Consider the following 144,179-nt stretch of genomic DNA (forward strand, 5'->3'; position numbering starts at 1 on the left):
CTACCTATGCCCCCTCCTGGGTGGACCCTCCCTGTCCATGATGGACATTCGCCCTTGCCCCCTTTTGTAGACCACATGCCTGGATTTTGGCATGTTATTTTTGAGTTGCCCTTTCCGGGTTTCTTTTTTTTTTGGTTTAGATTTTTTACTTGAGTTGTGCAGTTGCCCTCTCAAGGCCATGACGTATGCAGTGGTGGACATGCAGGCATGCAGAGTGAGGTCAACTTGCATGTTTGCATGGTGGTGCTCAGGATGGCATGTGCAGATAATTGTTTTTTTGTTTTGTTTATGGTTTACAAACGAACCTTTACAACGCAAAGCATCAATTAGAACACATACATATAATAGCAGAATCATGTGATAAAAATAGTATAATACATTTCCACACAAAGATTAAAAACCTCAATATCACAGCATCAAATTATTAAACCTAAACAAAAAGAATCTTCCGTCTAAAAGGCCTATAGTCATACTAAAATCATAACAACAATTCATACAGTACATCAAATTTGTTAGAACAGGGTATCTACCAACAAATGAGCATGGTGTATATTAAGAATTCTCAGAGTACAATACTTTCCCCATTACCAACAGAAAACGTACTATTCAATGTCCCCAACCTAAAGGAATACTACATAACTACCAGCAGGCATACATAATCACGCTAAGAAGCAGATCCCTTACAAAAGGTATTTACATTAGATCTAATATCGCCCCAATGGCAGCATGATTTAAAAGCCAGAGTAATGGTTCTCTTTATAAGGTCTTATTAATCTTTTGAACATTGATAAAGGGGCCTGTCTATTGTTCCTGATCCTGGGCGTTAAAACGATTTAAAGATTTAATAAAGGATGCTACCGCCAGACTTCTGAAACATTCTGAATAGTAATACATCTGGACCAAATATAATTGACATCCCCTCTTGTCCCCCACTTTACAAACTTCTCCAGGTAGGTCAGTCTCCTGGTCTGAAGCTCTGGGCAATACAATAACAAATGATCCATTGTTTCTGTATCTCCTGATTTCTCACAGTAACGAGAGGGGTTCACCAAACCTATCACCTTCCTCCTACAGAGGACCTCTCTCGTTGGCAGGATATTCCAGCGTAATTTGAGCAGTAAATTGCAGTAATATCTGTTTGGGAATTGGGTCAGTAAAAACGATGCATGCTTTTTATGGTCCAACTGTAAATGACTTAATGACGGATAGATGTGGAATTTCTCTGTAGTTATGATCCAGTCCCTTTCATATAACAATAGTTTAACTTTATCAGGGTTGGTAATCAGGGTCGCCCTATCCATACCCAGATCCAACAGCAACTTATCACAAGTATCCCGGAGTATGGTCAGATATTTTCAGGGGGGATTCCTCATCATACTGATGGGAATAAGATTACCCAGGTCTAGATAAAGTGTGCTTTTTAGAGGCATAATCATACTTCTAAACAATGTCATAATTTGCCGTTCAACCCGGACCTGCAGCAAGGCCAGACCAAGTTCAAACCTGATTGCCACCATTGGAATATCATAGGGGACGCTTAGGGTCTTCCTCCACTGCATGCTCTCCAGGGTTTCCTCAGAAATGTAATAGTTCCTTATAGTAGAGCTCCATTCCGCAGGTAATATGGGTTCAGTGTGTCCTGACACATGTGTGCTGTGTGAATGGTACTTAACTATGCCTGTTCTAATGTCTTGTCCCATGTTGTTTCAGTAATCCGTAATGAGGCGGTGACTGCTGTCCCGGGGAGACACTCTGCACCCTTTGACATCCATGCTCCCCATGCTCCCCATACCCTCTGCCAGGCACTGGCCCTCCTGTCACTCATGTGGAGGCACAGTTCCCAGTGAAGGTGATGCAGGATTCACATCATGCCCGCTCAGAGAGCAGGTACGTATGAGCACTGTCTTGCATGTTCAGCATGCGTCATAGTTCCCCTTGTTTGCTACATGTGGCAGTTTCCTTATATGTGCTTTGCATGCTACCATGCCAGATTGGTTTTGAAAGAGGTATTCATGTCACTGTCTTCCTCCCTCGGTCAATTCAGCTGTGGCCACACCTACTGTGTTGTAGTGCATGTCTTTGGCCATCTCCAATCCACACAGCGTTTTCCTTGATGTGTTTTTCATTTGGCGTTCCCTCACACTGTCACTCTCTCTCTCTGTTGTGCTACTCTGCGCTCATGGGCAGGTAACAATCTATGTCCTGTCACCCTCTTGCACCCTGTGGTCCTTCTGCAGTGAGTGGTCTCTGGATATTTTCTTCATCCATTCATGTGTTGTTATGGATGTGCAGTTTCTTTCTGTTGTTACTATGCATGTCTTTACATTTAGGGGATGTGTCTCCCAGTGCGTTGCATTGTATGCAAGGCAGGTGGGTAGCCTGTGCAGGTAAGTGAAGGGTATCTGCAGACAATTGTGTGGTGTTTGGCTGGGAGTCTTGCACTGTGTGTGATCACTTTAGATTGACTTGTTTTATGGGGTACCAGTACTACTTCATGGTTGCATGTGTCACATGGTGTGGTTCTGGTCATATGTCTGGGCATAGTGTGGTCTCTATGGATAAATGGGGCCACAGGTTGCAGATTCCAAATTGTGGGAGTTCCAGCTGTATGGGCTTTGATTGGGTGTTTGGGAGTAGGTGGCAGGGGCAGCTGTTTGTGGCATGTGACAGGTGTTGATGGGTTGCTGGTATGTGTTTCATTGTACTTTGCACATGTGAACTGAGTGACAATTTGCATCCCATGCAAGGTTTGTGGGGTAATGGTTCGATGGCACATTTGGCCTCTCTTGGTCATGGTTCCCTATTGATGGTGTGCAGCCCCAGTTATGATCCACAAACATGGAACTACTGATGCACATTTTTGTGATGCTATGTTGTGAACAGGCACATTACGTTGTGCAGTGTTGGTGTTTTCACATGCATGTCCCATGCATGCTGCACCGTGGTGGTTGCAGCTTCAAGTGGACCGCAGCTGGGTGCATGGTGCTGATGCATTCAATTGAATTCTCAATTGAACCAATTGTATGCTGTCACAATGAAGTCTGCATTGACCATGCACTTTGCCCTTGCATCCTACCTTTTAAGTGCATTTATCCTTGTTTGCAGTGTCACATTGCTCTGTCATGTCTGCTTATGTCTTCCATGGCAGTTGCCTCGGTGGCCAGCATTCCAGTCTGACATCAGCCTCTGTGAAATGCTGCCCCCAGAATAGTCCTGCATGGAGTGCAAGAGGTGACTATTTGTGTACTGGCCTTCTTGTGCTTTGCTTCATGGGCTCCCATGACTGTGTTCACTGCACTGTCTCACTACTACACTGGTGGTGGCATGCTTTGTCATGTCATTGCTTGTCTTCCAGGGGGTTCCCTGCCTTTTTGGGTGCTCAATTATCTGCATTTCTGATATCTTCTCATTTTCATGCAGCATGTTGGCTGATGCCTGTGTTATGTATGTGCCATCGGCTTGGAAATGGGGATATATGACATGCACAATTGCTGCATGTCATTCAGGTGGTCAGGCAGTGTGGGGGTTTTGGTTGCATATCAGTGTGTGTGTTTTGTGTGTTTGAATTGCATGCAGTGTGCTGATGTTGCTGCATGTGTGCTGGGACACATGTTGATGGTTGTCTTGTGAGTTATGTGCATGTGTTGCATGTCACTGAGAGGGGCACTTGTGTCTGTACTTTTTAGGTGCATGGATCTGTTGGCTGCACTCAGTTTGATTTTTTTCCACTGTCTGCAGATCCTTCCTTCAGGGAATGATGGCTATTTAATGGGATGTTGTTTGAGTGTTGGCTGCATGCCCAGGGAACAGGTAAGATGTGCACTTATCTTGATCCATATGGAATTGTTACACAAGTTGCTGCATGTCTGGATGTGGCCATTCTGGTGTGTCACCCTCTTTGTCACAATTGTCAATTGCCTCTTGTTCAGTGGTTCTCTTGGGATGGGGTGCATTGTGGTCATGTTGACAGAATCTATGTCACATGTGGATCCTTACAGTACTGCTTTTCCACACACCACAATAGGGACATGTTTGTGCACATTCTCAAACATGTGTGCAACAATATGCCATTGCACTTCTTGTATTTTGGGGACAGGTGAATCTTTGAGGCCATGTATGGCTGGCAGCTCCGATATGATGGTTGGTGAGTTTATGGAATTATCAGTGGTTACACATTTGATGGGTATATTAGTTAGTCAGATGGTATGGTTTTAGTGCCTAGGGGGTGATTTTATTAAATGGTTGCTATGGTGGTAGTGGTGTACTCCCTCTTCAATGTGTTTCTATTAGAAACTCTGAATGCATGTCTTTTTAGTTCTAATGGATACACACAATTTTGCACTTCCAAGGGCACTTTCTCAGGGTGGTTTTGTGGGCACAGTGGATTGGCTCATTGTCAGCATTGAATGGCACCTGGGATTTTACGGGATCGTGTGCAATGCACAGGGGAAAGATTTTAGGTGAAGAAAGATTGCACAATCTGGGTACATGCAGCCTCTCCACGTCCCCTTTGCCCAGTCATACGTAAGCAGTGTGCTTGTGGGTGCGGATGGTGGGCCACCACCATGTCCACCGGGACGCCACAACGTCTTCCGACATTGTGCAGGACACATACTGCCACAATGATCCTGCAGAGTACTGGTGGTGCATATAGCAACACACAACCAGAGTGGTCAAGGGAGCGGAAACGTGACTTGAGCACTCCGAATGTGTGCTCCACTGTGCCCAAGTCGCAATATGGGCAGTGTTGTACCTTACCTCAGCAGGTGTGTTGGTGTTGCATATGGATGTCATCATGTATGTGCTCAGAGGGTAGGCACTGTCCCCTGTAGAGATGGGATTGGTTGTCATTGGCATTTGTTGACAGTGTATATTGGTCTGTGTGCAACATGCATTCATGTGCATGGCCATTCATACCAATGAACCATGTGTTGCCATGCTTCCCAGCTTCCAGGTCCCAGTGTAGTGGGGACATCATGTGTGCTACCAGGATAGTTGGCATATACTTCAGTAATGATGCCCTTGGCATCACACACAACCTGAACATTGATGGAGTGCCAATGTTTCTGGTTGCAGTAGATGTGCTCTGTTGCTCAAGGTGGACATAGAGCAACATGGGTGCAATCAATAGCACCTAGCACGTCTGGAAAGTGCACCATCCCAAAAAGAATCCTGGTCCACTGCCTGGCTTTCTGCCAGTGTTCTGGTCATATAGATATGCCGGCGAGCAAATGGTTGTGCAGTTATGCATGCCAACACCTGGTGTAGGCAGGGAGACTGTGTGGCCTGGGAGATGCCAACTCTTATGGCGGTGGTCTGCTGGAATTACCCTGTGGCCAAAAAAAGCAGAGCAGTGAGCACATTTTGCAAGGGGCTCAGTGCTTGGGAGCACATGGTGGGTGATGTGAGATCATTTTCCCACTCCTGACCAGGTCTAGGATGATATGGGGGGTGAGGGGGCCTATGCCTGCCATAGACCTGATCATGAGGCATCCCAAAAAGGATGGGCCGTGGGTGGATGACGCGGGCCCTGGCCATCCCCTCCTCCTGCGGTGTCCCTGGATAATTACTGCAACAAATGGTGCATTCATCGTGGCTTTATCCATGCGTTTGTTGTGATTGCGTGCTTTATAAGCATTTGTAAGGGTGCACGTTGACGTTTATGTCTGCTATCGTGTGGCGTAGGTGTTCTGGTTTTGTGCCTGGTTTTTCACCACCTGACGTTCCTAGTTCAATTCCATGAATACGTTTATTTTGTGCGCGAATGGGCGGTACGATTGTCAGTGGAGCGTCCCCGTAACGCCCACATTTGTGCTTGTTTTTCCTCTTTCTGCGTTTTCCGCCCCCTTTTTAGGTGGCTGTGCAGGCCCGGCCCACCCTCTTCTTGGAGTCTTGTGCAAGGCATTCCTCGAGTTGCAGTGACATGGCGGACCAGCACGGATTCCTCGCAAGTCCCAGGTAAACCATGCGCATTGATTTCCATGAATCGACAAACAGCGATTTGCGCACAATTTCATGAATCAGGCCCTTAGAATTCCCCCCAATGTCATTATTTGTTGTTCTTTTCTTCTGAAGTTGATCACCGGCCGGACTTGTTCTTCAAGGTTATCTTTGAATTTGGGCCAGGCGAGGTGCAAGCGTTAACATATTCACATTGACAATACAATATCCGATGCGGCTAGCACTTAAGCGGTTAAAGGATTTATACAGATGGGTGCCAGTCTCGTTTTGTGGTGCACATGGGAACAACAACAGAATTCCTAGTTACAAGTTTAAAAACAAGAGATCCTCATTGCAAATTTACCTGGGAACAAAGTGATAAATGGCTTCTTGGCATTTCATCCCGACTTTTAGAAAGATATATTTTTTTAATTTTCTTCAAAGATAATGTAGAGGCTAATTTTCCCGTTCCCCAGATCGCTACAATGGGTGATAAAAATAAGGCATGCAAGTGTTGTGCCTGTTTTAGCAACTATCTTACCACACCCAGGGAGTGTATAGATTTTTGCAGGCCGAGCTCACTCACCTTTCTCTGCCTTTCTCCTACGCTTTGCCTGCAAAAACCAAATGATTTGGTGCCAGCGTGACGCTTTTATGCCTGTGTAAAATCAAACGATCCCTTTGGAATCCGTCTTATAGAATGCTATGCGAGGCATTTACACCTTTTGCTTGGTGCAAAAAGTGTTAAAGTGATTTCGCCTGTTTTAACACTTTTGATTGCACGTTGATGTGCACACAGAGGGGACCATATTGCATGAAAACGAAAACTTACTAGACACTCTCGATGCATTTTATTCTTCTTTTAAAATGCGCCCCCTAGTGTTGTTTCCGCATCTGGGCACCTGGCAAGGCGCCTAAAATATTCAGCCTTAATCTTTCTCCCAGTGTGGTTATTTATTTACATGTGTGACATTTAGAAGCACATGAAATGCATTTCCCTTGGTCCTAGCTATGTCTCTGCTTCCTGTGGCACAGGCTTGATCGAGGTCGCACTGTTTGCCACCTCTTTGGGCTTTCACGGCTATGTGTGAACACCCTGTCCCAGTTCCAGCCTCTCATCACCAATACTAGCCAATACTAGCCTGCTTCTCTTTTTCAATGTTCCTGCACTCTGGGCGGTCCAAGACGCTGCCATGCTTTCTGATCCCTGCATGAGCCGCCTCTCTCACCCAATAACCATTCAGCTTTCCTCATCCTTCGTGCTAATCAAAACACCCTAAGCTACTTCCAGAGTCTCTTAAACGTAGGCATGAGAATCATGATTAACATCCCAACGGAGGAACGTGTTATGCTGGTCCTGTGGCAACATCACTGGCTCCCAGTAAAATATAGCATTTATATCAAATGAAATGACGATGCCCCGGAAGAGACCTGTGGTCCAACAATCAATACCAGGTCAACATCCCCCGCTTCTAATGCACTAAAGCCATGGGATGCTCTTTCCAGGTCCGGGCTGCCAGCCTCTGGAGCTTCCTCCCAGAGGATGTTTATGGCATTGACCAGCCCCAGACATTTCAAGAAAGGCACAAAAATCCAAATTTTCTAGACCACTAGACATTATCTTGGATATTGTTTCCCAGCCCTGGCAGTCTGTCTCCCCATCTCTAATGCGAACAAATATACACTGTATTTTTATGTTTGCATTAGTGTTATAGGATGCTTGATACGACTAATTTGTTTTCATGCACTGTTTTACTGTTTTACCTTATTGTGGATTTTCTATAAGATCAATAAAATGGAGATGATATCTTAATCAAGCGTCTTCTGTCTGCTATGTCTTGTTGACATAAGTGCTTGGCTCAGGAAGAGGGACAGCCTGGTAATACTCTCACTGGTAATATTCTTAGTCATGAACAATACTCTTCCCCCTCGCAGTCCTCTTACCCTGGAGTTTGTGTCTTGCTTATTCAGTGTTACTGAATGTTATCTGGACAGGAGGTCCTTGTGGAGGGTGGCCTTATTTATGCCTGAGAAATATGGCAGCAGAATATGTTAACAATATGTTTATTTTACAGTAGAACATCATGAAGTCTGCCTCTTTGGGTGAGACACCCTCATTATGTAGGGACTGAAATGAGAGGGGACATTACGTCTGTGAAAAAGTTTAATCCAGTGGGGAGCTTCTGCACTTTTGCAGAAAAGGTAGTGGCGCGGTACATTTGCACTGAGCTCCTCTTACTCTCTAATCCAGCAAAGGCCAAGGACATATTCTTTAGACTGGCCCAATACAATAACCGAAATGAGAACATATAGACTGTGCACGAGTCTTAGCAGGGTAGTCAAACCCTTAGAATTGTTGCCAAAATATTTACCAAAATTCCCTATTGGAGGACGCAGTTGCTCCATTTTAGGCTAAATGTTGCATCCACAGGAGAAATCCTTTACGTGAGAGCAGGAAAACTTCTGGAGCTAAAAATGTGCCCCCTGCGTAATGAGGAGGACATTGTACAGACACGAGAGACTCTATTAATTCGATGTGCAGCCCTTGACGAGACCAGACATTTATAGTGAGGTCGTTTTGTTCATAACAAAGCGATGCTGTTTTCTGAAGAATTTTGGGGCAGCGCAGTTAGCGGCTATGAAATCCCTCTGACCTTTGAAGTTTTAACATTTTTAGTTTTGACTATTAGTTGGCGCTGAAAGCGCTACCTTTAAGCCAAAACTATTGTCATTAAAATAAGAGCTTCACATAGAGGCTTTGAATGAAGGTCTGTAATGCTTTTCAATGCAGATGACATATGAGGATGGATTTGTGTTGTTTGGCTATGTGTCTCACCCATTTAACACCCATCTCTAAGTGACATTTATATGATTTCCCTCCCATGGCCACCCATCTCACCCCAAACCACACCTCTTTTTGCACTCTTTGCCTGCATTTGTATTGTGTGCTGAATGTGTCAGCCATTTTTACTTCCAAAATGGTGGCCGCCATATGTTAATGTTATTAAAAATGTATTTGACCTGTTTGATGCTTTAAAAAATATGTATTAGACATTGTAATTTATGTAATATATGTTTATGTATTTTGTATCAGAAACAATTTACTGCTATAAATAAATTGTGTTGCAAAATGGCTCTAAAAATGCCCATGTACTTATTTGCGGGTGTTGGTCTAGTGTGTTGAAATGTAAGCAGTAGCTGATTGGTTGGCAGTATGTTAGAGTGTTGGCAGTATGATGTGATTGGCTCTAGAGTATTTGCTTTTTTCAAAAAGGCAGCCATTTTCTTTCACCTCCTGGTTTGCAGCCGAGTAGGGCTCTATGGGCATTACTGTAAGGTGAAAGTGTTGGTTTTTAGAGAGGGAGAGCAAGGAAGCCGGGCAGGCCGTTCTGGAAGTTTACGTTGCCTTTGATGTGATATCCCTAGCTGCTGGCTCGGCACAGGGCTCGTATGAGAGTGCATGCTCTTAAATGGTGGCCAGAGGGAAGGCTTGGTTGCTGCCCATTACAAGCATTAGACGCATGCATTAGGCGCAGCATCTGGGGTGCATTAGTCAATGTGAAGAGCCGGGGCAGAGGCAGGTTTCGGCCAGGGGTGGACTGGGACCCAAAAGAGGCCCTGGAAATAAAGTTCAAAGTGGCCCCATATGACAGATTTTCAGCAAGCCCAATGCTTTTCCTATAAGAAAATTTGGAAATACCCCACAAAAGAGGCCCAGGGTGCAGAGGCCCACTGGGAAATCTCCAAAGTTCCCTATAGGCCAGTCCACCCCTGGTTTCGGCCCGTGCTGCTGCGTGGCCCTGCTCATGTGCACCACCATCGCCAACTTTTTTCTTATTGATTGAAAGAAGGAGGCCTGTTGTTCTTTTCCCCGGATGTCATTTTCTTTGTGAACGCTTTTCTGTATGTGGTCTACCAATTAAGTGTTCACAGCGAGCCATTTAAGCGCTCAAAATGTCACCTGCTCTTCCGAAGATTAACCTTTTATAAACATGCTACGGAAAACATAAAAACAAACGGGACAGCTCAGAGAACAGGAAAGACATTTGCAGGGAGATTAATACTGAATGGGCCTAAATGATCGGTATTTACTACGAGGTCCAGATATTTTGGCTTCAGTAAAACATAAATAATGGGAATGACACGTTGTTTATTCAAGGTAATGATTTGATCCAAAGTAGGGGCCAAAGACAAGAGATTACAGATTAAATATCCATCTCCTGATAAATACCAGTAGCGAACTTGAACCTTTTGCTCTGAAAAGAACAATTTCTTTAAGCGACCCTGTCCTGTCAGGACAACACTACTGAAAAAAGCCACATACTCCACCTTCAAGATATATCGTACATTTTTGGGAAATTATGGTTTTAGTCGTTGAATTGAGAGCTGTATTTTTCTGTAATGTATCATTCTTATTGTTATGATTATATAATTTCTCATACAGCCAAATGCACTGCAGCGACGAGTTAAAGAATACCCCCCACTTCGTGTGTGTGTGTCAGACCTCATTTTTTTATTTTGGGACTTAAACATGTTGACATTCGGAGGGACGGCTCAGAGATAAAAAGCATTTTCACAACAGCAATAATAAACGGTTGCGAAAAAGTAGGCAGTCTTCCCGTTACTATCTCTAGATGAGGCAGACTGGAATTTTGCAAAGGCTTAGAAAGGCCTTGCACTTGCACTATCTGAAATGTCGTCAGGCTAGTACGGTAGTCGCCTGTCTGTTTCCATTTCCTTCCCACTCTCCCCCTCCCTTCCTTATCTATGTCTTAGCTCTTGCACTATCTGAAATGTCGTCAGGCCGAGTACGATAGTTAATTTCACATCCTTACTGTTCATGGCCTGTAAGAATGTCGCTGTCTTTTCCCTTGTGCCCTCCCTTGCCTTGAAGCACTTTGAAACACATTGTGTATAGATGCTATATAAATAAACATATCATAACTAGCTTGCTTGAAAGGCCAGCTGGCTGCTGCCAGGCTCCTAGGAGGCTGATGCAGCGATGGCCACTTGTCGGTTTATGGTGGCAACTGCACTAGCATATTCTTTGTGCAGCAAGGGCTCATATGCAAGAGGCACTTGGTGGCGATGTGAGGGTGAATTTTGCATCCTTTTTCTGAATAGTTTAGGCAGCCGAAGACCAGAAGTTGTGCTCTGCCATTGAGATGAGAGAGGCAGGAGATGGAGAGCTGTGGTGTCTAGTTTGAAGCAGAGCTGGGTCCGAGTTGCTGGCAAAGTGAAGCTGAGGCAGCCTTGTTGCACATGAATAGAGTATTTTTAGGCCAGGCCGGGCGCGCAATATAAATAAACTAAAGTACGAATAGGGCATTTTCAGTCCCACTTACCTTGTAGTTTATCTGAGTAGGGCTGGCCACCCAGCTGGCAGCTTTCTTTTTATGCACTGTATGGCTGCACACTGTTCCCAAGGTAAACTTGCAGGGTGGAAAAGCCCTGGGTGCCCATGGGTTATGTGCTGGGGTGTTGGGGAACAGCAGAGTTGTTTAAAGTGGTATGATAGCTCAGTGTGTTGAGCGCTTGCTGCAGGGATATATGTTAAAAACACCCTGACCAGCGTTGGTGCATGAAGGTTAAGTGCTGGGGTTTGGAAACAGCAGGGTTTTGTTAAAGAGGTGAGATAGCTCAGTGGGTTGAGCATGTGCTGCTGTAATGTGTGAGAAAGCCCTGACCAGGGTTGCTGCCTGCAGGTTATGTGCTGGGGTTTGGCAACAGCAGGGTTTTGTTACAGAGGTGAGATAGCTCTGTGGTTTGAGTGCTTGCTGTGGCCACCCTACTCCTACCCTCTCTTCCCCTTCCAACCCTTCCAACCCACCCCACACCCACTATATGTGCTGGTTATGTTTTGTTTGGGTTATTTTGGGCTACTTTTCACAAGTCATCCCAAGGCTGCTTTTGTTCATGTTTTTGAACCAACTATCATCATCCACCAACCCCACGTCCATCCTCTCCAACCCCACCCACCCAACCACTCACACACCACCACCCACCCTACCTCCAATCACTGTACCCCCACCCACCCCCACTCTCTCTACCCCCAACCACACTTCCGCCATTCTTTCTACCCCCACCCACCTACTCACCCTTCCGCCATTCTCTCTACCCCACCCACCCACCCTTCTGCCATTCTCTTCACCCCCACCTACCATCCCTCCTGCCGCTCTCTCTACCCCCTACCACCCTTCCGCCATTCTTTCTACCCCCACCCACCCACTCACCCTTCCGCCATTCTCTCTATCCCACCCACCCACCCTTCTGCCATTCTCTTTACCCCCACCCACCGGCCATTCGCTCGACCCCACCAACCCACCCTTCTGCCATTCTCTATAGCCCTGCCCACTCACCCTTACGCCATTCTCTCTACTGCCCGGATTCCACGATGCCCACCCACCTATCCGCGATGCCCACCCACTCTCTACCCCCTCTCATTCTTCCTCTCACATACTTGTTTTATTTCTTACCCTTTCACGCTCAACCTTTCTCACTCATATTTCTTCTTGCTCATCATCGATGGCACCCTCACTTAATCGTTTCCTCCCTTGCTCTATTCTCTTCCCTGCCTGCTCCCCTTATCCCATCCTCCCTTGAAACGTTGCATCCTCCTCCTTGCACCCTGGTACCTATACATGCACTATGCAGATAACCTCAGTAAACGCCCAAACTATTGGCATTGCCAATGCTTGTTATGACTTGCAGGAGTGGTGCAGATAAGAGAAAAACGAATCAGTACATCCAAAAAACATGAAATATGTCATTTTTAACAATTTCTATTTTTTTTCTATATTGAAGAAGCTTTTAAGAAACGATTGCGCATTTTGATGAAATAACTGTTTTGTATTTTATTTAAATTGTGAAGTGTATTTCTACACATTTTGCAAGGTATTATCTCTCTTTTATGTAAGGTTAGCTTGGTCTAGCCATGTAATAAATTAAACAAAAAAACAAAGAAATGGGGTAGAGGAGAGACGAGTGTAGAATACAGGTAATTAGTAATACATGCGCCCAGATGCCCCCAGGCCAGGCGTGCAATATAAATAAACTAAAGTACAAAAAGGCCATTTTCAGTCCCACTTACCTTGTAGTTTATCTGAGTAGGGCTGGCCACCGAGCTGGCAGATTTCTTTTTATGCACTGTATGGCTGCACAATGTTCCCAAGGTAAACTTGCAGGGCTGCATATATTTCTCTTTGCATACCTATGGGTTGTGGTGGTCCTATCCTCAAGCCCATATAACAAAAGGCGGGGAACCCCTACTTCATGGGTATCTGGGGTTGGAGTAAATGTATATTAAACAAGTGTGATGCCCTATGGAATGCAAAAACTCTACTGTGTTTCACAACAGTATGATCTGAAGAGGAGACTCAAGGCCATGGTCTTGCATGCAGGTTGGGGTAGCTGAGAGTCAGCATAAGACACGTCTGAAGAAAAGGGTATGGTTTACAACCCACCGCTATATTTCTCTTTTCTGAGGCAGGTTTTACATGTAAAATTGAGGCAGTGTTATTGCGGAAAATCCCAAATGAAGCAGTTGTTATATGGAAACCCATAGTGGTGGGGGTCAACAGCAGCTTCACAGTGGTGTCAATGGTTACCTCTTGGGACACTGGACCTCCCTGGGCTAAGCTCTGACGCTCGGCCACATTGGTATTCCTGCCTGCAGGCACGGCTAGGCTCATGTGCAGAGCACGAGATGGTCCTGGTGAAATGGTTGCTTAATGCTGAATCCTATGCCGAGGTTTGTGGCAGTGATTTCCAGTTACCGCAAGGTTCTAGGCTGCCACGACCTTGCCGTCTAATTCTTCATAATCTTCACGAGAGTTGCTACCGAGTTAGAAGTTGAGGAAAAGGGGGCATGTTTTCGTTGGAAAGCAACAAAGTGACGTGGTTAGTATTTTGGGATCAGACGTCTTCGCTTTTCAAAGCCAGAACTGCAGGCATCTGAGGATTGCTCCCCAAGGCTGTGGTCCATTAAGCCTCTTCCTGTGGATGCACAGCTCTAGTATCAATGGCATCATATTTATTTATTTATTTATTTATTTATTTATTTATTAACAATGCTTGTACCATTGCGCTGCATGCCTGCAGGCCTCAGGGCGGGCCAACAACAAGTAGAAGACAAACAACCAAACAAAAAGGTTAAAACGGTGCGAAGGAGGAAGCGGAGACAGAACTCAGAGGTCAAGGAGGGAATCCATAATCAGACAGGGTGCTTAATCGGGTGAAAGGTTAAAAAGAAAGGTTTTCAAATCCTTCTTGAACCTTGTAGGCGTTTCCACAGCTCTAATGCTAAAAGGTAGCGCATTCCACACGCTAGGGCCTTGGGCATTGAAACTGCGCCCATATAGGTGTAGGTGTGGTTAGAGCAATGTTGTGGACAGCATGCAAACATTCCCAAGAGTGTGGTTACAACAAAGAATGTTACCAGATGTCAGGAGGCATGTTTGGATTTGCATCTTGAGGCCACTGTCAGCTGCTGGTCATCTTGGTTCTTGACTCCTGTTTCCCAGCAGCACATTTGTCCTGGTTCTGGGCTGCTGAGGCTTGAATGGCATGATGGCTCTCATCCATTCTGATTCCGCCAGACGAAGGGAATCGTGCTGAGATCCTTGGTCTCATTCTTGTAGGAGGAAGTCCAGTTTATTAAGATATTGGCATGGTACTGGACAGAGCTTTTTTGGATCGTTTTTGACTCCTTTGTTTTTTTAGTACACGTAGCTTTTTCCATAAACTACAAGTTGCTGGAGCAGGTATTTATTATTTACTAGTGTACATGCCTGTGTACAAGGGCCAAAGGGCAGGTTTTCGTTGACACAGTAGGACCACTACGTATCCTAAGTGTATAGCGTCTTCTAGAGGTGACAACAGGCAAAGATACGCAAATTGGACCACTGTAAATCCTAAGGCAACAGATCCCTCCAGCAGAGCATTCTGTTCGCTCATGCAGCCTCTACTGCACATGACAGGATCGGACACACATACATCTGGCCTTTTATTATAAAGAGATGGGTAATTAGGATGAGGATAAGGTCCTAAACACCCATCTGCTGGTTGCATCCATTCAAACATTTCACCAGGCACCCAAACAGTGTTGGCTACCACACTCACATTTTGAAAGACACGCTCTGAGGGTAAGGATTCACTCAAGACTCAGCACATCCTGGTCATCGTGGCCACCTCTGTTCTTGATCTATCTGCACTGTCTTTGTGAACTCCAGATCTGCATGCCATGACCATATATGGCCGTATTGATGCTGCACACTCTGTAGCCATACATCAACGTGCAATTGCAGGACCTCAATACTGGATTTTATAATGGACCACGGTCGGCTAATTCCCAGAGCACAATCAGGACATATTCCTTAAAATCTATAAAAGCTTAAATCAACCAAGATGGTCTCCTTAATGATCCAGCCACCAGGGATGTCGTTTGGGGGTTCCCAGGAGTCACAGCCACGACCCCTGAGGTCTCCATTGCTACCCCTGAGGTCTCCCTTGCTACCCCTGTGGTCTCCCTTGCTACCACTAAAACAAAAACAATGAAAAAAACGTTTTTAATGAAAGCTCCTGGGCTGTGACCGGTGCCATGTTGCACTTTGTTTCTGGTGTAACTGGTATTCATGTTCAGGGGGTTCCACAAGTGTAACACGTTGAGCAGTGACCCTAAATAAGAAACAATACTAATGACAAATAATTTGCCTTTCTGGAATCTTATACAATAATTGCTAGACTTATTAAAGGTTTATGTCAGGGACACTACAGGGGGTGAGTCACTGATTTAGCCTGTTCTTAAACACCTCAAATTCACAATGCAGACCAAAAATTTCCAAAAAGCATTTAAAGTAGAATAAGCATCCATTTTGCACAATGTATTTTGGTTTTCGCAAGTTGCATTTATAGCATGTTTTTTCTGCCGTTGTCTCTGTTAAGATCATCACACGACATTCTGTTGGGACAGACTCCCAGGTATGCCAGAGAGATACTGGAAGTCCGCAGACTTTGAGAAGCCAACTCCCTCCCCCAGTAGACACAGAGAACTCAGTCAACAGCAAGTCCAAACTGCGGTTTATTACAAATAAAACCAACAGTGATCAATACAAGAACACAGGCGGATTCCAGTACGTCTCGGCTTCTCCTGGCTCGAAGGCCAGTTTTAGTGCAAAATCTCATCACTAATATATCATTACTTGGACCGCTTGCAAAAAAACCTATCAATGTGTGGGGTTGGCCTTCAGGAGTCAAATAACCTATACGAACACCTATATGTGTTATTCTACTGGCTTTTTCATGTCAGGTGGCTGCCCTGTCCCATCCCCAATGTACTAACTAAAACATTTTTGCAGAGCAGTGGGCTTACCATTGGTTCTGGTCCATTGATACCCAACCCTAGAGTGCTAAACTGTGATTGACTAGAGCTGACATCCCCAGGCCTGGGACCAGAAATGGTTCTCAGCCCACTGTGCACCTTTTCAAGGTGATGTGAACGATTATGTGTCTGTATTGTAACTTGTGTACACCACCTTTGTCTTATGAGAATATTCTCCTAACAGTAGCAACACTTGTAGCAATCTGCCTCTGGCTGCTGGGACCGGCTTCTCTTCGGACCACGGAAGACGGTCCATTGTTCCATTCGGCTGTACCACGTGTTTGGAGACCGCACAATTATGAGGGATTTATTTTCTGTTTTCCTGCAGCTAATCCCTTTGTCGTCTGGTGATTGGAATGTCCCTGTATCTCTTGAACTTGGCTGTGGGTCCTGTCTCACCCATCTTGCTTTTTCCCCAGCCTCAGTCAGCTTTGTTCATCTCCTGCTCAGTGGTTTGAGGAATGTTGTCATTTTCCGAAACCTTATAATGTGGTTTCTACGTTGTCGATATGTGAGCGGAGTAGAAGTGGGCACCACTTGTGTTTTTTAATTCTGCTTTATAATTCGAAGATATCTTCAATTCCAATTGCTTAGTGTTCACTTTAGCCTGGAGGTGTCAAAAATGAATAATCCCATGACACAAGGATTCAAAATCTATGCAACAGTAAATAGCAAGGTGGAGCCACCTCATTAAATTTGACGCTCTCAGTTAGCTTAAAAAAATGAGCATGTTAAAATGATCTCATTAAAGTTTTTTTCTTATAACATTGCTTTTTTCTTCGAGGAGAAATATAGTGCTTTATATAAATAACAAAATCCTCTTGTAAAAATGTGTAGGTTATGTTTAATTCACGTTCCCATAATTTGGTTACAATGTAGTTTAGGCAGAAAATAGAACAGATGGTCAGTAAAGTGCATTTAGCCTATGCATTGCGGTGTACAACACCATCTTCAGGGCTATGCATACTTCAATTAATCATTTGTTTTTAAAGAAAATTCCATACAAAGTTTAAATACATACCATAGCCAGCCAGAGATATTCAGACATGTGCAGGCAAAATTAGGGTGACACGAACACATACGCCAAACTAGATATGGATCCAATGAGTCTGGTAAAAAAGAACCCGGAAGAACTTTGGGAAAAGCAGAAGAGCTAGGATGGATAAATCACAATACTTGTAAATTCTTGATGAACAACCACCCCCAGACACCACACTTCTACACTTTACCTAAAGTCCACAAGGACCCTCTCAAACCACCAGGCAGCCCCATTGTGGCCGGAATCAACAGTCTATTACAGCCACTTTGGAAATATATAGACTATTTCCTCCAACCCTTGATCCAAACGACAAGTATGTACATTAAGGATTCAACACACTTTCTACATCTAAGTGGAGTAAACTTCAACGCTGACTACATACTGTTCACAGTCGATGTGAGGAGTTTGTATACGTCAATTCCTCACGACTTAGGAAGAGAAGCAGTGGAATGGTTATTGCTTAACGAAGGAGAAATACCGGCACAGAAGGAATTTATTCTGTCACTCTTAGAATTCATAAGAGAAAATTCCTATTTTCCGCTTCAAAGATCAGTACCATCTGCAGATGGCAGGCACCTCCATGGGTGCCAACATGGCACCCGCATATGCAAATGCATTCATGCATATATTTTAAATGGCAAAATATAATAGAAGACAGAGCTAGCGATACAGGTACTAGAGTCAAAACATCAAAGAGGAAGGGGGGGACCAGACACATCTAAAAAATTACAACATCATTTTTAATAATAAATCTCAAAGGTTAAAAAACGTGATTAAATTCAAAGGTCCACAATACAAAACTTATCAAAAAAACATAGGATTACGTAATAGGCAGTAAATGCTAAGCTAAAACTAATTCAAGAACAACAGAGTACATCTAGTACAACCTGTTGTGTACCAAACTCCATTTGGATTAGTATGTCATATTCTCATGTCTCTGTTTTCAATCCAGAGAGCTGTCTCGACGTGTTTCTGTTCACAAACACAAATAACAAACATTAATCAGGAGAAAAATAGTTACAACGAAAAACCTAGTTCCTATAGAGTCACAAACTTGATCTGGGTCAGTCTCATAGCACCTGTAGAGTTAAAACATATAAAAACAAAGGATCAGCTGGTGAAGAGCTATATTACTTCGTAGAGTTCTAAATTACTGAACTGGAGGAACACAAAGGAAAAACATTACCTTGTCTGGTGCTCGTGGGGGCTCGCAACTTCAATGGATAAGTTGGAATAGGAGGATGAATTTATCCTACAAAATATATATAATACAAGAAAAGTTTCTAACATGAGCTTTCAACACATAGCAATACCAGTGCTCACAACACAATCACTAAATCAGCAGATAAAACCAGAAAGGCCAACTAACAAGTAGCAAGGTTACTACAAGTAGTGCTGAGGAGTAAAGCTCACCTGCCTATATAGGTAGAGGCCAGGCCACCACAGCGTCTCTAGACAGGTACGGGAAACTCTCCACTACTCGTATCTGCTTTTAGTCTCCACGGGACAGGGAGAACCCCAAGGGGATTCAAAGTAAGATATCCTGCAAACAACGGCCCATCACAAATGCCAAAACAGATTATGAGGAAGTTGGAGTCGAAACAAAGTCAGAGAAGCTACTATAATCCTTCCGGGTAGTTAAAAAATGAAGGGAGACACGATAAGAGGCAGAAAAACCCATGGCCCATTGAGATTTATATCACATTATTATATAGGAGGCCAGCAAGTTATAGAGCCCCACAGAACCACCATGGCAAATACAATTGGGAAGAGAGGATAACCCGTGGTCAGGTGGAGTAGTACGTCAGTGTGGCCATAGGTATGCGAACTGTTGTGGGTAGCAAATAACAAACGTGTGGCGCGGTGAATAATGACAGAAGTGCAACACCCATACAACCAGTAACTATCCGTAACCAAAAAACTCCCCGCTACTAGCAGAGGCGATGTTAAACTACAGGACGCAACGGTTACATATTTGTCGTTATTTTCAAACCAAAGTACAGAGGATAAACATGCAGCCAAGGGAAAGTATCCACCAACCCTTTAGCATAGGCTGTCTCACTCCCGAGTTAACAGGATGCTGGATCAAACACATACGCGACACTGTAGGGAACGGGAAAACAGAGTAAGGCTACCGTGCTGGTGAAAAGATGAGTCAGCGCTCGGGTCACCTAACAAAGGGTGCATACCTGCATGCTGCGGTCCAGCGTAGGAATATGCCTCGTAACGCTGCAAGTAACGCTAAGGAAAGACTGGTCGCGTGAGGTAGCTAGATGTATAGACGTCGTCATGGAGACGGTCTGCGTCCTATTACTATGTCCATGGAATACATAGACAGAGAGAAATAACAGCGAGGTGAGAGGGCGGCTTTCTTAGAGCAGCAGAAAGAGCTAAACTCTAAATGGGGAAGTCATCCCTACCGGCAAAAAAATTATAAATAAATAGTAGAAAGTAGATAGTGCCCTGGGCGTGATACAAGATGTCAAGTAGTAGGAGTATGAGGATCACTTTGAATACACTTGAAAGAACAGACAACGTCAAAAAAGGGGCAATGTGCAGCCAGTGCCGTGGTACGGCTGGAGGCCCACAAGAGTCGCTCTAATGAACATGGATAGGGACCCCCTTCTGAGTAGAAGGCGAACACTATATTTGAAATCGACCACGTTTTGAGACACTCACGATGACAACAACATCTCCTCGAAGAAAAATAGAATGTTATAAGAAAAAGACTTTAATGAGATAATTTTTACACACTCATTTTTTTAAGCTAACTTCGAGCGTCAAATTTAATGAGGTTGCTCCACCTTGTTATCTAATGTTGCTACGTTGTCCATGTCCTCCTAAGTTCCCTATGGGTTAGCTATGCGTGGTTCGATCAGGTTGCACATATATTCCTATATGTCCCTGCAGTTATTGGCTTTAAGCATTAGCAGCAAGCTCGCTAAGGATCTCTTGTGCCTTGCGGTTTCTGCATTACTGCATTTGGCTAATGACAAAATAATAAAAGCAATGACAGTATGTATATGTATCTGTCCTCTAACTATCAAACTGTACATTTGTGGTCTTCATGTATTCGAGTGTGTGTTTGTGAGGTGCAGTGCAGACTGCACGTGTACTTTATGTCTAACGCTGCTGTGTCATGGTGTCTCTAATGACGTCAGCAACATGGCTTCTTGGTGCTAAGTTAAGACTGTCCATATAGGTGGCTCTAGCCACCATCATTGGCTCTTCTCCTACACACAGACTGATTTGTACTGTACTTGGTCGGTATGGTTGGCTGAGAGGGTACCTCTCAGTGTATTTGTCGATCATTGGTGTATTTGGCATTTGTCCGAAATAGAATGAGTGGTTGCAGTTTTATTCTGGCCTTCCAGCTTGTCATGAATTTGGTAGAGGGGGGTTGGTCGCAGAATCCCGACTCTCTCTTCAGTCCCCCCTTTGGTCGACTTGCATCAAATGGGTTGTCCAACTTCATTGCCCCAAGTGGGAACAATTCACATGTACCTATTCTCTCTCTTATCCTGTTTCTTTCTGCCACAATCTTGTCCTTTGCTCCTCCTATGTTCACACCCATCAAGACCTGCATGCTGATGGCTTCCACCTCCATCTTCTTACACTTGGTGAGGCAGATTTTTACTCCGCACATGGACACTGGTGCCAGTAGTAGTGCTCCCATTATCACTTTTAGTCCATCTGAAAGCCATGACGGCATCCACGACCATATGTATGCTATCCAGCTCTGGTCCTTCCCCATCCCCTTTGCTTCTTTTTCCATTTTACCATGCATCTGGGACAGCTGTAATACCGCTTCTTACAGTGTAGCATTGTCTTCATCACTGGCAGGTATGAACGGGCAACATGAACTTCCAATTTTTGCACAAACTCCTCCTTCCATTGCTTTGAGCAGATTCAGGACACGTCTATTCTGGAGAGCGACCAACCTCACTGCTCGTAGCCCTTCTTTTAGGGTGTTGAATCCATGCACTGTGGAGTTGATCGTCACCATCAGCTCCCAGCGGGTAATCTGCAGCCACTACACATTTGTATATGCCTTTACAGATGGTATTATTGCTGCAAAGAACATTTGTGTCCTGCTGAACAGTCTGTGTTCTGCCGGAACTTCATCTAGTGCTGTCTCTGATGCTTCTGAGAAGTAATTGCCTACTCTCTTCACTTGGCTTATTTCAGTGGGCTTCTCTGTCTTGGCTGTTTGTTTCCCTTCCACAGACCTCTTCTTCCTTTTGTTAGTGCCCATCTTCGGAAACTCATTGAGCTTTACATCGTTTCGGGGCACGACCAATGATGGCATATTGATGTGTACCAATGAGCAAACTCCTCCCCTGTTGGGCGGTAGCTTCTTGTATGCTTTCAATCCGCATGCCCAGTAATGGTACATCAGTACTGCTGTGCCTGTCTTCATTGCTGCTTGCGTCTCTATACTGCAGGACACAACATTGTCGCCAACCTCAACTTCACTGTTGTTTTGTTAACACAGTGCTATTGTCTTCTGGGGTATTATCGGCATTGGTCCAGCTTTGTTCGCCACCCATGCCAGTAACTTTGCGCTCACATCCCATTCCTTCAGCATTTGTCATTTTCTTCCTGTACCTTGTTCACTGGTGATTGCGCTAGTGTCAGTGCTTTGCTCGCCACCACTCCATCCTTCCATCCATCTTCTATGTGTACTTGGCCATACACAAGTATCTGTGGCTTTTTCCAGCATCCAGGTTCTCCTCCTGTTTCTTTCACTCTCGTCCAAGGACATGGCAATTCTTTCAGTGCTATAGTCTTAGTTTCTCCCTTCTCAGGCCCATCTGTTAAGCACTATATAGCTTCATGTAACTGCCAGTAATTGTTCATCATGTCTAATGTCTTTATGTAATTATCTTCATACAGGAACGTTGCTCGAAACATCCACCTAAATGTTGCTGTCTTTCCTAGAAATCTTCCTCGAGTTGTTACCAATGACAGGTACATCAGGCATTGGGCTCTTGCCTCTGGAATTTCAGTTGCTATGAACATTCTGGAGGCACTCATGGCATAGGGGATCAGTGAGAAGCATAACAAATCTCCCCGATGGTGTCCTTACCTACTCTGGTCATGTGTTTGTAACACCCTTTCATGTCTGTGTCAAAACTGGGCATACCTCTCCTGTCCACCTGACATGGTTGTTCCACCTTCTGGGTTTGGGGGAATGTTAGTAGCAACGAAAGAGATACTCCAAAATATGAATACAACAAGACCGCTAGGAATAATCATAAACAACAAGATAGCTCCATTCTTTATTATTTCACTCATCGTTACCTGTGCTGCTGATCCTTGTATAGCCTGGAGATATAGTTGCCTGCCTGAAATGCATGAAGAAATGCGTTATTGTTTCAGTATTGTAAGTAACTCTTTAATCCCTGTGAACCAAATAGTAATTTATGGCAAACACTTCTTCTCACGCTGCCCTTACTGATGGGTCTCTCAGTGTGGCGATAATAGGGGGATCGCTATGTCTAAGTTGTGGGCATGTTTGGGCCAAATATTCTATAAAAGCAAGATAACATACTCTGGGACATCGTGCTCGGAACCTACTGGGTCTTCTCAGAGGGTGGACACGCTGATTTAGGAAAGTATCTGGGTGATGGCCAGAGGGCAGCATGAATAATCACCAACAGTTAAATCGGCTTACTGAATAAAATAACAAGCAGACATTGTACCCTCACTCTAAATCGATAAGGAGTCCCGTCCCTAACTCTGCTGCCCGCGAGCGAGTAACCATTCAGTGTCCCCCACTTGGCAGTGTAAGTTCAGGATTGGCTTGTTGCTCCCCTTGCTGCTGCTCATTGGCCCTGTTGAACTCATTGCCATGTGAGGCCGCTGCTTTGTAGGGCTTTATATTCGACAGGTGGTTCCAGACCGTCTTCCCCTCCAGCTTGAAAGCACGGTCTGCCACCTTTTCTACAGTGTGAGGACCAGTGAATCTTGGCACATTCCAGCGCCGGATAAAATTCCTCAGTAGTACTAGGTCCCCCACATTTACTTGTCTCTGAAGTCCTGAGTCTCTTGGTACATTGTTGCAGTTCCTCTCCCCGCCGTCTTCTCGCCCCCCCCTGGTGTCGCTGGATCTGGCAAGAGATACAAGAGGCACCAGCAATCAAGGAAGTAATGTACTCGTACATCTCTTGTCCTAATACATCGGCACTATTCTCACAGTCTTTCAGTGCTCTTGTGGGGGAGCGAGTGGGAGCTGCATGTGCTATCCTGTCACCACCTCATGGGGCGTTAAATGGTGATCGGACCCAGGCTTATTGCTTAGTGAAAACAAAGCAAAAGGTAAGTATTGCAGCCAACCTTTCTTTGTGCTCTGCTGTGTTTTGGCTATGGCTTTCTTCAGGAGGACGTTCAGGTGTTCACACACCCCATTTGCTTGCAGGTGTTACGCACAGGCAAATTTATGTTGAATGCCCAGCAACCTAGAGATGTGCTGGAACATCTCATTGGCGAAGTGAGGGCTATTGTCAGACCGTAGGACCCCACACATGCCCCATCTTGGGAACACTTCCCTGACCAGAATGTGGCTGCTCCAAAGGTGTCAGGGTGTGAACAGGGGCCTGCCTCTATCCACCTGGAAAATGGGCACACAACTACTATCATGTAGTGGTAGCATTGACACACTTGTATCATGTCCCTGTAGTCAACATGTAAATGCTGGAATGGGCCTACTGGTCGAGGTATGACTCCTCTCACAACTCTCAGTGAATGCTCCCCTGTGTACTGTTTACAAGTCGAGCAATTACTCACAAATTCAGCCACGTGTTCCGCTAAATTAGGGCCGAACCATGTTTCCCCAATACGAGAATCAATGACCTCTTTCCCCATGTGTGTTGGGTGGTGCAATTGTGTCAGTGCAGTGTTCAATGATGCTAGTGGCATGACCACTTTCCCTGTGTTATTCTGCCTCCATAGGGCATCTGTTGGAGACATCGTACATCCCCTTTTAATCCACAATTCCTTCTCTTTGCGGGGTGCAGCTCCCTGGAACTCCATAATTTGTGCTTCTGGCAGTGCATTGTATCCTCACTTTAGTACCATGCTCCTGACACACTCTCAAGTGTATGAAGCTGCCTCTAATTCCAATAGCTCCCCAAAATATGCTGCAAATTTTGCTTCAAAGTCTGCTGCTTCATTCCCCCTTCCCTCTAGTATGGGCCTGGCACTTCACTATGGCTACCCGTGCTGGATAATCAATCACTTCGATCAGTTTGCCCAATAAAAGTGCATGCTGTACTGGTGTCCCATCTGCCCTCCTGAATCCCCTCCTGATCCCTTGTGCCAGCTCGGAGTGTACTGTTGATATCACATAAGCTGAGTCAGAGTATACTGTCACTCCCTTGTCTCTGCTGTGTTCCAATGCTAGTATTAGGGTAACTAGTTCTGCTGCTTGTGCTATGTTATGGGATGGTAATCGCGCACTTCCACCACCTCACTCATCCCATCTTCCTTTAACCTCACTACTTCAGTTCTTGTATGCCTGACTCCATCTTTCTGGTCAATTGTTGGTGACCCGTCGATGTACAGCACATCTCCTCCCTCAAGTGCATCCTCATGCACTTCGTGAGTGTCACTGAATGCCTGTATGTTTTCTGCGCAGTCATGTACATAGACTCCGTCTTGTAAAATATGTGCCATAAAAATTGCTAGGTTTACTACTCTGTACCTCACTATCTTCAGTGATAGTTGGATAGTATCACTTCGTACGCTGATGCTCTTTGTGCTGTCAGTGTGCTTTTGGCCTTCTGCAGTATCACAAAGATGGCGCGCTCCATGTAAAGAGTGGTAGGGCACTCTATGGTAATTGCTGCTGATTTCTCCACTGCGAATGCGGCAGCCACCAAAGCTTGTTCGCACTGATAATGTCCTCTCATCACTGAGTGAAACATCCCACTGTAGTACGCTATGGGTTTGAGTGCTAAGCTTGTCTATTGCATCAGTGCTGCTTTCATCACCATAGCATCAGTGTGCGAGAACAGGAAAAAATCCTTTTTGTAGTCTGGGATCCCTAAAACTGCGGCTGCGCATATTTCCACCTTCAGCATGTTAAATGCATTAATCATCTCTGTGGTTCATGTCAGTGTCTTGTGTCCCTTCTGTGCTTCCTTTAGAGCTCCTAATAGGGGCCTCGTGTATGTACTGTAGTCAACAACCCTGCTGTCCAGTAGTTGCACAACCCTAAGAACTGTTGCATTTCTCTCACTGTTGTCAGCTTCGCTGTCTTGCATATGGCCCCCACCCTTTCTGGGGTAATCTGTTAGCTGTTTTGGGAGATTGTCTGTCCAATGTATAGCACCTCCTTCTGACAGTACTGTAACTTGGCCTTGTCCACCCTGTGTACCTTGTCAGCTAACACTATTAACATGTGCACTGAGTCCTGTCTGCAATGATATTCTGTCTTGCTGCAAATCAAAATGTCATCTACGTACTGTAACATTGTGCTCTCCATTTGTATCACTCGGTTAACTATAGATGGGGACTCGCAGTACCCTTGAGGAAGTCTTGTATGTTTCCACTTTTCTATACATAAAGAAAGTCAAGTCGTGTGAGTCTGGGTGTTGTGGTATGGAGAAGAATGCATTCTTTAAGTCGATGACCGTGAATCAGGCAGCTTCCGCCTGAATGCCGCATAGAATTGTTGCTGGATTCACGACCAGGGATATTATGCTTCTACAATGTGATTAAGAGGCCTTAAATCCTGTATAAAATGTTACATGGGGACTCTGATGGTACAAGAATACCTCTCTCTATTAGTGCTGCAATTATCTCATAAATGCCTCCATCTGCCTCTTTTGTGAGTGGGTACTGTTTTATCTTCACTCCCCCTGTGCTCTTTAAGAGCCCCACATCATAGGGAATTGTTGTCCATAGGGTGCTGGGCACCTCGGCCAGATCCTGCTCACAGAATTGGCGTGGCACTTCCAGCACCATTGCAATTCTCTTTGGTACCTCCCTATAGCATATCCTTAACCAGTAAGTCACACTCATCTCGAACACCATATTTGTCTCTAACCTCTCTTCCCTGAATAGCTGTCATGGTCATCGGGCCAAGGGCGCTGACCTTACAAGGTCACACACACAGGGGGCCCGGATGGACACAGTCCTGGCACCTTTGGCGCCAAGGCTCATAAAGAACAATAAAGAAAACAACCCATTTGGGTCAAAAACACGTTTATTGTGGACATAGCACCTCATTTCTGGTGCACCGTGTGTTTTACATTGGAACTTTCATCTTCACAGCAGCCCCATGTGCATTCTTGGTTGGGGATGCTGGTATTGGTTTGCTTGGCACATGCTGACTAACTAGGAGTGGCAGGGTGTGGCAGGCAAGCCAAGCCTAGTGGGCGTGCCCACGATCATAGCTATATAAGCTGATCCAATCCCTGAGGCAGATGCTTCGCGTTATTCTGCACTTCCATGTAGCGTAACGCTCACCGCCGCCTGGGATTCTACTTGCCTTGGGAAGTCCTGTCATCTGCCTCCATACTTACCACCTGGAGGATCCTGCTCTCACCTGTATGCTTCTTCCTGGCACCGCGGCTCACCTGCAAACATCTCGGAGTGCGGACATCTTCATCTTGGCACCGCGGCTCACCTTCAAACATCTCGGGGTGCAGACATCATCATCTTGGCACCGCGGCACGACACGCTCTACCCGCAACTGCAGCACCTGCAAATAAAAGCGAAAGGCAAGGTTAGACACTTAACAGACATTGGGCCTCATTAGGACCCAGGTGGTAAGGGGTTTACGGCGGCGTAAACAGCGCCGACCCTTACCGCCTGATTCCGAGGTCCCTTAGCGCCATGGAGGTTTTAACACCTGCTTTTAGCAGGTGTTAAAATCCATGGCGCTAAGGGACCTTGTTGTTAATTACGCCACCGTAATTTACGGTGGCGTAATTAATGCCTTCCCCACTCCCATTATGCCCTATGGGGCAAAAATGGGAATGGGGAAGGGTAAATGGGTTAATGGGGACTTACCGCCCCACTCACCTCGGAATGGGGCAGTAAGTCCGCCAACCACCATGGCGTAAATGTAGTTTACGCCATGGTGGTAAAGGTACGACCCAGGCGGTAACTTACCGCCTGGGTCGTAATGAGGCCCATTAAGTTTAAGGTTGCGCTACCATCAAACCTCATGCTTTCCCTTAAACCATCACTCACCTGGTGTCGGACATTGCGGTTCCATCCATCTTCCGCTCGGCCGCGTTCCATCTATTTGAAAGAGAACGGAGAGGAACGTTATTCAGGAAATACAACATTGAGAGCAATAACATCAAGGCAGAAACTAGAAAGGGGAAAAGACAAGAGACATTGAGAGAAAGCAGAATGGGGGAAAAGGCAAGAGACATTGAGAGACACTTACCACCAAACCAGAGGAGCATAGTCGCAGCTGGACTGGACTACTACTCATCAGGGATCAGTGGAGGAACTAGATCCCATCAACAAGCGCCCCTGCCAGAAGTAGCAGGACAGAGAGCTCACCATTCATACTTACCAGGTGAGCCTTATGGGCTGGTACGTGCCCACAGAAATCGCACCTTGGGTTGAAGGATTTGGGAGGTACAACAGTCACCAATCAGCGCACTCACATTTTCTCATATCCACGCAGGAGCAGTGCCAATAATTGTCACCGCCAGCAGCTTGTCCACAGGGGGACAAACCTGAAGGGGGTGATCTAACTCCTGGGAGGGCTGCAACTATGCCCCAACGCCGCCGCAGAGACCAGGTGAGCGTAACAATAGCTTGTTGTCTGTCACTGTGGTCAACCTGTATCCTTCTGCCACTTGTACTGTGTCATCCATCCCATGCACCACTATCCAGTCCTCTCTCACTAACACTGCTTCCATTTCTATGGGCACTATGGTTCTCTCTTCCTCGTCCAATGCTATCTCGGGCCTGAATAGGTACTCATTTGGAACCTGCCACATTTTCCCTGCAACGCCTGTGAGCCAGGCAATAGCAATGTGAGTACCGTAGTGGAACATCTCCTCGTCCACTGGCACCCATCTCTGTACCCAGCGTCCACAATAAGCTTGAACGATCTCTCTGACATTGAGCATGTGTATTCCTGGTGTGGAGCACAGTATCCCTTTGTCTGTAAATGAAATGATCATGTTCAGTCTGCTCATAATGTCTCATCCCAGTATGTTTACAGGTGTCTGGAGAGTAAAGTCCAGACAGGGATAGATCGTGGTGTTTTATAGAAAGTGAGATATCGTTTGTGAAAGGAACCACTTCCCAAGCCCCAGAGAATCCTTGAGTGTTCATGGCATTGCCTGACAATTGAAATGCTCTTTCCCTATTGCAGGACCTAGTTGCCCCTGTGCCAACAAGAAAAGAAAAAGTGTTGTTACCTATTGCCACCCCTATGCGACGTTCCTCCACAGGGTTGAGTGTGATCAACAGGATGAGCCAATTCAAGTTTGTCTGTGGGCTGTCCTATTGAGGGTATAAGGACATCCCATTTCCTATAAAAGAGTTGTTCCACACCATGTTAACTCTTCCCAGTTGTCTAACAGGAACCGTTGCCATGGTGTCCATGTGTGCTGATGCATCATTGCTCTGTATCTGTGCCAATTGCTGTGTGTTCCCGCGGCCCTGTGGTGCTTACAAATACTGTGGTACTGGGGCTTGCATCTGTGGTATCTGCTGCTGTATCTGTGGTGCTTGTACTTGTGCTTGTGGCATCTGCTGGTGTGTGCCCTGTATCTATCCTTCCTGTTGTTGGTAGTGTGGTAGTGTGTATAGTAGTTGTCCTGGCCCCTTGATATGGCTGCTGGCCCCGTGTTCCCTCTCTGCTGCATCCCCCTGCTCCTACACACTCTTGAAATGTGTCATAATTGCCCACATGTCCAACACTGTGGTGGCTCCTTCCTGTGTCCTTGGAAACCCCCTGAAGAATCCCCTGGGCCCTGCTGCACCTTGTGCCCGTATCCTGAAACTCTCCTGGAAAGCCCCCTAGGTTATGATGCATCTGTGGTCCAAACCTGTGTCCTCTCGGTTGCCCCCCTCTTCCTCGAAACCCTTGTGGTGTCTTCCCCTCCCCCCATGAACCCTCCCCCCACGGGCAGTGCAAACTGCTGTGGTTGTTGTTGTTACTACTACTGTACCGGTGGGGTGGGGCTGGTTAGTACCGTCCCTTCCTTTGCATATTTTGTAAATTTGTTCTGCACCAGCTTTGCTTCGTCTATCTTCCTGTCCTCTGCCTTTTCCTTGAGCTTCTATTGCCATAGCCTGCAATGGTGAACTATCGTGAGCTGTATTTCTGGCCATCCTTTTGCTTCCTTTCTCAACAACTTCCTTAATTGTTTCTGAACGCGCTCTGGCAGCCCCTGGCATAGTAGCTGATAGAATATTGCTACTGTTTTGTCCCACTGTTCTTCAGTTACAAGGCGCCAAAGCTCTTGAATCTCCTAAATATACTGCACGGGATCTTCATCTCCTCTCATTTTCCGGGACGTAATCACCCCAATAATCTGAATTGTGTGGGTATTGTGTCCTTAATGCCCGCCATATGGCAGTTCTGCAATTTGCAAATGGAATACCATTGGGTGCCGTGCTTTGCAATGTCACCCCAGGGAACCCCGCCCTCTTCCATACATCATCAGCAGTGTCCCAGAGGATCGCCACTAGTAGACCCTTTACATCTCCCACTGCTAACCTGTTTCCCGCTGTCATCTTCTCCATTTCATAAATTCACTTCTCAGTACCCACACTCAATGATGCCAGCATACACCTTACGTTACCTTTGTCAACATGTTTCCATGGTATAAACTTAGGTCGCACCCCTTCCCTCTCCAATAAGGACATCTGTGTAAACCCCTCCTCCCCATGCGTACTTCCAATCAGTCTGACCTGTCTGCTCTCCCTCTCGATGCCAGCGTATACATCTATCAGTTCTAGAATGGGTACCTGCACATTGTCGTCATATCTCCTCAATAACTTTCCCCTTGAGCAAGCTATGGCTGTTTCCCCCTTCCTTCATCCTGGGAGATCTCTAAGCCTGTCCACATATGTAGTGGCGTCATTTATGGTGTGCACGTCTGTCGCCAGTCATGCCTGCTCATCTGAGCTGCCCCCTCCTGCTCCTTCTGTGTTCTTCCTCTACTCCCATGTCACCCGCATGTCTGTCCCTGTCCCAGTTGGCTGCAATCGATATTGCTCCCTCCTCTCGCCCTCACTGTTCCTGTCTTCGTTGTCGGAACCTGAGCCCATGTTACTGCAGAAATCGACAGCAAAACTCAGTCTCCTAAATGTCAAGTCCGTGTTAGGTTTCATGCTGAGGTCAATGTCCCTCAAGTCATAACTGCTTCCTCCCCCATGTCCTTAGACTTGGTCCATCTCCTTCTGTTGTGCTCCTGCCCCGTGAACTTGTGCTATCTAGTTCCATTTGTCTGTCCTCCTCAAGTCTGTCATCTCCCCTATCTCTTGCCCTTGTGTCTTTACCGCCTTATTGCTCGCTTGTCCTCCTTGCGCGCGCGTTCCCTTGCCAGTCTGACCACCTGTAACGTCCTATGCTCCCTCTCAAGGAGATCACCTTGTGCTGGGCTGGTGCAGCCAACCATCAACTCTGCTACTAACTTGTTGGGACAGACTCCCAGGTATGCCAGAGCGATGCTGGAAGTCTGTGGACTTGGAGAGCCCAACTCCCTCCCCCAGTATACACGGAGGACTCAGTCAACAGCAAGTTCAAACTGCAGTTTATTACAAATAAAACCAACAGGCATCAGTACAAGAACACGGGTGGATTCCAGTACGTCTCGGCTTCTCCTGGCTCGCAGGCCAGTTTTAATGCAAAATCACCTCATTACTCTGTCATTACTTGGGCCGTTCTCCAAAAACGTATTGATGTGTGAGGTTGGCCGTCAGGAGTCTAATAACCTATACGATCACCTATTTGTGTTATTCTACTGGCGCTTTCATGTCAGGTGGCTGGCCTGTCCCATCCCCAATTTACTAATACATTCTTGCAGAGCAGTGGGTTTACCATTGGTTTTTGTCCATTGCTACCCACCCCTAGAGTGCTAGACTGTGATTGACTAGAGATGACGTCCCCATGCCTAGGACCAGAAATGGTTCTCAGCCCACTGTGCACCTTTTCAAGGTGATGTGAACGATTATGTGTCTGTATTGTAACTTGTGTACACCACCATTGCCTTCTAAGGATATTCTCCTAACGGTAGCAACACTTGTAGTGATCTGCGTCTGGATGCTGGGACCGGCTTCCTTCTCACAATGGAAAACTGTCCATTGTTCCATTCGGTTGTACCATGTGGTTAGAGACCACAAAATCGGGCTGCAGCTCCTAATTATGAGGATGTATTCAGTTTTCCTGCAGCTTGTCCCTTTATCATCTGGGGATTGGAATGCCTCCGTATCTCTTGACCTTGGCTGTGGGTCCTGTCCCATGCATCTTCCTTTCTCCCCAGGCTGAGTCAGCTTCATTCATCTCCTGCTCAGTGGTTTGAGGCCTGATGTAATTTTCCTAAACCTTATAATGTGGTTGGTACGTTATCCATGTCCTACTAGATTCCCTATGGGTTAGCTATACATGGTTCGATCAGGTTCCATATATATTCCTGTATGTCCCCACGGTTATTGGCTTTAAGCATCAGCAAGCTCACTCAGGATCTCTTGTGCCTTGCGGTTTCCACTTTACTGCATTTGGCTAATGACAACATAATAAAAGCAATGACAGTGTGTCATTTTGTTCGCTAACTGCAGAATTGTACATTCGGGTTCTTCATGTATTCGAGTGTGTGTTTGTGTGGCGCAGTGCGGACTGCGTGTGTATTTCACATCTAACGCTGCTGTGTAGTGGTGTCTCTAATGACGTCAGCAGCATGCCTTCTTGGTGCTCAGTTGAGACTGTCGAGGCGGTCCATATAGGTGTTTCTATCCACAATCACTGGCTCTTCTCCTACACATGGATAGATTTTTACTGTACTTGGTCTGTATGGCTGGCTGAGAGGGTACTTCTCAGTGTATTTGTCGATCATTGGTGCATTTGGGATTCATCTGAAATAGAATGGGTGGATGTGGCGATTTCTGGCCTTCCGTCTTGTTGTGAATTTGGTGGGAGGGGATCTCTGGTCCCAGAATCCCGACTCCCTCTTCAATTCCATCTCGGTGTCATCGGTCACTTGACAAAATCCTTGTACCTAAAAGCTTGTGTACTGTGTAGAAATGTTTGACATAGCACATCAAGCAGGGTCGGATTGGCCCATCGGCTGTTTAGCCCGTGGCCAGGCCAAAATCATTTGGAGCCGGGAAAGGGGCCTGTTTGAAGCCCACACCTGGGCCGGTCTTGCACCGGCTCAGGGCTGCATGCAGGCCATGCCTTCTCTAATCTGCTCTGCATGATCAGGGCCTGCAGGCAGCCAGTCAGCGCAAGACTCTGTGGCGCCAGCTGCCATTTTGCCAGTGAAGGAAGTGTTACTTTTTTACAAAACACTGGGAGCGGGCCGGGCTGGTGTTTTCTAAAAAAAACTCGCTCGCCCGCCCTTGAATGGACCTGGGGCAGCAGCAGGGCAGGCTGCTGGAGGAGCCTAGCCTTTTAGCTCCATCCCTTGCTCCCGTCTCCCGTTCCGGTGAGAGGGCACCATTTCCTCCAATCCTCTGAAAGGCAGCAACAGCCCCCAAACCGCGGGGAGGCAGCAGGCCCCCGCCAACCCCTGATCTCATCGGGATATGGGGGGTGCCAGTGCAGGCTCTGCTCAGAGGTGCACAGTCTGCCTGCCTTCACATAAGCCGCATCTCGTGGAGATCGCATTTGTATCCAATTTTCTACATATCCCTTTGCGCGTCTCTCCAGCACCCCAGGCTGGAGTGCATGCCGTGCATTTGGGGAGACAACGTGGGGCTCTGTCCTCAAGAATTGTCCTTTCATGCTGCACTGAATGTGTTTCGCGCATCTTCATCCTCCAGCCAGAAATTGCTATTTTTCCCGAAAAGGATTGGCAGCATCTGTTCTGCCTTCTCGCATGGAATAACCAACCACTTGCTGGAGGATCTGTAATGGTAAACTTGGACCATGGAGGGAGCTGAGCCGGCATGAGGAGGGGACAGGTAAGACTATGAGCATGGGGGTTGGGCGGTCTCTGGTCTGCTATGTGTAGCCCCTCAAACAGACTGTTGTTGCACCCTTGCTGTGGTTCTAAGGTTGTGGTTTTTGCACCATGCACTGCACAGTCATGTTTGCTCTGATTTTTGGGTGTGGACCATTGTGTCTGGCTTTTAGCAATGCCCGTGTGGGGCAACTGCATCCCAAGAGTGGGGTGAAATCCTGCCTTGTGTCTAGGAAGGCTCTGCTGTTTGCATGCTCGGCTCTCTCTGGTTTCCCGTCTGATTGTTTTGGGAAGGGGGTGCGTCATTTAGACTCCCAGGGTGCCTGCAGGGCTGGGCCAGCGGCGCACACATTAAAGTTGCTTTCAACTTTGCAGGAAGCAAGCAACACATTTTTTGCATGCCACTTTGCAAAGTTGAAAGCAACTAATATCTGACAGGTCGTGGAGAGGACTGTGCTGCATCTTGCTTCCTGCAGAGAGCCACGCACAGACAGACAGAAATTGCCAAGGGTCTAGGATGTTAGAAATGTAAATAGCGTTGATACAGCGGAGCGGTGCCCAGACCAGGACTCATGAGAAACATGAAAACCCACACATGAAAACCACAACATAACTGAGCAATTCTTCATTGGGAATGGTAGGCCCAAGATTAGTCATATTTTTTTTTAAAGTAAAACGACATTGGGCCTCATTAGGACCCAGGCGGTAAGGGGTTTACGGCGGCGTAAACTGCGCCGACCCTTACCGCCTGATTCCGAGGTCCCTTAGCGCCATGGAGGTTTTAACACCTGCTTTTAGCAGGTGTTAAAATCCATGGCGCTAAGGGACCTTGTTGTTAATTACGCCACCGTAATTTACGGTGGCGTAATTAAGCCTTCCCCACTCCCATTATGCCCTATGGGGCAAAAATGGGAATGGGGAAGGGTAAATGGGGATTGGGGACTTACCGCCCCGCCAACCTCGGAATGGGGTGGTAAATCCGCCAACCACCATGGCGTAAACGTAGTTTACGCCATGGTGGTAAAGGTACGACCCAGGCGGTAACTTACCACCTGGGTCGTAATGAGGCCCATTGTCGTGTTCACATGCCGATTTTGAAGCCTGAAAAGTAGATGCAGGCAAGATTGACATGCAGCCAAATTTGCACCAGTCCTGCAGATTAATTTAGCTGGTCTGCTGTTAAATCTCAGTTACCAGTTAAACCACTACAGGATAATTGCTTATTTTACTATAGCTGATATGATAGCTCAGTGGGTTGAGCGCTTGCTGCTGTGATGTGTGTGTGATTTGCAGGTTTGAATCCCAGCAAGGCCATCTCAGCCTTTCATCCAGGTCAATAAATGAGTATCAACACAGGTTGGGTGATAGTGTATGCATATTTGTTCTATAAAAAAGAGCTTAAGCGTAAGTGCTATACAATAACATATCATTTGGCCTTGGACGTCGGCTTGCATTCACAGTAATTTGACAATATGGGTCAATACACACAGATATTAATGACACATGTGGTGATCCATTCTTGTATGAAATGTATATCACATTAGTGAAATCATAACCATATTTTTCGTAGTGTACTTAGGAACAATGCTATTTGATGCCCACTTCCTGTTTTGTCAAGGGGTGAAAGGTAGTGTTTCATTAATGGCACTGATTCTGTAGAAACATCTGTGTTTATGCAGTGAGAAGCGTGGTAGGCACTGCATTCCTTTCTATAGCGTTGCACTTTGCTGGGCACAGATTCCTCAGTCAGTGTTCACTCTGTATCAAGTCTCACTCACACACACACACATTGTTTTTTTACAAGCCCTTGCAGTTGTTGTCTATTTGAAAGCTTGTATTCAAATGACCTTTACATGTTTACTGCAATCCCAGTTCCCTGCACTAGCACTTTACTATCTTGAAATTCTTTAGCAATTTACATCCTCCAAACGAAACAAGGAATACATAAACACATCACAAATCATTTTCTTTTGTTAAGCATCGACTTGCAGGAGGTCCCAAAACCACCGTGGGGGTGGTTGGTTCATGCTACTCCTGCGCCTCAGAGCTGTGGACCCTGTCACAGAACTGGATGCAAAGTTATGTTACTTTATGAGTTGTGTTGTAAATGTAACAGACACATGAACCCTCCATAAATTGCATCATTTTCTGTAAAGTCCTGAATTAACCCGATTCACAGATGATGGTTTGAGGGCCACTTTTTTTGAGGCGCGGGGTGGGTCCCCTTTTTTTGGGGTGTCCGGGCCTATTTCTTGTCCCAGTCCAACCCTGACATCAAGTTGCCCTTAATTTCATTGTGCCCCAATTAATGCTTTGTTGTAATGTATCTATCTTTCCCATCTCCCTGGCATGCTGTTCAGTATGTTTGTTTGCATCTATGAGGTAACGAGTGCCCAGAGTACGGGATATCGTGTGAGTGCGCAGCTTTCCCTATTTTGCCAACCTCTGAAACCTGAAAAGTTGATCCAGGCTGGCTAGACATGTGGGCAACTTTGCACCAGACCTGTAGATGAACTGGCCTGCTGTTAAATCTCAGTTACCAGTTTAATTGTATCCATTACAGAGTGTAATTTGCTTTCCGACTTTGAGAACATTCAGACATTGCCCATTTTACTATAGCCGGTAAAATAGCTATAGACGGTAAGATAGCTCAGTGGGTTGAGCACTTGCTGCTGCAATGTGTATGTGATCTGCAGGTTGTAGGTTCAAATACCGGCAAGGCCAACTCAGCCTTTCATCTTCTGAGGTCAATAAATGAGTACCAGCACAGGTAGAGTGATATTGTATGTATAGTTGTTCTATATAAAGCGTTTAAGCGTAAGTGCTATATGATAACACATCATTATCATTTGGCCTTGGCCATCTGCTTGCATTCATAGTAATTTGGTAATATGGCCCTACACAAACTGATATTAACGATACATATGGTGATCTATTCTTGTATGAAATGTATATCACATTAGTGATATCGTAACCATATTTTCGTAGTGTACTTATGAACAATGCCATGTGATGCCACTTCCTGTTTTGTCAAGGGCTAAAAGGATGCCTGTCATCGCTTCCCGTGATGTCACTTCGGGGTGGGGTTAAATTACATCACTTTGTGTGATGTCATCAGAGGTCAAGGGTCGTGTGATGTCACTTTCGCTACCCCTTACATTTTGGTGAAATGACTCCCTGCCGACCAGACTGAAAAAGTACAATAAAGAAATACAAGAAAATCAGGAACTAAAAACAAGGGAAAGTCTAGTGGTTGGGTAACAACCAGTTTCAGTTCAGGCAAAGGTGCTAGAAAGGCCGCGCTGCTGGGAATAGTGCAAACTATGCACAGTTGCTCAACACTTGCGACAGTTTTGCTCATTCATAAACAGCTAGAAAATAAAAGCACATATAGGGCCTCATTACACGGACGGCGGTAACCATGGCGCTATTAGCTATTAGCGCCATGGTTACCGCCGGTATTTTACTGAGTCTGCCATGGTGAATGGCGGAATTACCACCCTATTCCAAGGTGTGGGGGTGGTAATTCCCCATTCACCATGGCCCTTCCCCATTCCCATTTTTGCCCCCATAGGGCTCAATGGGAATGGGGAAGGCGGTAATTACGGTACCGCAAATTGCGGTACCGTAATTACCTCCTAGGTCCCTTTGCGGGTCCCGTCCTTAATGTAGGGTCCCACAAAGGGACCTCGTAGTAAGGCGGTAAGGGTTTACCGGCACTGGTACCGTTACTGGTACCGGTAAACCCTTACTGCCATCTGTGTTAAGGGGACCATAGACTAAAGTAAGCCCAGATCTTCCATCTCATTACGTCAAGCCAGGGGTCACCCAATCCACAAGGCTGGGCCCATTTTTAGCAATTAAGATCAAAGACACTTTGGGTTGATCTAATCTGAAGGCCATTGCAACACACGTGCACGTGGACCAAGGGTCCAAGGGACTAAAAACCAAAAGAGGCCCTGGAAATAATTTTCAAAGTGGCCCCATATTACACTTTTTCAACAAACAAAACCCTGTTCCTATGAGAAAATGTTGAAATAAAGAGGCCCGGGGTGCAGAGTCCTACAGGGAAATCTCCCGAGGTCACTATAGGTCAGTCCACCGCTGACGTGGACTCCGCTTGGGCAACACAGGGTGCATGGTATAAACACAGGCTTCAGAACCTGTGGCCGTCGGGGCACAGATCAGGAATGGCATCTTGGATTGGCTTTTGGGATTAGTGCACACACTGGTGAAATATGCATGAACTATACATGCGCGGTGACCTGCACAGACACGAAGCTTTGGACACTTAAGGTTTTTCCATGGGACTTTCCCATTCAAAAATGCTTTTGTAAATCAGCCCCTTAGTTCACGTAGACATTCGAAGCATTCCGTTCCCGTGTCGTGTGTTTATGGTACATTACTCTGTTATCCCAGGACAGCCAGCCCGGGTGCAATGCTTCATGTCTTTTAGAACGTGCTTTTATTTTCAGTTAGTGAAGAGAAATCAGGTCAAGGAAAACGCGTTTTCTGTATCCTCATCTTTCTGCACAGAGAAATCCTTTTGTACAGTCACTATATAAATTGTTACCAATACCGACCAAACTAATTGAGTAATGATAAAGAATTGTTGATGTACACAGAGTATCTTTGTCAACGTTAAGCTGTCAAGTCCATTGTGCGTTAAACAATTTAAATAATACAGGCAAAACAAGTAAAGCGGGAACTGAAAACAGGAAAACAAAACTCTGGTGGTCGAGTATAACGCGTGTCTGTTGATAGAGAGGCGCGAGCAAGATGGTACTGCCAAGGAACAGCAAAGCACAGACACAGTCCCTCAAAACCTGGGACAGAGCAGGTCATGCCCGCACGAGAACCTAAAGGTCAGGGAGTTTTTTCTTTTTTTCTTTTTGTTACACAGTGTTAATGATTTTTTCAATTCATAGGTCATTTTGAAATAGAATCGTCCATAGGCATCTGCTCTATGACACGAAAGTGAATTGGTGTCCATAACGAGGCAGTGCAACAATGTAACAATTACAATTCCACCATAAGAATGAAATGTATTTACTGCTCTCAATCATTATGATTATTATTTATTTTTTTATAACGTGCCACATGCCCATAGGCCTCAGTGCGCACAGTAACTATTAAAGACAGAAAGCCAGGCAAGGACAAGACAGGGGCGGCGGGGCAGTCGGAACAGGGGGTCAGAAGACAGTGGATTACATTCTCTTTAACCTGGTTTTGGGTAAAACAAGTGGGTTTTGATGGATCTCTTGAATTCCGTCAGGGGCAGGCATGTTCTCAGGGAGAGGGGAAGGGCCTTCCACTCCCTGGGTTCTTGCACGTTAAAGCTGGTGGCCCCAAATTTGGTCATCTTAAAAAACGGTTGCACCGGCTCGTGATTGCTATTCAAGTGCAAATTGCGCCTGAGCTGGCAGGCGGTCAAACGATCCATCAGGCATTGAGGGGCAATAGATGTCCAACATTTGTAAGAAAGTAACAGCAGCTTATGTGTGATCCTGTGTTTCATGGGTAACCAATGTAAGGCCCTTCTGCATAACGTCACATGATCTCGTTGGAACAGACCATGAATGGCACACTGCACCGTTTTGTGTGATTTGAAGGGAGAGGAGGTTGGCTTGTGATGTTCCAATAAGGAGGCTATTACAATAGTCAAGACTGGTGTTGACCAGGGCTGTGGCTATGAGAGATCTGTACTGATGGACAAATAAGGCCTTATTTGGTTCAGCAACTTGATGACGTATCCACATGAGGATCGGATGTGAGAGACCTGGTGCTTCACAGACAATTCTGCATCCAGGTACAACCCCACTGTCTTTACACATCTGCCCATAGTGATCTTACTGCCAATGATGTTAAAGCACTCATATGAGGAGTCCAATTTCTTCAGCCGGAGACCCGATGCAACGATGAGCAGCTCAGTTTTTTCGTTGTTGATTTCCAGGGAGTTTAAAGCCATCCAGAATTCAATGCATTGTACACACCTCGTTCAAGGCCTCAGAATCTTGTACATAGTTACTCAACAGCTTAAGTAGAACCTGGGTGTCAAAAGCGTTATTTGTATATCGTACACCCTGGCTATCCAAGAGGTCAAGTAGTTGCCTGATGTATATATTGAACAAGGTAGGCGACATACATGATCCCTGTGGCACCCCACAGGTGGTAATAGTGGAAAGTGATTGAGCATTTTCTGTTGCCACTCTAAATATCTGAGGGCCAAGAAAGGAGTCAATCCATTGTGCAGCTCTATCACAGCAGCAAGCAAGGCCTTTTAATCTGTCCAACAGGAGATTGCGGTTGATGAAATTGAAAACTGACGAAAGATTCAATAACATCAGCAGAGCTGGATGGCCTCTTTCCACTATATCTGCAAGATTAATTAGTTGTATGGGTCTGTACCACCAGTGTTATATGCGGGTTAGCATATACTTAACAATTAACTTCCTCACTGATACCCAAAACTAGCCAGGTTTCACCAAAGAGACATGCATCTGCCCATCCCTCATTTTCAGGTCCTGATGCTCTGAACTAAACCCCACTCCATTTGCTACAACCATGGCCTATATAGAGACAATTTTCAATATCTGGAAAGGCTCACTTCTCACTATAAACACAGGATGGGCATTCAGAGCCATCTTAAGCACTTTTGGGGCCCTGGCACAGATATCTTTGGGGCTCCCTCCACCTAACCAAATGAATTAAGGGATCCAGAATATCTGGTCGTGCCCCCCTCGTCGCGATCACAACCCACTGCTTGATATGTTAGCCTCTTCATTCATCAGCAGACTCAGATTAGCTGCCTCAAAGAATGCAAAAGTGCTTTGATACAGTAGACAAACTGGAAGCAATGAGAAAGCTACACGTACCATAGCATCGATAGTGGATGCAGATGAGAATCGACCAGGATGCTGTCCATATCCAGATGGACTGAGATTAGTCAAGGGACATGATTTTCAAGTAGTGTTGCCATTAGAGAGCAAAGAAACAAGTGGCTGTGGTGTGCAATATATCATTGCTCACTATTTTATAGAGGAAGCAACACTAGTGTCAGTAAAACTATGAGTGAACATTAGGAACATTTTCTCTTTTAGCAACTTTTCTTCATTTCTATGGACCCCCAGCATTTTTGGTTTTGTTTTTCCACCTTTGCCTTACTTTCTAAAGTGAAGCGAACTCCACTGGCCTTTTGCTCGTGGCTATGAGGGAATTGAATAGCCCTTCAAACTATCAGTACTGGGAATCTATGTTTCCCTTAGCCTTTTGACTTGTTATCTATTTTTGGGTAACTTTGTATCATTGCACAATGCATCTTCCAATCCAGTGCAATGGGGTTTCTTTTGTATCTAGTCTACACTGAAAGGGATTTTTTGTTACTTTCAGATGTACCTATAGACATACTATTTACTGTATTTTTCTTTACCTTTACTGCGTTTACCATGTTTGTCTACTGACTCTGGCTAGAGTCCTAACATGGCTGTGCCACAAGGTTTTTCATTTTGTCTTTGGCCATCTTGTCCTGTTCCCTTCTTCCTGCCTTGCCAGGTCAGGAAATACCTTTCATGGCCATTCATTGCCTGGGAAAGCAGTACTTTTTGCGGGCTAGTGTAGGGCCATATGTGTAGAAACTCAGGAAGTGGTTTGGGACTATCTGGTCCCAATCCACAGACTCGTGTCGGGATGTCTGGAGTGTATGCGTGACTTTCACCATCAGTGGCCTGATTGGACCACCGCTGTTGTGTGTGTGTTGGGCAGATCTTCTATTGGTTGGGCTGAGTTTGGGGGCTCACCTGCTTTTTGGATAAAATGAGGAGTCCTGCAGCAATTCTCCAGAGATCCAGTGAGGAGCCAAGTAACTTGGACCATCCAGTGGACTGACCAACTCCAACTTGGGCTACCGCGGTAGAAGTGGTTACCATCCCGTGTTTTGACTCGAGACTCAAGGGTTCTTCAACGTGTCCTGCAAGTGGCCTACCAGTGACATTTTGGTGTCTCAGCATCGACGGGCTCGAGATAGGAGGCTGACTTTGAGAGTGACATCTGTGTCCCCTGCTGTCACTGTGCAACAGTGACAATTGCTGAAACTTGCTTTCCCGCATCTGGTTGAGTGCCTAGAGGAGGCCTGCAGCAGTGTTTGCTGCATTCATCCACAGGAATAGGTTGCAGCAGCTCTCAGACCCGACCAGAACTTCTCTTGCATCTGCAGCTCCTGGGCACCTGTGATCGCAACCGATGATGGGAAAACCGACCTTCAGTGACCCTCCAACGACCTGCCAAGTCTGAGGAGAAATTGGAGAATGGAGGGTAGGTTACTTACTTGCAGCCTTATCTCTCCCCTTTAAACATTTGGATAACTTTTGAACGTTTTACATCTGTTTGGCTTTGGTAATTCTTGTTGCCTAAAGCCCTCCAAAAGCTAGAAACAGTTTTACTCACCAGAATACATCTTCATCTAACTTTTGGACCCTTCTTCACATCCAAAAGACCTTCCTCATAACTTTTCCCCAACTTTCTAAATTCTTGGAAACTTTGTGAACTTTTGGGCATAAAGCTCCACACAATTTAGGGTTGGACTTTCTAAGTTATGGTTGAATTCCTGTGGACTGTGTGTTCAAATACTAATTACTGTAAAGTATTGGAGGGTGAAATGATTATTGTGCACTGACCACCTGTGATTGTATATATGTTTCATATTATTTAGTGTTGTGTGATAATACTCCCTGTTATTAGTCATTTTTCATAGTGTGGTCTTTGGCCATAAATAAATATAGTATTTGTATAACTAACTGTCTGAGTGTAAGTGTAATATTTTATTGATCATTGTGTGGACTCATTATGGACCGCTGACCACTCTCACACTTCCTGAGACTTAGCCTTGATCATTCTCCATGCTACCCTGATTGGTTTGGCTATAGCTACCAGAGTTGTTCCTGTTCACTATAACTAGGTTGGCCTCCTAAACTCTGTCCACCAGGCCGGCAGGCAATAGAGTGGTGCACGGACAGCCTTGAGAATCAGGAGAAGACTTTAGAGCCCCTGCTTTCTTCACCTTCATTTAATAAGGACTGTGACAAGACTAGATTGGATGGAAGATCAGGTCTGATTACCATGGTAATCATCACTACTCCGCATCCTCTTGTCTCGTCACAGTCCTTGTGTTATTCCCTCCTCTCCCTACTGGGTTCTTCTGCCTCTGTCTGACTGAAGTAAAAAACAGGCAGAGGTCAAGGTGGGGGAGATGACATGTGGGAGGGGGATTTGTACTGTCCTTAGGGAGTATGGGGACATGTCTATACATTTTGAACAGCTTTATTAGTTTCTGTCTGGAAGGCAATGATCCTTCATTTAGTGGAACTGTGACGAGACAGGTAGAGTAGTAGTAATCATGATAACCTTACCCTTACGTGGGCCATCTTTTCTCAGAGGTCCAGTGTGATGTTGAATGAATGTTCGGTGTGAATAAGGAGGCACTTGTGAAAGCAGGTTAACATGTGTTTGAGTGCTTTTTGACAAATGTTCACGTTATGGATCTGTCATGTCACAGACCTGTTAACACCACAATGAATTCATGAAATGGATTAACTTGTGCGTCAAATGCTAATATCATGATTTTGCATGGCTAGTGCAATGAATTTCATGTTTCTAAATTCACGCATTTTTTGCAATTTCTTTAAATCATTTTAGTGGTATAGTAAGATATGATTAATTCAAATAATGAACATTTTTCAGTTGTCAGCGAAACGTCAACATAATGTATTTACACTGCTGCAGGACCTCAGCATACTTTGCTTATCTGCATGCAAATTTAATTAGTTTTGAGTCTTATCTGCATAGTGCCCGGTCCATTTTTTTCCATACCACTGTACTCGAAACTGAGTACCAATGATCGTTTCTCGTTTTTTGAGGCCTTCCCGTGCTTTTAAACCACCGAATGCCTCGTTCACTGTTGCTCAGTGGATGCTCTCTGCCTTTGGCACTTCTGGCATTTGCATCCGGTTATTTCCAAGCAAAAGCAATGCATCATGCCAAGAGAAGAAGCCAGTTTCTTCCAGAGGAAAGCACGACGAGCAACCAAAGGCAGATCAGGGCAGGTTGTCCTGTTAGTGTTTTGCATCAAACATGTTATGTGATGGTATAATGGGCCAAACAGGCAACATCCATGCTCGCGTGCATTCTGAGCAAATACTGGACCAAGTTAGTTTAGTTTATTAAAACAGAATGTTATGTGGTTTATACAAACTATACAAAGAGGATCAAAATCACACTGTAATTTCTTAAGTGCTCTAGATGTATAACATATAAGTACCTCTAGGGTTGCATAGAGTACATACCATGATGTTAACTAAAGTCACTTATCCTGTGCACATTGCATTAATATTCCATTGCTTTAAAAGAAAAAATACTTATTTTACACAGCTTCCATTATTACTCTAGTGAGTTCAAACATGAGAAACAAAAACGATCATACCACATTTTTATGTCATTTGTACTCATTGCAAAGGCATGATCGTTCAAACTAAAACATGTCCATGAGCAAGCAATGCGGCGATCAGAGCAGCCCCTCCAAAAGGGGTGATAGTTAACACTTTGTGTAAGGTGGAACATGAAATGCGGACACACACCGCTGCGAGCTACGCATCCAGGACCACTGAAGAGCAACCTGCCCCCAAGAGTAGGAACCAGCCCGGTCCTCGCCGCAATCACCACCCACGCGGCCTCCGCCGCAATCAACATCCCTCAGGAGCCGTGTCTGGGCTCCATGGAAACGGAGCGCAACAAAGTAGGAGCGGAGTCAGCTGACTCGCGCGCCGCGGCCTGCAGCCCCTCCTCTCCTGCTTTAAAGGGAGAGGAGGCCCGCCGCCGGGCAAAGCCGCCACTTGGCAAAGGCCTATGGAAAAGGCTTTTGCCTCTCTCTGCAGCTGCGCTGCAAGCTACGCATCCAGGACCACTGAAGAGCAACCTCCCCCAACAGTAGGAACCAGCCCGGTCCTCGCCGCCATCACCACCCACGCGGCCTCCGCCGCAATCAACATCCCTCAGGAGCCGTGTCTGGGCTCCATGGAAACGGAGCACAACAAAGTAGGAGCGGAGTCAGCTGACTCGCGCGCCGCGGCCTGCAGCCCCTTCTCTCCCGCTTTAAAGGGAGAGGAGGCCCGCCGCCAGGCAAAGCCGCCACTTGGCAAAGGCCTATGGAAAAGGCCTTTGCCTCTCTCTGCAGCTCCGCTGCAAGCTACGCATCCAGGACCACTGAAGAGCAACCTCCCCCAACAGTAGGAACCAGCCCGGTCCTCGCCGCCATCACCACCCACGCGGCCTCCGCCGCAATCAACATCCCTCAGGAGCCGTGTCTGGGCTCCATGGAAACGGAGCACAACAAAGTAGGAGCGGAGTCAGCTGACTCGCGCGCCGCGGCCTGCAGCCCCTTCTCTCCCGCTTTAAAGGGAGAGGAGGCCCGCCGCCAGGCAAAGCCGCCACTTGGCAAAGGCCTATGGAAAAGGCCTTTGCCTCTCTCTGCAGCTCTCCGCTGCTCGACGTCGCGGGACGGAGCTCCCAGACTCCATCATCTAGGTAAGCCATCCAGCTGCCTCCAATCCACATTCCTCAACACCCTACCTTGCTCTTCTCGAAATGCACGACTTAACACACGTACCATAATATCCCAACGTACTCGCACCCAAAGTATAAACTCTCGCAATAAGCGCCTCGGCAGTAGGTGCTGGTGTGATACCTCTCCGGCCAATACCACCCTCTGCCTCACTGGCACTGCTTGCTATGAATCTAACCACCCATTACCTTCCACACGAGCACCGAATGTTGCACACTGGCCCGCTGTGCCTGTTGCCCCCATTGCACCCAATCTGCCTATTGGACCTGTTGCCCCCACTGTATTGAACTTGCCTATTGGACCTGTTGCCCCCACTGTATTGAACTTGCCTGCTGGGTCTGCTGCCCCCACTGTATTGAACTTGCCTGCTGGGTCTGCTGCACCCACTGTATTGAATTTGCCTGCTGGGTCTGCTGCACCCACTGTATTGAATTTGCCTGCTGGGTCTGCTGCACCCACTGTATTGAATTTGCCTGCTGGGTCTGCTGCCCCCACTGTATTGAACTTGCCTGCTGGGTCTGCTGCACCCACTGTATTGAATTTGCCTGCTGGGTCTGCTGCACCCACTGTATTGAACTTGCCTGCTGGGTCTGCTGCCCCCACTGTATTGAACTTGCCTGCTGGGTCTGCTGCCCCCACTGTATTGAACACACCTGTGCCTGATGCCCCTGACACAACTATCCTGCCTACGCATGACCCCATGGCCATCTCAGCCACGGCCCTTCCGACCTCCACCCTTAAGTGTGCCCTAATAAATGCCCGCTCAGTTCCTGCACATGCTCTAGACATTCATGACTTAATTCTCAAAAACAACACTGACCTCCTTATTATCACTGAAACCTGGTTGAATGACTCATCAGGGCCTGCCCTCTCCCTGGCCATCCCAGACGGATACACCATTTACAGGCAAGACCGATACCTTCTCAGAGGCGGGGGAGTAGCCCTCATCGCCAAAGACAACCTCACCATTAGGAGGATCGAAGGGGAACTTGACAGCTGTGACTACCTTCCCCTCAGAATCTATCATTCCCCCAACCTCACCCTGACCCTTCATATTGTTTATCGACCTCCAGGTCCCATTGCCGAATTCCAGGAATCCCTCATCCAAGCACTCTCAGCGAACCTAAAGAAAAATTCCAAAGTCCTTCTCACAGGTGACCTTAACCTAGGCCTCAACGACCCTAATGACGCCCACGCGGCCGCCCTAAATAAAGCCCTCGCCACTCTCGGATTCTCACGATCTCGAATCCTACTCACCTCAAAGGGCGCTCTCTGGATTGGGTTGGCCACCACAACTGCCCAGTGCTAATCACTGGAAACTCTCCTGTCCCGTGGACAGACCACCATCACATCCAATTTGACCTGGACACTTCTAAAGGGCCCCCCAAACCCACCATCCCACTTCCCGCAGCTCTCGCAAGAAGCTCCCGCTTACTAACTGTAGAAAGGATCACGCCCTTCCTTAAGGTACCCGCTCTCCAAGCCCCCTTTTCAACTGACCCTGACACCCTTGCCAACGCTTTCAAACTGACAATCACCAATGCGGTTGACGCCGTCGCCCCTCTCACTCTCAGAAAATCTAAGAAAGCCAAGCATACCAACGCATGATTCTCCCAAGAGCTTCTTCAGCTTCGTTCCAAGAAGCGAGCTGCCCTCTCAGCCTGGAGAAATAAACCAAACGACGCTACCAAATCCACCTCTAAGACTATCTCTAAAGACTACAAAACAGCTATTATCTTCGCTAAAGCTAACTCCTTCAACAATAGGATTGCCAACGCCAAATCTAGTACCAAAGAAATCTTCACCATCTTCAGGGAACTTGAAACTCCGTCCACCCCACCATCCACCATCCAGAAAGATGAAAAATGGTGTAATGACATCCAAACCGCCATGTTTAATAAACTAAACACCCTGCAAACTAAAATTCAGGCACACCAAAAAGCTATGACCCTCCTAATCGCCAACCAGAATACTAACACCAACAAAGAGACCAAAGCCCACTCCTGTCCGCCTTTCGACTTCAAAGACATCACTGAATCTGAGGTAATCACGCTCTTAAAAACCAACAAACCATCTAACTGTAAAGGCGACGTATGCCCTGCACAGCTAGTCAAAGACTGCGGTCCTACCCGGCCCCCCTTCCTCACAGCTTTCATAAATGCATCCTTTCAGTCTGGCCATGTTCCAACTGACCTTAAGGAAGCCTGGGTCCGTCCGCTCCTCAAAAAGCCCTCACTTGACCCATCAGTACCAGGGAACTACAGACCCATCAATACTGTCCCCTTTCTATTGAAAATTTTGGACAAAGCGGCCTACCATCAAGTCCAAAAATTCCTCGAAGAGCACCGCCTTCTCGGCCTTCGGCAGTCTGGTTTCAGACCTCGTCATGGGACGGAAACAGCCTTACTTGACCTGAAAAATCAAATGGATGACATTTGTGACGCAGGCAAACCAGCGCTCCTGCTCCTCCTCGATCTATCAGCAGAATTCGACCTCGTTGATCACAACACACTCTGCCACCATCTCTCTATAGCAGCCAACTTCTCCCCAAAAGCATGCGCATGGATCACCTCATTCCTACAGGAAAGGGCCATGAAAGTCTTCTCGGACTCAGCATGCGCATCTCCTAGTCACATAAAATGTGGAGTGCCCCAGGGCTCCTGCATAGCACCCACCCTCTACAACCTGTTCACACGTCCTCTTTTCAATCTCCTCGATTCTATGGGCATCTCATACACGAATTATGCGGATGACACCCAAGTACTCATCCCGCTTACAGGTGACTATGAGCTGGACAAGAACATCCTCAACTCCATCTACGCCACCATCCAAGCCTGGATGGCTGACAATTGGCTTTGTCTCAATAGCGAGAAGACCAAGCTTTTACTTATTGGGTCACCAACCATTCTAGGCAACCTTGACAAACAATACACCTCTTTTACCATCGACAACATACCGATTGCGGTATCCCAATCAGTCAAGACTCTAGGAGTCTACCTCGACTCTAATCTCACCATGGACAGGCATGGTAATGCCATAGCCTCCTCATCAGCATACTACTCCAAACTCATCTACGCAGCAAGACCCTTCCTATCCTCACAAAATGGCCTCACTATTGCTAGGGCCATCATAGGATCCAGGTTGGACTACTGCAACGCACTCCTTGGTGGGACCTCCGGAAAAAACATCGCTAAACTCCAGCTTGCCCAGAACAACGCCCTCAGGGCCGCTACAGGTTTTTCCAGGAAAGACACATTTCTGACCTTAGGAGGCAGGTCCACTGGCTGCCCATTAGGCAGAGGATCATCTTTAAAATCCTCTCCCTCACCCATAAATGCCTCCATGACCTTGCTCCCCCCTACCTTGTCCAGAGAATTTCACGACCCACCTCGGCCAGGCCCACCAGATCTGCCTACACCAACCTGATTTCTACCCCCAAGACTTGTAGAGTACGTGCGGGCGGTTCGTGCTTCTCAGCCCTAGCAGCCTCACACTGGAACGCACTACCTGCGCTCCTCAGGGGGATTGACTCTCACCTAGCCTTCGGCAAAACCTTAAAAACTAGGCTGTTTGTCTAAACCTACCTGCCTTTATATCTACAGGCATACGAACGTCATTTGTAACTATGCTCCGCTCCTCTCTCTGTAACTAAGTACCTTATGTTTCCAATGTTTACATAATCTTGCTGCTTACGCCTTCATGTAATAGCGCCTCGATGTCTATGGGCTGCAGTGCGCTCTACAAATGTAAATAAATAAAATAAAATAAACACACACACACACACACGCACACGCACACACATATACATTCACACAGAAGCATATGTGCAAGAGAGTAGGCAATATATACACTTTCTGGGTGAAGGTGTGGGAGTTCAGGGAAGGTAATGTGCTGGGATAGTGGGGGAACCCCCTCCCACATTAATGCTTCAGCTGACAGAATCTCAATTCACTGTGCTTCTTGCGCTTTAAGTTATTGAAAAAAGAAGCAAACAACCAACTAATCCAATTTGTTTTCAACCGTAAGTCAAAATGGAAAATCATCACGTGTGCCCTGCAAAACATTCTCTATGCAAATTGGTTTATTCGAGCTGCACGGTTCACCACTCATAACTCAGAGAGCCATTTTTCCGATTCAACATCCACAGCACAAAGCCTGCAGGACTTTAGTCTCTAGATAGGTTAAAGCAAATGTTTACAATTAAGCAGTCCCGAACTATACCCTAAAAGTATTTTTGAATGAAATTACGGCAGAAGGCTATCACATACTTCTGAGTGCACTCACCCCTATCAATGCCTTAACAAGGAGGATATCTCTTGATAACGGTACTGATTCATCAGATGTATTGCTCTATTGTTTTCGTGCATTTATACATAAATTCTTTAGACACCGCTCATTTTTTACATTGTTTGACTGCGTACCACATCTTTCACTGGCAAAGCGTTCTTATTGTCATGGCACCCACTACCTTGTCCTTCTTCATGCAGGTAGGATAACCCATATGACGGGCATTTACAATCTCATGGATGCATTCATATTTCAGGACCTCCGAACAGCCAAAAGAGTTTTCCAGATTGCTCCTTCAAAGAAAGTTAGGAAGGAAGCCTCTTTGGAACTTTACCTGCACATGATGGAGGGTGCCATTGTAAAATGATACATCTTGATTAATGGCAGAAATGATGAGGCCCGAACTATCCGCTGAAATTGTACAAGGCTACCCCTCACCATTACTCTTTCTGATAGATAATCCAGCTTCAATGGACATTTCTTCATTTCCCTAAAGGAAACAACTTGCTCCTCAATAATGCTTCTGATGACCACTTAGATTCTGACCCACCCATTACTGATATGTTAGCTTCTTCATCTTTATCTTCAGGCAATTTTCTTTCCTGTAGGAGCTTAAAGAGTGCAGCAGACCAATCAGTGTCTTATCATCTATTAATACAGCATCATTGCCTTCATTCTCATGATCTGCATCAAGCGGTAGTTTCCTGTTGAATTAAAACAATTCACTTTTGCTCTAGAATCAGGTAAATTAGCTACATAGAGATTAAATAGAAAAGGAGCCAATAACGCCCCCATATATCTGGATCTTATTGGTGCATTCCTCATACAATCCCACATGATTTCTGCCCAGGTTTCTGCCTGAAATTTATAAAAAGACTATAAGGGCATCATTAAGAGTGTGGTGGTGCAGTAAAAAGTGGTGCACCACTTTTTTTTACTGCCCACACAAAATGTTGTTTCAATATCGAAAGTAAAAAGAAATATAACATGGTTTTGTGAGGGGGAAGTTACATTCACACAAATCCATTAGCACACGGGCTATTACCATGTACGGTAATGCCGCAGGCAGTTACACCACATTTCCCCTTTGAGTCCAATGGAACTCCAAAATGGGGAATGCAAGAATGTATATGTATTTGTGCTTATTTGACTTTATTAAGCGTGTCCACCAAAGCGCCAAACAAGCAAGGACTGTACACTATTCATGACATGCAGAGTAAATTGACCAAAATAAGTGCAAAGAGACAGAAAACAGATGACTTTTCAAGTGAGAACCAAAAAGTGAGGACGAAGCAAGAGAACGAAGAGCACAGGGACGTTTATTCCATTATTGGGGAGCCAGCAGGGAGAAAGACTGCAAGCATGATTGGGCACAAGGTCAATGAAGGACAGTCAAAAGAATGTGGGAGTGGGAGGGTACAGTCAAGAGAATTAAATGAAATCAAGGCAGAAAGATAGGGAGGAGCCAGCAATTCAGACATTGAAATACAATACAGACAAAATGAAATAACAGCCAAAGTTCAAAAGTTGCCCATCTTAAAGGAGAAAAGAGTAGGGTGGACAGAGTCACGGGGAGAAAGACACACCAGCAGGTGAACAGCAGAGTGATAGAGTGATGAGGAGCCACACGATTAGCTTGAACATCAAGAAGAAGAGCAGAACAGTAATTAAGTCAGGGGAAAACAAGAGCAAAAATGAGAAGCTTAGCAGCATCAAAAAGTATGAAACTGATGAGCTTTTCAAATATTGATCAGATGAAAGCGACATTATCCAGCAACAGCAGAGATATGTAGGGAGAAAGAGGGGGAAGAGTCAAATGGCACACCCAAATAAGGAGAATGGGTGAGGAGAAGGAGGGAATGTACTAGAGACAAGGGGGAAAAGGTATTGGGAAAGTAGAGGCAGGGAAGAACAAGACCTCCGATTTTAAGGGAATGAGGTGAAGGAAAATGGCTGACATCCAAGACTTGAAGTCTAAGAAGGATCAAGTGGGAATAGGGCAAATGGAGGCATCTTTAAAATCAGTAGGAAAAGTATCTGTGGAGAAGGAAGTGTAACACAGAATAGTTAAATAGGTAAGAAGGAGCGCATAGATATCCTGAGTCAATGGAGAAGGGTCTTCAGGACTCTTAATTATGCAGACCTTTCCCATTACTGTATGTGGTGATGCCAATTTCATGTGGCGGTATTACCAAAGACACTACTGCCACACTTTTAATAAGGCCCTAAGTAACTGACCAGCAGTGGTCGAAATGTACGAAACGAAGTATTGGAACTATGTTCCCTGCTGATCTGCCCCTTCTCCCCACAAATGCCATCACTACGCCCCCTCCCACACACAATCGAAACACTGAAACAAGCACACCTGCTATTTATGGGAATGTGCAGTGCAGCGCACTGACGTGCAAGCTTCAACTTCTTCCTACACTTTTATTTTAAAACGAAGAAACCATTCCAGAACGGTTTCTTTTTAAAATAAAAGTAAAGGAACAGTGAAACTTAAAAATAACAAGTAAGGGAGCACCGCTCCCGACCACTCCCGCCCACTTCGACTTCTGCTGACCAGGAATACCACACCCACTACGGTTTCTCCATGAAGAGGCATAGTTTACACAATTAAATGATGTTGAACATATGACAAAGGCATAATATCATTTATTGTTATTTACTACATATTTGTCCTGCAGCCGATTGAGGGCACAAATCGCATGGATAGCACAATACCCTCTGCGGAAACCAAATTGACTCCACAGAGTAATAGAGCGGTTTTTGTCCCCCATTTTTAATTCCACCAAGAGGATTTTAGATATGATTGTCACACAGTGATGTACCAGGGCTGTCAGATCATTCAGGGAGATTCTGAGTTCCGGTTAATGCCATCATGGACTCCAACGAGGTTAGGGCGAGGTTATTCTATCTATGTGACTGAAAAGGTGTTGGCACCAAAGAGAAATTGTGAGAACCAGGGCACAAAATATATACCACTCTGCTACTTCAGAGAGGTTAGCCTAGAGAGGCCTAGTTTAAGCAAGGTAAGGGAACTAGGCTGCACATTGGTAGAGCCAATGGCAGTAAAGGCAGTGTCACTAAAGCTTGCAGCAGTGCACCTCTCTGCCATTACGGATCCTTAGGAGTACTTACAGGCAGGCATGTGGAAACTGCTGGTTACCCAGGATCATAGGGACTCTCCAGATGTTCAAGCACGAGGAAAGAAGGCTCCCTAACTGTCTCACTAGCCTTCGGCATTCCCAAATTCAGATTCTACCACTTGCCATTTTGGAAATCATAGATTTAAGCCATGTCCTAATACCCCACATTGCTTTGCAACACAACACAGACATCTGATATAAAATCTCCCCCTGGCCGCCAGGCCCGCCACAGAAACATCAAGAGGAGCTAAAGCAAGGGGTTTTTATTTGGATCATTGTGAAGCATATTGAAGACATTCCTTTTGAGAATTTCATGTAGGGAGTTTTGTTTGAACATGTGTGGAGTGTTTAAGAATTAGCTTGAGCAAATTTGAAAAAGGTTTTGGAAGACATATCAGAAATACTGTTTAAGACTAGGAACGACAGATTGTGATCCTTGAAGGAGCAGCTTGGAAAGAAGCAGTTTGGAGGCGAGACCTAGTAGGATTTAGCATATATTTCTATATTTAAGTTTTAAGCAAGCAGTTCAGTGACTACAACTGTTAATGGCACAAGACCAGCAGAAGCGGGAGACCCTTCATGCTAAGGAGCACGCCATCCTCCCTAAGCAGGGGTCACAAGTTATGGACACCCAGTTAAGTCTTGACCATAAGGCAAAAGATGGGATTGGATGGGTCACAGAACATTACACAGAGTAACGGAAGTGTACATTCTCTGCAGCTCATGAAGTCTGGGATGTGTGTAGATTCCAGCACCATCGGAGCAGATGAGCAGTTGGACCTACCTCTCCAAACTCACTCATCTCAATAACCTGTGTGTCCAGGTGTGCAGTGTGAGAAGAGGTCAATGGGATTAGAGGCAATTCTGCAGGGTGAAAAATAGGTTATTGACTTCTTCTCTTGCGTTGCTGTGTGCAGTTGCCTAAGAAACACATCTGCACAAAAGATGCAGTTGTAGTCCTTAGCTTCAAAGACACCAATGCGTTATTATCCAAACCATTACAGTTAACTTTCTTCAAGCATTGCTTGTATTGTTTATTGGTGAACAAATGTTTGAATACATTATGTACCACCGCACCTTGAAAATGTTTGAACATGGTGCTCATCGTCCTGAGTGATGGCCCTCAATGGAAATCATGGATTGGAGAACCTGTACAGTTTCTCCTTGGCACCAGAGGGCTTGCCCAAATGGATGTGTGAGACTTTGAGCAGAAAGTGGGGCACGTGACAATTTGTGCGCGTGAATCATTCGACGAAATAACCAACATGCACATAGGAATGAGTTGGCTGTTGCAATGACCACAGATGGTGGTAATGGTCTGAAGGGTGCAGCCATGATGCACTGGGTGAAATCCAATGACCTGTCATGTCGGTTCTGCAGGGTGCCGAAGGGAGCTAGTTGGGTGCTGGGACTTTGGGACTGATACGCAAACATTCAAGTTTACCGACAGTGATCTTTGATTGTACTGGTGTAAAGAGCATTCATATTTATTCCTGAGGTTCCTGCTGCATAATGCAGTAAATGTCAAAACATGTAGCCCCGCCCATTGCACTGTGTGTTTCAACCAGGTGCTTTGTTTGCTCTGGCAAGTCTCCCTGTCCCTTTTGCACAGTCTGTCCATAAAGTCAGTTTTGGTTACACAACCCAAGAGCACAGAAGGGGAGATGGTTCTGTAGGTGTCAGAGCTTATGTCAGGCCACCACAAGGACTTAAATACTCTGAAATCTCTCGCAGGTGGCCCATTACCCCTCCCTCTGTAGCCGTCCACATTTCTGATCCATCATAGAAAACCTAAGCCCCATCCAGCAGTCAATCACTGCTAATCTTTTGGTGCCATCTTGTTTTGCCACTCTTTTTTTCCCTTCTCCTTCTTAAGCAGGATTTTCCGCCTCTTTTCTTTTGCAGTTAATAAACTGCTGCAAGTGGATCAAGTTCACAGGACCTAAGCCCCGCCCACCTGTCAATCACTGCTAATCCTTAGGAGCGTTCATGTTTTACAGATCTTTTTTTCCCTACTTAATCAGTCTCCCAGGTTTTTTCATTTACAATTGGTCAACTGGTACAAGGGGATCTAGGTAACATGACCTCTGCCCCACCTTCCTGCTTATCCCGGCCTCTTCCTTTCCTTTCTTAACTGCTAGATCACAGGGCTTCTCCCACCCAGGAGTCATAAGTGAAGGAGAGATGAGAAAAGGGCAATAGCTGTTTGGAGCTGTTTGGGCTGGGATGACCCATGTCCAGACCCCCTGCTTGTCAAACATCAGCTAAGCTCCCTGAAATATTTGTTTCACTCCCCTCTTCCAACAGCCCATCCCCACCATCACCATTCATCACCAACCATGCCACCCACAAGCAACATCATGAACACTGCATCTCAGCAAAGTCACCTGCATCAACAACAACATAGATCCCATCAGCACTCCTTCATCTGCCACTACACATAAACTAATGCGTGTCAATGTCCGCTTAGCAATCAACCGCGAAGGGTACATCGCTGACCACTTCACCACCCATGACTTGGATCATCACCAAGACCTGGATGACATGCACATCCAACCACATCCCAGATGTTACCATCCGCAATGGCTACAGCATTCTACACAGACCTTCAAAGCAACATGGGTGAATGCGTTGCCATCATATAATTTACAAGGCATCATGGCTATGCACCCAACTGTGCATTTCCACCATTGCCTCTTTTGAAAACCCCTCCTGTCACTTCCTGCTCTCCCAACGGACAGAGTCACATACCTCATCTACAAACTACCCAAGCACAGCACCTCCTTCATCTGCGACTTCACAGACTTGGTCACCACCATGTCCCTCATGTATGCCAATGACATCTTTCACTGCGACTTCCACATCCCTGGAAACCCAGGAAAGAGTCAATGAAGGAAGATCTCCACTACCTTCTCAACACTCTGGACCTCACACAGCACATGAAACACCCAACACACAGGAAAAGGTAATATCCTGGACTTCATCATCACTCTGCGCCTACCCTCCTTCATAGCTCGCCAATTCCACTTGACTGGTCACGCCATCTGGCAATCCCCTTTGACCATAGTCATACTACGACAGTCAAGCACACCAATTTGAAATCAAGCAAACAAGCCTTTAAATCATCTAGTGAAGGTTCTGATGGAAAACCTCACCAATCTCCACCTCCACATTGACCGATCAACCTCAGGGGAACCAGGATGGTGACTTGCTTCTCCAAGAACTTAACACCATCCTAATGACCAACCGCCATGCCCCGGTGAAACAATGCATCCTCAAGCCTAAACATTTTACTCCCTGTTACACGCAAGAACTTAACCTCAACAAACAAACTGTCATAAAACAAGGAAAGACTTGGCGACAGCCCTACAGCACATCCAACCTTGTGCTGCTCAAGGAACTCTGGACTGCACGCAAATGACTGATCATCACTGCCAAGGCCAACTACTACCAGAACACCATAGCCAAGACCAACAATTAAATCAGAGATCTCTTCAAATCCATCAAGGGTTGGAACAACCTTCTGCTAGATCCACCATTACGCACAACATTGACAAATCCACTGCTATCAACACTTTCTTTATCAACAAGATCACCACGATCCACCATCACGTAGACACCAATGCCACAACTGACAGCACTCCAGCCTTCTTTCCTGGCAATCATGAACAGCTCTCCCACTCAAGGCACTTTCCCTTTGACCCTCAAGACTGAACAAATCCTACTGCTGCTCAAGAAACCAACACTGGATTACGAAGACCTTAGCAACTACCACCTCATCATCCATCTCCCCTTCCTAGGTAATATACTTGAGAAAGCAGCAATTACACAACTCTTCCAGAACATCTATAACATCCAGCTCCTTTAGTCCAACCCATCTGGCTTCAGACTGTGATGCACCCCGGAATGGGCTATCATCAAGGTGATCAGCGAGGCCCTTAACATCCTCGACGAAGGATATCTTTGCCTCCTGGTTCTCCTCGACGTATAAGCAGCATTCAACAGAGTAGACCACCAGACACTCACTGACATTCTACATCGTGGCATGGGGGCAAGCAAGACCATCTTCAACTCGTTCAAATCCTACCTTGCTAACAGCCACCAATTCATCCAAACGTATTCCTCCAGATCACCAACTATACCAATCAGCAGTCGAACGTTCATCCTCTCCTCTCGATCGTCAACTGTTACATGGAGACTCGAGGAACCCCCCTGACACCACACAACATCCACATCCACCAATACGCAGCTGACACGCAGCACTACCTTAGGATATCCTCCATCATAGATATCCACAAGCTCAAAGCCTTCCTCACATTGATCTAGTCTTGGATTCTCAGAGCATACCCGAAGCTCAACCACTCCAAGACCGAATTTCTGCTGCAGACCAACAGCACCAAACACCCTCACATCCAGACCTTTCCACTGTGAACCTTGGGGGCATTGAAGCCCAGCCGACTGTCTTCCCTAACTCCCTTGGGTTCTACATTGACAGACACTTCACCTTTGAGCTGCACATAACAAAGAAAACATAAATGGCTTGGCACCAAATTTCCCTCCTTCAGAAAATCAAGCCCTTGATCCCAGCAAAAACTTCAGATCTGTTGTCCAAGCCTTGGTCCTCTCCCACATAGATGTTGACAATGCCATTCAGGAAGGCCTTTATTGTGATCAACCTGACACAACTAAGATGTGCCCTATTTGCTGCAGATGGCTCATCAAATAACTCTGCAAATTCGACCACATTACCCTAACTCTCAAAGCACGGCACTGGCTCCCACTGCAAGCATGTATCAGCTTCACATGCTGCTGCATCATCTGCAAGGCTGTCGCCCTCAAGTACCCGAGCTTCTTTGCTAAGTACAGATTAGGCTAACTGGCTATCAAGTTTTGACCACAGTGATTAAAACATTTGTGGGGCTAAGACAGGGCTGTATGTTAACCCCACTGCTCTTTAACACATATATCTCTGATATTGACTCCTTACAGGATTTGTTAAATTCTTTTCCTGAAAATGTAGGGTTCCTGAGACTACACTGGTTGGCTTTTGCCGATGATCTGATGTTCTTTGATTTGACTCCTGTAGGCCATCAATGAAAGTTAACAGGTTTTGCAATTTTTGCGGATGACAGTAATAGTAAATGGAAGCAAATCGAGGATCATCATCTTCTCGTGCAAACGCAAACCTGCAATTAAGAGCTGGTATTTTGGGAATGATCGTCTGGAACCTAGCCAGTCAATAAAGTCCTTAGGCTTTAATATAACAAATAACGATCCACAATCTGCTATTAGGGAGTGTTTGACACTAAAGTCTCACCTACTGATCGTTCAGTTAAAGAGGATCCACTTCAGTTTGTATAGATTTACCCTTATTCCATTTTGGAGGTTTAATTTAGCTAAAGTGTTTCCTGTGCTAACTTACAGTATGGCAACCATTTTGATTGACATGTGCCAGTATCTAAACTCCTTGCAAGGAATCATTTGGAGACAAGGACTACATCTTTCGTTGTTGATTCCTAATTATGTCATCCTACATGAGTTTGGATTGATCTCCTTGGCTATGGTAGTGCTTTGGGCTAAACTTCATTTATTTCTCAATATCTTAATTTCTCTGGTCAACTCCTTGTTTGATGCTTTGAATATGTTGCTAACAAACAAGTCTATTGTTTCTTTAAGCACAAGTATGCTTTCTATTCTGACCAAGATAGGTGTAGATAAGTCAGAACTTATCAATAATCCCTCTAATGTAAAAATAAAGCTTTATTAACATGATTGGTGTGAGACAGTGGATCAATTGAGCACCTACTCACTGTACGTAGAATATTGTCACTGTCCCCAAACAATTGCTGTTTTGTCCAGATACATTAGTTTATTTCCCTGCAGTAGAGCTCGAGATATTTACATAAGGTTTAAACTTAATCAAGTTCCGACCTTGGAATTCCTTGGAGCCAGACTGGATTTGCCAAAGAGGGACAGAGTATGCAGATTGTGCAAAAAACTAGATTGTATTGAAACAATAAAACATCTTGTTCTTTCTAGCGAAGCTACAACACACAATAAGCTCAAGCCCTTTAGATAATTTGGGGACTATTGTTCTCATGATGCAGATAATTTATTGTGGTCTGATTTGATGGTCCCGAATAGTGTAACCAAGTTGTTGGACTTATATTGGCTGCTACCTAGTGTATTTGTTATTTTCAAAATTCAAATTGAACTAGTATGAAATTAACTTGTATTTTTATTAAAGTACTGTATTGATCGAGTGTTTTATTGATTAACTATACTGTTGGTTTATGTTTTAAATAATTTTGCACCTATAAGAAATTGCTCATATAGACAAGTGTTTACATTTTTTTAAAGCTGCTAACATATGTTTTAACATATTGAAGTTTTCTTTGCTAATGTTACTGTGAAAAGGTTTACATTTGTCAAACCAATTCACTAATAAAGAAATGGCTGCATTGGCTCCCACTGCAAGCATATATCACCTTCAAACCCTGCTGCATCATCTACAAGGCTGTTGCCCTCAAGTCCCCAAGCTACTTTGCTAAGTAGCTCTGGAAGCCTACGATCCACCAGAAGTAAAGACGTGTGCAGAATTAAACTCCACCAGTGCAGTAGTGAAAGAGCTAGAAGACAGGCAGAGAGGTTTTCTCTGTCTACACCCTCAGACTCTGGAACCTCCTCATCATCAACCCGAAACTAACCCCTTTGCTTCTACATCTCAGGAAGGAGCATAAGACCCTCCTTTTTAAGAAATGGCTCCTCCCTAACATTTTGATCCACACACCCTCCACTCCCCACCTAACCTGAGACTGGGTGATCTGCTCTGGCCTGTTTTATCTCCTGGTTGCTTGCAGATCCTTTGTTGCCTAATTGCCCATCTTACCCATCTCCCATTGCTAGATCCCTGCTCCCATTATCCCTGCTTTCCTCACTGTGTTCTTCACCCTATGACATGTAAAGCGATCCATTGCTTCTCAAAGGTAGGTCTGTGCTCAATAAATATCATAATATTAACAATAATAATATTAATACTAAAAATAATAATACAAATAACAATAGTAATCATCATCATGAGTTCCTCAGAGGTTTGTTTCAATTCTGGGACATACTCCCATGTGATGCTGTTGCTAACTCCTTACTTTGTGACTCATCATACAAAAAATGTTCTGGTGCCAGGTCAGTAACGCTAGGGCCACCATATGTGTGAAAGGGGAAAACATGATACAATAGGTTACTGTCATGAAATAACAACCACTTTAAAAAAAAAATAGGTTTTATTAACTTTAACAAAGTTTACAGACATTCACATTTATATAATTGACAATAGACACATATTAAGGTCTGCTTCCCAGTCCCCCCTACCCCCCAACTCCTCCCACCCTTCTACCAGCCTATGATGTCATCTTCGTTTCTCCACGTACCATTCCCGTATGGATTGTACATAATATACATGACTATCTTCATACTTCTGTCGAGGTCAACAGGGTTTCTGTTACCGCCTGGGTTGTGGTATGTGCCGAGGCCAGCAGATATTGTAGTAATAGCCTCCAAGAGTCTAGGTCTGTGTTTTGCTCTCCTTGGCCTCGTCGGGCTGCTACTTGCCAAACTATATTATAAGTGAATGACTGTAACGCTCACCTGATTCCCGCAGAGGCGCCGGTCTTGACTGGGTGAATGCCGTATCTTCAAAGGTGATGTGTAACACACGGTTGGCTCTTTGGGCTGGACCTCTGTGCACTGTATGTCTGACTCGAAGAGTAAGATGTCTTAGGTAAGTGAACGCCGAGCTCTCCATCTGCCTCGGGGCAGGGTGCCGTAACCAGTTTCTTCACTGGATAAGGGTGCAGGCCTCTTGACCTCAGAGGACTGCTGTCCGTCGTTAACTGCACGAACGGTAAGTTCTGGGCACTTCAAATGTCTTAAAAGTCTTTTGTAATGATATCTCTTGTTTTGCAGGGTTCCGGCGATGGCGGATGGCGGGCTGATGAGAGTTGAGGATCGAACCCGCGTGAGGAATAGAAGCGCCTGGAAGCACGTAAGTAAGCGCTTGTAGCCTGCTTCACGATGCGCACTAACTGTCCCTTTTATCTTGCAGGTACAAGTTCGGAGCTTTAGAGAAGCTGAAGGGTGCTGGAATACCCACTGGATTCGGCGTGGGAAGGAATAATGGCACGTGAGTAATAAAGTTGCCCAATGTCTTTAAACGCACCTTCTTTTGTCTTTCAGATGCGGGATGCAGCGCCGAAGGCCTCCGGAGCGTGCGAAGAGCTGGTAAGCTTTTGTCTTTCAGTTGCCGGAATGCAGTGCGAAGATCTCCGGAGCATGCGAAGAGTAGGTAAGCCTTTGTCTTTCAGATGCCGGAATGCAGCGCGAGGCGTTGGTGACAGCCGATGGACCAGGTAAGAGATGCGCTGCCACTGAAGACCGTAGTGCTAACCTGTTCTTTATTTGTCTTTACAGGTGCTGCTGAAGACTGGATTCCAGGATGGTAAGCCTTTGTTCCCTTAGGCCCAGGATCAGAAGCAGAAGACACGATGAGCGTTCTGCTGCAGAGAATGCAGAATAACGCAAAGCAAGATTCATCCATCGGGTGTGGTTTAAATAGCCTCCTGTAGTGCTTAGGTGTCTCCTTCCACAGCCACGCCTAAGAAAAGAGTTCCTGCTTTCCAGAAGAGTTCCAGTGTTCTGAACCTAGGGAGTGGCTCCTGCCCCACCCAACAGGAAAAGTAGTCCCAAACAGAAGAGGATCAGGGGTTCAACTGGCAGGTAAGTAAGCAGCATGGTCTGCTGCAGGTAAGTCCACCCAAGCATTATGAGCCCGGCACTTCCAGCACTGGGACTGGGCATCTTTATGAGCCTAGTGCCACTGGCGCCAGGACAGGGTCCAAAAGGTCCCAATTGGGACTGGCTGGCACTCGGAACCGGGGTTATGGGTCTGCTTCCAAGGGAGTCGGGCAAGTCCTGATCTTTTGGAAGCAGAGATCATGACAGCACCCCCCCTCAAGGCCCCTCCCAAACCGGGCTTCTCCGGGGGTTTGGGCTTGTTAGGAAATGTTCGATGAAATCTTTTGATTAGACGAGGCGCGTGGACATATTCTGCAGGTTCCCAGGATCTTTCTTGGGGACCGTAGCCTTTCCAGTCAATCAGGTAAAATAGTTTAGATTTGGAGATCTTGGAATCCAGGATGCTTTTGACTTCAAACTCGAGTTCTCCATCAACTAGAATAGGTTTTGGAGATGTAGATAGTCGGGTTTGAGGTTGCACGGGTTTTAATAGAGAGACGTGGAAGACCGGATGTATATTCATGTGAGGGGGCAAGTCCAACTTGACCGCTACTGGATTTACTATGGTAGTGATGGAATAGGGACCAAGGTATCTTGGGTTGAATGTGCGTGGTCCTTTTAGAGGTAGATATTTGGTGGATAACCAGACTTGATCTCCTACTTGATATTGGGGGGCTTCCTTCCGATGTTGGTCTGCTCCTTTCTTGTATTGTTCTTTAGCCCTTTGAAGGTGAGAAACGGCTTCCTTAAAGGCTTGGGTGATTGTAGAATGCAGGTGGTCTACTGCTGGTGTTCCAAGATCTTGCAGTGGATCCAACTCCGAGGTTCGAGGGTGACTACCGTATAAAAGAAAAAACGGGGTCTTCCCAGTTCCCGAGTGGACAGAGTTATTGTAGGCATATTCGGCTATCCAAAGGATATCTTTCCAAGTTTTTTCAGTTTGTTGTAGCATGCAGCGCAAATACTGTTCCAGAGTTTGATTGGTCCTCTCGGATTGTCCGTCGGTTTGAGGGTGGTGGCTGGTCGAAAGTCTCACATCAATTTGAGCCGACCGACAGCAACTTCTCCAAAAATGAGAAATAAATTGACTACCTCGATCCGAAATTAGAACTGAAGGAAAACCGTGCAGTCGGACGATGTTTTCGAGAAATTCTCGGGCCAGAGTTGCTGCTGTTGGTAAGCCTTTGAGTGGAATGAAATGCGCCATCTTGGAGAATAGGTCCACGATTACTAGGATCGTATTGTATCCGGAGCATGGAGGTAGATCGGTGATGAAGTCCATAGAAAGCGTATGCCAAGGGCGAGGCGGGATGTCAATAGGGCGTAAGAGGCCGGCTGGTTTTTCCTTTTGACTCTTGTTTTGGGCGCATACTCCACAGGACATTATAAAGTCTCTGATATCTTTTTTCCAAGACGGCCACCAGAAGTAGCGCTTGATCTTTTCCCAGGTCTTGATCATACCGGGATGTCCTTCCATTAAAGAATCGTGATAACAAGAGATTACCTTTTTCTGTAAATCTGTGCTGGGCAGGTATAACCGTTCTTGGAAATATAATAGGTTGTCCTTCACCGTAAAGTCCTTTCCCTGCAGATGCCAATTCTGTATGTCTGCTGGAGTTACCAGTAGCCTGGCTTTATCCTTAACTTCCTCTATGGATTGTGTGGCGATTACACCTAGAATTCTTTGTTCGGGAATGATAGGTACAGGTTTAGGATTGATCAAATGTTCTTCCACTCCCATCCGAGAAAGGGCATCAGCTTTACCGTTTTTTGTACCAGGTCGATAGGTAATTATGAAGTCAAACTCGGCAAAGAATAGTGCCCAACGGAGTTGCCTAGAGGATTGAGCTTTTGCGGTTTTCAAATATTGCAGGTTTCGGTGATCTGTAATCACAGTAACGGTGTGTCGGGCCCCCAGAAGATAATGCCGCCAAGCCTTAAAGGCGGACTTGATAGCTAGAAGTTCCTTATCAGTAATAGTGTAATTGATTTCAGGAGGCGAGAATTTGCGGGACCAAAATGCCACGGGATGCAACTGATTGGTTACTGGGTCCTTTTGTGATAGAACTGCCCCCATGGCAAGGCTCGAAGCATCAGTTTCAACGATGTAGGGGAGTTCTGGGCGAGGATGTTTTAAGATCGGTGCAGAGATAAATCTAGTCTTCAAATTCTGGAAAGCTTGTTCCGCCTCGGTAGACCATTCAAAACGTTTGTTTTTCTTTAACAAGGCGGTGATGGGCTGGACTATTCGAGAGAATTCGGGGATAAACCTGCGGTAAAAGTTAGCGAAGCCTAACATGCTTTGAACACCTTTTACGGAGGATGGCGATGGCCATTTGAGAATTGCATCGACCTTCTTTGAATCCATACGCACTCCGCTAGGTGATAATATGAATCCCAAGAATTCAACTTCAGTCACGTTGAAAACACATTTTTCCAATTTAGCGAAAAGTTTGTGTTGACGCAATCTCTCGAGGACCATTTTCACGTGTTTCCGATGTTCAGTTTCCGATGAAGAATAAACGAGGATGTCGTCAATGTAAACAACAACACACACATCTATGAGCTCTCTGAGGACATCGTTCATAAAATATTCAAAGGCGGCCGGGGCATTGCAAAGTCCGAAGGGCATGACCTGATATTCAAATAGCCCATACTTGGTGCGGAAGGCCGTCTTCCATTCATCGCCCTCTTTTACTCGTACCAAGTGGTAGGCTCCTCTAAGATCCAGCTTTGTATATATGCATGCTTTTCTGACTTGGTCCAGGAGTTCAGGGATCAAAGGTAACGGATATCTATTCTTAACAGTGATCTGGTTCAGGGCGCGATAATCTATACAAGTTCTAAGGTCCCCTTCTTTTTTTGGAATGAAGAACAAAGCTGAGGAAGCAGGGGACTTGGAAGGACGAATAAACCCATTCGCTAGGTATTGATCCAGGTATTGTCGGAGGTGAAGATTCTCAGGCTCGGTGAGGGCATAAATTCTACTACAAGGAGGTGTAGATCCAGGTATCAGGTCTATCTGGCAGTCATAAGACCTATGAGGAGGTAGAGAGTTAGCCTGATCCTTCCGGAAAACATCTTGGAATTCTAGGTATTCAGGAGGTAACTGAGGAGCCTCCGAGGAAATTGCTGCCAGTGCAACACCAGGTCGAGGGTGACAAGTGGAGACACATTCTGGAAACTGAACCGTTCTTGCTCGCCAATCGATCTGAGGATTGTGCTTCTCTAACCAAGGAATTCCTAGAATAATCTGTAACTGGGGGGCCTTGATCACATCGAACACGATCTTCTCATGGTGTCCATCTTGACTTACTAGCGTCACTTCTTGGGTGGTATGCGTTTCTGGTCCGGAGGCTATCTCCGTACCATCCACCGTAGTAATGACGTCCTTTACAGCCTTTGGACAAAGAGTCAGATTCATCCTCAAAACCATTTCATGATCCACATAATTGCCGATGGCACCGCTGTCGACGTAAGCTTCAATCGCATGTAATCGATCCGGATGTTCAGGGCTAATGAGGACCATAGGTATCACGAAATGCGAGGTCACGGAACTGGTTTTAACGCTCGGCAAGAGGACCTCTATTCTTGTCGGGCGAGGTCGTTTCCCTGCTCAGAGTTTGTGACCCTGGTAACTGCAGCTCCTACTGCCTTCTTGGCTGGTTTCACCGGACAGTCTCGAAGAAAGTGCCCAGAGTTTCCGCAATAGAGGCATAATTGCAGCTGTTTTCTCCTTTCCCGCTCCTTTTGTGTTAGTGGTCCTTTCAGGCCCCCTATTTGCATGGGTTCCCCGGAGTCTACTCCTTTGGTAGGAGTTGGTGGTTTGGAAAATACTCGAGCATCAAACTTGGAACGATCAGCCTTCCTGTTCTGCAGTCTGTGGTCAATTTGAACGACTAAGTCAATATAGTCCGAACAGTCTTGCGGGGGATTCACTACTTGGGCTAACACATCTTTGAGCTCTCCACGTAGACCTCTATAAAACAGCGTAATCCTTTTGTCCTCAGGCCATCGAGTTTCCACTATCAGTCTGTTGAAAGACGCAATATAAGCCAAAAGGTCTTGATTACCCTGTCGCAATGAAAGGAGCTCATTGTCCAAGGCCTGCCCCTGTGAATGTCTTGCAAACAGTTTTTCCATACTGAGCTGAAAAGCTCGAAAATCATGGAGAACCGGATCATCTTGATTAACTAGAGGGATCGACCAGTCTGCCGCATTGCCACTAAGGTACGAAAGCACGAAAGCTACCTTAGCTTGATCAGTTGGAAAGGCTGCTGGCCGGCATAAGAAGTGCAACCGGCACTGATTAATAAATGCTGCAAACCTCTTTGGGTCACCAGAAAATCGTTCGGGCGGAGCCAGAGGTACATTCTCAGGTAGGTTGATCTGCACTGGGTTCGTAGAGGATGTTGAAGGAAGATTTGCCCCATATGCGGGTAACGGAGTTTGTCCGGCTTGTGACTGTAGCAATTGTCTAGCGAGATCGTCTGTTCGCTCCTTGGAAATAATCAGTTCCCTTCTTAGAGCATTCGTTTCCTGATGGGCTGCATGCACTTCTGCTCTTAGTTCCCCAAGTAACTGGGCTAGCTGGTCGGTATCCGAGGTTTCCATAGCGCCTGGGTGGGAGTTTTGCGATAGGCTTTGCGTTCTGTAACGCTCACCTGATTCCCGCAGGGGCGCCGGTCTTGACTGGGTGAATGCCGTATCTTCAAAGGTGATGTGTAACACACCGTTGGCTCTTTGGGCTGGACCTCTGTGCACTGTATGTCTGACTCGAAGAGTAAGATGTCTTAGGTAAGTGAACGCCGAGCTCTCCATCTGCCTCGGGGCAGGGTGCCGTAACCAGTTTCTTCACTGGATAAGGGTACAGGCCTCTTGACCTCAGAGGACTGCTGTCCGTCGTTAACTGCACGAACGGTAAGTTCTGGGCACTTCAAATGTCTTAAAAGTCCTTTGTAATGATATCTCTTGTTTTGCAGGGTTCCGGCGATGGCGGATGGCGGGCTGATGAGAGTTGAGGATCGAACCCGCGTGAGGAATAGAAGCGGCTGGAAGCACGTAAGTAAGCGCTTGTAGCCTGCTTCACGATGCGCACTAACTGTCCCTTTTATCTTGCAGGTACAAGTTCGGAGCTTTAGAGAAGCTGAAGGGTGCTGGAATACCCACTGGATTCGGCGTGGGAAGGAGTAAAGGCACGTGAGTAATAAAGTTGCCCAATGTCTTTAAACGCACCTTCTTTTGTCTTTCAGAGGCGGGATGCAGCGCCGAAGGCCTCCGGAGCGTGCGAAGAGCTGGTAAGCTTTTGTCTTTCAGTTGCCGGAATGCAGTGCGAAGATCTCCGGAGCATGCGAAGAGTAGGTAAGCCTTTGTCTTTCAGATGCCGGAATGCAGCGCGAGGCGTTGGTGACAGCCGATGGACCAGGTAAGAGATGCGCTGCCACTGAAGACCGTAGTGCTAACCTGTTCTTTCTTTGTCTTTACAGGTGCTGCTGAAGACTGGATTCCAGGATGGTAAGCCTTTGTTCCCTTAGGCCCAGGATCAGAAGCAGAAGACACAATGAGCGTTCTGCTGCAGAGAATGCAGAATAACGCAAAGCAAGATTCATCCATCGGGTGTGGTTTAAATAGCCTCCTGTAGTGCTTAGGTGTCTCCTTCCACAGCCACGCCTAAGAAAAGAGTTCCTGCTTTCCAGAAGAGTTCCAGTGTTCTGAACCTAGGGAGTGGCTCCTGCCCCACCCAACAGGAAAAGTAGTCCCAAACAGAAGAGGATCAGGGGTTCAACTGGCAGGTAAGTAAGCAGCATGGTCTGCTGCAGGTTAGTCCACCCAAGCATTATGAGCCCGGCGCTTCCAGCGCTGGGACTGGGCATCTTTATGAGCCTAGTGCCACTGGCGCCAGGACAGGGTCCAAAAGGTCCCAATTGGGACTGGCTGGCACTCGGAACCGGGGTTATGGGTCTGCTTCCAAGGGAGTCGGGCAAGTCCTGATCTTTTGGAAGCAGAGATCATGACAATGACCATTTCTGGAGATTTTTCCACCACAACCCTGCTTCCGGACTCTTGTGTGTTTTCCAACTCATTGCTATCCTGCGTTTTGCCTGGATGTATGCTTGGTCTTTTAGCTTGTTAACATGTTTCGCCTTTTTCAGGCATGCAAAAATTCCCAACAGGCAGGCCGTGGGGCACTGTGTGTCTAATATTATGTCTGCCTTCACTAACATATGGGCTATTTCTTCCCAATACTGTTGAATCCTTCTGCAGGCCCAGAACATATGCACATGTCCGCGTTGCCCAGACCACATTTCGGGCAAATTTGCTCTGTGGCCTTGCTGAAGCTCACCATTTTCCTGGGTGTTAAGTATTCCCTATGGGTTACGCATAGCTGTGTAAGCTGAAGCTTCGCATTCCTGGACACTTGTTTATGATATGCTAATGCTCTCTCCCTGTCAGGGTACAGGCATTGGGGTTGTGTAGTAAGGAGCCAGGAGTGGGTTACAGACATGGCTCACAAATAAATACCCACAAGAAACACCTACGAAAACGAATCCAGCCTTACAGAAGGCTTTTGTGCCCCCTCTGCAGGAAAAAGAGCCTGCAAACTACACTACCCAGAAGGCCCTGGGCCAGGAACTACATATCCCCACCCACATTGGGTGGAGCATGCTCGCGCATGCGCGTGCCCGCAACAGCACGGGGCTTGTGCTTACACACCCGAGCGAATAGGACGTGTATTCCGGAGCTCCAAGGAAGGGGACGCACACGAAGGGCCACACCCCAGCCAACCTTCACCCGGGCCCCTCACACACCTGAGATAAGTACCGCAAGCGCAGGGGAGCTTAGGCACATGCTGGGAAAGACGCGCCATCTACAGCAAAGCCGCGTTCAGAAGGCAATCATCAAGAAACCTCCCACGCGAACCGGAGCATATGCAAGGGGGCGCCTTCCGTACTTTTGAGTCCCCCTGCTCTACAAAGATAAGTGCAGCACGCAGTAGCGTTCCAATTCATACCTAGAGACCGCGCAAAGGGGCATCCAGAGGCGCAGTGACCTCGCGAGCAGTGCATATCATTACCATGTATAATTAGCCATGTGCGCCATCTAGGAGAACTGCAACTTGGAAAGCGGCGTGACTTGTACTGAAGTCGCACCGCGCCACGTGCGGCTAGCAGCATGTTTCAAATTCAGTCTACGTGTGTTCGTTAGCACGTGGAGTAGTACTTACTGCGGAGCCACGTGCAGCTTTAATCCGCATAACAGGGCTAAACCCATTTCAGTGGGCATGCGAATTAATACGTTACAAGCCAGAGACGAGTGGGTTTGCATGGGGAAATGTCATTAACCCACTGATTGCACCATGTTGTGTGTGTGAAGAAACACCCACAAGGTAATAACGCAAAAACTCTCTTTGCAGCATTTAACTGCTCCGTATACGGGACCTGAGAGTGCGCAGGCAGGAGGCCAGCACTCAAACCCAGAGATAAGTCTCTTTTTGCTCTCTTTGCCTCGTTGATGACAGACTGTAATATGGGCATGTAATTCGTATGCTGGGTTGGTGTGCACGTTTATTTGTTAGTATTGTATTTATCCATATTCCCCCTTCCTGTCCACCTTCCCTCTCCTCATCCTCTTCCCGGTTACCCTGAAAACCAGTTCCTGTCCAACCAACGATTCCCTAACCCTCTTTCCCCGCCGGGGTCTTGGAGGTCTGTGTAAGCTGTGACTTGCAGGCGCCCTGACCGCGGAGGGGGTGGTTGGTTCGTACCACTCCTGCGCTTGAAGGCTTGCGGCGTGACAGAAGGCCAAGCCCAAGTGTAACAGGCGCCCGAGTGGTGCGAGCCAGCCAGTCATGGAGGAACTTACTAAGGTCCTGCAGGGCCTCCAGGCTGAGCTCGCTGCCACCAGACAAGATTATGCAGTTTTAGCCACACAAGTGCGTAGTTTAACTGCACAAACAGCCCCTCTCCCTGCGGAACCCTCACTCCCTACACCTGTGCAAGTCCAGGTCACCTCTGAGCCCGTAGTACCCTTAGCTCCACCAGAAATGTATGCGGGCGACCCCCAGAAATACCAGACCTTCATGACCCAATGCCAACTTCACTTTCATACTAAACCAGCAGAATTTAGAACCATTCAAGCCAGAACTGCTTTTGGCATTTCCTATCTTACTGGGGACGCTGCGGCTTGGGCAAATCCCTTAGTGCATAGGGATGACGGAGTGTTGCACGACTGGGACGAATTCCAGTTAGAGTTCGGTAAAATATTCAACCGAAAGGCAGCCGCCACGTGTAAGGACAGAGAGTTACTTACCTTACGTCAAGGTAGCAAAGAGTTAGTGACGTATGTCGCTCAGTTTAATAGGCTCGTAGCAGGAGCCGAGTGGCCACGTGAAAAGCGAATGTCCCTCTTTTACCTAGGGTTACGTGATGAACTAAAAGATCTCATAGCCCAGGTAGACCCGCAGCCCCAGGATTGCCCCTCAATGATAGATCTGGCGCTAAGATTGGATCATAGACAAGCTGAGCGTCGTGGGGACAAAAGGCGTGGGGATTCGCGACCTATAGCTAGGTTGGACCGCTTTGGGACTTCCCGTCCTCCCACTTCTGCGGAAAAAGGAGACGAGCCTATGCAGATAGGATCGGTGCGCGGTCCCCTTACCAAACAGGAGAGAGAACGGAGACGTAAAGAGGGGCTATGTTTATACTGTGGTACCATGGGTCACTATGTAAAAGAGTGTTCTACTAAGCCTAAGCCGCAGGGAAACGCCTTGGCTCGGCAGTAGTAGGGGTGGTACAGTCGAGCCAGGCGGTGGAGATTACCCCACTTGTTGGTTTCAACCATTATGCTCCGCATGTCACATTGTCAGGTTTACTGAGTTTTCTGGGTCAGGAGGTTAGGGTCACGTTACTCTTGGATTCGGGAGCCACCGGCAATTTTATTGATATCGCGTATGCCATCAAGCTGGGGCTACCTTTGTGTAGAAAACCTACTCTGGAACCCGTCAGGGCAGTTGATGGCACCACGTTATGTTCTGGACCCATCATTCAAAGTACACAGGTTGTGACACTACGCTGTCAGCAAAGTCATCTGGAAGATATCCAGTTCGATTTGATTGCTGCACCACAGTTTGGGATTATTTTGGGCCTCCCTTGGTTTTACAAACACAATCCTGAAATAGTATGGTCAGAAAGCAAGGTGTGTTTTCCGTCGAAATTCTGTCTAGAACATTGCATAAGGCCTGAAGTGGGGCCATGTATAGCCATAGTAGAACCTCTAGACATGAGTACTTTGCCCGCTGAGTATGTGGAATACACGGATGTATTCAGCAAACAAGCTGCAGAAACCCTGCCGCCTCATCGGCCATTTGATTGCCGAATTGACCTAGAACCTGGAGCAGTCTTACCCTGTAGTAGGGTGTATGCGCTCACTGAGGATGAAACAAAACATCTAAAGGAATATATCGACAATAATTTGCGAAGCGGGTTTATCAGACACTCTAATTCCCCAGTCTCCTCGCCTCTTTTCTTCATACCAAAGAAGACTGGAGATCTAAGAACGTGTATCGATTATCGCGGAGTTAATCGTATTACGATCAAAAATCGGTACCCTTTACCGTTAATCCCAGTTTTACTAGATCAGGTGCGTAAAGCAACCATTTCCACCAAACTGGATCTCCGGGGGGCATATCATCTGGTACGAGTGCGGGCTGGGGACAAATGGAAAACAGCGTTCCTGGATGAAGTTCGGCCTGTATGAGTATCAGGTAATGCCATTTGGCCTGTGCAATGCCCCAGCTGCCTTTCAGCACTTCTTGGATGAAGTGCTACGTGAATATCTTGATATTTTCGTGGTCGTGTACATCGACGATATCCTGATTTACTCGCAAGACATACACGAACATGTAAAACACGTTAAGGCAGTACTCCAGCGTTTACGAGAACATGGTTTGTTTGCTAAACTGGAGAAGTGTGAATTTCACTGCACTACCGTGGAATTTCTGGGGTACTTTTTAACTCTGTCTGGGGTACAAATGGACCAACGAAAGGTACAAGCAATCCTAGATTGGCCAGCGCCCAATTCAGTGAAGGAAGTGCAATCCTTCCTAGGCTTTGCTAATTTCTATCGGCGGTTTATCCGAAACTTCTCGGAGTTGGTGACCCCCATCACTTCCTTACTCAAAAAGGGACAATCTTATCTATGGAACGAATCCGCCGAACAAGGTTTTCAGCAGTTAAAACAGGCCTTTACATCTGCCCCGGTGTTAAAGCATCCTGATCTTGCTCAGCCCTTCGTGGTAGAGACAGATGCCTCCAGCTACGCCATAGGTGCAGTCCTTTCACAACGAGACATGCAAACAGGAATGCTCCATCCCGTGGCTTACTATTCCCGTAAATTACTTCCTGCAGAAGCTAATTACACCATAGCGGATTGGGAGTTATTAGCAGTGAAGGTTGCCTTTGAGGAATGGAGACATTATCTCACGGGGGCTCGGCATACCGTGAACGTGATCACAGATCATCGGAATCTACAGTTCATCAAAACAGCTAAGACACTCAGTCCACGTCAATTACGTTGGGCGTTATTCTTTGCCAACTATGATTTTCTTATTACCTATCGGCCAGGAGCAGATAATAAGAAAGCAGATATCTTGTCTCAATATCCTGATTCTGACGATAAGGAAACTATAGAAAGTCGGCCTATTGTGCCCCCTCCACAAATTATAGGGGTAGTCGGACGACCTAATATATTTGAAGACGTACAAGCAGGTATGACTGCCCAAGAGTTACAGGATTGGTGTGTGAAGGGATCACAACATTCTTTAGTTAATGGCCTCCCTTATTATGCTACGGCATTATATTTGCTTACAGAAGTGCTTCGAAAGGAGGTTATGCAATGGTGCCATGATGCTACTACCGCAGGCCATCCAGGTGTAGCCAAAACCCAACTGAATGTAGCTCGGCATTTTTGGTGGCCTACATTGCTTCGGGATGTACGCAAATACGTGACAGAGTGCAATGTCTGTGGGAGGCAAAAGTCCAACCATCAAAAACCGACAGGCTTATTACAACCCTTACCAACTCCTCCTACCCCGTGGCACACCGTTACCATGGATTTAATTGTGGACCTACCACCTGTCCAAAAATTCACTTCCTTTCTGGTAGTGGTTGACTCACTCACAAAAATGGGTCACTTTGTTCCATGTAAAGGTGTACCCACAGCTGGGGAATTAGCAGAATTGTTCTTACAAAACGTAGTGCGGCTACATGGCCTTAAAACACGAGTAATTACTGATCGCGGGCCACAATTCACCTCTCGCTTCTGGCACGCCTTTTGCCAGCTGATCGGTATGAAAGTAAATTTATCCTCAGGATACCATCCGGAAACCGATGGACAAACCGAGAGGTTAAATCAGGGCCTGGAGCAGTACCTGTGTTGCTATACTGCAGACACCGAAACTTCATGGGTGCAGTATGTATGGTTAGCAGAAATCGCATACAATAATGCTCTTCATAGTTCCACAAAACATACTCCATTTTTTGGGGTCTATGGTTTCCACCATAGGGTTTTACCCACAGCTTCCAGTCCATCCCTGGAAGATTTAACCACACTCAAGGGCCATCATGTTTATGCGCAACAAGTCTGGTCTAGTATACAAAGGAATTTGGATGCTGCAAAACAATCATATAAACATTATGCCGACTTGAAAAGAAGACAAAGTCCTCCATATAAACAGGGGGATCGCGTTTGGTTATCCACACGCAATATTCGAATGTCTGGTCCACGTAAGTTGCAACCACGATTTTTAGGTCCCTTTACCATCCCTGCAGTAATTAATCCGGTGGCAGTAAAGCTAGCCTTGCCAAAACAAATGAAGATCCACCCCACCTTTCATGTGTCCTTATTGAAACCTGCGCCTTACACTGTCCCTACTGAAAAGCCACCTCCAATATTAGTCCAGGGACACCCAGAATACGAGGTTAGGGCCATTTTAAATTCTCAGAAACGTAAACATGGTTTGTATTACTTTATTGATTGGGTAGGATATGGCCCTGCTGACCGGTCTTGGGAGCCAGCCCACAATGTGCATGCACCCAGGTTGATTAAAGCATTCCATCAAAACTACCCTAACAAACCTAAACCCAGAGCCTTCTGTGCGGGGGGGAGTACTGTCAGGGTACAGGCATTGGGGTTGTGTAGTAAGGAGCCAGGAGTGGGTTACAGACATGGCTCACAAATAAATACCCACAAGAAACACCTACGAAAACGAATCCAGCCTTACAGAAGACCTTTGTGCCCCCTCTGCAGGAAAAAGAGCCTGCAAACTACACTACCCAGAAGTCCCTGGGCCAGGAGCTACAAATCCCCACCCACGTTGGGTGGAGCACGCTCGCGCATGCGCGCGTGCAACAGCACAGGGCTTGTGCTAACAAACCCGAGCGAAGAGGACGTGTATTCCGGAGCTCCGAGGAAGGGGACACACGCGAGGGGCCACACTCCAGCCAACCTTCACCCTGGCCCCTCACACACCTGAGATAAGTACCGCAACCGCAGGGGAGCTTAGGCACATGCTGGGAAAGACGCGCCTTCTACAGCAAAGCCGCGTTCAGAAGGCAATCATCAAGGAACTTCCCACGCGAAACGGGGCATATGCAAGGGGGCGCCGCCCGTACTTTTGAGTCCCCCTGCTCTACAAAGATAAGTGCAGCATGCAGTAGCGTTCCAATTCATACCTAGAGACCACGCAAAGGGGCATCCAGAGGCCCAGTGACCTCGCAAGCAGTGCATATCATTACCATGTATAATTAGCCATGTGCGCCATCTAGGAGAACCGCAACATGGAAAGCGGCGTGACTTGTACTGGAGTTGCACCGCGCCACGTGCGGCTAGCAGCACGTTTCAAATTCAGTCTACGTGTGTTTGTTAACACGTGGAGTAGTACTTACTGCAGAGCCACGTGCGGCTTTAATCCGCATAACAGGGCTAAACCCATTTCAGGGGGCATGCAAATTAATACGTTACAAGCCAGAGACGAGTGGGTTTGCATGGGGAAATGTCATTAACCCACTGATTGCACCATGTTCTGTGTGTGAAGAAACACCCACAAGGTAATAACGCAAAAACTCTCTTTGCAGCATTTAACTGCTCTGGATACCGGACCTGAGAGTGCGCAGGCAGGAGGCCAGCACTCAAACCCAGAGATAAGTCTCTTTTTGCTCTCTTTGCCTCATTGATGACAGACTGTAATATGGGCATGTAATTCGTATGCTGGGTTGGTGTGCACGTTTATTTGTTAGTATTGTATTTATCCATATTCCCCCTTCCTGTCCACCTTCCCTCTCCTCATCCTCTTCCCGGGTTACCCTGAAAACCAGTTTCTGTCCAACCAACGATTCCCTAACTTTCCCCGCCGGGGTCTAAGAGGTCTGTGTAAGCTGTGACTTGCAAGCGCCCAGACCGCGGAGGGGGTGGTTGGTTCGTACCACTCCTGCGCTTGAAGGCTGGAGCCGTGACACTCCCATTGCTTGTCTGTTATTGGTTCCTGTATGTCCTCTTCCCAGCTGTGACGGGTCTGTGCCAGCCCGTTACCGCCTTGGGATATAATCTGTTCACACATCCTCAAAACCGTGTGGCCCCCTTCTGAAAAGTCATAAAGTATTTCTATCAATGCCTCTAGTATAAGCTCCCCTGTTGCTTCTGGCCATTTCTGCTTTAGCTTTGTGAGGAAAGAGGCATGAGGTATGTATTGTCCTCTGTGCAATCCCGTTTCTGTAGTGAGTGCGCTAAAGTCCATTGGTTTCCCCTCCCGTAGCAGATCACCTTTTGTCACTACTCCCAGGGGCTCCCAGTACTTCCTCACATATGATCAGGTTTGCGGGTCTTACACCTTAAGTGCTACCATTGGGATTTGAGGAGAATAGGGCATCTTATCCCCGAATAAACAACAAGCATTGTGCCATATCGACTTCCCCAGCGACAGTAAAAGCGGGGGCTTTGGTAAATGTGTCGCCTGGGTCCAAATCAGCTCTTTCAGATAGAATGGGGTACATGCTGGTTGCAGTACAGGAATATCTTACGTTTATTCATCCGGCAGCCACCTTGTGACAAACTGTAGTTGGCTTGCCACAAAATACGCCTCAACGTTATCAGCCCTTGTGTTCAATGCCTCCTCACCATTTCAGAGTGGGGCTGGGTTGCTGCATCTAGGGCTCCGGCTATGTGGAGTAGCCGCTCTCTTGGCAATCTTCTGCACAGTGCTGCACACTTGCCATCACTGATTGGCCTTATGTTTGTGCTGCGGGGGTCTGACCCACTCTGTTGTGCCACTCTGTTGTGCCGCGTGATGGTGCCTCCTCAGCTGGCACCGCGGCTGTACAACGCTCTTTGTCGCACTGTGTTGGGCTGTTCCTGGCCTCAGTTTGCTCCTGCGCCTGTTTTTAGTGCTGCCGCACCACTGGTGAGTCAGGCCGGACTACTGCATCCGTGTCCGCCACCATATTGCATATACGCCCCGCTCGCCAAGGTGTCAGCGGGTTGGTTCTAACATACGCCGCTTCTGATTTCTTCCAAGATTTCACCCATATGTTCACTTGTCGTTAACCACATGATCTGCTAACTCTCAGCTTGTAGGTTCCTTGGGATCCACTGCTTTGGCCAGGATCTTATCGGATTATTTGGGAGCACGGAGGAAAACGTCCTTACAGCATGGCTTCTTAGCCACGCCCCAAAAATTACAACCACTTGTATAACATTTTACTGTATATGGTACACAAGAAACCTACAGCACTCATCGGAAGAGAGCTGCAGACAGAGAGCATGAGAGAGAGAGCGAGAGGGGGAGACAACAAGCGTGAGAGAGACTTACTGTTTTGTATTTTGAAGTTGGATAATACAATGGTAGCAACAAACATTAGTGAATGGTTTAATGTATTGTGCTTTGTAGAGACATCACACAATAAACTAACTATGATCTATGAAGAAGACTTACGTTTTTGTTCATGAGAGAGGCACTTTCTTGGCATTTCAGTAGATCTTTCTTTTAGAACTCTCCTCATTTTGATATTAGGTTGCGGATGTCATAATACTACCTATCCAGGGAATTTCCCAGATCAAGGACATCCTAGTGTAGAATATATTTGCTTCCAATGACTCCTCAATGCCATCACCTGATTGGTTCTGGGCTCTTGGGAAATGCTGTCATTCAGGTTTAAAACTGCATTTTTATTCACAGGCTGAATCGCTCTCTTTTTAAACAGTACAGGTTGCTCTGGTATGTCATACTATTCCTTGTCTTTTTGTATTAACTGCATGCTACAGGTGTACTTCGTTTTACACGTGGTTGCTGATGTGCTCTTTAACATATGGATTCACACATTCCAGGCAAGCAAGTCTCATTTACTTGAAAAGCAAAAGTAGCCGCTAAGTGGGCGTGATTGTTAAAACCCTATACTGTTATGACTGCATGCACAGTATTAATGGTACAGGTGACCTTGATTCTGAAATTGCATTTTGTGTGCGGGGGGCACAGACAGAAGAGTAAAATAATGTCATCCTCACAGTTTCAGTTTTGTATTTGCTTACTGTGAGAAACCTGAGGGTGTCCTCACTTTCTTTCCCCCTACTTCCTCTGCTCAGGTTGCCAGGGAAAAGCCATCACTTTTGGATCCCGGCCCTAGGGGTGGATATGCAAGGGAGTATCACCTGGGCGGAGGAGACTTGGGAGGGAAGAAAGGATGTCCTTAGGTGAGACACAGTATCCCCCATTCCCTTTTCACAATGAACCTTCAGTCCCAGAAGCCTTTATAGGTTTTTGTCAAACCTTTCCCTTTCCTTCCTTTTAAAATGACATTCAGAAATGCCACTATAATACTAGGACATGGAAGAGATCAATTTAAGAGATCAACTAGGGCGACACCTACTTGTTTGGACTGGTTAAACACATCTCAATCTCCTTTTGTTAATACAGAGGAATATCAAATCCATAATAAAACAAGGAAGAAACAACTCAGAATGATACCCCATTCCATTTAGCCTTTACTTCTTTCATACACACAAACTGTCCCACAATCATTTCCCTTTAAAGGAATGGTTCGCCCAAAATGTTTTATTGGCCAAAAAGATGGGCAATAATAAAACAAATATACTGGCACTTTTATTTTTAAGTTCCTATGTAAAATTTTGAGCAATTCAAGCTCAAAATGTGCAAAAGCAAGCACATGGGCGCATCCATTTTGTGAAATGGATGCCCGCCTGTGCTGGCTTTTGCTTTTGCGGCACTAATGAAGGAAAAGCAAGCCAGCTGTATTAAACAAAAGCTACCACTGGGTGGCTTTTCCTTCATTGGTGCCGGGACTCGGAGGACGCGGACCGGAGACTACAGGCAGAAAAGCTGCAGCTGAATCTCGGTAAGTGCTCTTTATTTTTTTTTTAAAATAAGCACTAGCTGCAGTTTTTATTCTAGGTTTTCTGGGCTGGAGGAGCCCGGAAAACTTAGAAATAAAACCGCAGCTTTAAAAACATTGAATTTATGTTTGCGGTAGCTTTTGAAGTGACCGCAAACATAAATACAACATTAATGTGTTTGAAAATGCTGCGGTTTTTCTTTCTAAGTTTCTCAGGCTCAGAGGAGCCTGAGAAACGTAGAAAGAAAAATGGCAGCGTTTTCAAACACAACCGCGTTGTGTTTCTGCCTGCCGTGGCTATCACTTTGGGTCTTCGGTGCTCCGCCAGGGGAGCACCGGAGACCCAAAGTGAAAGCCACGGCAGGCAGAAACACAACGCGGTTGTGTTTACATGCCGCAGTGTTTCTGCCTACAGCTGATTTCCCATTTGGGGCTCTCGGGCTCCCCACGGGGGGCCTGAGAGCCCCAAATGGGAAATGCTAAATGCTGCAGTGTTTCTGCCTAAATCTGCTTTCCCATTTGGGGCTCTCGGGCTCCCGTGGGGAGCGTGAGAACCCCAAATGGGAAATCAGATTTAGGCAGAAACACTACGCGGTTGTTTTCTGCAATGCTAGATGTTGCAATGTTTCTGCTTAAATCTGCTTTCTCATTTGGGGCTCTCGGGCTCCCTAGGGAGCCCGAGAGCCCCAAATGGGAAAGCAGATTTAGACAGAAACACAACGCGGTTGTGTTTGAAAACGCTGCGGTTTTTCTTTCTAAGTTTCTCAGGCTCAGAGGAGCCTGAGAAACTTAGAAAGAAAAACCTCAGCGTTTTCAAACACAATAACATTGTATTTATGTTTGCGGTAGCTTCAAAAGCTACCGCAAAGATAAATACAACGTTTTTAAAGCTGCGGTTTTATTTCTAAGTTTTCTGGGCTCCTCAAGCTAGTGCTTATTTTGAAAAAAAAATAAATAGCACTTACCGAGATTCAGTTGCAGCTTTTCTGCCTGTAGTCTCGGGTCCGCGTCCTCCGAGTCCCGGCACCAATAAAGGAAAAGCTACCCAGCGGTAGCTTTTGTTTACTACAGCTGGCTGGCTTTTCCTTCATTAGTGCCGCAAAAGCAAAAACACAAAATGGATGCGCCCATGTGCTTGCTTTTGCAAATTTTGAGCTTGAATTGCTCAAAATTTTACATAGGAACTTAAAAAAAAAAGTTATATTTGTTTTATTATTGCCCATCTTTTTGGGCAATAAAACATTTTGGGCAAACCATTCCTTTAAGACTGGGACGGACAGGGGGCAACTGGGAGTTATGCATACTTCCATTCATTCACACCACTCTAGGACTGGTACAAGGAAGCAGACTGTGGAGGAATACCATTGGAATGGTCAGGCATGTCCCGCTAATAGAAACAATTATTGTCAGGCAAAGGACGTACACCTGCAACATGTGAAGGGCTCCACAGGTGTATACAATGAGAGACCAGAGAGAGAAGAAAAGAGACCCACCTGGAGGGACGGACGCAGCTAGCAGATGTGGAGCAGGTTGGAGAGGGGCCGGTAAAAAGAACGCTGTGTGTTGCAGAGAGGTGAGAAAGGCGCAGGGGCCTGAGCGGGCCACGAGAGGGTCAAATCACCTGCAGTCTCCTGTACCTCGAGTCCACAGCCAGAGCTGTGGGTCACTGAGGTATCCAGACTTCTGCGGGCCGCTTCAGCAAGGTTCAAAGGCAGAAAGCGGTAAGCCCTGCTCGTCAGACCACCCAAAGAGCTCAAGTGGAACAAGGAGAAGCCGAACAGAAGAAAGAAGATGCTCGAAGGAGCAGCCGAACACTGCTGAGACAGGGAACACGCATACAGTCATCAACAAACTTTTATTAAGATTTCCCCCTTCAAGTTAAAACATATTACAGCCATAACATAAAAAGAAAACAAAAAATTATGAATACAGAGATTACGAAGAATAATTAATACAACAATTACAAACAATTGGCATATAAAAACCATGAGGAGCACCCTGCTCGCAGCCTCATTTGGACCAATGCCAAGTCTAAACAGGTTGATTCTATGGATAATTTCTTAATATGCAATTAATAACACAAGAGAGACCCTTACTCACAACCTCAGGGACGGTTATTATGGGCTTAGTACTTAATTGGGACTTGCGTTTAATGATTTTTTCGACAGCAACCAGGTCCTGTGGATATTGCGGGCAGACCCAAACGCCCGCAAATGGGTCTATACTATGCCTCAGAAACGCCATTGCTGCTTCTGTATCCTTAATCCAAGCCACCCTCAGAGGTGGCCTAAAATACACATGCCTCAGGGGCTTCAATTTGCCACATAACAGCATAAAGTGTGATATAGTCTCTATTGCCAACCCACACATTGGGCACTGATCTCCATTTGCTGTGTTCCATGATTGTGTAAAGGTGGCCGCTTGGAGGATGCCTATTTTTACATGTAAATATAGGGACCTTTCATATGCTGGGCAGATATAATCCAGGTAGGACTTAGTGCTGGGTTGGCTGAGTGCAAGGTATGCCGGGCCCAGTTTTAGTTTCAGGGCATCCCACACCAAATGGTCTCAGACTCTCTTGACCAAAGCATCTCTAATTCTTTTCTTTGTACCGGCGGGCTGGCATTCAGAGTTGACCCACAAATTGCTGCACCCCACTTCATAGAGATTATTTTATATGGCAAAGCCAGAGTAATGATTTCCCACCATCTAAAGTCATGGGGTTGTTCAATGCTAGCCTGCAGTTTTCCTGCCCTTCCTGTTTCCACAACTTTAGCCAAAATAAAACAGGTCTGAGCTTAAACTGGGCAACCACAGGAGTAACGTTGAGTTCTAAAAGTACCAAGGCAGAAGGAACGCTCTTTGGGAGTGAGGACAACTTTTTTTAAAAACATATGCTCACTTTTGGAAAGGTCATCTTCTTTGGCATGTCCCCATAATTCTGCCCTGTACAGGGCTGCAGGTAACGCCTGCTTTTCATATAGGTTCAGGGCAGAGGAAATTGCCCCTCCACTGTGTCTTACATGGAAGGACTTGATTGACCCACTAAGTTTCTCCATAGTGGTGACAGAGCGCTTAACCTGCTCAACCCAGCCTCCCGTCTCTTGGAATCTCACCCCGAGATAATCAAAGTATTTTACTTGGGCCAGCTGTACTCCACCCGCCTTAAGCACCATTGCTTTTCATATTTTGTGAAACGGGCCCTAAACACCAGTACTTGTGACTTATCTATGTTCAGTTCCAGTTGTAAATCCTTGCATTTAGATCTGAAGATCACCAGGGATTGCTCCAGATCCTGTGGGGTGATAGCCACTAGCTCTGCGTCATCCACATAAAATAGTGCCAGATATTTGTTTGAAGCCATTTTAGGGCAATTCTGGCACCCCTTCCACAGAGCATCAATTATTTCTTGTATGTATGCGTTGAATAAAAGGGGGTGCCAGTGTGCAACGCTGCCTTACCCCCTTATCGACCGTGAAGGGCATTGTATCTTTGCCCCCCTGTCCATAACGGACCGAGGCACTATTTCCAGAGTATAACAGGTTTATAATCCTAATCAGATTGAATGGGGCTTTACGTGCATTAAGGAGACTCCACACTCTTTGCCTTGGAAACTGAGTCAGAAGCAGTCCTAAGATCTATGAATGCTGCATACAATTTAGGACTGTATATTTTGAATTAACATGTAAAGCATGAAGCATTTGAAGTAGGAGAATGGGATAACACCCTCCCCCAATCTCATCCAGACCATGGCCCAGGGGATCACGACCCAGACACCCTCCACGAGAGGAGTTCATTTACCTACCAGATGACAAAATACCCTGGTTCAGAAACATAAACATAAGAGGAGTGTGTCCACCAGCGCGACATGCTCAAGCCGACGCCTGCAACCTGGACCAGCTCGACTAGAACAACAGCCATAAGTATTCACATTATTAGAGATGCCATGACGACATAGCCAACAGACAAGAACACACGTGCCACCATGCACACTGGTCACTCACACACCAACCTACATGAAGAACACATTCCGTGCTGTGACGTAGGGGACTGATACACCTACTGACGTGAGTCGTCGTTATTTTTACATAGGCCTTCTACAGCTACGCAGAAACGCAAGACCATGAAGAGCTCATGTACATGCTTACTGACGCTTTTCCCCGCCACCCATCCCTATGACCACACCACCATGTATATCTAGTGCTGCTTGTGACACACTGTCGCCCCGCGACCTCCATACTATGGATTATGTACCGCCACCCATGAACTAGGCCCTAGTAGGCCGCAAGCAAGAGTCCCAGACAGGAGCCTCGCCATGAAAATCCTCTCAGCGACAAGAGTACAAGTGTGGACCATGCAGAACGAGCCTCCAAGGAGAGTTCACAGCCAAGGCCACAATGTTGCAACTCGCATGCCGCGAGCCCAGCGCCAAGGTTACACCTGTAAGTGCCAAGCCCTCAGAGACGAAATACAAAAACGAATGCTCATAATTCTGCTCCAACTACAGTCTCTCCACACGTGACCAGGCCGAACTGACAAGGTGCCACGAGACAGACAGTCACCAGGGTCCCACGTTTGGGACACAGGTTGCAAAAACAAAGCGGCAAGATGGACACCTACGGTGATGGGAAAGACCCGCTCACAAGCCCATGAGCAGACCTGTCCGTTGTCCGCACAAACACATAGTTGCACATTGTTGCTAATGACAGGTACACCGCGACCTGAGAACGACGATGGTCCCAAGCTTGGGGGATCGCGGGAGAACCAATCAGAATACAGGAGGGCTTATTACTGATGCCAGTACTCTAAGCCAATCACCAAGGGTCCACCTGTAACAATTCTAAAGTAACAACTGTTAGGGACAGCCCAAGTGTACCACCTGACCCATCCTTATCCACTAACATTTCTTCCCATAGGGGACATATACTAACCCTACCACTCGGGGACCCAATCCAGAGTGGCGATAGGTTTTGTGATGACTTTTCCCAGGTGACGCGAGTAGCATGTCATACTGCTGTAAAAAGGGCCTGCGAGCCCCACTAATAATGAGAGTCTCATCGGATGCATACGAGCCGAGACCCATCCCAGCCGTTATTATAATAAACAGCAGTACTCACCTTGCTTCTTGTGTGTGTCTCATACTCCTTTTGGGGACACGGGAGGAGTTGGGGCCTCCCCAGCCCGGAGGTCCGCGGACGGCTCTGCCGGCCCCGGGAGAACCACCCCGACAAGTTGGAGGCACTGCTGAGATAGTTTGATGTCCGTTGGACTGGTAGCACAAGTTCAAGGCCCCTTGCAGCGAGGCGACCCGGCAGCGTGGCCCCCTCTGCCGTTGCCCCCTTTTGAGGACTACAGGACCATCGCAGAACTGTGAGACCGGACAGTGCAATCCGGATATTGGCCCTCGGGAGCCGATTGAGAAGTATCCCGCCCATGGTTGGCGAGTGTCCAGACCTGTTCCAGATGAGGGGAGGTGGCGAGCCGCTTTGGAGGGGTGCACGCAGTCGAGCGGCCCCGCCTCAAGAGGACTTGGTGAGTATGGCACACCCAACAAGCAATTAATGGTGTGCGGGTGGGGGGAGGAATCGTAGTAAGGGTGACGGGAGGTGTTTTACAGTGTGTGCAAAAGATTTGATTAATAAGTGTTGATAGACGAGTGAGCGGTAGCGGGATAGGCACGAGGGCCGTCTTCTACCGCGTCACAGAGCAAGGCGGGTGGAGCCAAAAGGTACCATGTGTGGTTGTTCGAAGGAACTGGTTTGTCCAGGTCGCGGGCACCTGTAAAGGGGGTGTGTGGCCTTCCTATGAATTGACGTTTTTGATCAATGAATAGACGAGGATCCCTACCGATTGAGTGTTGAAGCTCGTTAGGTAGATGACGTTTTCCCGCAGGAGGTAACTAGTTCTGGTCCCAAGTGCGGAAGACAATTGGCTGGTTCCTCTGGAGAAGGGGCGTATCACACGCGAGGTGAAGCAGCGTGCGTAGTCCGATTGTAATGAGTTAATTGATTGTTGCATTCTCCACTATTGGTATTGTGGGAAGACAGCTGTGGGGGTAAAGAAGGTAAGAGGGGGTTAAGTATATTGCGCACTTTCTGATCTCATGGAAAAATTCTCTCACCGGTATTAGTCTACAGAAGGTGGTGACGTCACCCGTAGGGCTTGTATAGGACACCGCGACCATCTCGGGTTGATCTAGGAGTGGCCGGGGGATAGGAAAAGGGAAGGGCGGGACAGAAAAGGTGAGAGGGCCGCGCACAGAGAACGCCGGTCACGCTCAACAAGGGGGTTGGAAAAGGGGAGGGAGAGGTTTGAAGAAGAAGGGAAGGTGGGCTGGCTGTAAAAGCACGCCACACAGGGCACGCAGCGGCAGGGGGCTCCGTGCGCCACGGCCGTAGGCGGCCATACTGGTAACATCAAGGGGGACAAACAATAAAAGAAGAAAACTGTATATCTTGCGATTGTATTACCTTTCAGCGGACGGTCGGAAGTCCCCAGTTTTACGGGGCCAGGTAAAGAAGGTTGATATTGTGGAAACAAAGCTGTAACATGGCCACATATTACGGGTCAGGGTCTGGGGTGAGGGGAAACGCTCTAACTACACCCCTCCAACACATTTGTACGTCACTATCACCATACAAGGAGAAAATTATAAAGTACAGTATAGACTGGACACAAGGAACAGACAACAAAATACTGACACCATGGCCGCCTAACGGTAGTTTTGACTCATACACACAGAACTTGCTATTGACATATATACACAACACGTACAAGGGAAAGAAATTAGCTCACCATATAGAAGTGTTCAACTTATGGAAGATGTTCCAAGGAGCTAGGCTAGGGGCAATGGGAATGTTCACTATGGAAGGGGCAACAGAGGAGAAAAAGAGTGAGGAAATGAAGGGAGTGAAGGAAGAGAAAGACAATGAAGAGAGCATGGGCACGGCGAGCGGCAACGCACTATGCGCAGACGAGAGGAAGAAGGAGAAGGAAGGATCGGGTAAGGTATCAGAAGAGAAGGTGAAGAAGGAAGGGACAGACGATATGCCTCTGGCAAAGGTAGTGAAGAAGGAAGAAGGGGGGTTGTACCCAGTAACGGAATTAAGAAAAGCCGATAGACAACAACTGACGGCCGCCGAAGGGTACTCCAACCCCGCATACAGCCCTCCACCAGATGCCCCTACGGATAGCTACCAGAGGGGGGAGTAGGTGACCAGCACGACAAACTTAAATTACACAAAGGCAGGAACAAAGAGGGGGAAGGAAGGTGGGGAACACATCGCAACCATAGGACCAGACGAATGGGTAGCAGCACAGGTGCTCCTGAAACTCTGAGGGACACTTACAGGGGAAGAAGAGGACATAGTGAGAAGGACGGCAAAGGATGAAATGGGTGACACACAGACAGGGACAGAGGTGAGTAAGACAAGAGAAGGTCAACTGTCACAGGCAGAGGAAAAAAAAATGTTGGAGAGGTTGGCCGAATTAAGAGATGCACAAAGTGCACTGATTAGACAGTTCGAGCAAGAGACACGAGGCAGAAAGAAGGAGAGAAAGGAGAATAGGGATGAGCAGGAGAGGATGAAGGAACGAATGGAAGAAAGGAAGAAGGAAGCAGAGCAGATGAAGGCAATAGCAGAAAGGGTGTCACGAGCGGAGCAACGAGACATGAAAAGGAGGGAAGAAGAGAAAGAAAGGGAAATGGATCTGTGTAAAAAGAAAATACTATCTGAAAGTGCCAGGAAATATGAAGAAGGCAAAGTAATAGAGAGCATACTAAAAAGGGAACGAGCAAAATGGGAAAGGAGAGAAGAAGAAGAGAGGATATTAGCGAAGGTAAGTGCAGAGGTGTTGGAAGAACTAAAAAGGAAAAGAGAGGAAATAGGTGGTGAAATAATAGGGAAAAAGGATGAGGAGAATGGAGATAGACCGGTGGAGCACGGTGTAAGAACATACACACGCCAGGATTTGGAGGTGGCCACAACGTCAACACAAGGGGCAGCTGTTAAGGAGAAGAGCACAATGAAACATACTTAATAGATCTGAAAACGGTGACAGTGGGTGGAAAACACACGAACTGGGGATTATCTTTTCCTGATGGATTTTGTAGCGAGGAGGAAGAATGTTTAGGGAAAAGTGGAGGAGATGGCAATGGGGAAAGTTTAGAGAAACTGTACATCACACGCACCAACCACGAGTCATCATGGTTGTGCGAAAGAAGGGAGGAAGATACGAAACGTAAGGAGACGGTAAAAGAGGTAGCAAGTAGAGCGTCACAACTAGTACCACATATATCGGTACAGACGTCACGCACTCTAACAACACGACCTCTAGTACCACGCCCACTGACACACACACCTGCACACACCCCATATGTCGACACATATAAAGACCTCACAGGACGCAGGCAGGAAGAACAGGCGAGCACGCCCATGGTAAGAGAAGAGGGTAACAGGAGAGGGTGGAAGGATGGAGAGGATGAAAAAACAGACTACTGTACTATTGATATGATTGAAGAATTACCTAACACAGAGGAGGAGGAGGAATACACCAACATTACCCCACGGGCACGGGGGAAATGAGGGGCTATAATCTAATGCCACTTCTGGAAAGGGGAGAGGCCAGACGATAATATGTCCCCTGGAAGCATGCCGATAAAGAGAATATTAAGTGCAGACTCCCATCGCTAAGTGGAGGAGCAGGGAAATGGATATTTGAGATGGAAAAACACACGGTAGGACAAAAACTAGCGGTGGGGGACGTGAAGGGGCTCTTAATATCAATACTGGGGGATGCTGCAGACCACATCTGGAAAAGGCCGGGCTTCCCAGGGGTCACAGTAACAGACACGTCACATGATCGAGCGCCATTTGCAAATTGCAGACATGCGCTGTGGCAGGCTTTAAGGGTTCAGTACCCAGACACGTCAGACATAGGCCCTCATTACAACCCCGGCGCTAAACCATGGCACTATTAGCGCCATGGTTGGTGCCGCTGTTGTAACGAGTCCGCCATGGTGGAATGGGGAAATACCGCCCCATTCCAAGGTTGGCGGGGCGGTATTTCCCCATTTCACCATGGCCCTTCCCCATTCCCATTTTCGCCCCATAGGGCTCAAATTGCGGTACCGTAATTAGCACCGAGGTCCCTTTGCGGCACCCTACTTTAACAGCTGGTAAAACCAGCCGTTAAGGTCAGGTCCTGCAAAGGGACCTCGTAATCAGGCGTTAAGGGTTTAACGGCACCGACACCTTTTACGGCGCCGATAAACCCTTATCGCCAGGGTCATAATGACCACCATAGGAGCAATAACGTCACGCAAGATGCGTGAGAATGAGGATCCTGTTGATTACATCCAGGAGATTCAGGAGAAGTGGCGCTTGAAAACGCAGGAACCGTGGGGTAAAACACTAGAAATTTTCTACCATATACTAATACAAGGGCTCTCGGAGCAAGTACAAAGGCAGCTGAAGAAAATAGTGGATATGGAAGTTAAAGCTTGGCCGGAAATACAACTGACTATAGTACACCACTGCAGGCTGTGGCAGGAAAAGATGAAACAAAAGGAGGAAGATAGGAAGGCCAAAGAGGCAAGACTGGTACAAAAGAAGTTATCCAAATATGCCATGGAAGGAGCACTAATGACAACTCCCGCCCCCACACAGGTCACGGGTGTACAAGACACAACACAATAACAGGTAGCACAACTACAACAGCCAACACAAGTAACAACACAGCAGATGCCCCCACCCCCCACCATACACGGCATACACAGGAGGAGGATACATGCAAATGGGAAATGGATACTCTAACAACTACAGGGGGAGGGGTGGTGTGATGAGAGGGGGGGGGGGCTATGGCCAACAGGCACAACAACAAGGAGGGTTCAGGGGCTACTACCAAAACGGACATCAAGGATACCAAGACAGCGCTGGGGGTTTCCCATGGCAGGCCAGAGAACCACCAATATGTTGGATCTGTGGGATGGTAGGGCACATGTCACGCACGTGCAGGATGAGGCCTACCCAACCAGCATGGGGGGAACAAGACCACACTGGAGAACAACAGGTTCGACAACAACAGGGTATACAACAATGCCTACCACAACAACAAGCGCAACTACAACACCCACCACCACAGCAACAGGTACAAACATAAACACCTCCACAGCAACAGGTGCAAACATACACACCGCCACAGCAACAAGTGCAAACATACACACCACCACAGCAACAGGTACAAACAAACACATCACAACAGCAACAGACAATAGCAACACCACACCATAAAGTGCAACCGGTACAACAGCTCACACAAGTACAAGACAATGCAGTATCAACAGCTAATGAACAAGTACAGCATACACAGTTGGGGAAGGTGACGATATTGGGCCACAACCCTTACACAGGGAGCGGTCAGTCACTATACCCACAATAGGACAGCCCACAGACGTCTTTGATGTGTCCTATCCTATCGGTTACACCTATCACTGCGGAGGAACCACGCATACAGGTGGCGATAGGTGACAAACATTTTTCCTTTTTAGTTGACACCGGGGCCACTAGGTCTTGCATAAGGGAAGGGAAGTTTAAATTGTCAGGCGAAGCCATGCACACTCAAGGATTCTCTGAGGCTCGAGGGTTGGTTCCCTTTACTGATAACATCTCCTTATCTATAGGAGATCATGACATGTCTCTTACACTTCTGTATTCCAAGCAGTCACCAGTAAACATACTCGGGAGGGACATAATGAGCAGATTAAATATGTAAATCTCCTTCACGGAGAACGGCATAATTTGTTCCACACCAGGAATAAACATGCTCACAGCACGACAAATACTGCAAGCTTTCTGTGGCCAAACAGTAGCTCGGGCTGATGGAGAGATGTTCCAATATGGAACAGACATGGCATTTGCATGGATGCCTGGAATTGAGGGCAAGATTTGGAGAAGGCCAGCAGCATACTTGTTCAGACCAGCGACCCCAGCAAGTGAACCAGAGGGGAAGGTAATTTCAGTGAGCATCGAGAGCATCATGGCAACTGCAGATTACATCGCAGTACATGCCCAAGACAGGGAGGGGAGGGCCTGGAGAGCAGTAATAGCACTGGCTGAGGGGTGCAGGCTCACACAGGTATCTGATGAGGAGCTCTTCTCAGAAAATAAAAGAGAAGGAGAGATGGTGTTTATGATGAGTGTTGACATCTGGCTGAGAGTGACATACAAACAAGTGGCACTAAAAATGGCAATGGCACTAGAGGCACCTGCCTCTACACCAGTACCATTTTATAAGGAAGACTTGGCAGCGGTACCAGCATCCCTGTGGACCACCAGTCCATATGACGTTGGCTGCATACAGAGCATTGGAGGAGTGAAAATAAAACTGAAAAAGGGAGCAATATTACCCAGGGTGAAACAGTACCCACTATCAAAAGAGGCAGATTAGGGCATATATGAAACAATAACAGCCCTGATAAACAATGGCATATTAGTACCATCAGAATCACCATGCAACACGGCTGTCTACCCAGTGCGCAAAGCGAAAGGAGGGTCTTGGCGTTTCATCCAGGACCTTAGGCCCTTGAATTACATTGTAGAGGCAGAGTACCCCATAGCAGCAAATCCAGCCACCATACTATGTGGAATACCAGCAGAGCAAAAACGCATTTCTCTTGATACCTCTGCACCCAGATTCACAAGACTTGACAAGCTTCACATACAGGAACACAAAATGGAAGCAAGGGTACTGTGAGTCACCATCTATCTTCAACAGAGTAATACAGATGGATTTGGGAACCATTGAGATGGAGAGCACGGTGCTGCAATACGTTGATGACATCATCATTTGCAGCAGCACTGAAGAAAGATGTAGAAAGGACTCAGTAAAGATGCTCACAGTGTTAGCTGAGAAGGGGTACAAGGTGGACAAAGAAAAGTTACAGTACTGTCAGGAACAGGTACTCTACATGGGCCAACTTATCTCTCAACATGGAAGGAACATTGCACCACAAAGAGCACAAGCCATAACCAATACACCACAACCACAGACAGTGAGAGAGCTACAGCAATTTCTGGACGTATGCAACTACTGCAGGGCATGGGTTTTTGACTACAGTTCATACATAGGACCCCTGCTTGAAGCACTCAGAGAAGCACAAAAAGGGGACAGAAAGTTGGGGTGGACAAGAGAAATGAAAGAGGCATTCGATTAATTGAAACACACCATATCTACAGCACCTGTGCTAGCCACTCCAAACTATGAACACCAATTTTTCATTTTTTCACATTGTGACTCAGCAGTAATGAAGGCAGTGCTGACACAGAAAATAAGCATGGGACACAAGCCCGTGGCTTTCTACAGCGGACACTTAGACCTGTAATGTTAGGTCACTTCCCTTGCGAACAAAGCCTGGCCGCCGCAGCTTTTGCAGTGGAAAAATCTTCATCAATAACAAAGGGGTGCCCCACCACCCTATTCGTTGAACATGCCCTCCGTGCCATCTTGAACAAGCCTAAATCTACACTGACCACCCAGAGAGCATCAGGTTATATGAAATTATTCTCTCCAGGACAGAGTTGACGATTGTAAGGTGCAGCAATGTAAACCAAGCAAGATTTATAGCTGAGGTAGTTGAGGATGGTGACTATGCTCATGACTGCGTACAAGCCATTGAACTTTACTCCAGCACAAGAAAAGTTGAGGAAAATGCACTAGCAGGGGGAGACATAATGTACATTGATGGGTCTTCAACGATTGACCAAAGCGACAGTGTTAGAAGGACAGGAGCAGCAGTGGTTAAGTTGACAGAAGACTGGATGTATGTGCCAGTAAAATGTGTTCAACTACCACACCATTACTCGGCCCAAGCCGCAGAGCTGGTGGCCCTAATTTTGGCACTGAAAGAGAGCTTTGATAAAAGAGTAACAATATATTCTGGCAGTGCATACGTCACGTCAACAGTACACTCAGGATTAATAAAATGGCAAAGGAGAGGGTTCAGAAGGGCAGATGGTACACCAGTACAACATGCCCTACTACTTGCAGAACTAATTGAAGTAATTGATGACCCGAAAGAGATAGCCCTGGTAAAGTGTCAGGCCCACACCAACGGGGATGACCCTATCTCAAAAGGTAATGAAACAGCAGACGCACATGCGAAGCATGCTGTGTATTTTGGAGAAATTTGGACCCCATTAGAAAAAGGAAAAGATAGGGGGAGGGTGGGAGCAAGACAAATGTTGATAAAGGATGGGTGCATACACATCCCTGAGATGTAGATACTAGAATTACAGGCAGCAGCACCTATGGCAGAAAAGGAGCTATGGGTAAAAAGGGGATGCACAATGTCTCCCACTGATGCATTGTGGAGTAATACAGGAAAGGTAATGATGCCTCTAGCGCTGTTGAAAAGAGCCCTAGCTCAGTTACACCATCCAGCACACACACGGAAGGAAGTGATTGCAGCACGAATAAAGGAGACCTGGTTCTGTCCCGAGCTAAATTCACATGTTGCAACATTTATCAGCAATTGCCTAACGTGCCAACAGTTTACAGCCGGTCATACGCTGCAAGTGATAAAAGGTACTATACCCCGGCCAGAAGGACCCTTCCTGCACTTACACATTGACTACATTGACGTATGTCAAGGACAGAGATACATGATCGTAGTGGTGTGCCTATTTTCAAGGTGGATTGAGGCTGGACCCTGCCCTCATGCGGACGCATTCACAGCAGCTAGATTTTTGGTGAGAGAGGTCTTCCCATGGTGGGGAGTTTGCGAAGTGCTGAGGTCAGACAACGGCCCACACTTTGCTAATGAAATGTTCGAGCATATAACTGCAATGCTTGGCATAAAGCACAAGTTCGCATGTGCATACCACTCACAGGCTAATGGTGTTTGTGAATGCCTGAAAGGCCTGCTAAAAGAAGAGATTGCCAAAATACAGCAGACTACTAAGAAAAGCTGGTTGTACTGCCTCCCCTTGGCTCTGTTTGAGCTAAGAAGTAGGCCAGGATCTGATCACCACCTCACTCCCCACGAGGTGGTGACTGGACATCAGATGCGCCTTCCATTAACGCCAGCATCAAGGGCCTTCACAGATTATGAAAGTTCTGCAAATGTTTTTGGTAATGAAATGTATGACTACGTGTCTTCCTTGATTACTAGTGTTGCCTTTATCTCTCAACAGCTCGAGCGCACGCGGGGCGGGTCGAAGATCTCCCAACCAGAAGAAACAAACGAGGTACAAGAGCAGCAAAAACAGTGGACTATTGCGGAAGGAGACAACGTTCTCCTCCGTAATTTCAACAGAAAGTGGAACAGCCCCAGGTTCACGGGGCCCCACTTGGTGGAAGCAGTGGCTCCCAGAGCCGTTAAACTAGCAGACGAGAGAGTCTGGAACCACCTCCATGACGTCAAGCCCTACAAAGGTCAAACCTGCCCTCGTGTTGACGACAGGGCCACCATACCAACTACAGCATCAGCAATACCAATGACAGACAAAGACACAGCAACAGCATCAAAGGACAATTGTGACACTGCCCCTGACCCCTCCCCAGCCACAGACACAGCCATAGACTTTGGACAATCACCCATTGCCAGCCCCATCCATGCCATCACCAAATAAAGGACATTGGGCCTCATTACGACCCTGGCGCTAAGGGATTACCGGTACCGGTAAGGGTACCCATACCGGTAATCCCTTAGTGACTGATTACGAGGTCCCTTTGCGGGTTCCCACCTTAACGGCTGGTTTTACCAGCCGTTAAGGAATGGAACCGTAAAGGGACCTTGGTGCTAATTACGGTACCGCAATTTGCGGTACCGTAATTACCGCCTTCCCTATGGGGCAAAAATGGGAATGGGGAAGGGCCATTGAGGAAGGGGGAATTACCACCCCGCCAACCTTGTAATGGGGTGGTAATTCCCCCTTTCTCCATGGCGGAGTCGGTAAGTTACCGGGATGGACCATGGTTTTCCACCTGGGTCATAATGAGGCCCTTTGTCTAACTTAAATGCTGCACGCACATATAAACACATGTATGCTCTCTTTTTTGTCTCGCACATGCAGGTACCGCATATTACTGTGTTGTATAAAAAGTGAGGTAACTAAAGTTGTGTTGTACAACAAAGGGGGGTCTGGGAATCTCTCTACCAGCACGAACACAGCCCAATGACCTGTTCTTGGGTGAATAAAACCTGGGAGAGACTCTACCAAGTCTTTAGCTCACTGTCCCTTTCACAGAGAAGAAATTTCCCCACATAGCCTTTGTCCTGCCCAGGGGCAGTCCAGTGCCGAAATGCTAGGCAATTCTCCTCTGAACAAGAGTGCCAACAGTAACCCCATACACGTGTTTCAGCCTTGTTGGGCATCATCAGTGAGGTGAAACTGTGCCTCTCTAAGAACAGTGAGCAAGGGGTCCATGCCTGGATCGCCCTGGTAACTTAGGGTGAGATCCAAAGTTAATTTATGCAAAACAAAGGGGGGTCTGGGAATCTCTCTACCAGCACCAACACAGCCCAATGACATGTTCTTGGGTGAATAACCCCTGGGAGAGACTCTACCAAGTCTTTAGCTCACTGTCCCTTTCACAGAGAAGAAATTTCCCCACATATCAGCCTTTGTTCTGCCCAGGGGCAGTCCAGCGCTGAAATGCTAGGCAATTCTCCTCTGAACAAGAGTACCAACAGTAACCCCATACACGTGTTTCAGCCTTGTTGGGCATCATCAGTGAGGTGAAACTGTGCCTCTCTAAGAACAGTGAGCAAGGGGTCCACATCTGGATCACCCTGGTAACTTAGGGTGAGACCCAAAGTTAATTTATGCAAAACAAAGGGGGGTCTGGGAATATCTCTACCAGCACGAACACAGCCCAATGACCTGTTCTTGGGTGAATAACCCCTGGAAGAGTCTCTACCAAGTCTTTAGCTCACTGTCCCTTTCATAGAGAAGACATTTCCCCACATATCAGCCTTTGTCCTGCCCAGGGGCAGTCCAGCGCCGAAATGCTAGGCAATTCTCCTCTGAACAAGAGTACCAACAGTAACCCCATACACGTGTTTCAGCCTTGTTGGGCATCATCAGTGAGGTGAAACTGTGCTTCTCTAAGAACAGTGAGCAAGGGGTCCACGTCTGGATCGCCCTGGTAACTTAGGGTCAGACCCAAAGTTAATTTATGCAAAACAAAGGGGGGTCTGGGAATCTCTCTACTAGCACAAACACAGCCCAGTGACCTGTTCTTGGGTGAATAACCCCTGGGAGAGACTCTACCAAGTCTATAAAGTTGTGTTGTGCCCAGGAGTAAATGCTACCCACAGATGATAACACCCCTGAGGCCCTGTCACACCAATTTGTATACCATATAAAGAGGCCAAAGTATCTAAAAAAGAGAAGGCTATGCGTGCACTACAACACGTTCATTTTGGCCATAGAACAATCATTCCCACATCTCCACGAGCACTTACCAGCTCGGAGAGATAGGTCACTTAGATTAGCATGGGAGCAGCTTTTCACCTGTGCACTGAATGACTATCTGATAGGGAGAGCTTGACTAACAGAAAACTAACCAAATAATGCCTATTTTCTGAATTTTAACAGGCAGACATCTTTAACATCCCAAGAATAAGCTGCAGGACAGCAGCAAAGGTAAGAGCAAAAATGCCAGTGAGATTAGCTATTGTAATAAAGTTCATAGGTGTGTTGGTTGTCACTGGTCTATTGGCTGCCTCTGTCTGGCAGAAACACTATGCTTATGATATGATGGCTGTACCCAAAACTAACTTACCCCCTCCCACGGCTGCAACAGGTACGGTGTCAGGTGGTGTACAAGCAACCCCAGAAGTAAAGAACATAGGGTTAAACGCAGCACATATGGAGATGATAAGGGAATTGACACATACCTCACAGATTCAGCACACGTCTCGAACAACATGTGGTATCCGCACATGACCAAAATTGGTAAGCAGACAACTGAGGACAACTGCTATGTGTGCTTGTTGATCCCATACGCTATGAGCGCATCAAGAACATTTGTAGCTACTGAAGTACCAGCAAAAACAGTGGAATGCCTGATATATTTTGCACTATTTCAAACAAAAGGACGATTTCAAGAGACAGTGGTAACACTTCAATGGAAAACGAGGGACACATATCCATACAAAAATAATTTCCTCAAAACATATCTGATGTACCATAAAAGGAGCCTACATACTGAATGTTACACATCGCCGCAAGTGGTCCCTATGGGCTCGGACCCGCTTGTGCGGTGCCTTGACTACACATCCCGCTGTGCGGGAAGTTTCCTGTTCTCCTCATCCGGCTAGTAGCTGTCTAGTTGTTGCACGCTCCCTTGCCGTGCGAACAGGCGATCACGTGCGGCATGGAGATCATGTGACCCTTTATACGGAAACCAAGCGACCGGCACTTTGCGTCGCTTCTGCCTTTGGCGCTCTGTGAGTTCGCTTCTGGATTTCTCTCTCTCTCTCCTAAAACTCATTTTTCTATCAAACTAACAGTTCTGACTTACCTGTATTTTCGATCCTCTGCAGAGCCGTCTCTCCGGTTTCGCTATTCCCGCTAATCCCGCTCGCAGCCGGTTCCACGGATCTCTCTCCATTGATTCCCGTCTCTGCCTTCCCTCCAGCTGAGTAAGTTTCCCAATCTTTAGGGGTTCTCGTGCCTCTACCCTAGTTTCTTATTCCCGTCTATCCCTATCTAGATTCTCCCGAAGCTCTTCTACTCCACGAAGCTCCGGATAATCACTCCCGATCCATCTTCGGATGGTGAGAAGCTTAACATTACCTCCTAATTTCTCTTCTTACCTGGCTCTCTCCTCTAAACCTTCTCCCCTGTTTTTTCCCCTTCTTCAACTCTGCAGACCAGATTCCCGGGGTTATTCTTGAGGGTTCCTGCCGGAGCCATCCAATCCACTGCCTTCTACCGGACCATCTCGAGTGGAAGTCGTCCAGGGTTTTCTTCCCATTTGAGGGTTTCCCTGGGAGTCCTGTCTCCTCACCCGGGTTACTTTACCTCGGGCGGAGGTGTCAGGATTTGTTCCGGGAAATCTTCCTATCTGCTTTGGGTCTTCCAATTGGAGTCTTCTATCGCCAAGGTGAGCGGGTATGGTTTAGTACCTCTGTGTGCCCAATCTACAACTTACACTCTTTGTGAATTGACAGTAAGCAACGCCGTAAAAATATTACCAGTATCACTCTTGGCAATCGTTATTCCAAATGGAACAACAAATGCAGCAGTTAATGGCGGTCATGCAGAACATGTCATTAGAAGTCCAATCTCTGAAACAAGATAATGCTCAACTACGTCATCAAGTAGACAGAGTGTTTTCCAATACCCCCCCGTCATCCGTGCATTCCCTTATGTACGATGGTGACCCTTACAGATTAAAAGAATTTCTTGACAGTTGTACCGTCCAATTTACATTCAAACCCCGCTTTTTTCCGACCGACAAAGATAAGGTTGGCTATTTGATTTCACGTCTTTCTGGGCCAGCCTTAGCTTGGGCAACCCCTCTAGTTACGTCCAACAATGTGATTCTCTATTCTTACGCTGCCTTTACTAACAGCCTCAAAACCATGTTTGGAAGAAAGGAGATAGCAGTTGCCACACAAGAACGCCTTCTAGATCACAAACAAGGGAACAAAGAATTACTCTGGTACATCACTCAGTTCAAACAACTCTCCTCAGAACTAGGATGGCCGGATGAAGGACTACTTACATTATTTCGGAGAGGTCTTACAGACGAACTCAAAGATGAGGTCTCTAAAGTTCCTCGTCCTGCTAATCTGGCCGACATGATCACCCTAACCATGCAAATTGATTACCGTATGCATGAAAGCACATATGAAAAGAAGAAAGGGAAAGGAACAACACGACTTCAGTTGGATCATTCCCATTCTCTTCAAAAAATTCTGTCTTCAACTGAAGAACCCATGCAAATTGGGACCATCCGTGGACCCATTACGGCTGCCGAAAGGGAGAGGAGAAAGTTATTGAAACTATGTATGTATTGTGGATCTTCGGCTCATGTGTTGAAAGACTGTCATCTGGTTCCCCCTCGCCGCCCTTCTTTCCCTAAGTCGGGAAACTCCAAAGCCTTACCGTTAGGGGAAGACCGGTAAGTGCCCAACAACATTCTTCCCCGTATGTGACCAGTATGTCTCTTGACGATTCTCTCACCAACCAGTCCATGGTGGTCGTCTCTCTTTCCATCCAGTTGTCAGAAAGAACTATCCCAGGTATTCCGGCGCTAATTGACTGTGGAGCAGCCGGTAATTACGTCGATGTGGAGTGGGCAAAGGTGCACAGTATCTCTCAGGTACCAAAGACGTTGATAACTCCTATACAGGGAGTTGATGGTACACCTTTGAGTTCCGGACCTGTTAAAGAACAAACTATTCCACTTATCTGTTCTATCTCGGGTCATAAGGAAATGTTGGTTTTTGATGTCATAAGGACTGCCCACTACCCAATCATCCTTGGACTCCCTTGGCTACGATTACATAATCTGTTCATAAATTGGACTGCTGGTACTTTGTTTTTAGGATCGGACTATTGCGTCCATCACTGCCTTTCTCATGATTCAGTAGGAATCCGAATACCCTCGGATCAGACACTCAAACCCGCTGTATCCTCCATCAATCAACTTGAGATTCCTGACTGTCATCTACCCTACCGATCCGTGTTTGATAATCCGGAATTTCCTACTCTACCTCCTCATCGAAGAGATGACTGCCATATTGATCTGCTTCCCGATCAACCCATACCTTTTGGCCGTATGTATGTTCTTTCTCAAAGAGAAAAGGCCGTATTGAAGGACTACCTGCAAACCCATTTGCGGAATGGTCTTATTTCTGAGTCAGTGTCTCCTGCAGGGGCATCACTCTTCTTCATTCCCAAAAAAGATTCAGAAGAGCTCCGTCCCTGTACAGATTATCGTGGTCTCAACAAGATTACTACCGCTGACAAGTATCCAATGCCACTCATCACTGACATTGTGGAAGCCGTTAGAGGGGCTTCATGGTATACCAAGTTAGATCTTCGTGGTGCATATCATCTCATCCGTATCGCACCCGGAGATGAGTGGAAGACCGCTTTCCGCACTCCTTTCGGACATTATGAATACCACGTAATGCCATTCGGGTTAGTGAATGCTCCAGCAGTATTCCAGAGATTTATGGATCACTTATTCGCAGACGTATTATTCCGGTATGTGATCATCTATCTCGATGATATTCTCGTATACTCCAACAACCAGGACGAACACATCCATCATGTTAATACCATACTCGAACGCCTTCAATCCAATCATCTCTACTGCAAGGCATCTAAGTGTGAATTCCACCGAAGACAAGTCACCTATTTAGGCTTTGTTCTATCATCCCAGGGAACCGCCATGGACCCAAGAAAAATCTCTGCAGTGGTGGAATGGCCCAGTCCAACAGGAATAAAAGACATACAGAGGTTTCTGGGATTCACCAATTTTTATCGTAAATTCATTCCATCCTTCTCTGAAATCATCCTTCCCTTGACTCGCCTTCTCAAGAAAGGTGTCTCATTTGTCTGGGATGAAGCAGCCCAGAAAGCATTTGATATTCTGAAGAAGCTGTTTACATCCGAGACCGTTTTGATCAATCCGGATCAATCTAAACAATTCATAGTTGAAACAGATGCTTCCCAAAATGCATTAGCGGCTGTGCTCCTACAGTCCTCTATGCATGGCGAGGAGAGACCAGTGGCATACCTATCCAAAACGTTTAGTTCTGCTGAAACAAATTATTCGGTACTTGAGAAGGAACTGTTGGCCATCAAACGCGCCTTTGAGGAATGGAGACATTTGCTTTTGGGTTCCCCCTTTCCAGTCTTGGTGCGTACGGACCACCAAAACCTCAAGGTTCTTCAAAACGCTTACACCACTAACAGCAGGCAAGCGCGTTGGGCATATTTTTTTTACCCTATCGGATAGAGTTTGTTTACTGGCCTGGCAGACATAATCTCAGAGCTGATGCGTTATCCCGCAAGGATTCCCCGGCTTCTTCCTTTTGTCCGGAAAGGATGTTTCCCAACGCTAGTTTTATCGCAGTACTTACCGATTTCCTTCAAGAGATACGATCAGCCTCCAGACTTAATAAAACGCTCTGTGAAGACCTGGCATCCCTTCATCACCTATACAAGGAAGCGGAGTATTACTTTCATGGTACTCAGGTTTTGATTCCTATTCCGTCATTACAACTGGAGGTGTTAAAATTTTGTCATGATTCAAGCGCTGCTGGACATAGAGGAGTCCTTCCCACTTTGGAGCTCATCCAGCGACATTTCTGGTGGCCGAATTTGAGATCTGATGTCCGGGATTATGTTGCTGCCTGCAGGATTTGTGCTCATGCTAAGGCTCCTCGTTCACCCCCATTAGGGCTGCTAGCGAGAATGCCTATTCCGGAACGTCCTTGGCAGATAATCTCGACTGATTTTGTTTCTGATCTGCCACCATCGGCGAAGATGACTACCATCATGGTCACGATCGATTACTTCACAAAGTTGGCGCACTTTATCCCTTTGCGAAAGCTACCCAGTGCTCCATTCATGGCCAGGATATTTCTCTCTGAAATCTTTTCTCGCCATGGCCTACCAGAGACGATTGTGTCAGATAGAGGTCCTCAGTATACCTCTCTCTATTGGCAACGGATCTGTCACATTTTGGGGGTAAAACAGGCCCTTTCGTCTGGGTTCCATCCCCAGACAAATGGTCAAACAGAACGATTGAACCAGACTCTCGAGGGATACTTACGGTGCTTCATTTCTGCAGCTCAAGACAACTGGGTGGAACTACTTCCGTTTGCAGAATTCGCATACAACAATTCTCTGCATTCTGCTCTCCAATCCACTCCCTTCTTTTGTACCTATGGGTATCACCCTTCTTTTGCTCCATCTGTGTCTCCCTCTGGATCTGGCTGCCCAGGTATAGACTCCCTGGTTGCGGATATCCACAAAGGGCAGAAGATTGCCAGACAGTCGTTACAGAAGGCTCAGGATCGAGCTAAGAAATATGCTGATCGTCATCGTCATGATATTAAGGACTTAACCGTTGGGGATTCCGTCTGGTTGTCTTCCAGATTTCTTCCCCGTCGTTTGGTCCCATCCAAATTGTCTCCCAAATACTTTGGTCCTTTTCAAGTCCTCTCCAAGATCGGATCTGCTGCTGTTCGTCTTGCCTTACCTGCTTCCTGGTCTCGGATTCATCCAGTCTTTCACCTGTCCCAGATCAAGCCAGTAGTGCAGGACCATTTTCATCGTGATGGGGAATCCCTACCACCTCCAGTTCTCACTGACGATGGTCCAGAATATGAGGTTGCGGCTATCTGTGACTCACAAATTCATCGGGGTCGCTTACAGATTCTTTTTGACTGGTAGGGTTATTCTCCTGCTGAGAGAACTTGGGAGGTTGCCTCTGGGGTTCATGCTTCTCGTCTTGTACGGCGTTTTTTCCTACTTCATCCGGGTAAACCCGGGGCGCCCTCCCGGAGGAGGGGGCATACTGTTGCACATCGCCCATGTGGTCCCTATGGGCTCGGACCCGCTTGTGCGGTGCCTTGACTACACATCCCGCTGTGCGGGAAGTTTCCTGTTCTCCTCATCCGGCTAGTAGCTGTCTAGTTGTTGCACGCTCCCTTGCCGTGCGAACAGGCGATCACGTGCGGCATGGAGATCATGTGACCCTTTATACGGAAACCAAGCGACCGGCACTTTGCGTCGCTTCTGCCTTTGGCGCTCCGTGAGTTCGCTTCTGGATTTCTCTCTCTCTCTCCTAAAACTCATTTTTCTATCAAACTAACAGTTCTGACTTACCTGTATTTACGATCCTCTGCAGAGCCGTCTCTCCGGTTTCGCTATTCCCGCTAATCCCGCTCGCAGCCGGTTCCACGGATCTCTCTCCATTGATTCCCGTCTCTGCCTTCCCTCCAGCTGAGTAAGTTTCCCAATCTTTAGGGGTTCTCGTGCCTCTACCCTAGTTTCTTATTCCCGTCTATCCCTATCTAGATTCTCCCGAAGCTCTTCTACTCCACGAAGCTCCGGATAATCACTCCCGATCCATCTTCGGATGGTGAGAAGCTTACCATTACCTCCTAATTTCTCTTCTTACCTGGCTCTCTCCTCTAAACCTTCTCCCCTGTTTTTTCCCCTTGTTCAACTCTGCAGACCAGATTCCCGGGGTTATTCTTGAGGGTTCCTGCCGGAGCCATCCAATCCACTGCCTTCTACCGGACCATCTCGAGTGGAAGTCATCCAGGTTTTCTTCCCATTTGAGGGTTTCCCTGGGAGTCCTGTCTCCTCACCCGGGTTACTTTACCTCGGGCGGAGGTGTCAGGATTTGTTCCGGGAAATCTTCCTATCTGCTTTGGGTCTTCCAATTGGAGTCTTCTATCGCCAAGGTGAGCGGGTATGGTTTAGTACCTCTGTGTGCCCAATCTACAACTTACACTCTTTGTGAATTGACACTGAAGGTTTCAGATATATGACGGATGGTCCCGAAAAAGGAGAAACGAAGAAAGTAACGTTACAATACCTGCCCTGTGATTGGTATGCCAGAGAAATTGCTGGTGAACAAGGGTGTTGGGAAAGACCTCTAATAACAATAACTGGGAAAATATATACGAATGACGGATGGGAAATAGGAGTGGCTGGGAGCAATATGATAACACAAGAAAATATTACCTCTATAAAAGAGCACAACAACAGATGTTGGACCATGTGGGTCAAATATGTATCAATCCTGACGTGGCTGGAGAAGGACGAAGATCCAACAAGTATACTTCCGCTAACTGGACCCACACTGTGCTATCAACACAACGGCGATGTGGATGTGGGATATAACACCAACTGCGAAAAAACGATAGAGATACCAGAGGTGGGTGCCGGCACAGCAGTTCTAATGGACCACTATTGGGCCTGCGGCGATAAGGCGTACCACACCTTGCCTCCATCGTGGAATGGAATATGCACTGTGGTGCACATCAATGTGCCCTCCCTGGTTGTGCCTCAGAAACATGTCAACATGGCCAACTTCCCCCAGATGGACAAAGGGAACAAAAGGAGGAAAAGAACTGTACAATCAGAAGAAGGCGACGAAAACAACAACAATAACGTTTTGCCAAGAGTGAAAAGATAAGGTGAACCACTGACGGGAAATTACCTGTGGGGAAGATCGGAAACAGCTCTCACCTCTATCCCACCAGAACAGAGGCTATTTAGCAGAGCAGCAATGTTCTTCTCATCCATAATACATCCAGGACTGCAAGCACATGCAAATGCAAAATGGTTACAGATCACCAGATAGGAGCTGATGATGACAATAAATTTGACTCTCAATGGATTCAACGCAATAACAGAAGAATTGAGAGCAGTTAGAATGGTAGCACTACAAAACAGGTATGTGCTAGACCTTCTCACGGCGATGGAAGGAGGAGTTTGTGCAAAAATAGAACAATCATGTTGCACATTCATCTCTGCTAATGACGCAGACAATGGAACACTTACTGAAGCAGTATCACAACTCGCCCTGATGCACTCCAAAATGGTGGAAGAAAGTAAAGGAGTAAAGAAAGATGGCAGCTGGTTTTCATTTTTTATGGTCATGGATGCCTTCATGGCTGTCAGATGGGCTGAAGCTACTAGTAGGATGCATAATACTGGCGACAGCTGTGTTGATCGTAATAAAGTTCTGGAAAGCTAGTAAAGCATGTACAATGAACAAAATGATGGAGATGGTCGGCATGCATGCCTTGCTACCAGCTGAAGATGACAAGCACACAGACATGATTATACAGGAATGTGAGAGACTGCGCAAGCAAATATTGGACACTCACATAGACCCACCATCTGTGAAAGTGGAGAACCCAAGGAATCCGAGGAGCTATGTTGGAAGATGGGTCTATTGCAAATCAGGCCGCGGCTGTGTTTATATGTATTGGTCATTTGAAGATCATGTCAACCACTATGGACAGCTGGCCGGAATAACGAAAGTATGGAGAGTAAAAGGAGATAAAGGAAAGGGTGATTTTGTGGTCGACAAGTCGACCAGAGGGGGGACCGAAGTAAGAGAATGGGATAACACCCTCCCCCCCAATCTCATCCAGACCATGGCCCTTGGGATCACGACACAGACACCCCCCACGAGAGGAGTTCATTTACCTACCAGAGAACAAAATACCCTGGTTCAGAAACCTAAACATAAGAGGAGTGTGTCCACCAGCGCGACAGGCTCAAGCCGACGCCTGCAACATGGACCAGCTCGACTAGAACAACAGCCATAAGTATTCACATCATTAGAGATGACATGACGACATAGCCAACAGACAAGAACACACGTGCCACCATGCACACTGGTCACTCACACACCAACCTACACGAAGAACATATTCTGTGCTGTGACGTAGGGGACTGATACACCCACTGACGTGCATTGTTGTTATTTTTACATAGGCCTTCTACAGCTACGCAGAAACGCAAGACACATGAAGAGCTCGTGTACATGATTACTGATGCTTTTCCCCGCCACCCATCCCTATGACGACACCACCATGTATATCTAGTGCTGCTTGTGACACACTGTCGCCCCGTGACCTCCATGCTATGGATTATGTACCACCACCCATGAACTAGGCCCTAGTAGGCCGCAAGCAAGAGTCCCAGGCAGGAGCCTCGCCATGAAAATCCTCTCAGCGACAAGAGTACAAGTGCTGACCATTCAGAACGAGCCTCCAACGAGAGCTCACATCCAAGGCCACAATGTTGCAACTCGCATGCCGCAAGCCCAGCGCCAAGGTTACACCTGTAAGTGCCAAGCCCTCAGAGACGAAATACAAAAACTAATGCTCATAATACTGCTCCAGCTACGGTCTCTCCACACGTGACCAGGCCAAACTGACAAGGTGCTAAGCTCACGAGACAGTCGGCAGGGTCTCACGTTTGGGACACAGGTTGCAAAAACGAAGCGGCAAGATGGACACCTACAGCAATGGGAAAGACCCGCTCACAAGCCCATGAGCAGACCTATCCGTTGTCCGCACAAACACATAGTTGCACATTGTTGCTAATGACAGGTACACCGCGAGCTGGGAACGACGATGGTCCCAGGCTTGTGGGCTCGCGGGAGAACCAATCAGAATACAGGGGGGCTTATTACTGACGCCAGTACTGTTAGCCAATCACCAAGGGTCCACCTGTAACAATTCTAAAGTAACAACTGTTAGGGACAGCCCAAGTGTACCACCTGACCCATCCTTATCCACTAACATTTCTTCCCATAGGGGACATATACTAACCCTACCACTCGGGGACCCAATCCAAAGTGGCGATAGGTTTTGTGACGACTTTTCCCAGGTGACGCGAGTAGTGCGTCATACTGCTGTAAAAAGGGCCTGCGAGCCCCACTAACAACGAGAGTCTCATCGGATGCATACGAGCCGAGACCCATCCCTGCCGTTATTATAATAAACAGCAGTAGTCACTTTGCTTCTTGTGTGTGTCTCACACTCCTTTTGGGGACACGGGAGGAGTTGTGGCCTCCCCAGACCAGAGGTCTGTGGACGGCTCTGCCGGCCCCGGGAGAACCACCCCGACACATTGGTCAAGGGTGCCTTTATTCCTCTTGAACCCGACCTGAAGGTCAGTAATTACATTATGGCTGTCTGCCCACTCTTGAAGGTGTGAGAGGATTAACTTCCCAAACAGTTTACCCACACTGTCCAATAAAGATATCGAATGGTAATTTGCAGGGAGATTCAGGGAGTGTGAGAGGATTAAGTTCCCAAAAAGTTTACCCACAGTGTCCAATAAAGATATCGGATGGTAATTTGCAGGGAGATTCCTCCTGCTCTTCTTATAAAGGGGAATAATCACGGCCTTACGCCATGTCTCTGGAATTAAACCTTTCCTTATAATGGAATTAAAGAATTTACACAGGATAGGAGCCCAAATGTCCATCTCGTCCTGGAACAAATCGGACGGAATCAAATATGGGCCCGCTGCTTTACTGCGTTTCTGATTGTTTATGGCATTACCATAGGTGGTCAACCTCACATATGGTAATGCATAGTTGGTCAACCGATTGGGAGAGGCCCACAGTGCAACCGGGCGGATGCAGGCCTACAGAGTCCTGGTCACCATAAAGGATTGAGAAGTGCGACCACCAATCCTCTTTGGTAATACAGCAGTCGAATATTTGGTCACCTCTCAATTCCTTAACGCTGACCAGTAGCCAAAATAGCACATTGTTCTTACACTGAAGGGCATCATCCATGGGCCTCCATTTGTTTAACACAAATTCTTTTTTCCCCCAGTTTTGTCTTTTTATAATCTGAGCGGGTCTGGTGTAGCTTCAGCTTGTCAACCCCCTCCTTTGCTTCCACCCAGTCTACTATCTTTCTTTTGGCCACTCGGCACTCCTCATCATGCCACTCATCTTTGTGGATTGCCATTTCTTTTACCTTCCCAGCAGGTACAGCGATGTAGGGAAGTATACTTTCATTTAACATTCTGTAGCACTCCAAAATGGCCAGATCATTACACCCACTGTCACAGATGACCTCAACTCTGCTGCAGACTTGTTGCATATAGTGCAAGTTTGAACTCGTGTTCTAGCACTTCAACCCATTTGACTGCTTTACGGGCATGACCAACTACTAGAGGGTAGTGGTCACTCTCTGTTCTACTTTGCACTTCAAAGTCGGCAACTCTTGCCCAGTCTGCTGCAGAATCAAGATATAATCTATGAGTGACGACCCATTGTAGCTGTTACATAATTTTTTTTGCCGGCTGATCTTTTTGGTTTCACCCATTGCAGGTCCTTAGATTTAAGTTATATAATAAACAGGCAGATTCTACTGCATGTTGATGTGTTCATACTGGGCCATCTGCCACTACATCTGGGATGTCATATGCCGTATCCTGGTCCTTCCACATAACCTCGTGGGCACCCAGAGGTTCTATCTGGAGGTGTAAGTCACTAACAACCAGGGTCATCTTATCTGTTCTTTTCCTCTCATACTTGAGATCCAAGGGGTACTTGAGGTAAGAAGGAATCTCCATGCCTAGTGGGTTCAAAGGCCTACTGTATATATTGTATGTTTCACACTCCTCTACCCTCTATCCTAGCTTAACATCCAACCGGCCACTACTTGGCCTTCCATTCAGATTTTTAGAGGCAGGTCCAGAATAGGATTGAAACCCTTGAAAGTGAACGGGTTCAATAGCCCAGGTCTCCTGTAGCGATATCACGTCAAAACGTCTCATAAAGGAGCACCAGGACGTGTCAGTCAGTATTCTATTAGGGCCAGCTATATTCCATGATAAAATCCTAATTCCCCCTCCCTCTTCCTTGCAACACTGATTCCCTATGCCCAGTCAGTCAATATTTTCCAGCTCGCTAGATTAAGCATACTGGGGTATTTTGTACTCCTTTATTGAACTCTTAGGGCCATCACTAAATAGGGTAACTCCCCTATTAGATGGCTTGTTCGTTGCTCCCATATAGTGCAAACATTCTAGTTATCTTAGAACAATCTTGGAATTATTTGTGGGGTAAACCCTCCGATCGGGGCTCTACCAAATCCCAGGACAATAGGTAGATCTGTATATAGTCCCAGTGGGAATTCGGGATACCACCCATGTAGCAAACTGTTATATCACCATGGATCACTGACAAACATCCCTTTGTGTGCCGGATCCAGTATAAATATTTATTTTTTAGACTCTCAGGGTCTTCGTAGGATTACTTTTGACAGGGAAAAAAATAGTTTTTGCCCCCTTCTTGCCAAGGCAGATGTCAAACTTCAAAAGGGGCTAACAGATCCTTATTGGCCACCTGTCGCCTTGTTACGCATACAGGTTTCAGTTGCGCAGCTGGGTCTATTTCGCAGAAATCTATCAGGTTTGCGTTCTCGGGCAGCACCGCACAGTTCGAGCTCACAGTTTTGGGGATCTTTCTAGGAGTCTGCCGTACTTGGATCGCCCCTGTCTCCTTGATATTTGCTTTCTCCTTTCTTTTTACACATTCAGCTACATCAATATCTTCAATGTCGCACAAAAAACCCTTGATTTCAGAAATCAAATGATTAACCTCATTAATTGGTTGCAACATTTTTGAGATTTTGATTCTAGTTGCACCCTGTGTATACGAACCCTCTGCTTTCCTCCTGACCCTTCTGTCGTGGGTTTATACAGTTTGGAATTGGTCTGGGGGCGTTTGAGCAACTATGCAAAACTTTGCAAGATACATACAAGGGTGTGCAAAACTGTGCAAAGGTTATGCAAGACAGTACAAAGCTACAAATAGGTATTACTGAAGATGGCTGTATACGCCATACAGAGCTGTGCAAAACTGTGCAAGGACTGTGGAAAGGCTACAGAAAACTCTACAGAGCTGTAGAAACTGTTGCTCAACATGGCTGTTAAAACCTCACAGGTGCAATACAAGAATTCATGTAAACGTGCACTGACAGATTCAATACAAACAACTATCAAGCCGCTTAAGGTAAAAAAGAATTGTGTTCATTGATTAGATTAAAAATAAGGCAAAAGATGCATAAGATTCAAAAGACAATACACTACAATGATATGTGCTTGGACCGTTACCTTGTTAAAGAAAAAAAGGATAATAAAACCATTGACAGGAAAAAACCTTTAAAATGTAATATAATATAAGAGAACATTGCAACACATGCTCGCATAAGATGCTAAAGACAATACACTACAATGATATGCGCTTGGACCGTTACCCTGATAGTTAAAGAAAAAAAAGATAATAAAAGCATTGACAGGAAAACACTTTTAAAATGTAATATAATATAAGATAACATTGCCAGGAGCCAGCTAAATATTGATAGCCACTTAATGATATGATTCTTCGCAGCCGGAGGGAAAACAGGGAGGAGTAGTATGGACGACTCCGGGGGGGGGCACACTAAGGGGTCCTTAGCGGCTGTGAGTGGCTGCAATTCTAGGCAATGCTCCAAATCACCAAAGTCTCTAAAGTTTCCACGCCATGCAACCATACCACCAGGGCAACCAGGGCAACCAAGGTTCCAAGGAAGGCTGGAGGCAGGAGAGAATAATGCCCCAGTGGCTAGAGGGGCACCCCGAGTCCGATTCCCCCCCTTCGCTCCCTGGGACCAGGCTAAAACCAGACTTAACCCACTGTTCTCCGATCTCCGCTCCCCTTTATGTTTTGCGGCCAGTTGATTCCCTTAGCACAGGGTAACGGGGGTTTCACCCTTACCAGATCTAACCTCCTTTCGGTCCCATGGATGGTACTTCTGGCGGCTGGGTGAGGGACAACAGGAGATAGGAGATATCACCCACACCAAGTATCGTCTCTTTAAGCTTCTCACTTTAATGCTGTAATTTGGCAGCAAAGCTTAGGATACCAAGAGGACTTAGAAGCTGTGACCAGTGTCACTTCCCCTCCACCTTCACTTCCGTTCGCATGGCCTTACCCACTGACACTTCTTGCGATAACTCCCCCTCTTGGATTCAGCCATTCTGATGTCCCGCCGTAGCGGAGGGTTTGCAGCTTTCCACACTCTGCCTGAACAACTGCAGCGCCAACAACGCGCCCTTTCTCACTGCAGGCTTTCGCCGCTCCAGTGTGCATGGAAGTGTTTTAAGGTCGGGGAGTGTGGCCAACCAATGGAGGGCAAAGAAATCCTCCAGCTCCTGCGGCGCCAACATAGCGTGAACAAATTGAAACGTATGTTAATTGTGGTTGGAAAAAGAATTGAGGAATTCTGAATACCGAACAAGCTGCAAATTAATATTAAGAATGCAACAAGAATGATTGAATACCGAACTGAAGGAAATATAAGAAAAGTGTATGAAAATACAGCACGAATTAAAGCAAAGTGATGAGCACTTATAAACAAAGTGAAAGTAAAAGAGGAGCACTTTTAAACAAAGTGAAAGCAAGTTACGAGTACTTATGAACAGAGTGAAAAGCAAGTGATGAGCACTAATATTGGAACTTTATTTTTGGACCACAGTTTCTTTTGTTGCTGACATCCCTACACATGCATATCTTTATTTGTGAGGGCAAGTGTAGGTTTTGGACCCAGACAGACCTTTGAGTTGAACTTTAATGACACAGACTAGCCTTAGTTTTTTTAGGTAGGGAAATCCCCCCTTAGCATAGGGCAAGTTAGGCTTTACTCGATCCTGACATAAAGACAAATAAACCATTTTATTTTAGAAAAGTGAATCTGTTGTCTGTGTCTTACTTCAAGATGCCTTCACATTACTTAAAGACAGGTTATTTACTGTTGTTCTATAAAAATTGTCATAAGAATGTATATGATGGAAGAATAATTGCAGAATAATTGCAGAAGAAGTCTGTTATAAACTCATGGGCTGTCTTTGATGGGTGGTAGAATGTCATCTTACCTTCACTGATTCCCCCAGGCTGTTTTCTTACACGGACCATGATCAATTATTGTATGTCATTTAAAACACATTGGGCCTCATTACGACCCTGGCGGAGAACCATGGTGCAATTTGCACCATGGTCCATGGCGCATAGCTGCCAACTCCGCCATGGGGGTTGGCGGATTTACCGCCCCATTCCGACCTTGGCGGGGCGGTAAGTCCCCAATCCCCATTTACCCTTCCCCATTCCCATTTTTGCCCCATAGGGTATAATGGGAGTGGGGAAGGCGTTAATTACGCCACTGTAATTTACGGTGGCGTAATTAACGACAAGTCCCGTAGCGCCATGGATTTTTCCGCTTGCAAAAAGCAGGCGTAAAAATCACCATGGCGCTACGGGATCTCGTAGTCGGGCGGAGAGGTACGCCATGGGTTACGCCGGCGTAAACCCCTTTCCGCCAGGGTCGTAATGAGGGCCATTGCCTAACTGCTACACCAAATAAAAAAAAGGGTTTTGGTTGACTTGTGGTGACCAAACCTATGTGGCGGACTTTGAGAGGTGGAAAGATTATATTATCTTTTCTCCAGTTTCACTAGGCCAACCAAGCCCTGCATGAATATGAGTCTCAGCTTTTAAGTATCGACAGCAAGCATTTATATTCTGATATATGGAATCCTACCTGTAGCAGTGTATTTATTTCCTTTACTGGACCCCCAACCACACCTGTTATATTCCATAAAAGAGTCACATCGACTATTCAAATCCAAGGTAGGTTTGTTTATTGTGATATTGCTTTTGAAGCTGCCTTTCCTTTGCATGCTAGGGCTGCTGCTCTGCCACACTTGAACCACTGTCAAGGCAGGTTGTAGCAAACATGCAATTGATTCAGAATCTTTTGTAGGATGGTTCCCAGAATAGAAAATAACAGAGTGTACGGAAGGAACATTTTTAACAAGCATTAATGGCATACGATGAAAATGTTTGCAAATGAAATCATAATCACGGTAATCGTTTTCTATCCCTATCAAAAAACTTACATCTCTAAACACCCACTACTCCATCCCTCTTGCACCTCCTGGTTTAAACAAACAAAGTTGATAAACTAACCATACCTCCCCTAACACCTATACACCTTGCCTCTCTTCCTCGAGACTCAAATTCTCTACTCTTCATTACCGCATGAACTGAGCATACACTCTTGAGTGCTCAGTCTGTATGCAACAAAACGTCTTTTATCACTGACTACTTTCACACCAGCTCTCCTCCCCTAGACCTTCTTGCTATGACTTAAACTTGGATTTCGCCTGACAAAACCACTCTTGCGGCACTACATGACTCCAAACTATCCTTTATTAACTCTTCCCACCTTATTGGCAGATGTGGCGACGTCGGACACCTACTCTCTTCCCACCTCAACGCCTTGCATATCTCCAATGCCACCTCCTCTCCTATCTCTTTTGAATTCACCATCTCTACTGTTGCTCCACCTCACATATTTCACATCATCTCCATCTATCGCCGTCCTGGTCCCACTGGCCCCTTCTTTGAGGAACTTGGGCAACTCCTTCATTCACTTTTTTACTAAACATCACTTAATTCTCATAGGTGACAACCTTACCTCTCCAACCACTTGTCAAAAATATATTTTATTAGTGACCATGCTCTCCACTTTATCCATAACCTACCAACTCACACTGGGGCTAGCTCTCTTATTCATCTCCATCTCTCACTCAGCCACAAATTCTACTGTCACACCATCCCTATCTCATCACTCTATTGTTTCTACCATCATCTCCTATCATCATCACTTGCATCACCTATTACTAAATGGAAATGGAAACCTTCTGCCATACCTCCCTTTCTCTGACCTTCAATACTCACTCTCCTACCTCACACCTGATGACTCTTCCACTAACATTGTCTTCTCCAGCGTTCAATCCCTAATATATGACTCCTTCTCCTCTAACTTCCCACTGCTAACTTTCACCCTCAGGCCTCAGCATCATCAACCATGAGTCACCCCATTCAAACGCTCTCTCTGAACAGGCATGTGTTGGCTATCTGCACAAATGGAGGCGTACCCACACGTGTGAGGAACTGCAACTCTACCATTCTGCCCTGAACTCTCTCAAGTCCTGTCTTGATAGAGTGAAAATGGATTTCTACCTCACCCTCATTGACTCTCACTCCAAGCATCCTTTCCGGCTACAGGGCACCCTAAACTCACTCCTCACTCATCCTAAACCTATGACTATCAACTCCATTCTCACAACTAATTACCTAGCTGAATACTTCACTGCAAACATTTCCAAAATTAGAGACTCTCTCATGACCTTCCACACACTGCCTTCTCCTGCATTCAACACTCCGCCTACTTTACCATCATCCTCTGCCTCTATCTCCCACTTTAGTCGCATTAATAGTGAAGAAGTCCTATATCTACTGATGAAGGCCAACCCCTTTGTGCCCCATGAGACCATCTTGCTCCTCAGCTAGTCAAGCCTTTTGCCCCTTTAGTGGACTCTCACCTCGCTGAGCTCTTCAACGTGTCCTTCGACTTCACTTGCTTTTCCTCTATTTTCAAAACTGCCACGGTCATCTCTCTCAAGAAAGTAAGAGACTGACCCAAACCTACTGGCTAACATTTTCCCTTTTCTGTCCTTCCGCACTACTCTAGAGTGCTTGAAAGGGTTGTGTTCAACCATCTTAAAACATTTCTGAGAGATCCACAAACTTCAAGACCTCCTAGAAGCAGTTTTTCGCTCCTGTCACTCCACAGAAACTGCTCTCATGAATGTCTCCAATTTCATTGCCTCTGCTAAGCACTCCAACCTATCTATCCTAATTCTCCTTGTCCTTTTAGCTGCCTTTGACACTGTTGATCCCTCTGATCTCTTTAATACTTTCTCTCTTCTTGGGATTCACGATCAAGCTTTTGCCTGGATTGAATTCTACCTGGCACCTTGCCAATTCTCAGTCTCCCAGTCTCCCAGAACAAAAACACCACTCAACACGCTCCTCTAACTGTTGGTGTTCTACAAGGCTCTGTCTTGGGTTCTCTCCCCTTGACACTGTGCACCTCTGCTCTTGGGGTACTAATCTCCCCCTATGGGTTCTCGTACCAACTCTGTGCATGCAACTCCCAAATCTTCATCATTTTTAGTGAACTCTCCTCTGATCTCTCTTTCAAAATGTCCCACTGTCTCTCTGCCACTAGATATTGGATGACTTTGCACTCTCTGATGTTAAACTCTCCCAAAACAGAGATGGTCTTCTTCCTTGCCAAACACCATCCGCTATTCTTCTTCAGCTAGAAAACTTGGTGTCATCTATGACCCTTCTCACACCTTATAAATTCAGTCACTTCCTTCTGTTCAACACCACAAAGCATCACTTAACCACTCTTTTCTTCTCTAAACTGGACTAATGTGCCAGCATCCTCTTTGGTCTCCCCAACTATGCTTTCTGTGCTCTCCACAAGATCATTAACTTCGCTACCAGGACTCTCTTTGAACACCCCCAGTTTTCACTTGCTTCCCGGTCCCATCACAAGGCTGGATGGCTGATGATAGTCCCGAGACAATAGCTCAGTGGCAACGTGTTCGCCTTTGGAATCAAGGCAACACAAAACAACGCAGATTCGATCCCCGGGGCCGTGCTTAGAAACCTCTGGGTATTTAAGCGTGTTATAAATATGCAACTAAGACACACAAAAAAACAATTACGCTACTAAGAAACAAACAATTCCTGCAACAGCGCCTTGAGGCCCGCGGGCTGTGTGAGCACTGTAAAAATTGAAATAAATAAATAATGTAAAACATGGTCAAATTTACATTTCTTTTCCTGGTTCACAAATCTATCCATGTTAAGGCAACACAATCTATCCTCTATCTAACTCTACAAACCTTCTTGTAATCTCTCCCCTCCCTCCTTGACTACTCTTGTGGCACCTTGCCCTTCCTGTGCTTTCTCTCGCTTCCATTCTTGCTCTCTTTTTGTTCCACTTGCATGGAATTCCTTCTCCCGGACATCCAAGAAACAGTCAACAACAATTTGTTCAATACCAGACATAAACCCTACCTCCTCACCACCGAGTTACCCTCTTAACCTACCACTCATCTTCCTTCTAGCTAACATTTTTTTCTTTGCCTCTAACCTGCCTCTGTCCCTTACTTTCTCCACCTCCACTCTAGCACTTCATTAATCCTGGGTACATCCCTAACACAGCTGGCTGCACAGCCTACCTGCACTTAAAAAGATCTAATGATGGTTGTCCTATGTATGTCCACAGGTGCATTGACCACAGGGACTGTTCCATTTACTTCCCTCCATAACCTGGTCAGAATGTGTTATACTGTTCAGCTGCCATACACATACGCTGCAGACAGAAGACACGGGAGCCATCCTGCTCTCCAACCTTCCCTTTATTCCTCCGTAACATGACTGCCCTTTTCCTTCCCATGCTCCTCCCCTTCCTCCTGCTTCCCGCTCCTTCCCATCAGTCCTGGGCTTCCCTCTTAAAGGGGCTCTGTCCTTTTCCCACTTACAACAGAATGTAACTCAAATTCACCCCATTGTAAGAGGCTCACTGCTTCCTGTCAAATCTGATTTTGTATGTATTGTACTATTTTGAAATCAAAATAGCGTTGTTCCTCCCTGTATATCGATATAAATAAATATATAAATAAATCTGCCAAAATAAAGGCTATTGTCTTGCATGGAATATGCCCTATTCAATGTTTTAACTCATTAGTTGGTCAGGACATGGCTTCACTTCACCCACTTTAATTCTGTGCTCCACAGTGCAGACACTTTTGGTGCCACTCTTCATCTCTTGAAGCACATTGGCTGACTGCTACACCACGTAATAAAGAAAAATCATTGGCTGACTAGGGTGGGAACAAGCTACCATATCCCAAGACTACATTTCCCTTTTGTCAGTTCTGATAGGCCAAACAAACGCTGCGTGTCTCTGCTCCTCTGTGTTTAAGGGCCTAACAGCAATGAACGCCTGCAGAAACATTTTAACTGCAGTCCTTGATTCTAAAGATGCTTGCCACAAGAAGGTACACTAAAGTTAGCAAGAGTTTTCAGTGCTTTAAACCATTACTGTATGTTTGTCCTTATTGGGCTAAGGCACTCTGTAAATGCACGCTCTCCTGCAGGTCCCTCTGCTTGCAATTCCTGAATGATGGCAATTAGGTGAGAAGCGGGACCCGGTAACACATCTTCATGAAAAACCTGTTTAATAAAAGGCTCACTTTCTCCTGATGGCCTCCTGGGTCCCAATGAAGGCGGATGAGATGCAGATTACTTGGGCACAATGGGCCATGAGCTTGAGTCAGAAGTATGTGTTTTGGTGGTGGGGCAACGGGGCAGAACTGGGCTCATTATTGGGTGGAACTACTTAATAAAGGGTTGGGATGGCTCATAATAGAAGGGCAAACACTCCTACTGGGAATTATGAGTGTCAGGAGTTATGCCAACAGGGAGAGGCTAACAGGGGTCCTTTTCCTGTCTCCAGCTTCCTGCTAAGTGACTTTCTTTTCCCAAGGCCTGGGGTCACTTGCCATCATCTTGGGTGTTCCACCTCCTGGGGTCTCCAACCCTGGCAGTGTCAAGACGTCTTCTTTATTGAGGGTTTCTGGAGGTCTAGTAAATATGTCTCTCTTTGTAAGGCTGGTGATAGGCTGGGAGACTCTCTATGTGCCGACACTGCCTCATGGAACAGGCGGTGACACCAGGCCCCACTTGTTATTCCCACCCCGTCATTCAGCCTATAAAAGCGGACTTCTTCAAGGGTAGAGCTGTGATGCCGCACTTGGGCCACTTTGCAAGGCGTGTGGGAGAGGGTTAGGATGTATTTGGCAACAACCCTGTGATGGATTCAGATCTAACTGCAGGATGACACCAGACAAAAGTGACAGAGCATGCCCTGAGAAACATGTTCACAAGAACATGTCATTCCATGAAGTCATCATCACGGTTATTTGCTCGAACCAAGACTGTTTTCATACACAGACTCTGCTCAATGTAGTCTTTTAAAACATGTTGGCAGACTGCTGCACAAAATAAAAAGGAAAGAGTGTTAGTTTATGTAGGGGGAGCCACACACTTTGAAATGAAGGAAGGCAACCTGATCATTGTGCTAGTTCTTCCAGGCCAACCAAGACGAGCACCTCACCTCAGCTTTAAAGTACCTTCAGTAAGTTTTGATATTCAGAAATATTACACTTTAAATGCAGCAGATTATTAGTTCTAAATACAGGCCCTACAACACTTACTTCCCGTTACAGGGCAATACTAAAAGAGTGCTTAAAGGAGAGCATCAGTGATGAGGCTTCAAACCAGCACTTGTGACTGCTTGCTTTCTTAGGTGTGTGTTCAAAGCTCCAGCCCATCCATGCTCTCTGATGTGCACACAGTGCTTTATTTGTAAAAAAAAATAAGTGCCAGTCCGCAAAAAATATTGGCCCCATAATAGCGGGCGCGGCGCCGCCCGCAGTGCGGGCACAGCGCCGGTGCGCCGCCCGCGCCAGTTCAGTGCTAGACCTAGATCGGCCCACCACCAGCCCATCACACTGCTACTGCTTCATGTCACATGTTTGGCGCTGCACAAGCAACTGCTGGCACAGGCTAGTAGTGGGGGGAAGGGCACACATGGGTTGAGAAAGTATAATGCTTTAAAGTTGGAAAACACTTGTTATGGTAGGTGTAGTGGTTCCAGCATTCCGGCAACCCCAGAGGCAAAAGAGTGCATTTGAACACACTTCTAAGTTCTAGACCACACTTGTTAGACGTCTGGACCATACTTGCTGTCCTCGAAGTGATAATACATTTAATAAAATAGTTGCAAACCTGTGGATGTTATCTTATTTGTCAATTTTACCTCCCCAGGGCGCCCTCATCTCATCTGCAACCTGCCAGTGAGGGCTTCCCACATGCCTGCTGTCTAGACGGAATTATAACATGCTCATTAAGGTGAGCTGGCATATCCCTGGGTTTATCTGACTTTTGCGAAGGTAAGGAGGCAAGGTTTGAGCTGCATTTGCTTTTGAAGAGAAGCTGATGTCCCTGGGGTGCTTGAAGAGATAGAGGGAGAAGTGGGCTGGCGGGGAGCGTGGAGGAGTGGGTGGGGGCTTGAATGTTAGATGGAGCCAGTCAAGCAGGGAAAATGACAAACAGACTTTAAATGGCAAACAGGGAAATAATTGCATCTTTCCCCTTGTGGAGAGATCCTTAGAGATCCAGTTGGGAGAGAGGAAATTATGTGTAGGCGCACGCTTGTGCGGTCACACAGACACACACAAGCAGATACACATATATGTGTAATATATATATATATATATATATGTATATATACATATATATACATATATTGAGAGAGAGAGTGGGAGAGGGGGAGAGAGACACACAGAGGGGGGCAGAGAGAGGGAGAAAGAATGGAAAAGCAGACACGATTGGGAGTAAATCAAGAAAGGCAGTTAGGAACAAGAGACAGGGGCATACAGAGTTGAAAAGGAAGAATAATAGAATATATAGGGCAGGAGAGAGGTACAGAGCTTGAGAGGGGAGTTGAGGCGTGAGCGAAGGGGGGCAGACAGAAAGAGAGGTGGAGTTTGAGTGTGAGAATGGGAGAGGGAGGAAGAGAGGCGGATGGGGAGATTTGGGAAGGGGGACAAGGCATAAAGAGACAGAGAATGAGGGAGACTGACAGCAAGACAGCAAGACATATATGTTTGGAGCGATGGGGAGGGGGTGAAACAGAGAAAAGGGGAAACAATCTTGATGAAGGTAGCGTGGGGATATGGACTCCAGCTGTGTAACCGTGCAGCCTTCCGGGGGTCATTTTGTAAAAAGGATGTTAATTGGATGCAGCAGCAGCAGACCTCCAATGGTAGCCCCTATGTGCTGCTGGGTCCCCTGCACGCAGATTTCAACTAAATAATGAAGTGGGCAAAAGTAAAAGCAGGCAAAATCACTTTTACCCTTTGCTTTTACTCTCCATTTCGTAAACCATGTAAATGGCGCGTGGGAATTATGCCATGAAGACCGCATTTGCAACGGATTCCTATGTGATGTTCCTGCTTTTGGTAGGTGCTATGAACAGGTGGCTCCATGCGCATGGAAAGCTCCTGCAGGCGTATGTGTCCTTTGAAGTCCAAGGAAGAATGCACGGATATCCTCAGGACAAGGTACCCCAAGCTCCCATGTCCATGTTAAAGGCCTGGATGGCAAGTATCATTTTTTGCGGCCTCAAAAAGGAATTTGACTCATTGTGACATGGGATGTCAAGTAAAAATGTGGAAAAAAAGTGCTGTCTTATTCGAACAGCAAGTGATGTGGCTCTCTATCAGAAGCACCACCTACAGGGTGAAGAGGTATAGAAGTTGGTGTGGGGGTGTGTGACATAAGGTTTATTTGTCAAGGTATAACATCCAAAGCATGTCTTACATCTGAATGCGCATTCTTATGCAATAGAGATGAGGGATCGCATTGGTTTTGGTAACATTCCATGACTACAGTATACTTTTATGCAACATCTCCTCCCCCACAAAATGTGACACAAAGCTATTTCAAAAAGCAATTTCTGGTATTCCAACAACACATGATGTACAGATTTTACCTTACATGGTGCCCTAAGGTGTTTAAGTTCCTCTGTCTGTATCTCTTCTTAGATGTCACAGTTATGATGAGGGTTCATTTTACTCTCCTAATGGACAAGTCCAGAAATTACTTTAAGCAGTAAAAGACACTGAAGCTCTCCCTATACCACTAACTCGATCAAAATGGTTACCACTGTACACAAGGCAAATCATGCTCTCTCCATCTTGCTTTTAGCTTTAGGTGTACCTGGCCATGTCTTCAACAAATTAAACTGGATAAGGGGTAGAGGGTGTGCTGTGAAATCTGTAACTATGATAGACAGTCCTTTGAGGGTCTAGGGTTGACTAATTTTGAGAATATAATGTACTGCCTACTGCTCAAAACAGGTATTAGCTTGCAAATAGCAGGCATGATTTATGGGTTTTAATGAAAAACTGCTGTTGCTGTTTTGTGCAACACCTCAGGTAGGCTGTAGGCAGCCTTGGTCGTCCGAGTCCGACCAAGGCTGCCGTGGGGGCGGTGCGCTTTCCGCACTTCATGCTCGGCTCATTGATGCATGCAGATGATCCCATTAGCCAGTGCCACCGCCGCCGCCTCGCTCGCATTGCCTCATGGGCTGCGGCTTGCTGCTGAGTCGGACTCGGGTGCTCGGGCCAGCCCGGCTGCGGAGCAGGCGCGGCAGCCACGCGACGGCAGTGGCACACACACTGCTGGAATGCATGCAGCATTGCACGCCACACGACACCGGCGGCCGTGGTCAAAGTTGGGGGGTGCGGTGGGGTTCTCACTGCACTCGCAGTCACCGTCGGACATATCGATGGCAGCATGGCGTGCACAGCACGCCACCCGCGGCCCGCCGCCGTGGATGTCCCAGAACTGAGCATGTACATTTCACGGCGGTGGGCGGCGCGTGGACGCAGGCCCGAACAACACAGATAGTCAAGTAAAAAAAAAGACAGTTAACTTTCACTTCACTTACCATTACCGCTGGTGGCGCTGCGTTGTTCAGCAAGCGCGGCCTGCCCCTGAGGAACTCAAGTAGGCCCGAACACGAGTCTTACCCTCACGCCACGCCTTAACAAGTGTGCTCCTGAATCCTGCCTCTGCTCAACAACAGACCCACGTGACTCACCCACCCCCACACACTCACATCATCATGTCATTTCACTGGCTGGAGCCTGGAGTCAACAAGTTAACAACACAGCCAATGAAAACTGTACATTCTGTGTTACTATACAGAATGTATCAGATACTGCATAGTAACAACAGAATGTTGGTTTTCATTGGCTGTTGTTGTTGTTGTACTCTGTAGGCCCAGCCAGCCATGAGCCAGCCATGTCTCTGCAAGGAGAGCAGCAGCAGAATGATTTATGATTATCATGAAACTAGTTAAAGTGTGAACAAACAAAAGAATTACACGTGCGCCAGCCGCCCAATGATGTTCCGGTCCCCAAAAAAGAGTTCTGGTGTTGGCCACCTCCTAACACCGGCACAAATTAAGCACTGCACACTGTGGACAGAGCATGCATGTGCAAGCAAGAGGAGTCCTGTTGAATACCAAACAGGGACTGACTGATATACAATAGACAGTGTCTCAGGCAGACGAGATTTGTGGAGCCAAAGTAATGTTGTTTTATGTCAATAACATGCCTATTTCAGGTGAGAAAAACAACCTATGTTGTGTTAAGAGATTTTTAAATTGTGCTAGCCACCACGACAGTGGTCTACCAGAACTATGGCTTATCCAGAAAGTGGCATATTTTGCCCTCCCCGAGGGTTATCTAGACCTTGGACTGTAATTGCAATTGTAATTGTTCATTTGTAAAGCGTTTATACACAAGTGAAGTGAAGTGCTTTAAAGTGCATCAAGGCGGGGAGGGAACAAGGGAATACAGTAGTGAAGTTTCCGAATGACTGTGATATAGAACGGAATAGAAGAGGGTGGGAGAGGATAAAGGGCGAGAAAGGCCAAACACACATGAACAATTGTATAGGTAAAGAATCTAATGAGGGGTAGGAATGATGTTTTTGATAGTTTGCATACCTGTACGGTCATTGCAGAATGATCAATGAATCATCAATAACGGGCCAGCAAGCGAATACCAGTGTGGGCAGTTCCTAGTTCATTGCAGGGAAGTGCCGACATGTGTCAGTGAGTAAATGTGCAATGGGCTTGAGACGTGCTCAAAATGACCCTTGAAGCATGCAATGTTAGAAATGACTGTAACCTAATGACACAAGAGAGTTAAATCAGCCGGCTGTCAGAAGTGACAGGGCTCAGAGCCGGCAGTGTGCAGGGCGTTAACACAGAGGAAGAGAAATCCAGTCTGTGTGTCATCGTTCAGAACACTATATTTGCATGGCCACATACTGAGGGGCAGGTGCAGTGTGAGGGAATATTGTAGCAATCTGATAACATAGTTAATATACTGTAATATAGGGGTTTATACTGGAATTCGATGTAATTTTTGGCGGTGGGGAGCTGTTACGTTTGCACTGTAGCGCAGACAGGTCTTTGCTGCCAATTTTTGCTCGTTTGCACAGCGGAGTGAAAAAGGTGAGTGGAAAAAGGTGGCGTACAAACCTTTACACCACCCTTTTGCACTCTGCCATGCACAGAGTAAAAGGTGCGTGCTATGCACATGTAAGGTGCTTCTGCCCTTGGTTTGAGATGGAGGGTGTCACTGTATCTGTTCTCCCCCAAAAGACAATCTGTTCTTCAGCAACCTGTAGTCAATAGGAGTGTGGCATACGCCTTACCGCGCACATGCGCACTTTTTGGTTCCCGGGAGTGTCCTAGGGAGGTAGCATATCATTTAAGATAGGATTATACTATCCTTGTGATGTAGTGCCTCCACCTGGAGTGGGATGGGGGCGAACTCCAGGGAACCCCACCTGCAAAACTTAAAACAGACACACCACTTCCTCATATGTAAGGTGGGAATAAGTGCAGTTGAACTAGCAGACACAAGAAACCCCACAATACACAACTTGTATAAGTGAGCCCAGCAAGGGCAGCCTGTATAGAAGAATGTGCATGAACAGCTAGTAAGTAAATACATAAATAGATAAATAAAGACCAGTGGTGGGGAATAAACAGAGCATAGATAAATCAGTTCGGTCCTATAAATCAATATTATACATTATGTGCATGGCCAGAGGAACAATTCATTCATGTAATAGTATAGTTATGACTGCCCAAGGGACATAAATCACCCAATCATATCCTTCTGTGCATTGGCAAACCTGTTTACAGCCTGTTCCAGTGGATCGCAGACTGTAGAATTGGCGATATTTCTTACAGCTCCTAAAACACAGTCTCAATGTCATTTGTAACTACACACCGTTAGCCTGGGTGGATGTCTTTGTCCTTACAACAAGTGCTTCCTATAGGAGTGTTAATATTCACAACCTGTATATTAATCTAATGGCAGGTGCAGTCTACCAAAGGTGACAACCTAACTGCCACTGACCGGGCAAAAGAAAACACAAACCATAGAGGGGGCCCCAGTGAAAACATTTGATAAGCCGGATTATGTATGTTATGTTATGTTATTAACATTTGTAAAGCGCGCGTTCGCCCAAAGGCATCATGTATACCAGGGGATGCTTGCTGCTGTGTGCAGACTGTGGTAGGATCAGCTAGACAGGGCTGTTGTTAGACTTGTCAGGTGGCCATAACACAGTTGTTTGATGCACGAATGCTTTGTTCCTCCTGTGGCTGAGCTATGGCGGCTCTGCTGTGCATGAGATTTAAACTGGTTCTTAACCTGCCAGTGGGCCAGTAGGGTGGATGTTCACAGACCTTTGAGGTAGGTTTAGGTAGAATGCATGACCCCACAGAGGCAGTTCTGAGCAGGAGGAGTTAGGGGCAACCAGTACTCCATTGATCCCATCTTGGTTTTGATGCAGGACTCTTATACGTGGATGCGCAGCTTGACTCTCTCCAGGCGGCCAAGGCTGAAACTCTGTTAATAATGCCAGTGTGAATGAGCCCATAACAGGTAAATACCGGACACAGTTCATTTGTTTAGCAGCAGGCTTACGAGGCTGTGACAAAGATAAATCTAGTGGCAGGGATAATATTTACTGTTTGACTAATTTTATTTTCCCAACACAGTAGTGTCTGGAACAGAAGGATTTGGCCTTTCTCATTGCATGTTAAAAACTATATTAAATATGGACTTTCTAACTCTTTCCTTAATAAAATTCCACAGGTGAATGCTGACTTTCACTTATTCTTAACTGTGAGTTCATTTAAAGACAAAATCCCTTCTGGGATAATTTGTTTCATCTATATTACTGTGCACAAACAGAGAGAACACTAACACCGGCCTGCACCAGATTATTTATTTATTTATTTTGACATTTCTAAAGCGCACCGAGCCCGAGGGCAACTGGGCGCTGGATACAGTACAAGCAAAGTTACAGATAGACAATGGTAGCACATAGCGCATGAAGGTTTTACAGAATTGGGGGAGCATCGTAGTTGCACTGAGTTAGAGAACTTGCTTGAAGAGCCATGTTTTGAGGCCTTTGTGGAAAGACCAGAAGGAGGGTTCCGATCTTAGGGAGAATGGAAGGGCGTTCCAATGTTTTGCGGCCACGACAGGGAAGCTGTTACGCCCTTCTTTTTGGAGCTTGAATATGGGGACTGATAGGAGGTGCGAATGGGCGGCCCGGGTGGATCTGTTGGATTGTGATTTGGAGACTTTACTAGATAGGTATCTAGAGGCCATGTTTGTCAAGTATTTGTGCGTTAATGAGAGTGTTTGGAACATGATGCGTTCATGAACAGGTAGGCAGTGGGCCTTCCGTCTTTCCAGGGCATAAGCTCTTTTTTGCAAGGTTTAAGGCTGCTCTTAGACCGTTATTTTGTATGATCTGAAGTTTTTTAATGTTCCAAGTTGATGAGCCTGCAAAGAGGGCATTGCACTTGTCTATCCTGGAGAGAATAAGTGCTCTGGTAATTGTGATGCAGCTTTCAGATGGCAGGAAATGTCTGCATTTGTTGATGAATTTTGATCTATATGCTGAAGCAGAGACAGTGGCGTTTGCATGTCTTGTTAGGGAGAGCGAGGAGTCCAGGTAAAATCCCAGCGTTTTTACTTCTTGGGAGACTGGGATAATGTTACCATCGATAACAAAGGATTTATAGTCTTCGGTTGGTTAATTCAGACGCAGTTGTGATCCTATGAGGAGCAGCTATGTTTTCTCATCATTTAGGCATAGAGCATGTTGAGTGATTTACGCTTGAATGGTTTGATACATTTTGCTTAGAGCGTTGGAGTTGGTATTGTAATTGCCTGAGATGGGCAGAATGATCTGGGTGTCATCCGCATATTAGTGTAGGTAATACCCAGATTGTCCAAGACGTCAAATAACGGTTTGGTAAATATATATTATAAAGCGTCACTGAGACACAGGAGCCTTGGGGAACTCTGCATGTGACTGGGGCTGGCGGGTCAGCTGCAGAGGTGGAGAAAGCCCTCATTGTTCGATTAGATAGGAAGGATTCAATCTGTGCTATCGCTTTGGTGGAGAAGTAGACTGCTGAGAATAGGTGTAGACATAGGATTTTATGGTCTAACAAATCAAAGGATGCAGAGATCATGCAGTAGGACAATGGCAAGATTACCATTGTCTTTGAGCTCATCCATTTGGATTTACTGCTGATTCCATTCCGTGACCTGGGTGGAACCTAGATTGGCGTAGGCCAAGGAGGTTGTTGGTTTCAAGGTATTTTTGAATTTGTAGGTATGCGGCTCTGTCTAGTATTTTAAGTAGGAAGGGGACAGTTGTGATATGATGGTAGTTGGTGGGGATGTTAGGATCTAATGTGGGCTTCTTGAGGAGAGCGAGGACCCATGCATCTTTTAGATTTGTTGGTATATAGCCAGAGAAGAAGGAATTGTTGATAAGTGAGGTGATGAAGGGGGCAAGCTCTGCTATGCAGTCTTTTATGAGTGATGCTGGACAGATATCTCCTTGGCATCTAGAAGGCTTCAGCCCTTTGATGATTTTTGTAACTTCATGGATCGTGAATGGGGTGAACTCAAATATGTGCGAGATGAGCAGAGGTGGGATCACAAGGTGTAGTGGTCCCTCAGTTAGTGCCAATTTGATTTTTGTGCCACAATTTTCATTTGGAGTAAGGAGATTTTGTCCAGTAGTGCCTTTTGAATATTAGAGCACCAGGTGGTGTCTTTGAGGCAGCTATCTTGGGGGGGGGGGTATTGGTGATTCAAGTTCTTGCAAGGGAGCGAAAGGTTCTCTCCTACCTTACTTAGCCTTTTCTATTCGCTCATTGTTGGTCAAGCCTTTTGCGTGGAGAATGGCCTGTTTGTAGGTTTTGGACAGTGCAGTGAAATGCCCTTTGTTGGCAGCTGAAGGAAATTGTTTCCAAGAACACTCTGCTACTCGCTTTGTAGAGCGTAATGCTTTGAGGTTTGGGGTGTACCAGGAGTTCAAGTGAACTATTGGTTTCAGTTTACGATTACTCTAGGGAGCAACCTTGTTGGCGGCGAGTAGGAGGGTTTGGTTATAAAATTCTACAATGGAGCTAGGATCATTGGTTAAATGATGGGAGTCAGTAAATGGTTGCAGCAGCGGGAGCATGTTGGCTGGGGTGATGTTCCAGCCATTTCTTGAAAGGGTCGCTGGAGCAGGTTGAGGTGTAACGCAAGTTAGACTATTCTTGGGAATAGTAAATAAGATAACGTTGTGGTCAGACCAGGGACACGGGGTATTGGATATGATGTTGGTATTGCATTTAGCGTCTACCAATCAGTCTAGCGAGCAACCTTTGTTGTGAGTGGGATGTGTGATGGGTTGGGTGAAGCCATGGGCTTTGATGGAATTGGCAAGGGCAAGTGCGTTGTCATTGTTAGGGTCATTAAAATCTAAATTTACATCACCCTTGAGGATGATTCTGGAGTTTGGCTTGGTGTCTATCAATAGGAGATGTGTAATGTTTTCCTGAAAGGATAGCAGGGGGCCAGGTGGTCTGTAGATTAAGTGGATAACTAGTGTGGCAGTGTTGGAATGGGAGATTTTGAGAGCATTTCTGGTTGGTTGACGATTTCTCTGATGGCAAACTGATTTTTGGCTTTGATAGCCACACCGCCTTCTTTTGTGAGCAATCTGTCTTTCCGAAAGATGGCATAGTTAACTGGGGTGGCAAAGGAGAAGTAGAGTCCAGCGGCTGCTTCAGCCATGTTTCTGTGATGCTATTAGGTCAAGGTTATTAGAGGTGATGAGATCAGATATATATATAGGGCGTGGGCTAAGAGGGAGATAGCATTAATCAAGGCTCCCTTAAGGAACGTTATGGTTCCGTCTGCAGTGCTGTCAGGGGATTTATCACCTGTGTGAGTGAACTTGCCAGATGAGTGAATTTTGGTAATACTGGTGTAACTGGTTGGATCAGCTGTGGCAAGGGTGCCAGTCACTTCAATAGTTACTGAGGTGGTCGGCTCCCAGGTACAGGGGGTGTTGGCAGTTACATGGGCAGTCGGTTCCACAATAGATGAAGCATCGCAAATTACAGGGGAAGTGGTTTCAGCGGTAAAAGAGGCATCTGTGGTTGCTGGGGCAGCAGGTTCCTGAATACGCATTGCCTTAGGCATTACATGAGCTCCATGCCTTGGAATGCATGGAGCAACAATAATTACAGGTGCATATGGCATCCAGAGTTATAAGGGCTGCAGACTCTAAAGTACATATGGCATTGAGGGCGGCAGGCTTTGTAATACATGGGGCAACAGTAATTACAAGGGCTATAGGCTTTGAAATACATGGGGCAACGGTAATTACAGGGGCTGCAGGCTCTAAAGTACATGTGTTATCGAGGATTACAGGGGCTGCAGGCTTCAAGATGTATGTTGCATGACAAATTGGAGGGGCTGCTGGCACTATAATACATGAGGCATCCATAGTTACAGGGGCTGTAGGCTCTGGGATACATGAGACATCAATGGTAATAGGGGCTTCAGGCTCTAGTATGCATGAAACATCAATAATTACAGGGGCTGCAGGCTCTAAAGTACATGAGGCGTTGAGGGCTACAGGCTCTGGAATGCATAGGGCAACATTAATTACAGGTGCTACAGGCTCCAAGGTGCATATGGCATCCAGGGTTACAGCGGCTGCAGGTTCTTAAGTACATGGGGCATCGCGGGCTACAAGCTTTGGAATATATGGGGCAACAGTAATTACAGGGGCTGCAGGCTCCAGAGTACATGTACCATCAAGGGTTACAGGGGCTGCAGGATTCAAGATACATGTTGCATCACAAATTGGAGGGGCTGCTGGCAATAGAATACATGTGGCATTGATAGTTACAAGGACTTTAGGCTCTGAAGTATGTATGGCATCGAGGGCTACAGGCTTTGGAATACATGGGGCATCAGTAATTACAGGGGCTACAGGCTTTGGAATATATGGGGAAACAGTAATTGCGGGGGCTGCAGGCTCCAGAGTACATGTGTCATCAAGGATTACAGGGGCTGCACGCTTCAAGATACATGTTGCATCACAAATTAGAGGGGCTGCTGGCACTAGAGTACAAATGGCATTGCTAATTGCCGCGGCTGTAGGTTATGATATAAGTCTTTTATAACGCGCCTGTACACAAGTGTTTCTAGGCGTGATAGAGTGTACATGGCAATAGCAGTTACATGGGCCTTTGACTCCATGGTGTGCTGGGCAACAACAATTAGGGCATCAGGTTTTAATGTACATATAGAATCGATGTATCCAGGAGCCGCAGGCATTAAGATACTTGTATCGGAAGTACATTTGTCAACAGAGGACTTTCAAATGTGGATGTCTTTGTCGATTGCGGAAGCAACAGGTTCAAAATTTCCAATGGCAACAATAGGGCATACTTAGCCGTGGTGGTCCTAGATTGGGAAGTGGGTGCCAGTGTTGCCAGGGCAGCCACTAGATCCCTCCCCACGCTTGCTGTCTCTACTGAAAAGGTTGTCAGGTTTGCACTTGGGGGTGAGTGGTGCTATGCTCGAGTCTACGCTTTACCCAAGTGGCTGTGTAGGTAACTGTGGCAAGGAAGGCCTTATGTTAATAAGTGGGGAGCTTGGGCCATTCCTCAGTGGCTGGTGCGCACATCCCATGCTTCTCTGCTTATTTTGGAGAGGCGGTGCGTATGGGTACGTATGTTTGTGATATGGGAACAGGTCTTGTGTGGCTCGTGAGTTGTGAGGGGCAGTGGTTCTGGAGCCCAAACGCCTGTTCCTGATGTAGGGAGGTGGGGGAGCAGCTGGTGGGAGACAGTGAGGCGTGGCTATGCACAAGGCAAGCGATGATTGTGGGAACAGGGTTTGGAGGCCAGAGGGTATCCTTTAGACATTGAGGCCCCGATCTTACTTGTTGTGCAGGTGCGATGCGGCAGATCATGGGGAAGTAGTGTGAGGTCAATATATCAGATGGGATAGGCAGGGAGATAGCCCTTTTCAGGGTAAGCATGATTTTTACTTCCAAAATGTGCAGCAGTACGTGAGGCAAGGGCTGGCAAGTGGCAGTGGCCTGACAAGGCCAGACAGGACTACCCAATGTCTTTAGCGTGGGTCCTTGCGGGGCAGGGGGGGGCGGTGCAACATTGCCTGCCGGCTCCCGGACCACTAATCGATAAAGCCTGATGCTGCCAATCAGGCGTCTGTACAGGCAGTGTGGCGTTGGCCCTTTAAGGGCACGCACGTGACGGGGTGACGTTCACTCCATCGCGTGCGCAGTTAAATAAACGGGGCGTGCCCGGTGACATCACAATCACCGGGGAGCCCACACCAGCAAGATCGCTGTCTCTGTGTCTCTGTGTCACGGGGGGTGGGGGGCTCACGGACAGCGGAGTCCGGACACCGCCAACAGTGGCGACGAGTGTCGGGATCACTTCCTGGAACAGGCGGAGACATTCGCTCGTAGCGTAGATGATCCTACGTGAGCGCTTCAGTGAATTCTGACCGCGGAGAGGGGAGAGACGCACGCGGCCGGCGGCCATTTTGATGAAAAGGCCTCGGATACTCACGGCTTCATAACGAAGCGCCGGTGAGCCATCCGGACATCATTTTTGGACATTCCAGCGGCGGACAGCCACTGGAAACAGCACGTGTCAATTTTAAAATGAATCATTGACATTTTCACTGTTTTTCACCGAGTAGATGGGTGAGACTCCATTGGAAGCCTGCTGAATGCACTCGGGGTCTTTTCCCCTGCTCAATTTTTGGACGCTTCATTGTCCTGCCTGCTGGCTGGAGCGGTACATCCACGAGGGGCGCATCTGGTGAGAGGCAGAATTTAGACCGTATCAGGAGGCTGCTTGCTGGTGGTGAGTTGCGGCCCCATTAATCATATCATCTGGGGTGCCTGTGCGCTATCCACCATGAGTCAAGCTGCTGCTGCTGCTCAGCCTCCGCCCGCCCTCCCGCTGAAACCACCTGGGTCCCTACAGCCAATGCCTGAGTTTGATACCTCGGGCGCTCCATCAAGCCTGGGACAGAGGTGGAAGATGTGGATGGATAGACTCGAGATGTACTTCAGGGCCACGATGGAGACGAGCGACGACAGCAAGCTGGCCACTCTCCTGTACTCTGCTGGCCCGGCAGTGCATGAGATTTTTCTGTCCCTGCAGCCAGCGGATGGGTCGTTTGCGACGGCAAAGGATGCACTCCATAATCATTTTCTGCCAATGGCCAATGCAGATTATGAACGTTTTCTCATGGGGACGGCTCGACAGAAGGATGATGAGACTCTAGATGTATTCTACGGGCGGCTGCGGAGACTGGCGGCGCCATGTGCGTGGAACGACCCTGAAGTCATGATTCGCAATCAACTCATTCAGGGATGCGCCTCTGGGAAACTGCGGCGCCAGATATTGCGCGAGCCTGGTATCACCCTTCCCCGCATCTTAGAACTGGGAAGATGCCACGAAGTGTCTGAACTGCGGGCGACCAGAATGGAAGCTAGTGCCCGCCCAGGCAAGGTGGAGGAGGTCTGCGCGGTCGGAAGAGGCCGTGGAGCGAGGCGCCCCATAAACACTCAGGGCCCGCGCCCGCCTGGGACTACCTCCTCATGCCCAAAGTGTGGGTACGATCTCCCGCACCCGGCTGAATGCCCTGCGACTGGGGTGAAGTGTGGTAGGTGCGGAGGCGTGGACCATTTCGCCAGGATGTGCTGATCTGCAGCTCCCAAGGTAGTGGCTAGGGGGCCTGTTCGAGCCGGTTTCTTCCGACCCCAAAGGGCGTCCAACGTTGCTCAAGTGGACCAGGGTGATGAAGGGGCCCCTCAGGAGGGGGAGGAGGAGGAAGAGGATGATGAAAACATTTTCTTTGTGTCCAGTGTGAGCATGCTGAAATCCCGCTCCAAGAGACAGCCCAGGTGCAATGTGCTGGTCAATGGAGACTCTATACCAATGCTAGTAGACACCGGTGCGTCCGTGAATGTGATGGCCAGACAGCACTATGATACCATGCAGGCCCCGCCCATGCTGACCGCGCTGAGAGCACGCATTTTCGCTTTCGGCGGCGACCAGCCCCTTCCCTTGGACGGCGTGTTCGTGGCTGATGTTCAATATGGCGACTCACATATCCGGGCCAGGTTCTATGTCACACCGGTGAGTGACAACACACTGCTGTGCTGTGCTGCGGCCGAAGCTCTGGGAATTGTAACATTCGCATATTCAGTGTACCTAGACGACATTCAGGTACTCCTGGCCAAACACAGCTCCCTGTTCGAAGGCATTGGACAGTTGGTGGGTGAGCCGGTCCGGCTCCACATCGATGAGTCGATCCAACCAGTGGCGCTGAAGCACCGGCGAGTTCCTTTTCATCTCAGGGATCTGGTGGATCGAGAGCTGGACAATCTTGTAGGGCTGGACATTATTTAAAAGGTTGAGGGCCCCACCCCATGGGTGTCTCCCATTGTCATCGCACGCAAGCCCAAACAGCCCGACGCGGTGAGGATATGCGTGGACATGCGACTCCCCAATAAGGCCATAAAGAGGGAACGGCACTTGACCCCTACCATCGATGATATTATAGCGGAACTGCAAGGGGCGAGGTTCTTTTCTAAACTGGATCTGAGAGCAGGCTATCACCAGGTGGTCCTGCACCCCGAGTCCCGCTACATCACAACGTTTACCACTCATCGAGGTCTTTACCGATATAAGAGGTTGAGTTTTGGGGTGTCTTCCGCGCCGGAGGTGTTCCAAAACATCATAAGAGGAGCACTGGCTGATCTGGATGGAGTCCTTAACATCAGCGACGACATCCTGGTGTATGCCAGGTCGGAGACGGAGCATCTGGCACGCCTGGCCAAGACCTTTGAACGCCTTCGCTCGTTGGGACTCACCCTGCACAAGGACAAGTGTGAATTCCTGAAAACAACAATCGAGTTTTTTGGATTTGTATTTAGGGCGGATGGGGTGTCGCCGGACCCCCGCAAAGTAAGGGACATAAAGGAGGCGTGTCCGCCAGAAAATGTTGCGGAGGTGAGGAGCTTTTTGGGCATGGTCACTTACTGTGGCCGTTTCATCAGGAATCTGGCGTCCCGTTTAGAGCCGCTGAGATCTCTCACAAAGAAGAATACCGTCTGGCAGTGGGGCCACCTTGAGCAGGCGGCATTCGATGATATCAGAGGTGCCTTGGCGGCGGACGACACCATAGCGTTCTTCGAACCGAGCCTGCAGACAGAGATCGTAGTGGATGCCAGCCCCTATGGCCTGGAGGCAGTGCTTACACAAGTGGGGAGTGACCAGGAGATTCGACCCATAGCATACGCCAGCAAGGCGCTCTCCGACGCCGAGCAAAGATACTCCCAGCTTGAGAGGGAAGCCCTGGCGGTGCTGTGGGGTTGCAGACATTTTCGCCTCTGCATTCTGGGGTGCCCCGTGACTGTGGTCACGGACCACAAACCGCTGTTGCCTATCATGGCGGGCTCATCATCCCATCCACCAGTGAGAATAGAGCGCTGGATGCTCGCCCTTCTCGAGTATGGAGTGTCGTTGACATATCGTCCAGGGGCTAACAACGCGGCGGACTATCTCTCTCGACACCCAAGAGGGGACTCGCAGGAGTCTACGTCGGCTGAAGAGGCCGACGAACATGTCCGCCTGGTAGTGGAAACGGCCACCCCAAACTCCATGCAGGTGGAGGAGCTGGAGCTCGCATCAAAGAGCGACAAGTGTTTTGCCATCCTGAGGGAAGCAATGAAGAGGGGCACCTGGAAGACGGTGCTGGAGGCGGTGGAACGCAGGACATGTGAAGCCAGAGTGGCTCTCGAGCAGTTATGGAGAGTGAGAGAAGAACTGACATTCTCGGAGTCGGGGCTGCTACTAAGGGGTGAGAGGATCGTGGTGCCCCAGGCCAAAGTTGCACAGGTCATCGCCTTGGCGCACCAGGGCCACCAAGGGGCGCCCAAAACAAAAGCTTGCCTCCGCCAGAAGGTGTGGTTCCCGGAGCTCGAGCAGAAGGTGGAAGCATTTGTGGCGTCTTGCGTATGGTGCCAGGCTGCGGCACCGGCCCAGCGGGAACCGTCGATTGAAATGATGCCAAGAGGGACCAGGCGATGGGAAGTAGTGCACGCAGACTCCGGGTCCACGTCGAGAGGCACTCACTTCCTAGTTGTGGTGGACGAGTGGTCTCGATACCCGGAGGTCGAGTTCATAGAGTCCGTCGCATTTGAGAACGTGGTGGTGGCGCTGGAGAAGATTTTCGCCACCCATGGCCTGCCCTCCGTGCTGTGCTCCAACAACGGGGCACCATTCCAAGGCGAGGGTTTTGCCGAGCTCATGAGGGAGTATGGCATTCAGCACCGGCGGGTAACCCCACTGTGGCCCCGGGCCAACGGGGAAGCAGAGCGCAGGATGCGCACCCTTAACAAAGTCTTCAGGATTACCCACGGAAAAGGCGAGTGCTTGCAGAGGGCCCTGTATGTCTTCCTGCGGGGATATCGGACCACACCTCACTCCTCAACGGGTGTAGCACCAGCGGAGGCTCTCTTCCAAAGATGCCCGAGAGACGTCATACCGGAGGTGGGGGACAGGGACCCCGCCGTCATTGACAATGAACAGGTCGAGGAGGACAGAGGAACAAGGACGCAGATGGAAAACATCCGGAGGGGCCTGAGACCCCTACACATCGCTCTGGGGGATGAGGTGCTGGTGAGGAATCGCCACCCACAAGGCAAGTTATCCCTCACGTATGAACCCGCCCCCCTAGATGTCGTGGCGGTGAAGGGCTCTATGGTGACAGCCTCTGATGGGACGTCGTCCGTGACTAGGAATGCTTCCTTCTTCAGGAGAATCGGCGACCCGAGAGTGGACAGCCCGGACAACCGAGAGGGTGAGGATGCCTTGGATGAAGGTGGGGGTGAAAGCCCTGCGGTGGACTCTCCGGCTCGAGGCAGACCAGGTCAAGAGACACCGGCCAGGGACGTTGGCAGGAGGTACCCCCTGAGAACAGGGCGTGGGAAACCTGCCCGTCTCACAGACTATGTAACGGACTGAGCTGGGGAGGCTGACCTGGGGTCAATGGTCAGGCCGTGACAGGCACCCTCGGGGGATCCAGGGTGGCTGTTAATAAATGGGGGTTTTGGTATGTACATAGTTGCGTGCTTTATAAATGTGTGATAGTTAGTCCCTCCTGTTTCCAATTTGTTGTTATGGAAAAGGAGGAGTGTGGCGTTGGCCCTTTAAGGGCACGCACGCGACGGGGTGACGTTCACTCCGTCGCGTGCGCAGTTAAATAAACGGGGCGTGCCCAGTGACATCACAATCACCGGGGAGCCCACACTAGCAAGATCGCTGTCTCCGTGTCTTTGTGTCACGGGGGGTGGGGGGCTCACGGACGGCGGAGTCCGGACACCGCCAACAGGCAGGACAATGGGTCAGCAAGACCCTGTTTCGAACTTTACTGCGGCGGCCATCTTTTCAAGGAGCCGATGCTTTGTTCTTCTTGATGTGTCCCCAGCCTCTGGGTCTTCTGGGAGGCTGCAGGGACACGCATCCACCACTGAAGGGAGCCAGAAAGCACTAAAGTTACTCCAAAATACAATCCAAGCCCAGAGCGTAGAGTACTCCTCCTAATCGGAACGATTTAATCTACACGACTGCATGGGGGCTTTGCTTTTTTCCCTGTTGTATTACTTCTGGTCTGATGCCTTTAAGTCGCAGACACAGCCTCCCCAGGGTAAATACAAATACTTTGCATGTGCTAATAAACAAACCCCATCCCTTACGCATCTACTAATGCTACACAGTGCATACGGAATGCAGGCTGGACAGACCTCCCCTGCACAACTGATAAACAGGGCTCCTGGGACCGGGTGGATTACTTGTTTTAAAGAAAGAATGATGTAACTTGTCTTTCTGACTTAAGTACATTATATGTGCAGTTTCCCTCTGTGGAAGTATGCGTCCTGCACAAGCTGCTCGTGGTGAAAATGGGATCCTTGCCTAATACTCCTGTTCGTGCAGACAGGAATGTATATAGCAGCAGGGGTGCTACGCTTTGTTTTTTTAAATCCCCCCCCCCCCTGCTCACCATGAGCACAATGCAGACTAATCGCTAATGGTGAATTACTCGGTTTAATGCGCCTATCACACTCCGGAAAGGAATGCCCTGATACTTCCTCTAGAACTAAACGAACTTCGGCAGCTGTGGCCCGGGCACACTTCCTTCCTTCCCCTTCCTAACTTTAGCCATTCGTGTGAGCAAACATGAAAAACACAAGGCAGAAACCTCCTCAGCATAACTAATGGGTGGGACAGCCATGCCTGTGCCAGCTGACAGACACACACCAGAAGGACGGAGCACCTTGCCCATGTCAGTCCCCTCAGATCTCTCTCTCTGTGAGAGAAACAGTTTTTTTTCTCTTACTGTGGCAATACCACTCAGTAACCCAGAGAGGGGATGACATCTGTCAAAATGACATTATCTATGATTCTTCTTCTCAGAGACACAGAGGGCCCCCCTGCACCGGACGCCACCAAAACACTCCCGAGTATTGAGCCCCCACATAAGGGAACTGCTTGATAGCACAAAATGGTGGAGTTTGTTTACTTTTCTTTTCTAGTGTAAAGGCAACCCAGATTACATTCTCCACATAAATCAGCAAAGTTGTACGGATGATAAATAACACACGCACATTAGCAGGCGAGTATAAATATTCCATTTAGGCACAGCGAAACATTTTGAACTTTACCAAATGTAACTTTACGAGCAATAGAGTTTTAACATTAAACAATGTGAAAAGTCACTTTAAAGTGGTCATGGCATTTTTCTTTCCTAATAATTTATTAAATGTCATTCTCTGTTCACAATCAAACCCAAAATGTATGACGGGTTTCACACGAATGGCAGGCAGCGTTTACCATGCATTCCATAGAGTCTGCCTGCTCCATAGGAATCCCCAGCATTTATGATGTTGAGAGGCAGATGGATACGTCATCCATAACTTCTGCCCCTCACCCAGCTCAATACCGCACAGGTGAGAAACGGTACTCACTAAGACAACCGTACTACCCTTATCCAGGGCAGGAACAGCATGAGATGGACATGATCTAAGTTGAAGATGGCACGAGTAACCAAACTAATGCTGTGACAATACAGGTGCATGCATTAGACACACAGCCAATGTGCACTCAACATGAAGAGCGCGAACACTAGGTAACATATGCACTTATACATGAACAATATTAACACAGCATCCATAAACCATGAAGAATAAAAACATACTCAATGTATGAGCTGAATGCAAAATGAATGACACACAAATATAGCTCACTAACATAGAAACGCAACAGTAATGGGCAGCCATCTTTTCCAAAATGGAAGCCACACCATGCTTCTGATTTATCAAAAGGCCTTAAGGCTTCACAAGAACCCAAAATGCTGAAATCACAAAAATACAAATCCGTGCACAGCTCAGGAAGGAGCTGGCAAGCACAGCCAAGGTTACCACGAATTAAGGGAGGGTCAGAACATTGCAGTGAAAGGACGAGCTAGCAATTCCCAGGCCGCACAAAGGATACTCCCAGATTAATTGAAGTTTTCTAAGAGTACAACCAGCCCTTGTAAGCCAGGTGCAGGACAACTATAAGGCAAAAGACTCCATGAAGAATAATTCAAGTGTGTCCCCAGTGGCGAGAGAAAACATAACACTTGCATCAATAGTAGCTAAATTCACAATAAGTAAAGGGTGAAATAAGTCCAAACACGGTTGCATCACAGGTGACCCAAAATTGGAGAATACTGTCTATTCACTAGTAACAAACACATATAGGACACCTGCCTTACTGCTTACATTCCCAGACACGAGATGCCACACAAGGCCCAATGCAAAGAGATCACCCTCGCTCATGGCCTTGAAATGAGGGATGGCATCTTCTATAATTGAAAGGAAAGAAGTGGACCTCTCTCCCCCTATTCCTGTCTGGCTCATGTCTTGACAACCTGTCAGTCGTCCAAGGTTGGTTAGTAAGAGCCAACCAAACCAATGAAAATCTCTAATGTTTGCTGCCCATGAAGCAAGGTGTCAGCTAATTACACATTGCAGAGATTATGTCTTTTTACTGTTATCAATTTAGAGGTGCTCGCAGGAGGAGCCATCTGACATGCATTACCCAGATAGAAATGTAACCCCTATGGAATGTATATGTAATCACCAACATTAACTATCCTGTACCCCATAGGTTTTGGTAACTAAGATTACAGTACGATGTGAGCGATGACAAATGTTGAATATATAAACCATTGTTTTTAATAAGCATGTCGATAGAGCCACAAATTCAATGCGTGTATGCTGTCCCTGCTTTATTTTGTTCATAATAAACCTGGGGTTTCGTTTGCACTTTGTCTATTTCCGTTATTGAGTCCGGTTTGAATTGGCTCCGGAACGTCTGTGTAATTTGGGACTTCCCAGGCCGTCTTAACAATGCTGACATGACAATCCAGCCTAAATGAAAAAAGCCCCTCCTCTCCACAATATAAATGAATGAAAATGTGTGATGTACACAAAATTAGTAAAAGCCTTACACAAGGCTTTTACACTTTTTTATGATAAGCGTAGCCCAACTTGTGCTCCACAGTGTCTGAAAACGCATTCTCTGCACAGTTCAGGGTTTCTATAAATGGGGCTGCGTGTCTTACATGAGTATCACCACATAAGATTATGACCACATTAGGATACGACAATCAGGCCATCTCACTGAGTTTAGTACTGGGAGGGAGTTTCTGAGGCTGCAGGCCAACAATATAAGCACCAGTGCACCCAAAGGGCTGGAGACCTCACAGCCTCGAATGGCCACAAACCACCAGTAGTATTGTAGAGATATGTTAGTGAACCTGAAGACTGTACCCATTTAAGGGTAGCCTTCAGTATGTTGGATCTGTGCTGAGAATACATCCCTGATCCAGCTGGCCGAGCAGTCATTGGGCTCTGACAGCAAGCCTGTGGGGATTTCTGGGGGGTTGTGGAGACTGGGCGCCTCTGGAAAAAATCTGCATATATACCAACCCTTTCCGATTTCCCTGAGTTGTAGTTGCCTAGTTAGGCGGAGATTGGGCACTTGGTTGAACCCAGATAACTTTTTGGAAAACTGCAAAGTTTACTGAACAACCTGCTTTTTATAAAACACTGAACTGAGCCAGCAGAATTGCGGAGGGTTAGAGAAAAAGAGGGACGAAAATGTATAAGGTGGTGGTCCAAAATCCATGTGGCAAACTTAATTGGCCGCTGTTGCAAAATAGCCTGATCTCAGTACTGTTTTTGGTTTATTCTACGGAATCAGGAAGTGAATGACGGAAGTGTGGGGGGAGTCCTAAGTAGGATGTAATTTGTGAAAAGCACCAGATTATTTAGGTCCAGAGTGGAGAAAAAGGGATGTAAACACAAATGACGTATTCCAAAATAGACTCAAATATCAAGTACCTTTCCCACAGGCTAGAGAAATGGTCATATGGGCAGCTGATAACCTAGGGAAACCTTCAGAAACCCTTCAAAGACAGCAGGTGGGATTGTTTTAAATCCTGTCAAACCACATAAATAATTTGGCTCCAGAAAGGACTCCTAGACTTGACACTTTGCCAGTGGCAGGGGAAATGCGGATTTGGGCAGTTTAAAAAAATGCTGCCTTTTTTAAAAACGGAAATGGCATTGTTTTTGCACATTGCAATGGATTTGAGCAATAGATAGGCTTTAAAACCCCCCACAAAGCTTTTAAAGGCACAGGTGGGATTGCATTAAAACCTGTGAAAATACAAAAGCGACTTCTAGGCTAGGCAGAAGGAGAAATGTGGATTTGGTCATTAGATACACTTGGAATCCAGAAATGTAAGTGCCAGGCTATTATTGAAGTCTATGTAAAAAGGACGAGTATACTCGTCCTTGGCACTTAAAAGGGATCAAAACATAAACAAGAATCTGTATGGAGACTAAGTGATATGCGCAGTTTTTCTGCTCATACAGTAATCAATTTCTTCCCAAATTAGCAAAGTATTCTATAGAAGCCCGGCTAGCTCTTTGCTTTAAAGATTGTATTATGTCCCCTATCAGACGTGCCATCCATATTCGTTGATACTCTTAAGACATTAGACAGCGCATGTTCAAACTACGATCCTCTCCAATGGTATCTCAAAGTAACAGTTGACTTCACAGCCGTTTTATAATCCTATAGTCCTATCAGTAATAACATTGAACTGACCTCCCAAATTCCTTTATCCCGACAATACCCCACTCCATAAACATGCCATTCCTTGCATCTCCTTGAGGTAAAGGCATTTTTGTGGTAGCTCCCCTATTCAATTCAGTTTATTTATCCATATTTATAATATGCTTCATATTATTTAATTCATCCCCTTTTCATGATACATGTGTCCTGTGTTCTTGCCTCTTGCTTCAAAGAATTCAGAATATGTGCACAAAAGGGGTACAGACAATTTGATTAATTCAGAAGATTATTTTCATACAACTTTTAGATTCTGTCACTTTACTCCACATTATTTAAGACTAGCGGTACCACCCAGCGTTGCGCGGGTCTGTAGCTGACATGCACGTGGTGGTCTTCAATAGCCTTATGTATGTTTTATTGTGTCATACCATCGTATTTTTGAAAAATCGCAAAATCAGCAATCTCCTGACATCACCTATACTGATAGCACAGGGCCGGACCCCACTCCACCCCTGTGCAGGACGGATGGGTGGTGTTCGTCAAATTTCACTATCTCCAGTACACCCCAGAGTGGTATGTCGACCTTGTGTCCTAACTTCCTATTTTTTGAAAAGTCGCAAAATCGGCAAGCTCCCCAAATCACCTATACTGATAGTACAGGGCCGGACCCCTCCCTGTGCAGGAGGAATGGGTGGGGTTGGTCAAATTTCACTGCCGCCAGTACACTCCAGACTAGTTAATGAACTTGGGTCAACATTTCAGCTCACTAATTGTTATGAGGTTGGAGCCAACCCTGAACATCCAAATACACTTTCACAAATATTATTTAAGATTACTTTCAGATTGCCTTGGTGGATTTCTGATTACTCCAGATTACTTTTGTATTAATTCAGATTTCTTTTTGTATTCTTTAAGATTTATTAATACGAATTCACATTACTTTGGAGTACATTTTAATTACTTTTCCATTGATTTCAATTCCTTCTGATTATTTAATAATCCTTTAAGATTATTTAATATTGGTTCACATTGAATTACTTTTGATTACTAATGGATTTATTTGAATTACTTTTGATCACTTTGGATTACATTAGATTACTTCATATTACTTTGCATGACTTATTTTAGATGACTTCACTGCCTCATCAGGGCTTGTATCTGTCATATTGGGATAACTTCCGCAGGCAGCAAGGAACTAGCCAGCCCTTCCGCAGTCTCCACCTTGCCTCTCCCCTCTCATGCCCTCTGCACTTCATTGGCCACCCACCTCACTGCAAAAACTAAGGACATCCTGAGCAATATTTCTTCCTCCCTTTCCCTTCCCCCTTCAGCCCCCCCTGCCAATCCCTGCCTGCCACCGTCCCTCAGCCTTTTTCTCCTCCTTCTCTCCTACCACATCGGATGATGTCAGAAGTGTTGTTCGCTCTATGAAGGTCTCCTCCAAACATGGCCCTCCCGGAGCCTCCCACCCTGTTCTCCCAGAACTATTAAGCACCACATCGACTCCCTTTCCCCTGCACTTACTGATTTATGCAATCATTCTCTTGCTACCGGGTCTTTCCCCTCTTCCCTCAAGCACTCATTTGTGTGTCCCCTCCTGAAAAAGCCCTTCGCCGACCCCTCATGTCCAGCTAACTATCACCCCATCTCTATTACTCCCTTCCTTGGGAAACTTCTGGAGAAGCTGGCCTTCCCCCAACTGACCCAGCATACTGTGCTCATTGGTTGCCTACACCACCATCAATCTTGATTCCAAGCATCCAGAGGCACGGAAACTGCTCTCCTGAACACCCGTGAAGAACTGGTTGCATCTCTTGACTCTAACTCTCCCGCTGTTCTCATTCTACTTGATCTCTCCTCTGCATTTAATATGGTCAACCACCATATCCTCATAAAACGGCTCATTGATACTCCTTCCTGACCAACCGTCCCTCCCAGGTTATCCTGCTCCCACCTCTATCACCTCCTTTGACATTCCCCAGGGGTCCACCCTTTCACCCTTTGCTTTTTAACATCTATATCGCTCTGCTTGCTCACCTTATTTCCACTTTCTCCCCCACTTCCAGTGTTATGCTGACGACACCCAACTCTTCTTCAATATTCCCTGTTATCATTTCCCTACTTCCTCTACCATTCCTGACTGCCTATCTGCTATCCAGTCCTGGTGTGTCTCTAATGATCTCTGCCTCAATGCCAGCAAGACTAAGATCCTTTTGGGACTCCTGCTCACCCTTTCCTCTCTTCACTCTGGCCCCCCTCTATGGGTTCTCCCCCTTCTTCTCCATCTGAAGACAGAAACCTTGGAGTCATCATCGACTCCACTCTCTCTTTCCTCCCTCACATCTTGGATCTTGCCAAAAAGGCCCATTTCCAACTACACTTCCTCAGAGGTATCCTTCCTTTCCTCACTTTTCCACAGAGACTCAATATCTCTAGAGCTCTGCTACTCTCTAGGCTGGACTACTGCAACAGTCTGTTCCTTAATCTACCCTCTTCCTCTCTCCGCTCTCTCCAGCTAATCCTGAATAGGCCTACTAGACTTATCCTTGGCCTCAAGCCCAGAGACCGCATCTCTCTAGCCCTAAAATCTCTCCACTGGCTCCCGCCTGCTGCAAGGATCAAATTCAAATCCCTCTGCATCATTCATAAGGCTGTCTGGGGCTGCGCACCACGCTATCTACAACTTGCTCTCACCAAATACTCTCCCTTCAGATTTCTATGCTCCTCTGGATCCAACTCGCTGTGTGTCAAGCGCATCTCTAAGCAGCAAGCCGGTGTCCGATCTCTTACCTCGGCTGGCTCCCTCTCCTTCCTCTCTGTCTTTAGCCGGATCTCCTCAAATTCCAGATGCTCCTCAAGACCTTCCCCTTCAACTCCTCTTTCTCCCTTTCCCTCCCGTGCTAAACCCTGCAGTCGCTGAGATTGGTAGCCTGGGCCCTTATGTGTCCTTATGGGTCCTGGCCTTCTGCCCAGTCGCCTTCAGCCTCTGCCCTCTCCTTGCCTTTGGGCACCCACTGGCCTGTGTTATCCCACAGGCCTGTACTTATTGTATTGGCAGGTGACCACTCTTTCCCAAGTGGTCTCTGCTAGGCACTTACCTGTTGCCTGCAACTGACTCACTGGCACTTCTCCCCTCGTGGAGCTCCCAGCACTTACCCCCTTCCCTTTCCCCTCTTTCTCTTTGCACTTGTACGTTCCGAACGTTCACAAGGCCTAGTAGGACCGCTCCTGTCTTGCTAATCAGTGTGATTATATTTGCCTTTTGTTCGCATGTTTCCTCCGCTTGCCCTGTCAGCGCTTTGAAACACAATTTCTTGATGTATAAGCAACTTACAGATAAATACATACATAAATAAATTTGCCTGTCGTTTTGAGCAAGGGAAAATATCCTATTTTCTAAAATATCACATTCAAGCATATAAGAGAGGAAAATATGCTTAACAAATAAAACAAGTGGAAAATGTACTTTTTTCATTGTGCATGTTTTTGTGAAAAAATGTTAAGCACATCTGTTTTATGGCAAATATTATTCAGCCTCTGTGTTGGGATGCTGTATTACTTGTGAATTAAGTGGATTATAGTGACTTTTGTTGTGGTAAACTAGAAGCTGCGTAATTGCAACAGTTAACCCACTACCTTTCAAACAGTGGCTTTTGCAGATGGAAGCAGTTGTTCTAAATCACCTTAGCGTGGCCTGTATTTAGATAGCACAAAGGATGTGCACTGGCATATATTCGTCCCCACACGAAGTCTGAAAAATAAGGTCAAGCCAAAAATACGCCAGCTAGAGCAGTCCTGCCTTTTATAAATGTGGTTTGCTTATGCCACCTCTATGAGCCAAACTAATACTGTGGGAATCCGCCGGGCATACATTTTGAACCAGGACATGCATCTGAGTCTTGCTGCTGTATATTATTTTGTTGGATTATAGCATCTATATCTGCAAAATGGCCCTAAACGGAGTCATTTCAGCATAAAGTGTTGTTTTAGATGAATTCATAAATTGCTAAATTTCACATGTATGACATGCATGCACATTTTCCATATTGTTCAGATATTTTAATTGGGGGACGGTTATACATACGCATATTAATATTTAAAGACATCAAGACAATTATATATCTGATGTGAAACAAAATGATTCCAAACTCTGTGTCGCCTAGTCAATGGGCCTCATCACGAGTAGGGCGGTATCCCCAGCAGTATTGCTGCTGGGGGTATTAGCGTTACCGCCAACCTCCCCGGGTGCTATTAGCGCCAGATCACGGGTTTGGCGGAACGGTAATTCCCCATTCCCCATTGGGCCCATTCAGGAATTCCCCACTCCCCCTTGGGCCCAATGGGGAATTTTTGGAGCTACTACTGCCAGTGGTATTAGTGCAGCGGTAATAGCGCCGAAAATCTTAAAAATCACAGCAGATTCGCCCCCAGCTCAGAGCTGGGGTAAATCCTGCCAAAAGCCTGATTTGGTGGACCCCTAAATGCGGCGGTAACAGTGTTACTGCCGCATTTAAGTGTTACCGCCAAGCTTGTGATGACCCAGAATATAGGACTATAAAGGATTAGCAGTGTTGACTAACTCGATTATTTGGAATCTTCTACCTGGAAGGACTGCATTCACATTTTTCAAGTTTCAACCCCATGATGCATAGCATTGTTGTAGTTACACAATACTGTTGAGTTATGGAGTAACTGTGGCCATCACAAGGTGCAGAGGGTGCACAATGCCCAGAAATATGCGAGGAATATTTTAAAAAGACAATGATGATCTTTTTTTTAGAGCCCTAGAGGATTAAATGACGCATCCTCTGTTGGTTGGTTGTTGATAGTGGAGGTAGAGGCCAGCAGGTGCCCCTTCTCTTGAACCTAAAATAATCTGGCTTTGTTATTACTGTGGTTGGAGACACTCAATTCACTATGGTGGATGAAACAAGTAAATGCAACCGTCAAGAAATGTTTTTTCCTCCTCCAACACCAAGAAGAATCCTACCTTTCCTCCCCTTCACCCACAAAACACTCACTATCGTCGCTCTCATCATGTCAAGAGTAGCCTATGCAAACAGCCTCTACCTCGGAATACCAGAACACCTCCTGAAGAAACTACAACGGATTCAAAATGCAGCAGCCAGACTACTCCTCAAACTATCAAGAAGAGAACACATCACTCTGGCCCTAAAAACACTACACTGGCTCCCAGTAAACCATTGCATCACCGTCAAAACAATGTGTATAATGCACAGGGCAATCAGTGGACAAGGAGCAGAATTCCTACAAAAGAAAATAACAATCTACAAGCCAACGAGACTCCTCAGGTCAAGCAATGGAATCCGCCTGGAACCAAAACCATACCTCAAGAAAAAACTTGAAGGCACCTCCTTCTACCACTTAGCCGCAAAAACTTGGAACAACATCCCAAAAGAAATAAGAAACACCAAAAGTCACCTGAAATTCAGGAAATTACTAAAAACCTGGCTCTTCAACACCACTGACACAAACTGAAAACCGAAAAAGAAAGGAAAAGGGATGACTAAACTGGAGCGGACATGGACAACCCCAGAACCATTTGTGGACAACTCCTTATGTGGAGAAGCTACCATGGCACCTGGACTAAGGACGCTGGGTAGAGACACACACAGAAACAAAGTCACCAACTCACCCTACCCTCACCCACCAGATACCCCAGTGTTGTGGAACTGTCAGGATACTGGTAATCACCACACTAGCGGAGCTGTGGACACTGGCAGGTGCACTAGCAGTATAAACGGGAAGGAAAGACTGGGAGGGATGCGAGGGAGGCTGGGGTAGGAGGGGGCAAGAAGTGAAAGCGACCTTGAAGGCCGGACTGACCCAGATCAGGACAGAGGCGAACCCCATCTGGGGATATTACGTAAACGCAGCGCCTCAATTCAGGCTAAAGATGCCAACTAACCAATTGCACTAACAATCTCCCCCTCTGCATACACCTCTCAAACTCCAAACCAAACACAACCACAAACCTACAGCACAACAAACCGCACAAACATCACTACATTGCAACAAAAAAACCAAAAAAACGAACATAGACTCGCACAACAGTACACAACGACTACCGGCCGCAAACACCCCAGGCTCAGACAACAGACCCACCAGGCTGAGGCCGCCAACAGCACATCACTGCTCTCTTGCACTTTTCCAGCTTCATCCCACTACCCCCCCTACCCCCGTTCTTTTAGAGCCGCCAAAGCGCCAGGGGACCACTCCGGTGGTGATAGTGTGTGGTACAAATATCCCTTAACATTAACATTAACATGGTAGAGTCCCCCTTTTCTATGGTGAAGGTTATCTGAAGGTGACAGCTTTTTCACATTTAACACAGTGGGGCTCATTGCAAGTTTGGCGGTATTTCGGTGGAAAATCCACTGAAATACAGACAAATGTAATTATACTGTTACCGCCACTTGGTCCCGTGAAGTTACCAAAGGATTACAAGTGGTGGTAATCCCCTTTTCTGGAGTCCATGGGGATTTTTGATGGATTTACCGCTAGCGGAATTACCGCTCAGTAAATTAGCCGATTTTTGGAGGGAAAGTGGAAAATAGTCAGGTTAACTGCCCAGTAATTCCACCTAAGGTAAATCTGCCAAAAATTATAATTTAGCGGTCCGGGAAATGTGGCAGTAATGGAATTACCGAAACTTTTTTCCTGCACCCCCAAACTTGTAGTAAGGCCCAGTATTCGTTTTCTCCCTGAAGAGAACTAGAACTGCTGTGCAAATTAGTTA

Source organism: Ambystoma mexicanum, chromosome 1q (genome assembly GCF_040938575.1).
Source record: "Ambystoma mexicanum isolate Mex_15411 chromosome 1q, UKY_AmexF1_1, whole genome shotgun sequence".
Lineage (NCBI taxonomy): Eukaryota > Metazoa > Chordata > Amphibia > Caudata > Ambystomatidae > Ambystoma > Ambystoma mexicanum.